Genomic DNA, 127564 nt, shown 5'->3' with positions numbered 1-127564 from the left:
GACCAAATATCAAGATCAGATTTCAATGCTTGAAAAAAATACAATGACGTCAATCAATCATATATTGTGTAATCTCCTAAGTCAGTGGTTAATTAATTACCACCTTTATCTTCAATCAGTGATAATTTTAAATAATCTTAATCGAAAAACAGTATAAGGTTTATTGTCATTATGACAATTTATTTGACAAAATGGCCTTGGTAAAACTAACATTCAGAAATATAATGTATTTGTGTTCAAACATAAATTTTACATAATAATACGTATTGAAGCGCGTTAATTTAAAAGCTGTTATATTTGCTCTTGTATGGTTATTAATGAGTGTTTTTACTACACTTGAATATTAACTTTTAAATTTGATGAATTGTTCAAGTTCTGTGGAATAACTGGTTCTGAGTGATGTTGTCACTAGTAGCATATCAATATGGTTTTCGTTTATTAAAAAAAGTGCTAAAATTTTAAAATATAATTTATTAATTTAAAAGTGAGGTACATTTTTATTAAATAGCGATATTCAAGTCGTAGTGTTACTACAATAAAAAATATTAAGTTACCGGAATGTAAACAAAGATATAAAATATTTAATTATTGAAGACAATATTAGCGATTCCTAAACGATAATCTGAAACAGAAAAATCAGAAAAAGATACGGTCACATCTAGGACGTGAATAATTAATTATTACAATTTGAGGTTTTACTCACTAAGGTATTCCAAAAAATAAAGATATTAAATGTTGACACAGTGTTTATGGTGAAGGAATGTGGCTGATAGCCCGCATTAGAACCGGAATTATTAAACTTATGTTCATTGCGCACAGGCAGTCGAGTTTAACTCCTCAAGAAGTCCACAGACGAATCCCCTGAAATCGCTGTAAGCTTCGTCCTGGGTGGTGTCATTGTATATATAATTGTACGTTATCGTTGGAACAAAATCCACCGTTCCAACGATGTCCGTTGTCCATTGCTCCGCTCTGTCTTGCAAACCATCTCCTAAAGGAGAATTATAACACTCCTTGACCCAATCCACCGTGAGTCCTACCCGTCTGACGCAGGTATAATCCAATTCCAATGAAGAAAAGGTTGAGTACTCGCAGTTCATGTACTCAGCCATCCTTTCCTGGTCGACCCCAAGGAAAAACAGAGCACAGGACTGAAAACGGTTCGCACTGCAATCGACTTCTCCAAACTGGCAGACGACTGTGCCATTGTCCCGTGTTGATTTTCCCCAAAGAATGAATTCAATGTCCAATTCGGTTCCCAGCTCTTGGTAAACTGGGTAGAACTTGTTCGTGATGAAGTCGACGGTGTCGCTGCATTGGCTGGTGATGGCAAAAGAGATTCTACCCATCATACCATCTATCTCTGCGGTCAGTCCATAGTTGGCGGCCAGAATCACGACAAATGCAAATCCCAGAATTCGTAAACCCATTTTGTTGTTAATTTATTGACTGCATTAAACTAAATGATACTATTTCTGTCCAAATTCGCCTTACAGAGACAATTTGCTGCATCTTTTGCTTTCATATCTTATTTAAGATAATGCTGGTGATATAGGTGAGAGTTGTATAGTTAGCAATAATATTGTAAAAGAATTGTTATTCGTTAGCTATATATATCACTTTTCGTAAGGTGCTCAATCGGTGGATCGTAGGTTTTATAAACCAGGTTTAACAAACAATTTGTAGCGTAGGTAAAATTTTTACAAATTAATATAAAAACAGGTATTTCATGAAGCAAAAAAAACCATAACTAAAAATTATGAACTACTAACTACTTCTCTTCGACATCACAACTAAAACATTATTCACCCAAACAAGTTAAATGTGGTTTTATCTGCAACAGAATGTTTATTTAAGCTGGTTGAGTCCTTAAAGTTGTTTTACAAAGTTTGGGAACCCCTGCTATGTATTTATTTATTATTGATAAGATAAGTGTGAAATAAATAATATTAAAAGATTATTGACTTGTGGGAAAAAATTGATTGACTTAATTAAATAATGATTGAGATAAATAATAACTAACGTCATCGCAAAAAGATATAACATACAATTGCGTAAGTTTTCAATAAGATTATTACAATCGATTCATAGAAGGGGGAAAGCAAATATTAAAATTGTGTGCGAAAAAAAAATCACACCTTTACTAGCAAAATTATTAACACTATTAAACCAACATCAAAATGCGATATTATTTTTTTTATTTTTTATTAACGGACATCGTCCAAATTACAAAATAATTACACGAATACAGTAAAATGAAAAATACAGGAGTAGACAAAGGTACATGAAAGCAAAGACATAAGGCAGATATAATATAAGAAAATAAAGTGACAAGTCGAATCAAGTCAAGACTATGCCGTGGGTCAGGACCACAGGACACTTGTAATATTCCGTCACTTGTTAAGCGACTGGCAAAATTCATTCAGACTTATCCCAAAAAAGTTAGGGTTTTGACTGAGTTGAACGATGGTTGAGGAAGAGCAGTTCATTATTTCTGTGTCTTTGCGAGGGGATATTGAAGGGAATGAGTTGCAGTAGAGTAGGTGAATCAATTTAACCATTTATAATTTTGAAGAAGCAAATGAGGTCATTTCTTTCCCGACGGACTTCCTAAGGAGAGAGGTTTAGAGTTAGTTCAATTTCATCATATGAGTATTTGCTTTTTCTAAACCTAACCTGCTAGTAATCCCTCTTAAGAACCGATGTTGAACAGATTCAATGCGTCGAATATGGACAGCATAAAAAGGAGACCAGATAACACAAGCATATTTAAGATGGGGGCGAACCAAGGAGCTGTAAAGAGCTCTAAGGGAATTTACGTTTTTGAAGTCCGAAGTGATTCTAGTGATGAAACCAAGTAGTTTGAGGGATTATTAACGGTTGCATTTATGTGATCCCGAAAAGATAGCTTGTAACCAACATCATCAAAAACATTTGTGTTCGTATTTATGCGTTTTTTGGACAAAGAAAATTATTACAAACAACTTTTGAATGATCTTTATAATGTCGGTGTTCGCTCTAAATCTAAAACGGATATCTCCAACATTTATTAGGAACCTGCCTACTAAAATAACCGATATCTGGGTTCACGATAATTACATTAAAGCCCTAAACCATTTAACGTTGGATTTATAAAATCATTTGTTTCTGAAATAATATTGCATTAAAACACACTCGTGATAAACTGCTATACAGGGTGTATCGGCACGTACCCGACAAACTTTAACCAGCTATTCCTTAGCATATTTGGAGTAAAAAATCTTATGTGCACTTTGCTGTCCGGTAACGTTTTTTTTTAATAAAAATTTTATTATTCATATTTTCACCACATGTCACCACTGTTTTATCCTTTGACAAAGTTTGAAAACCCATCTGGCAAATATTTTATTCGAATTCCGTTGAATAATGCACGTGTGTACCTATATTGGCGCACGTTTACAGTCACAACGAAATAGCACGGCACCATTCGTCTCATTTTTAACTATTATTATTTAGTGTGTGCGAAAGAGCGAAGACGCTTTTTGACATACTTGCTTATAACAGCTGTTTAACACGAAACGCAATGCCAATGACAGTGATGTAGTGTGGAAATTTTAAATTTTTTTGTTTTTAATTGAAAAAAAAATGCTACCGGACAGCAAAGTGCCCATAACATTTTTTACTCCAAATGTGCTAAGGAATAGCTGGTTAAAGTTTGTCGGGTTAGTGCCGATACACCCTGTATAGATCTGTCAAAAAAATAAAATAATAGAGCTGTTATATTATGTGTAAAACACTACATAAAAGAATTAAAATTATGGATTGATGATTTTTTTGTTGAAACGCTAATGTAATGAATTCTTTGTTAACTTTTACGTTTCACTTTTCACTACAATATTTCATTCCCATATTATGGCGATGCCATACGTTGTAATGCAAAATCATGTGTTTTTGGTTTGAAAATTTGGTCGCCTAGAAATGTTTCAGATGCTTTAATTAAATACTGCGAGTAGAATACATCTTGGCCTTTGAAATAATCGAGTATTTTTTAGATAAGTCTTTTGATAAGCCCAGAAAAAATAATATATAATCCCTATGAAAACTGCGTTAAAGTTCAAAATCTCCTACTTACGAACCCATTTTCCGTTATAATTTTATTGTATAATGTGGCAAATTAAGTTATTTATAAAATGATCGAAGAAAAATTAAATATTTATGGCTGAACATCCACAAAATAAAATAAAAGGCACTTTTTGGCCATGTTTTTTTCTTGCATAAATCAAAACAGGCGGATGGTGTTAAGCCGGAATTTAAACCTTAATTTAAACCTTTCGCCATCTACGTACGGGTTGTTATTGATAGCGGCTCAATTAAAAATATTACACGACGTAGTGCATCGCCTTAATTCTATTAACCTACTTGATTGTAATATTATGTAAAAAAAATATTTCCCTCAGGGCCTATGTCATCTTTGGAGATGGCGTGTGGAAAGTCTTTTTAATGAAAGGAATAAGAGGAAAGTCCGGTAAGAAAGAAGGTATGAGGAGTGGGTAGGAATCTAGGGATTAGTGTGTCCAGGGGTGGCGGACGGATGAATCCATCCCTCCCTCCTTGATGCAAGACAATGGGTCGAACAGCTCTCTCAAACAGCTGGTATAAAACGTGTATAATTGAAAAATTACTCGGTGGCGTTATTTATAATTAAATTAAATTTAACCGGTCTGAGTTGGCATCCTGTCCCACCCAGGAGTAGTGTGTTTAATTCCTCCATCACGAGACAAGAACCATTTTACGGTTACTTTTATGGTAGTGGGATATTTTTAAATATTGTCATGTTCAAACTTTCAGCTTGTTTTAAAACCAATTCTTTCTTTACTAGCATAGAAAGTATGCTTTATTTTAGAATGCAAACATCACCACGAGTCGACCGGTCAGCGGTCAATCCTCCATCACAACACAGGCAAAATTTTCCGCTTACTGTGGTGATAGCAGGATTTAAGAATATTGTTTGATTATTCGTACACCGGGAATGTTTGTTTTTCTCTTTTAAAAAGGAACGAAACAGAGTTGGTTATTATCGTTTCATTTCAAAATTGACAATTATTGATCCTATCACTTGTTATTTTTGGTTTTATTACCCACACACAGGCAATGCCTAAGCAGGTTGCCATTGCTTTCGTTTGTTTTATTTACGTATTATTGTATTTTTATATGGATATTATAATTAATTTTAAAAATGTGTGTATTAGAAAGATAGGTTTACGCAGATACTCTAGAAAGATACAAAGATCTGTCTTTATTATCTACTTTGCTTCTTCTTTTGAATAATGATTAGTTATGGTTCAAATATTGTTACAATATACTGTCAAATTACCCATCTGGTAACACATCTAATACTTATTTTTTTTCTATAATTTTCAAATATTTTTTTGTTTTTATGTAGAATTACTTTATTTTTGTGATTACTCTTATGTTTGCTTCACTCAAATGTAAATTGTTAACCTCGATACAGGCTTAGTCCTAGTGAGATTGATTTTTATGTGAAAAAAAAGTCTTTCATGTATAGTGAGATGCTATAAATAAATAAATACCCGATTTAATAAGTTAAAAATATAACAAATTAAGATGCCCGTAGGAGGGGAAAACCGGTCAGAACGTTAGTGTGCTTTATGGTAATAATAAAAATTATATCTCAAAATTACAATTGTTACAGCGTGCACTCGAAGTTTCTACAGTTTCAAAATAGAAATATTACATTGGTACTGCAATCTTCGATCTTTCAACTATGTCCTCAATAAATTATTTCATACAGCAGGCTGAATAATATTATTGTCTCTGATTTCCCACACATTATATTGTCTTTAATTTGACCTAAATAAAGTAATATCAATAGTAATAACATGCGCGTACTCTAATAAACTCTTGACCGCAGACATTAAGATAACTTCACTACTTCATAACAATGACAACGTCGCTGAAATATAACTACTCTTTATTGATAACTAACCTATCCTTAGTAAACAACTAGTGTAGTTAATAAAATAGCTACAAAGTTGTTGGCAAATTGATTGGTTCTAATGCATATTTTATTCAAACTAAATTCTGCTGAAAATATAATGTATGTTCTTGTTCTTAAAAGGAATAACGTGAGATTCAATGTATATCCGCCTTACTGCTTGATAATCGAGCGTATTGCCCACAGGGCCATACCCTCATGAATACCTGCACAGATAAAAACATTAAATTATTATAAGCAATAATTGTTAGAAATTACAGAAGCCAACGTAGCACAGTAGGTACCTGACCGGCAATCGGAAGGTGCGGGTTCAATTCCCGTTGGCGGCATTTATTTTTTCTCGAAAGATATTTTTCAATTTTTATTTGTGTTTCAGGCTAATAATTGTTGCTTATAATAATTTGTTTTCCTTTGTGCTTTGCATAAAAACCCTGTCTTGCAAACATAAGTTTACCTTTGATGAAAAATAAAAACATAAATTTCGCTACTTTCCCTTGAAAATTAAACTATAGGTAATAACGGTTCCATGATAACTCAACACAGTGACAATTTAACACACTTTTAAAAAGTGATATAAAGTCATTATAAACGATGAAAAAAAAATTTAACCTAACCTACTTAACCCAGTTAATAAAGTTTTTGTTTCATCACTTTCCATGACTTTATATAACTTTTTAAAGGTGTGATGAATTATCATTGTGATGATTTATCCGGTCACCGGTAATAACAATGTGCAATGTGCAATACGCGGACATGGATTTACATATTACGGTAGTGGGATTTCATTTCGTAAATAATAGACCTGACTTTATAATACATTTTATATTTATAATATCTTGTGCGATCACAGTTTAAATCAACGTCAAGTCTAATTATTACTTCTTGACACTCTCTTTTAAACATAAGACGCATGCCTATAAAATAATTTTCTTTCTGTCACACAGTACGATAACAACACGCAGAATATAGCACCATACAACAAAATATGTTTCATGATTTCTAACTCTCGCTGTTGACACCTTCTTCAACGATGAGTATCTTTATAATACAATATAATATTGATTAAATAAAACTTCAAGGTCTGCAAACTGCTCCCAAAAATGCACAAGTCGTTTTTCTGAAATCAATGAAGGCCATATCTTGAATTTGTTTGTCGTAATGATTTCTGAACACGATTGTCGGCACGAAGATCATCGGGATAGTGGCAGTTTTCTGTTCGGCCGCTCTTTGCAGTGTATCTCCTAGTCCCAACTCCGTACACTCCTGAATCAAGGGGGTTGATAAACCCGCCCCTTCCGCACACTGGTAACTTCCCTGGGTAGAAAACATGTTGACAAATTCACAGGCGAGGTACTCCACCTGTCTTTCTTGGTCGTTTCCCATCAAATGTAGCGCGCAGGACTGTATCTTGTTAGCTTTACAGTCCGCCTCGCCAAACTGACACTTGATCCCTTCTTCATCTCTCCTTGCCTTCCCCCACGGGATAAACTCCACGTCCAAGTAATCCTTTAGCTCCTGATACACTGGATAAAATTTCTCCGTCAAAAACATTTTTGAATCTTTACACAGACTCGATATATAAAATGATATTTTCAGTTTTTGTGGACCGTTTACAATCACTAGTTGACCATGCACTGGACTCGCATTGTCGAGAAAAACAATGACTGATAAAACTACCATACAAACTGTTATAAATTTACTGTCAGACATTTTTATGTTGTTTAACTAATCTTGTGTTGTCACTTGGGTGATTTCTTTGTTTATGGAGACTCTTTGTAAAATCTTAGTTTTATATGTGGACTTAATTAGACATCATTAAAATTTGATAATATTTATTTAGAACAATGTAAGGTCAGTGGGACAAAATTGATTTCACAAGTCAACACGCAATCCGTGGTACGTTCTTATCATTTCAAGCAATAACAGAATTGTTGTTTTTATTCGTAGGATGGGCGTAGATTATAAATCAATGACTAAAGAAAACCCTATAAAAAAGTAATTGGAGCATTTATAATTTTATACTTTCTACGATTATTCACTGTTCACCTATTTAAATATCTTTGTTATATTAATATGTTTGCTTACGTCTACAACAATAATTTATTCATCAAAAAAAATTTCAAGGGTGCAGGCGTACTTCAAAATGTAATAAATTAAAACATTTTATATTCCGCTTTCAAGATTCAGTTTTTTTTAAACTGAGGCTTTTCGGAGGCTCTGAGGAAAATGATTTCCCTCTACAAGGGTCTTTTTAATGATAGGAAGGAGAGGAAATTCTGGTAAGGAAAAATATATGAGGAGTGGGGAAGAGTTACTATGAATCCATTCTTCCCACTGCGGTGTCAAGAGTTGGTGGAGAGAGTCCATCTGGAGATATCAAAGTGTCTCGCTCAACCGGCCTCTGCCGATCCCGCCTGACCAAAAACCAAAAACCAATACCATCCAATTCCGGCCATAAAAAATCATTAATCATCTCTCGATAGCGCAATCCATTCACCGTAACTGTTGCTCCAGCCTCATTTTCAAAAAGTAAGGTCCAATGACTCCGCCGGACCATAAACCGCACCAAACAGTCACACGTTGAGGATAAAAAAGCTTTTCAAGAATAACTCTTGGGTTTTCCGAGCCCCAGATGCGACAATTTTGCTTGTTGACGAAGCCACCGATGTGTAAATAGGCCTCATCACTCAAAATGATTTGCATTTGATTCACTCAAGTGAATTTTAATAATTTCAATGCGTTGTTGAAGCGTGTATTATTCCATTTTTATTAATGGTGTAGTTTTTACTTGTCAAATGTCAAAAAATGACAGCTTCAAAGTAACATCTACCGAAATAGTAAGCTATTCAAAATAACACCTCTTATTGGAAAACCCTGTAGTTCCCTGGGTAGCGGTACTCATACCTGCCTCCCAAATTGAAACTTAATTAGGAAATTTCCCGGGACATCAATGACGGGTTGTTTCAGAGAATTTGAACAATTCTTCAAATTTCAATTAATTTTCAAGTTCCGTGAAAGTTCTTTTCAAGTTCTGTTATTATTTCAGTTCTGTCAAGTAACTGGCCTAAAATAATATAGTAACAGAGCTTGAATATGACATTCACAGAACTCGCAAATGAACGTTGAAATTTGTTGAATTGTTCAAATTTTATGAAACAACCAAACCTAATTAAATTTAGAAATTATTTATTTATTTTTGCAAAAAAAGAATAACATAATATCCTTCCTAAAAGATTACCCAACTTTAAACTACTACAAAAAAAGCTGGAAAGAAGTATTAATAATTGATGTTGTCGTTAATATTAGAGTGAATTCGTCTCAATTCCTTTAGACAAATAAAATCCATACTTTTAGTGATTAATTATAAGCATCATTTTTGCATAAAATATTGTAGCAGTAATATCAAAGTCTTTCGATTATACCCAACGAAGAAGCAAGTTGAGTGCTTCAATACTTTCTGCTAAGCGATACCCGAAAGGAAACGTAATCTTCGTTATGAAATGAAATAAACACAAAATAGCAGTATTATTTCCACTGTTTATTAAAATGAAAACTTTCAAGTTTGTTTACCGTTCCGGTGATATTTAATATTCTCGAAATCCCAGCTCGAGCAAACTCCAAATAATACTGATTCTGTGTGGCCATAATACTCTCGCACTTCAAATGCAAACGGGCTCCGGAGTTACACTTTAATAGTTTATCTTGCAACATGTCGAAAGTATAAGGTACACGTTAACCTGGGGTAGGTACCGGCTGGTTATATCGGAATGGTCAAATAACTACAAAGAGACTAATGTTAGTCATTCCGTGGCCTTATATAATTTTATGGTCAAGCACAACATCTCTTTGGTGGCGGAGAAAAATTATACGCATATTCAGCTGTTAAAGTACTTAATTGTGGGTTCTATTCCAAAACGACTAATTCCAAATGTTTTGGAATCAAAAATTTCTATTACGGAAATATTAAATTAAAAATCTTTCTAAATAAGCATACATAATAAAAGGTATCAGACGTGTTTACAGTTTTGGTAAAAATTAAGTTTTAATTAAGTCAAAATTATGTTTTTTTCCATTTTGAATTGTTCTCAAAACTGACTATTTCCTGGAAATTGACAGTTTTGAAAAAATGTATTTGTAAAGAAATACGAAAATTTTATAATTTAAGATAAATAAATAAGAAATATAAAGACTCCTGGTGCAGCCGGTAGGATATATGAAACCTGCATCATATAAAGAAAATAAATCATCTCTCGTAAAACTTAATTTCTGAAATATGAATTCATTAGTTATTATATGAAAATGAAACACTTTGTATACACCACTCTTAAATAATAATAATCTTCGTGTTTGAAAGTCAATGGCTTTTTCGTCACGATAATAAAATTTAAAAATGGACAAGTATTGACAAATAAGGACATATATTCGTTCATAGTAGTTCCAACCAAAAATAAGAAAAAATCTTTTAAATCATAATAATATAATTTATTAATTGAGAATGTGGGGATGTTTGTACAATCCCACGTATCCCATAAATTGTATTATACGTAGTTTATTTCAGTTATGAAAAAATTTAAGTATTATAGAAACTGAAAGATTTTTGCATATTTATTTGTCAATTGTGCACACTAAACAATAATTATTCTAACGTAATATAAATAATTTTTCAATGTTAGCTGCTTTCTCTTGTTTTTTTTAATCTTGGCTGGGTAGAGGCTGATAGTGGGTAGCCAAAGTCTCTAGTAAAACTGACAGAAATCAGATTACGTCAGAGTTGTCTAGTTTGGGGATTTACAAAATTCATAAATCGCAGGATACGAGATTGGCCACAGACGGCGTAGACCCCACCCACAGACATATTATATACAGCCTTTATAGATAACTTACACAGACGTTGACACGACTATGAATTGCTATTAAAAGATCTGAATTTATATTTCTGGACTATAAACTATGTACTTTTAAATTTGTATCAAAATTTTATATATTTTACAATTACAACGTAATTCTCAATCAAACTTTTTATCATATCATGTCGTTCGTGTTTTACAACTTTCCATTATAGCCGTCGTATGTCTCAACACATTGGAAATCGTATTTCATTCAGAAAGTAGAAAGCAGATAATCTCGCGAGACTTTGTGCAATATCGTTTCGGCATTGCATCTGAAGCATTCTCTCATATCTACAATAAGGAATTATTTTCCTATTTGCATTCTGCAGATCTGCAGACGCCAGCTGCACTGGCATTTGAGTTCATATCGAAGAATTGAAATTTTGTATGGAGTTTATTCGAAACTGTTTCCTGCTAAAGACGCTCAGCCTTTTGTTGGGATGCTGGAAAAGATTGGTATGTTCAGAAGCTCTCAGCGGGAGAGAACTAAAGCCCGACTTCAATTTACATGAATAGCTGCTTTTTACCATTCTTTGCTTTTAAATACGTAAGTTTGCAGTATCATTTTGACTGTTGTCGTAATTTAAAGAATTCTGCTTCATTTTTTAGGCTCCTTCAATCAAAAAATTTACCCGAGTATGAACATACTTTTTTCCAAATATTATTCTTATGAGTTTACAATGAAAAGGGTTGTTTATCAGTTGTGTAAAAATTAAAACATGTTTATTAATAAGGCACACTGTGTTTAATTCTTAGAAATCCATTATATATTTTGTTTTTAATTTGAAAGCTAGTAGACATTTTGATAGTGGCTTTGAACGTAGAAACAGTGGTCACAATAATAAAAACAACAATATATGCAGAACTTAATAACAATATTTACATTAACTACATTAACATTTTTAATAAATATCATTTACCATTTTGTGACATTTCAAATACAGATACATAAACATAATTTAAAATTTTAAAAAAATATGGAATTATTCTGCCGTGGTAAATAAAAACTACTTTTTACTTACAACGGCAGTATTGTTTATCCGGCAGTACTATAATCCTGAACCTTTATTTTGTTGTGTATGTGAATTGTTAATGAAAAACTTTAGATACGCTCGAGAAGTTAGTTCTGTCATACTGATCAAAATTTGGGTAATATATGTCTGTATTTTTCATCATGATCTATGAAGCTATGAAATTCTGAAAAATTCTTTGTTCATAAAATTACAATGCTAAAACAATAATCAATTATCCGGTGAAGCCGTCTAGTAACTCACTAGGAATAATTTGTTTTTAAAATAAAATTGTTATGAACAATGACGCTACAATATATCTGTTATGTCATTGGTTTTGAAACATGCGTTGACAAAATTATCTTCTTTGGGCTAATTTGACTTGTAATGGAATTGTTTTAATATTTCGGTTATTCTGAATGAATGCTGAATTAGACCGAAAATACATTAATTTGTTTATACAATGAATCTGTACATCAAATTATTTTTGTGGAAATTCGTGGGTGTCGACCCATTAAATGATATAAGAAATCAAAAAAAAAATCGCATAACATTTCGATTATGTTTACATTTCCACTCTCCGATCTGGGTTTGGAGCAAACAGTAAATCCGCATTTTCGTATTTTTTATTTACTTATTGTGAATTTACTCCCGCAATAAAAATTTATCTATGGTTAAATCATCATCTGACGACCCGGCCTTTTGATGTCCCGGCCGCCATTGCTGTATTCGGCGGAAAGAAAACATGTTTAGCCAGTCCACGCGACACGTTTGCGGGACTAATTGAAGCGCGAAATATAATTCGGTCGTTTTCCACCAGGGGTGCCATGAATTCTAAATAACAGATCATTAAAAATGTTGAAGTCTCTCATTTTTGTCCAGTGTGATAATTCCATTATGATATTTGATTATTATAAGTATTCTCACTATTTCTTCAAGACTGTACAGTTTGGTTTGTTGTAAACGGAAGTGGTGCCCTCTGTTATTTAAATAAAGAACCCTTGTTTTCACGCATACAGGTACTTATTTTAAAATTGCAAAATATGAACTCAAATTCACGTACATTTCAGAGGCCACACTGTATACAATACCATTATTAAACGTGAAGTTTGTGACAAAACTACTAGCGTATTTTTAACACTTGGTTATTATTTTTATTCGAGTGTCTGTAAGAGAACGCGGAAAATTTATTGTATAATCCAATAAAAGTTACTTACAACATTTTAATACCCAGCTGCGTTCGAGACTCAACACTCTTTTTTCGAAATCGTATTGAAAATTTTGAATAATGGAACAAACAATATGGCTACTTGTCTTATTTTTTAAATATTAACTTAAAGCACCATAACTTATGATTAAAATGACGTTGCACGGAGAAAACTTACTGATATGAAATATTTTTCATTTATTAAAAATCAATCATTGACAATGCCACCGGCGTTGAACACGTGTACAGATATATTCCGAATGACTAATATTTTATAAGGAAATGCAGTGACATTTTTAACAGTATTTTGATTTTTAAAACGCCGTACTCATTTCTCTCCGTGTGTAATCTGAAAATAGTTACGTACATCAACAAATTGCAAAACAAAAATATTGAGCAAATAGCATGGCTCATATTAATCTTATTTGAGAACTCATCGTTCAAGAAGGTAAATACTTCAGAAAACATTTTTTCTTATACCAGAAAATGTAAAATGACTAGGTAGAGCAAGACAGGTTCGTGCTTAATACATTTTATATAAATAAAATTTCTCGTTTTCTTATTTATTTAAAAACTGCAAAATACCAAAGCAAACAAAGGTAAACAACAAAAGACACATCATTAAATATTGTATAAACTAAATGTGAAATGAAACCACATTTTTATCTCAATTAACACCAATTATTTCCAAACAAAATATCAGAATTGAAATTTACGTAATTTTTTTGAATGTGGTTTTTTTAATTACTCTAATTATAAAATTGCGAGACCCTACTTACAACCCGTCCCTGCCCTTGGCTCTCGCTCCCCCGTCACGTGACCCACTTCAGTAGTATTTTTCTCCCCCTCCCACCAACGCTAATCGATAAAGCTCTCTCACTGTTTCGCCTCTCCATCGACAGCGCGGGAAATATCTGATTCCCGCCACCCGCCTACTTAACAACCTGTAAATTCCCGTTTTCAGAGTTGCCAATATTGAAATAATAAAAAATACACCGGTGAAATAATGCCGCAAGGGGGGTAAATAAAAATACGTGTTTTAGGCGAGTACCTACCCGCTAGGTATCTGGCAAACTCAGTTTCCCGCCCTCTGCAGATAGCAATCAAAACATTTAGGGTTCCATTTTTTCATAAGGCTGGAAACTTTTTTCATTGATTTTAATATTCTAATTTGTTTTGACTTCACATCTATTTCGTACTACAGAAACTAGTATAGTATAGCAACTACTCTAATTGATCCGAGCTTCCACAAATATTATTTCGATTGTAAAATGCGCCAAATAAGAATATGGCGTCGTATTTTAAGATGAAATTATGTTGCGAGTTGAAAACAGTTGAGTAGACTTAAAAAAATTATACATACATGCTGTGCAAATATTACGATTTCGAAGGATTGCTGCCTTAGCCCGCATAATATTATTTTGTTTCATAAGTATCTCTGGTTAAGATACGTTGTTAGTTTAAACCAAATATACGTCCACATTTTTAAAGCCGTTTAATTAAATAGGAATTTTAAAAAACATTTTTTGATCACTGTCGAAAACATCTATTTCTACGAAATTAAAAAAATCTCTCTCTACGCTAATCGAGTCGCCAAACTGAAGTACCTGCCTTCCCGCAATCTTATTTGGTAAAAAATGGTGCCGTTTATTCCGTTTACGTAATATGGCGGAGTGCCTATAAATTACTTACATTAATACTCTATTTGCCATTATGGCTATAAATACTACTGGCAACATATTCCGCAACCCAAGCACGTTTCTTTTCCAGAAATAGTTTCGTTCGCGGAACTAAATCTCAGGCAGGTAATATCCCATTTCAATGACTGATTCATGAAATTCAATTTACCTATACTCTTATGTATTCCGGTTACCGGCATAATAACATTAAGGGCAGAAGCGGCGCTCAGAGCAGTAACTAAGTTCTTTTGAGAAAAAAAACAACATTTTTCTTTTAAAGAAAGCATGTAGTTTGAACCATTTTTTATATTTATATTCTGCTCCCATATAGGCTTTTACAAACATTTGAAATACGTAATAGTTTGGTACAACAGTAACCAAGTAGTAAAAAATTCTATTAGTCATATAGAAATTCAATGCAGAAGAACAGTATTTTGCTAAGCTTAATTATTAATATTTTTCTGGTTCATATGTTACAATAGCCTTCTTATAACTATATTCCACGCAGTTGAACACATCGACTATTTCTGTGAAAGTATTGCCAACTGCATGTAACCTAGGTACAAGCGATTATCTAGATGACTTAGTCTTGATATATTTGATGCAATTAAAAAGAATTTTCGATCCACTAGTTCAGTTGGTACGTTGAAGTTGATCATGCTCAATAAATCAGAGCTGTCTATAATTCCATTCAAATTAAAAAATAAAAATCAAGTAGGAAACGAATCTTCTATCTGAGAGTTTTAATAATTTTAATTCTTCATCAAATGGTTGTAATTTATAGTTTCTATTGGAAGTCCGAGTTTATAGTTAATATATTTTCAATGGAATCGGAGTGGATTTTAAAGTGAAGGACCAGATAGATAAATTATCTTCGACTTGACTTCGAACCAAGGAAGAATATAAGGATTTTAATGTTTTTTGTTTCATTTTTAACGCCAAAGGTGAGTAGAATCTTTATAACTTGTTACCAAAATGAACCTTGTTGCGAAAAAAGTACTCACACAGATGCATTTCTCGCGTACAGCATACTTCAAAGTTCTTCAGAAAAGACACCTGTTCTCCCTTTTTGGCTAATAACAATAGTAACCTTTAGCAAGGGTATAGCTGTCAAAAGCTTATTTTGTTCGCAACAATTCTATTTTTTGCCCCATTTTATAACCTTATTAACTTGAATGTGGAAAAATTGTTATATCGTATCTGGGGTAGTGAAAAATATTTTGACTGTAATTTGTAGGTCAAAGCAAGTAGTTTCAGATCGCAAAGTTATTTCCACCACAAAATATATTTCACTATCAGAAAACAAGATCAAACGTGGCTAATAGATGATATAGTATTTGTGTCCATAGTAGTGACGCCCCCCACTGCAATCGCACTTCTTGGGATCATCTGTTCATTGTCAATATGCAATACAAGCAACAACAATTAGTTGAAATTGCTGCAACCTTATTTGGTAACCCGATCTGAATAGCCAGATATTTCCACAACTCCGTCTTCCCCATCTCCCTAACATCACACTCCATGTGGGGATGTCATAGTCCCACTGGTTCTAAGCACTTGGGAGCGGTTGGGACTCTTGTGCGGCGTTCCCAAATATAAAATAAAAAAAAACAGAAATTGGGGTGTTAAAACCCGGTCGTGGCTTATAACCCATCCTGAATTGTAATGATTTTCTAATGCGTGTAATTATGTAACTAATATTATTTTGTCGCAATTAAAATTAATTTATAGTTCTGTGCTAAAACGAAAATTGTCGAGACAATCATACTAAACCATTAAACTAGTTATCGTTTTACTAGGCAAATTTTAGAGGCAGGAAAAGCAATATTATTCATAACTCAATTAACTTTCCCTGGCGTAAATATTCTCTTACAGCCGGGCAAAACATTTTTTTTCCTTTCCTTCCTACCCCATTATATCTCATACCGTAGTTACGTGGCAGGAAAGGAAGTAGAAACCAACTATATATGAGAACGTGTCGGTTGAATCATAGAATCGTAAGAGAAACTTTTCATCTACGTGTGTTGTTTATCTATGGTTTGAACCAGAAAGCTCAAAGCCAGGTAAAGTAGATACTACAGTACTTGCGGTGGTGACTGCGAATGTTAATATTTACCCTCCCTAGTAAATAGTTTCGTTTCTCTTTCCATTTGTGGATTATGTCACCGCCGTCTTTTATTCATACAAGCCGTGCTGTAGAAATCAAACTGATTGTTAAAGAGACTTGTTTTCGCACTTTTTCATGGGGTAAGTATATAATAGTATTAAAGGTTAGTAGCTGGAATTAGTACTAAACCCTGCTAAACTCAGTGCGTAAGTCCAAACGCAGGTCTCTTTAACTGCCTTTTCATTTTCTACGGCCGGTATTAATGAAGATGGCTATGATTATGTGAGATTATATGCGATAAGTGTCGCTGAAAAGATACTATTATGAAAGTTAACAAGGTAAAAATGGTAAATAAAATTAATTATAACGTAGGTTCCTTCCTACTTTCATTGGTATAGATTTGAAGTGAATTGTGATTTTGACAATATGATTCCACTAAACGGCTAGTTTGAACTAGTCCATCCTGTTGATATACTGCTTAATTGGAGTTTAATGAGATAATACTTTAAAGAACAATTAAGAAAAATAAACTAGACATCAATAAAAAAAAAGATAATATTGATTTTTTTCTGCTTCCTACGTAACTCTGGTTCAATGAGCTCTAATTTCCATTGAATTTATGTGTCATTTTCAAAATTGGTGAATTGTGTGAAGAATGCAGACAAGCGATAAGTACTCACACATGATATAAAATTTTTAACAGAAAATTATTTTCAAAATTGGAACTGATTTGTCAATAATTCTGTCTATCTTGTGATTTTTCACGGGTCTGCGCTAGAATCGTAATAATTATATAATAAAGGTTACGACTATGGGAAATGTGACTTTTTTTAAATTTTAAAACAGCATTTTTAAAATTGGAACTGATTTGTCAATAATTCTGTCTATCTTGTGATTTTTCACGGCTCTGCGTTGGCATCGTAATAATTATATAATAAAGGTTACGACTATGGGAAATGTGACTTGTTTTAAAATTTAAAACAGCATTTACAGCAGTTTTATCCGTATTCGTGGTTTGATAAGACTAAAACTGTGATAGAAGTACAGTTTTCCGGAGTGTAATGTATTTATAACGCGCAAGAGAATGAAAACGTGCTATCCACTCTGCCTACCCACGTGTTGTTTGATTGATTCATGTATAACTGAAGGGCTAATCTTTATTAAATATATCACTGGTGTTTCTATATTTCAATCCGAACGATTCTTATAAGATCAGAACGAGGTGCAGGTAGGTTCTATGAAAAATAAGGAAACAAAAAAAGAACGCCAGTAACGGGGAGTATTTTTCTTAGTACCTATAATTATCCAACCAACTTTATTTTCTCTGAAATGCTGTAACAAGATTTTTTTCTTTATTCTCCGTCACGTACATGGCCAATACCCAATACTATCCTACTTGCTGATATTTTTTTATAAAATATTTTCCAATGTAAAATAAAAATGTTAGTTTTTAACTACTTATGAAAGACATTGTATAGTTGCAATAATAATAGTACAATGTGGGGCAAAAGTAAGGTCATAATCTGAATGTGACATAATTTTTGCAAATGCTTTTACAATAATATTGTAGACAAATAGAGAATTAGTTGACAACAACCAATGAAGCGGTACACATCTGAAGAACGTGGAATTAATGTTACTGCTCATTTGACCAATTTCCGGTCTGTTATCTTAACGAAGGTGGGGCAAAAGTATGTCATAATGTGAATTGGCTGCCATTTTATTTGAAATAAAAAATATTAGGCAGTGTTTTCATGGAAAGTTTATTTGAAGGTTTGAACGAGACGCTCAGACGCTCGATTAATTGTTCCATTGCTTGTTGTCAACTAATTCTCTATCTATATATCTACAACGTAAATCTATAACGCCATTTGCAAAAATTATGGCAAATCCACATTGTGACATTACTTTTGCCCCAACTTGTATAAAGATCCAGTGTTGCAGATATGTCCATTGAGAATAATTGTAACGCTGTTTTAAATGACTTTAGTTTACTTCAAGCAGCTAGTTTTTAATAGCCAGGTAGACCTCGTTTTATTGGACCTCTAGGCATTCTCCAATTAAATGTGTCAGTGTACCACTGGCAGCAGTCACTGACTTTTGTATGTTATTCACTTTTAAAAAATATTAAATTTTCTTAAAACATCTTACAAGTTATTTGGTGATTAATTAGAAATATTTTATTATATTTTGAATTCCTTGTCAAAAGTCACTATCCCGCTCATAATAACCACTACGAACGAAGCGGCATAAATTCTTGGAAAGTAAGCTATGGCGTCTTCAGTAATTATATACAGTGTATAATTTCTTTCGTCAATGTAATTATTTTCCGCTGGCAAAGTAATTCCATTATCTATTTATATATTTATATTTTGACCGGTCAGTGGTTGAGTGGGCATAGCGTTTGGGTCTCACCCGAGCGTCGCGTGTTCGATTCCTCGGCTGGCTAAGTCCTCCATCACAACACAAGCAACATTTTCGGCTTTCTGTGGTGGTAGTAGGAGATTTTCAAACATTGTTGGGTTATTCGTAACCTGGGAATGTTTGTCTTTCTTTTTAAAAAAAAAAAAAAAAAATATGCACTAAGCGGGTGGGCGGCGTTGATTTGATTTCATACAAATCTACAGTTTTATTCTGAGATTTGTGAAATTTTGCACACTTTACCTTCAATACAAGAGGAAGGTCACTGTCTACATTAGAGTTATGAAAAACTCTGCGTTACACCAGGGCAACGCCGAGGACTTCAGCTGGGAATCTATAAAGAATTTAAATATCACTTATTATATCAGTTAGAAAAAAATCAAATACTAATTATACAGTTAGCTATTAAAACTCTAATCGGTTGTGCTGTAAAAACTTATAGATTTTTAAATGTTACATAATTACAATGAAGTTACGTTAAACTGTCAACGGGTTCTAATTAATATATTTTCTACGATAAATGTGTTATTTTTTAGCATTATTATTTTGAATCACCGATATAGTAAAAATATATCACTTAAATAAATAAAATTTTAAAAATAAAACAAAACAAAAAATAGATTCAGAAAAAAAGCACAGAGTACAGGGAAAATCTGAGAGAAAAATAGATCAGTACAAAATGTATTTTTTCACCGAACCATTTTTTCACCATGCATTTTGAAAAAAAAATCACATTTTTTTTATTATGTTTATGAACATTAAATAATTTTATGAACATAAAATAAGTGGGAAAGGGTTTATAAATGTTTCAATATATCTTTATAATAAAATTCAACCACGAGTTAAAAGTATCAAAAATCTAAATATTTAAGGACATGGTATTCTAAAGTTATTTTAATGCTTGAATAAGTTAATGTAAAAGCTAATGCTTAAAGTATAATTTCTCCCTTTTTTCATCTATTAAATGAAACGTTGAATTGGCAAAGAACACCGTTGATTTTTGAATTCCATTGGGTACCTACACTGACAAAAACTAGCACTACTTTTAAATGAAATGGTGAACATTACAACTTTGTATATTGTAACTTTGTTTATTTGCTCCTTTTTACGGATTTGTCTGAAAATCAGAGCGAGGAGTAAGTCTAAGTATATCCATAACGAGTACAATAAGTAACCACTTTCCACTGGCCGAATGTGCAATGAAATAAACCCTCCAAAGCCCAACTTTTCATCCCGCTCGTCCATTGCAACACCATTCAAATGTGCATTTCTTCCGTTCCAAACAGGTTATGTAAGTTCTGAACCAAAATCTCCATTTTCACGTTCAAGACATAAATATTCATCGCCCTGGAGCTCGCTCAGGACGCAGATGCAGTACAGTAGACTGCCAGACTCTGTAGACTCGGTAGACCTAACTGTAGACTCGCGTAGAGTTCAGGAACAAAACCCTTTCCGTTCTACTCTGACGGTGGGTAGAAGGTAAAATCCACTCCTGCAGCAGTGTTTTATGCAAGGAAATTACAGAGTCTGCATATTTTATCTGTCTTGCATTTTTACTTAGGAATACGACGTTTGGTGTCTAAATTGCATGTGTAAATTTGTTTCTGGAAATATGTTGTTCCTGGAAACACTCATAAGTAAACATTATAAAATTAGAGAAGTATAATGCGTCAATACTCTATACTCAAACGTTACTTGGTTTTTATGGTAAAAGATTAATTTGTAAGCGGATGAACCCAAAATAAAAACTCCCAATATAAGTTGAAATGTATTTATTTACTCACGCATTGGAGGCTTTTACGTGTATACATTGTTATCGTAAGTTATTCAAAAATACAATAATAAGTGATTAGATTACATAACAAACTGAGTTTGAACGATATAAGCAAGTGAGTACAAAACGTGGACTTAAAGTTCTATGAAAGTAATTACAGAGAAAAGTGTAGTAAATTTGTTGATATTTATAAAAATAAACATGAAAAATTTCTTGTAAATTTATATTGTTATTGTGGTTAGTTCTGCTGTTTATTTCTTCATTTCTTATTGATTTAATGGATTGATTTTCTCTCAAAGCCTCAAAAACTAATGATTTAAATGGCGTTAAGAACCGAAAATCCTTGCGTTGTCTTAGATATTTCAGATGGAAAAGTATTTCAACCAAATTCCATAACTCTAAAGCTCACCGTTCGAGAGTATTCACTACTTCAGTTTCCGGTTTTATAGCTGAAATTAAACTTCTGTTTTTATTTCATAGGGTAGATAATATAGAAATTTGGTTAAATACAGTCTTCTCTTAATATTTTCGTCTAATCCCTGCAATTTTCTATTCCAGCGCATAAAAAATGTATTTGTATAGTTATCCTATATACAAAGACCTATTCTTATTTTAATTTATGTTAGAGCTGGATCTCATTATGTCGGACACTTTTGTCGTTGGTCGGTGGTCGGCTTTACTTGTTCACACGGCGTCATGCCGATACTTTTGTGAACGGCTTATACAAGTTCGACACTAAAATTGCGACAAAACGTCCGATAAATGTGTCGTCGCCGATATTTTTTACGGATCCCACTAATTTAATCGGTTTTATGTAAATACAAATTCTAATATACGTCCGACGCATAATACATATTGGTCAGAAAAACGTGTCGGTACGACCTAATGTGAAACGTGTGGAAGATTTTCCATATTAATATCGTAAGTAGGTATACGGTAAACCAAATATACACCTTCTTTTGCCAAGAGCCAATCTTTACAGATTTTCAATCCTGCCGAACGTGAGGGTTCGCCTATAAATAATTCACAAAACTAAAATATTCCGACTTGACCAATGTGACACCTTTTACATAATAAAAGGCGTCTTTTGTTTTCCCGAAAAAACTAAATAAACTAGTATCACACGTGTCAGCGTGCCCGAATGATCATCAAGAGAGCTGGAACGTGTGCCTACTCGAAGCTGACGTAAATCCCCGAGCAATACAAAAACGTCACATAATAAATAGACATAGTATAGACATAGACTAATCACACACTATATGTATCTTCCACTATTCGAATTATTGCTCATACACAACTGAAACATACACAACAGCTCAAGTTCGACTCTATCATAAGATTGTAACGATTAAACATCACAAATTAAAACATTAATGAGATATATTATAGACATAGACAAATCACACGCTTACTTTCACATATGTTTGGTTCCTTGGAACGGGCAATTTGCCTAGTTAGGAACCAATAATTTCGACCTGATAAGGTACAATAATCTATAATCACTAAAAATATTTTAATTATATCTTGTATCATATTGTACTGTGTGTAAATCTAAAGGAATAAATAAATAAATACCTTCAGTCTCGCCGAACAAGTAAAGTGTAAAAAAATTCAAACATTTGAAAAACTGGCCAGTGTTTCGGGCTCTTGGGGAAAGCAGTGGGAAACTTAATGTAAATTTTTTCAAAAAGAAAAATGGTTTTCTTTCACTTTATGCCTACCACTGTAGAAAGAACACTATGCACTATGTAAAATATGGTGCGCACACGCAGATCTTTTAAACATGGACGAGTGCTGCCAGACTTACGCTTTTATGCAGTTAATACTTCTTAATTTCTATTTTTATTTGTAGGGTGGTTGTATTGGGTGTGCAATGTGCATGAGGGGGTAGAGCAATGTTAAAGAAATGCAATATAACCAAGTGCAATCATTATATTATTGACTGAGCTTAGCGAAGCGTTTGGCATTTAATGCATCTGTAAATTTGTTTGTGTGTTTTCAGCTCAATATGGTGGCCGTATTGGGTGCTACATTTTTATCCCTCCAGAGTTCCCATGAGCGTGGATCCTTCTACGAGCTGTCAAATCGGAATAATCAGTATGATAGATGTCTACCTGCGTGAATAAAGTTTTAAAAAAAAAATGTCAATTGTCAAAATTATATAATATTTATTCGACTTTTTTAATATAACATAAAATGCATGGTTTTTAATAAAGTTATGATTTCAGAAGAAATTTTGGTTTGATTTAGAAAATAGAGAAAATTAGAAACCTAACCTAACCTATAATAACCTACCCTAACCTGACATATATATACCTAGCCTTTTTTCATATTTCTTTATTCATGGCTACATAACTTTTTTTTTTTTTTCGAGTTCACTTAAAATAGTACCTATCTAGTATTCGCATAGAGTAAAATGGTAAAAATTCTAAACGCTCATATGGTATCAGGAATACAAACAAAAAAATGTCATCAACAGAAATTATTTTAGCTGTCATTCCATACAACGAAAGCGAATTTTCGTTTTACGTAATTAAAAATTAAAATGCTAAAATTAAAAAAATTCCCTATTGCAGTTTCTAGTTCCCTTTTATAGTAATTAAGGTAAATCAAAAGGTTTTATTTAAAAATATTTTGTATTAGCCGTGGCCAGCAATCACGAATAATTACCTAAATTTATGTTGTGACAAGTCGAAAAATTTGACACACGTTGCATAATGGAATCGAAATACCACGCTACTCAACCTAAAATATTTTATAAACCATAAAAGAAACTGATAACGAACATGTGGATAAAGAACAGCGTGTTTCAAAACTAGAATAATTATTGTATGATTTAAAACTCTAAAACCAATTAAATCATCACATTATACTTGAAATACTTACCACAAGTCATTCGCATAAATTTTTAAGGACACAAATGACCCTCAACAACCTTGCCTTATCTGACAGATAAACAAAGCGTCGGATGTGAATAGAAAATTTTGGCTGGTGAAAGGCTAGTGTTTCCACAGCTAAAAAATTATACTGATGTCGGGCATTGAAGATTAATAATGTAAGTGGTGTTGCATAACTGACGTCACACAACGGAAGAATTTTAAAGACAGACTCAATTTTTACAGTAAAATTAAAATTACATTGTTTCATTTAAAAAAATTATTTGTTATATTCACTACACTGAACTATAAATGGTGGCTTTTTTTAATATAAAATCGAAGAAAATTCTTGACAGGTCAGAGTCGGACTATCGAAATTTGTATGGTACCAAAAATATCACTCTATGTTTAACGAAATATCTAATATACTTTTCGATAAGAAAATCAATTCATGATTCAACTACCTATGAATAAAATTTATTTTTGTACTGCTACGGGGTTGGCTGCTATGGTAGATAGGGCACTGTGGGGTAGTTAATATAAGATATGGTACATAGATGGAATCAATTTGCACAGTGAACAGCTTCATTTCCGGTGACGGTAACTTGGACGCCAAACTATGCGAGTGAAGACAAAGTATGCTGAACTGTGTGGTAGGGTCTGAGAATCATCATCAGAGATAGGCACTGTTTTTTACATTTATAAGAGCTTTGGAATCAAAATAAATAAAATAGATGTGGATTGAAATTAAATATTGTATTAATTAATATACATAGGTTGAAACACATACCTATGGACCAATTCTACACGTAAGTTATCTATCTAGAACAGTGGTTCTTAACCTGGGCTCGATCGAACCCCAGGGGTTCGGTGAGTCAGTCTCGGGGGTTCGGTGGAGGTCAGGACCCCCGACTTATATGATTCGTGGTGACACGCCCCGCTTGTCCATCATTGGCTGCAGGTGATCAAGCAGCGGTAGAGCTTGCGATTACAGCAGAGCCAGGTTCAACAGCAACTCTTCAGAACAACATCGCTCTTAACGTTTTGGTGTCAACAAATGGAAACATACCGTGTTATTGCTAAGAAAGATTTTTATACCGTTTGTAACAACATATCTTTACGAGCAATCCTTTTCGAAGATGCTGGATATAAAAACGAAGAAGAGGAATAGACTTTGTTGTGGAAATGACATGAGAGTGGCACTTGCCGAGGTAAAGCCGCGAATTTCTGAATTGGTTTCTGAAAGGCAACAGCAAAAGTCACACTGATTTAAAATAAATAATAACTAATATGTTTCATGTTTTGATTTAAACATTAAAATTTAATGTTTTAATCTTTTTTTTTCATTTTGTACACCTATATATAAATATATACCATGTTTTGAATTTGTAAAAATCTAGTTTTATTTTACACAATTAGGAGGGGTTCGGTGAATGCGCATATGTAACTGGTGGGGTTCGGTACCCCCAAAAAGGTCACAAACCACTGATCTAGAACAACACTCGATGCGATGATTCAGGTTCCTGGAAACGTGATGGAGATACGGGCCTGAGGAGCCCCCCATCTCCCTCCTCATGGCGTCTGGTCTGGTAGCTCCTTCCTCTCTCTGGCTGGAGTGCGCGTGGATGCAGACCACCTGGTCCCGGAGACCCTTGACATGAGGTCGGTGGAATACCACAAATAAACGGACACTTAGATATGGTAGTGCGATGTTTCGTTTATTTAGCCGTTGTGCAGCTCGAACCTAGTCGGATCCCTCTAATATCCAGCGGATACAACATATTACATGGACGGTATCACCGTCCGCCATTATAACAGGAATTCCGAACTTGAATTATCCCGATATCACAATAAAATCAGCGCGGTCGCACCACGACCGGCTGTAAACTTAATGATCACATATTACTGTTAAATAGCACACCGATCCGTTACAATTTATTAATAAATAATCCACATTTTGGTGACAAGTCGGTAACGTGCCGTGGCCTGTCGGCGCGTTCCCAAGAAGTGCCCCGAACGACCACTCCCATTTTAAACTACTCCCTGGGAAAAGCTGAAACTGTTGATAGCCAGTAAATTATAATGAACTGACTGCAATTTACCCGGGGTAATGTGAAACATTCCTAACTTTAGTTAGGAAAATAATTATTTATAAAACAAAAGTTATTATTTTCATAACAGTACTTTTTTATTTTTTTGTTACAAACGTGACGGACAACCAAGGCTGTCAACATTTGCATAAAATTTGGACTTGACCCATTTATGATTTAGGTTCTTAAATCATAATGATGACTGCATGCTTACTGACATTGAAGACTGACAACATTGGCTTTATGGATATAATATTATTATGTACTCTGAACTTTGATTTGTTACTAACAGGGACGGCTTGTCTGAAACAGTTGTGATTTGATTTTTCAAATAAATAATGTTCGTGCATTGTTTTTTAAAACGCGTTCCCGCCATCCGAAACTTGTTTACGCGCCAAAAATACATGTAGCATACTCGTAGTTTGACTAGGTCAAAGGTTTACGGACTACTTTATCGGAGGCTACAATTTCGGGAACGGTGTAATTTTTTATTCTAGAACAATTCTTTGAACCTCAACCTCCCTGTGATATTATTTTTGACAAGGCAATCATTCAGCAGGATGGAGCATCATGCTATTATGTAGCAATTGTTCGCGATTATCTCTACATCAGATTTTCCGGTCGTTAGGTTAGCTGTGGAGAACCTTAATAAAATTATGCTGGGAACATAGACTTGCGCTAACATGAAATCTAGGTATTATTTCGATGAGCTGGAGGCAAACCACGTGACCATGGCGTTAACATCGGGAGGGTTCGAGAATACTTTGAATAAACTATGACATCATTCGTACATCACCACCACCGAAAAGTGCACATTGAAATAGCCAGACCATGCGGAGAAAAGTAAAGTTCATTAAAGTAAGGCTAAAATTTGCAGCGCTGTTCATTGTGGGACTTTTCTGTGCAGCATCTGAATGTTCGTTTTTAAACTAATCGCCTGGCGTAGCGACGCTAAAAATGAGTGAGGTGGCTAAATTATAACACATTTTTAAAAGTGTCTAACTAAATAATGTAACAAAATATTAAATTTTGGAAACAAGCCCGAACTTTTGTTTACCCGATTTGGGATATGTGGTTAAATTTTTTATGGATCCAGCAATTTGCGCGCCATCGTAAAAATGACTATTAATTTGCAAGCAGATTTTATTGTCGAGGACCACAAGTTGATATTACAATGCGAGTTGATTCATTTATTGACAAATCTGCGAAAGTGTACAGTCACGCTGCCTCCCGAGCTCCTTGCAAGTTGGTTTGTTTCCTTTCCATGATTGGCTCGTCTATTATATTGGATGTCTATGGTTGGGAAGTATGATCACCAGATATAACACTTGGTTTTATTGCCCGAGTTATTCATCAAGTCTATTGCAGACATGCAGACGAATCTGATAGCAATAATTTTTGAACTTATTTTCATCAGCGAGGATTTTCTTCGGGTTATATTGCACCATTCTCTACACATAATTATTCATTATCATCATATGTATAGTTATCATTTTTAAACTTTACTATGTTTTATTTGCACTTTGTTCTTACTACTATATTCATTATCGTTATGTGTAACTGTTTAAAATGTTATGTTATTCGTTAAAGCGTGTATTTTAGGCAATTTGTCGGATTGCGCCTGTATAAACCATTGTCCGTCATTACAGCTAGACAATATTATATTAAACTGTATGAACTTAACACAAACATCTTAAATAAATTAATAAAACTGTCAACAACACAATAACAAATGAAGAATGTTTAAACTTTTGATGGTAACACGGCGACAAGCCTCTGAAAGTCAGCGACTGTGACGTCATTATTCGATCAACCAATCTCCATTATTGAATAATTATTAAATTTAACATTTTTAGTAGTATAATTTTAATCAGAAAAATAAACTTTAATTCTTCCACATATTTTAACGGTATCCCTGCACGGAGAAAACTTAGTGAAATGAAATATTGTTAATTTATTAAAAATATGGTCACATTATTCGTTTTCTTGTTAAAAGCAGGACTGGAGGCCTATATGAAAAATTTCATAACAAACTAAACAGTAAAGCACGAGTATGTTATGAGGAAGTCGAAACACGTGTTCTTAAAGATAATAACATGTTCGCTTCTATTCCATTGTATTTATTCAGACAAGCCTACCTGCGTGACCACGTGTTCCGATATATTATGAATAACTAATATTTTATTAGGAAATAGTCATGCAGTCACATTTAATAGAATCTTGATTTTTAAAAAGCCCTACTCATTTTTCTCCACGTAGTTTATGAAAATACCATATTCTTTCAGCTTCACAAATCCTACTTATCCCCTGATTTTCACCCGTCTGTCTGCGCGAAACTTTGATTTATTCTATGACTACAGTGAATACATATTTATTATTTTTACGCCAAACGAAGTTAGCGTATGAATGTAATAATTTTATTCCAAAAAAAGCTACTTCCAGGAATTTATTTTGCTCACGTAATCCCAATGTCGATTGTACGGTTAACTGTTTCAAGTTCTGTGCCTTAATTTAGAGTAGGTAGGTACTTGGAGTATTTCGATAAGTAACCCCAGATGGGGGTAAATCATATCTGAAAATAGCCTTGATAATGATCTCACAGATTAATAGTTTAGTGTCGAGATTAGGTACTGTAGCTTTTAAACCGATAAGACTTGAAATGATCGTGTGTTCCGCGAAACGGCTAATCGCTTTGATCTCTGAATAATGAGACACTTTGATGGAGACCAAATAGAAAGCTATAGTAATTCCAGAGAGAGGTTATACGTAACGCCACCATTATGGGTTTTCCAATAAGAGGTGTTATTTTGATATTCAATCGTAAAAGATCAATGGTTTCGTTGCTTGTTGGCACGTAGTGCCGTGTTATTGAAAATAAACGTTGTTCAGATCAATACCATCCAATTTCAGCCATAAAAAATTATTATTCATCTCTCGATAGCGCAATCCGTTCACCGTAACTCTTGCTCCAGCATCATTTTCAAAAAAGTAAGGTCCATTGACTCCGCCGGACCATAAACCACACCAAACAGTCACACGTTGAGGATAAAAAGGCTTTTCAACAATGACTCTTGAGTTTTTCGAGCCCCAGATGTGAAAATTTTGCTTGTTGACGAAGCCACCGAGGTGGAAATAGCCCTCATCACTCAAGATGATTTGCTTTTGATTCACTCAAGTGAATTTTAATAATTTCAATGCGTTGTTGAAGCGTATATCGTTTAATTTTTATAAATGACGTAGTTTTTACTTTTCAAATGTCAAAAAATCATAGCTTCAAAAGTAACATCTTCTGAAATAGCGGGCTATTCAAAATAACACCTCTTATTGGAAAACCCTGTAGTATCTTCTGTCTTTTTCGTTTTCATGCAAGACATGAAAGAAGGAAGATTTGTGTGTACCTATTTTAGGACGATCGTCGATGACGTCACTTACAATCTCTCTCTGGGACTACTATAACCACCTTATAATTAAATTAGGCCTATATAACAAATTACTATGACATTCCTGTTATACGAATGCAAAATAATATTATTTTAATATATAAAAATTCAGCCTACGTACGTTTGTGCTAGCAAAACTCGAAAAGTAGTCTACTGATATCGCTGAAAATTTCAAAGTTTGTTCTTATTAGTGCCAGGAGTGTTTACAGATAGTTTGAATGATAGAAGAAGTCGGGGACGTTCGAGGAAAGTCGATGTAATGTAGTTTTTTAACACTAACATTGTGGTATACAGTAGTGAATGTTGGAAGAAGTCCATTCCTTCTTACATGTCTTGTATGAAACCAAAAAAGATAGAAGATATTATAACGATGGCGTTACGTACGACCTCTCTCTGGAATTACTATAGTTTTCTTGTTGGTCGCCATCAAAGTGTCTCATTATTTAGAGATATTAACAATAGCGAGGCATTGCGGGGTCCATTATTTGAGGTTGTATTGACAGGCTCACCATTTGATCCCCAACCTAACCTAATCTAAACTATCCTTACCAAAAAGCGTCTACTTTTTTATTGCCCAGTTCCGGTCCCCACATACGCTTTACCTGTTTAATTAGATTAGGTTTGGTTGAGAGGGGTCTGTCCTGTTCCAATGGAGCTCTCAAAGTCGCCATATAGATAATATGCTTGTCCACATAGTTCACTCTCTTGGAAATGACAAAAACAAATGAAACGCTTTGCAAATTTTATGGTAATTTCTTCTTTTCAATACAGAAACATGCATTATCATTATTTGTGAAATATCCTCAGTTTGCTGAAATTCAACTGGTCGTAAGATAATTTGCTCTTGAATGCAAACAGAAAGCTCACAGCATTAAAGTATGCACAACGATCTTCACCCATGGCATCGCTTTGAACTACGGAATCCAGCTTCCCTTTGAGGAGATCTGATATCATGACGTTATTGCTCGAAGATTCGCAGATAGCATTCATTCGAATGTATGATCGCTTCTGTCTCTGTAAAGGGAACACTTAACAAGGGTATTTTACTAAAGTATTCGTTTTCATGGAAACTAAAACTACGTGACATCCTCGTTTCAGAGCCTTTATGAAGAAACTGAAGTATATTAAAAAAAAAAAATTCCTAGCTTATTTTTTTGTTTACAAGTATGACTTAATAAAGGGACATTCCTGACTTTCTTTAACAAGCGATTCTAGAGGTTATGTTCCATGAAATAATGTCAGGAATCACCCTCTAATAACACCTTGCATGTTCAGGATTTTGGTATGTACATAAATATGGAATGATGTCATGTAGCAATTTTGTAAGAGATTCCAGAAACCGATTTAATAAAAATTAAAAACTTATGAAAATTTGTTCTTAATCCACTGAGCTCCGTCGTTTATATAATGTGATTTTTGTAATGACCTATATGGCATAGAGACGCCTGGGTGGGAACTAAACGCGATGCCAACTCAGCCACGGACCGGTCATAATCTTCTTCTTATTAAAGCTCTAAATAGCATAAAATAAAGTCAATCTCTGCTTCTATCTGTTTGTGCACTTAGTTCATTTAAACTAAGCAACGGATTTTGATAATTTATTTATTTATGTCTATTCTTGAATACACATTTTACAAATGATTTTTGTGGTTTATATTTATTTATTTATTTATTTACTACACGCCCTTGTGGGCTTTTCTTTAAAAAAATACAAGCATTTTGTATCAGAGTAAACACTTAAAAATTAATACAATAAAGAAGAATGTAAACATAATGGCAAAAATGAATCCTCACGCATATAATTGAGTTTAAAAGATTCAAAAAAACAAAATAGTAGAAGCGGAGAAGTTATATGGGTACATAGGTCTATTTGTGTCTGGAAGAATAAAAGTGATAGAATATACAACATTTATACTGATTAGTTTTCAAATGAAATATATCACCCAGATCAGAATATTTGTTTCCGAGATTGTGAAGTCTCGGAATCGGAGAATTTTGGTAAGCTAGTGTCCTGGTGTTATTGAAGTAAAAAGGTAAGAAATGTCGGAATGATTTTTTGGGAACATGGATATTGATACATTGAAGTAATTCGGGATAGTCAATTTTAAAATGTAGTATTCTTTGTAACAGTATTAAATCTGTGCTTATTCATCTTTCTGAAAGTATCAAAAGAGACATTTTATCCAATTTTTGTAGTATAGAGAAAAAAAGTACAGAAACAAAAAATAATAAAAAATAAAGAACATAGGTTGATATAGGTAAAACTGCGTGTGGGTGATATTGTATGTTACGTGAACACCTCACTAGGAGAACCTATGCGTTAACGTGTTTGTGATTAAGTGTGACAGGTATTTATGTGTTGTAGTAGAAAGTTTTTTTTTTTTCACAGACATATATTGAGACATGAAAACACACATTTAAATATGAGTGTATGTATTTTTGGATAATTCTTGAAGAACGTGTATAATATTTAATTTTACTTATTATATTTTGGTTATGTTCGGTTTATAATTATAATCTTTTGAATATCTTGATTTTTTATCCAGGCTACGATATGTTTTTCTAGAAAGTTTGTAGATGTATTTGTAGTCAGTAATTGTTTCAAAGTAATGGGCATACTGTTAAAAAGTTAGGTTGCGTAGTACTGAAAGTGTCTTTGTCCGTGTGTGGTTTTCACTATCATCTAGAGTAGAAAATTTCTTTCGAAAGGTTTATATAAATAATACATCGATATTATTTATATATAAAGTAGAGAAAAGTCGTGAAACGCCGGGTATAGGTCAGCTAGTAATGCATAAAAATTCAACCTGCGTATGTTTGTGCTCACAAAACTCGTCGATATCGCTAAAAATATTTGATTGAATGCCGTAGTGGTAACCCGTGTGCGAGTCTACGCCGTGCAATTTTACACTAAATTCTCCGCATTATAATGCATGCGGCCGGCCGACCCGTGAGGTAGCGGTACAAGTTCTGTCAGAACCCGCCGACCATCATAAGCCGTTTGATCTCTCATTGAGTGAAAATAAAAATTTACCCTGCGTATATTTGTGCACACAAAATTCGAAAAGTAGTAGACCGATATTGCTGAAAATTTCAAATATTAGTGTCTAGATTGTGGTTTGAATGGCAGAAGAACTAAGCGGAATACTTAACGCAATATATCTGTACTGGAATGAGATACGTAGTCGAATTAAAATCAACGTAATGTAGTTTTTTTACAGTAACATTGTCATAGTAGTGAATGGTGAAAGAAGTCGGAGGCACCCGAGATAGACATTTGCAATAGTAAAATATTGCAGTTTCCACTAGTATAATATAAAATTAAATAAAAGGTGCATTTTTTATTTAGTTATATTTTCAATGGTTACACGACCAAATAATATTACACTGTTAGAATTACAAGCGGACGGAATTATTACACATGGGCAAAATCACACATAGAGATAATTACTCCTACTGGATTACCACACATCAAAAAACATAGACTAATCTTACTTTGTTTTTTTGCAAATATGAAAGATATATTTAGCGCACAATTTAATCTCATTAGAATTAAAAAAAAAATTAAAACAGATTTTTTTGTCTTGTGTAGTTCCAGTAGGTGTAATTCTCTCCTTGTGTAATTCGGTCCGTATGTAATTCGATCCGTATATAATTCTAGAAGTGTGATAAGAGGAGTACGTGAAATTCGTGCTTGTGTAATTCTAGGAGTGTAATTAGAGTGATACGTGAAATTCGCGCATGTGTAATTCTGGGAGTGTAATAAGAGTGCTACGTGAAATTTGATCTTGTGTAATTTATTCCTGACGAAATTTTCATGTATACATTTTAGTCGTTCCAGAGTGGATGTATTTGTAAGAGACCACCATTCAGAATCAAACTGTTTCGTAAATTGAATGAAGCTGTGTTTAATTACCAGATTTTACTGTCTCCACCTCCTTCTCCTTCCACTTCATCTATATCACTCAGTCTTACCTCAAATGTTACATGTAATGAAATTAAATCACTATATGGCTTTAGTTATGTTTAATTACAAGATCTGATCTGTTCATCTCCCTTTGTACTTCCTTCAATCTCACAACAACTCCCATGATAGTCTGAATTCTCTTCAAATAAGTTCCAATTAATAAATGGCAATATAGTATAGGTAGCTACTTTATACTCAAAATTCTCAAAACAAATACTTGACACTTAAGTTCAAAACAAAAGTTCTAGAGTTCATTGAATCGGAGTTACAAACAGACAGAGAAACATATCTTCTGACGTCAGTGGTCACAACGAGAAATGAGTATATTTAATAATAGTTTTACCTATAGGTACCTACACTTAATACAGATGTATATCAGAATATTGCTACATATAAATAAATTTTAGAGTCTTTGTCATACGTGGATAAAAAGGAACATTTCGATATACACGTTCCAACAGCATCATCTATCAGCAGAGACAAGCGAGCTAACATGTAGACTTATGTTGGAAAGAAGTGATACTCCGACTATAATTGAACTTACGGGAAGTGGGTATGAATAATTCAGGCAGGCGGATGGATCGCCGGAACCGGAACCACGTCAGAAATAAAAGCTTCCGTGTCCTTCCGCATCCGGTGGGCGATCATTATGCAGTGAGACCCCTCCTCGCCAGGAGAAACGAGAAATGCACTCTTCGTTTATTTCTGACGATTCCGACCAACTTATTCAGTGGAAACTGTTAAGCGCATCGCGCCACTGTGAATTATCGCTTCGGCATCTGCTCGATCGTAAAATAAGAACGGGTTTTGATGAGATATTGAAATTTATACCTAACGTTACTAGATTTTATACCTCTACCTACCTAACAAATTACATAACGTCACCTTTATTAAAGAATCTCCATAAAAGTCAACTTTGTACCTTAACTGGAGAAAACACAGTTCATTTCTTAATCTGATGGGTATTTCATTATTTTTCTGACAGATTATCCACAGGAAAACGTATAAAATTAATAACAAATAAACACTCCCAAAAGGTAGAAAACTCGGCTGACGTATCTGATATATAGCCACTATTCATAGGTTCAAATACCGAATAGTAAATTCGAACTATATAAATAAATAAATCTAAAAAATACAGTATCATTTGGATAAGCTATCAGCAGGGTGGTGAAAACCCCCTAACGTGAATTAAAAATTCTGAGATATTAATTTTTATTAGGAAGGTAGGTACTTAAAAAAATTGTTTTGCATTGTAAAAAAAATGTTATGCTAATTGAATTTTGGCTATTTTTGTTTACAGTACCCATGTATATTAACTAAGATTTCCATAGTAGAAGGTATGTTATGAATTACAAATAAAACAAGAATGCAACTACGTTATAACGTGTACACTAATATTTTTTTTTTACACAGATTTTCTGATTCTTTATTTTGCTTGTTACGATTTTTTGCATTTTATTTCTTCAAATCCTAATTAAACGTGTCATCACTGGTCACTCAACCGAGTAACCACCCAAAGCCTCACCTAACCATTAACCTATCTGTCCAATACCTTTGGTCCATTTAGTTGAATATATATTTCAAGAATGTCACCGGAGACCAAACTTTCATTAACATTTTAACTCCAAATAATATCAGAAAACACTGGTCAAAATAAGTCAAGTAAGTCCCTTAGAAGCCTGTGTACAAAATATAGGATGGTAAAGTGCAATATTTTCGGTAGAATTGTACAAGATAATTACAAATTACAAAAATAAAAAACTTTTTTTAAATTCCAATATTTCGAGGTAGTTAGAAAAGTCAATATGGAAAAATATTTTTTTTTACCATTTACAATACACATTACATATGTTTGGATTTGTAAAACTGAAATTAAAATTGAAATGAAAGCCAAAATAATACTGAATCCACTTTGGAAGAAAATTCTGAGTAGGAATCCGAAATTTCAATCCGATCAGGATCCGGATCCTGAGAAAACCTGTGTGCCTCTTAGAATGGTGATTTTTCCACAAATGGAATTAAAAAGATTTCGATACTAATTCTGATTCCAATTCAGAACCAAATTCTGAGTACTAATTCCAAATTTCGACCGATCGGGACCATGGATCCTGAGTAAACGGCTATACAAGTTTGATTTCTCCAAAAATGCAACTTTACCAAAATTTCGTTTCTGATTCCACTTTGGAACGTAATTCTGAATACGAATCCCCACTTTCAATCGGTTTGGCACCATAGATCCTGAGAAAACGGCATTCAAAGTTCGAACCCAAGTCTATCGTTGGGGCGTATTAGTAAAATAATTTTTCAAAAAATGCAATTTTTTCAAGATTTTAATACTGATTCCATTTCAGAACATTAATCAGAGTAGGAATAAAAATTTCAATCCTTTCATGACGGTAGACACTGAGAAAACGGCTTTCAAAATTCGAAGCCTAGTCTCTAGTTGGGGCTTATTAGAATGATATTTTTTTCAAAATTACAATTTTTTCAAGATTTTCATACTGATTTCACTTCGGAACATCATTTTGAGTAAGAATAAAATACATTCGGCATCCAAAGATCCCGAGAAATTCCACTTCGGAACATGATTCTGAGTAAAAATCAAAAATTTCAATACATTCGGCATCCAAAGATAAAGGAAAACGGCTTTGAAAGTTCAAACCCAAGTCTCTCGTTGGGCTTATTAGAATGATGACTTTTCCAAAAATGCAATTTTACCAAGATTTTAATACTGATTCCATTTAGGAACATAATTTTAAGCACGAATCTAAAATTTCAATCCATTTGGCAATGTAGACACTGAGAAAACGGCTTTGAAAGTTCGAACCCAAGTCTCTCGTAGGGGCTTATTAGAATGATAATTTTTCCAAAAATGCAATTTTACCAAGATTTTGATACTGATTTCTTTTTGGAACATTATTCTGAGTAGGAATAAAAATATTCAATCATTTCGGCACGGTAAACACTGAGAAAACGGCTTTCAAAATTCGAACCCTAGTCTCTCGTGGGGGCTTACTAAAATGAAAATTTTTCCATAATTGCAATTTTTTCAAATTTTTTTTGCTGATTCCACTTCGGAACATTAATCTGAGTAAGAATCGAAAATTTCAATACATTCGGCATTCAAAGATCCCGAGAAAACTGCAATGAAAGTTCGAACCCAAGTCTCTCGTTGGGGCTTATTAAAATAATAAATTTTCCAAAATTGCAATTTTTTCAAATTTTTTTTTGCTGATTCCATTTAAGAACATATTTTTAAGTACGAATCTAAAATTTCAATCCATTTGGCACGGTAGACACTGAGAAAACGGCTTTGAAAGTTCGAACCCAAGTTTCTAGTTGGGGCTTTTTAGAATGATAATTTTCCCAAAAATGCAATTTTTTCAACATTTAAATACTGATTCCATTTAAGAACATTATTTTGAGTAGAAATAAAAAATTTTAATTCTTTCGGCAAGGTAGACACTGAGAAAACGGCTTTGAAAGTTCGAACCCAAGTCTCTCGTTAGGGTTTACTAGAATGATAATTTTTAAAAAAATGCAATTTTACCTAGATTTTAATCCTGATTCCATTAAGGAACATAATTTTAAGTACGAATCTTAAATTTCAATCCATTTGGCACGGTAAAAAAGAGAAAAATAAAGAAATGAGAAAAAAAATGAGAAAACGGCTTTGAAAGTTTGAACCTAAGTCTCTAGTTGGGGCTTAGTAGAATGATAACTTTTTTTGAAACTGCAATTTTTTCAGGATTTTGTTGCTTATTCCACTTCGGAACATCAGTCTGACAAAAATCGAAAGTTTCAAAACATTCGGCATCCCGAGAAAACTGCATTGAAAGTTCGAACCCAAGTCTCTCGTTGGGGTTTATGAAAATAATAACTTTTCCAAAATTGCAATTTTTTCCAATTTGTTTTGCTGATTCCATTTGGGAACATATTTTTAAGTACGAATCTTAAATTTCAATCCTTTTGGCACGGTAGACACTGAGAAAACGGCTTTGAAAGTTCGAACCCAAGTCTCTCGGTAGGGATTATTAGAATGATATTTTTTTCTAAATTACATTTTTTTCAAGATTTTGTTGCTGATTCCACTTCTGCCCATCAATCTGAGTAAGAATCAAAAATTTCTAATTATTCGGCAATACAGAAACCTAGAAAACGGCTTTGAAAGTTCGAACCCAAGTCTCTCATTGGGAGTTATAAGAATGATAATTTTTCCAAAAATGCAATTTTTTCAACATTTAAATACTGATTCCATTTAAGAAAATTATTTTGAGAAGGAATAAAAAATTTCAATCCTTTTGGCAAGGTAGACACTGAGAAAACGGCTTTCAAAATTCGAACCCTAGTCTCTCGTTGGGGCTTATTAGAATTATAGTTTTTTCAAAAGTACTATTTTTTCAAGATTTTGTTGCTGATTCCACCTCTGCACATCATTCTGAGTAAGAATCAAAAATTTCAATTCATTCGGCATCCAAAGATCCCGAGAAAACTGCATTGAAAGTTAAAACCCAAGTCTCTCGTTGGGGTTTATTTAGAATGATAATTTTTCCAAAAATGCAATTTGACCTAGATTTCAATATTGATTCCATTTAGGAACATTATTTAAAGTACGAATCTAAAATTTTATTCATTTGGCACGGTAGACATTGAGAAAACGGCTTTGATAGTTCGAACCCAAGTCTCTAGTTGGGGCTTATTTGAATGATAATTTTTATTTATAATGCAATTTTTTCGAGATTTTGTTTATGATTCCACTTCCGATCATCGTACTGAATAAGGATCAAAAATTTCAATACATTCGGCATCCAAAGATCCCGAGAAAACTGCATTGAAAGTTCGAACCCAAGTCTCTCGTTGGGGCTTATTAAAATAATAACTTTGCATATTTACCAAGATTTAAATAATTATTCCATTTAGGAACATAATTCTAAGTACGAATCGAAAACTTCAATCCATTCTGCTCCGTCGACACTGAGAAAATTGCTTTGAACGTTCGAACCCAAGTCTCTAGTTGGGGCTTATTTGATTAATAATTTTTTTTGAACTGCAATTTTTTCAAGATTTTGTTGTTGATTCCACTTTGGAACATGATTCTGAATAAGAATCAAAAGATTCAATACATTCGGCATCCAAAGATCCCGGGAAACGGCTTTGAAAGTTCGAACCCAAGTCTCTCCTTGGGGCTTATTGAAATGATATTTTTTCAAGATTTTGTTGCTGATTCCACTTCGGAACACAATTGTGCGAATCAATCAAATATTTCAATCCATTCGGCACGTCAGACACTGAGAAAACGGCTTTATTAGTTCGAACCCAAGTCTCTCGTTCGCGCTTATAAAAATGATATTTTTTCAAAAATGCAACTGTACCAAGATTTTAATACTGATTCCATTTAGAAACATAATTTTAAGGACGAATCTAAAATTTTAATCCATTTGGCACGGTAGACACTGAGAAAACGGCTTTGAAAGTTCGAACCCAAGTCTCACGTTGGGGCTTATTAGAATGATAATTTTTCCAAAAATGCAATTTTACCAAGATTTTAATACTGATTCTATGTAGGAACATAATTTAAAGTAGGAATCTTAAATTTCAATCCATTTGGTACGGTAGACACTGAGAAAACAGCTTTCAAAGTTCGAACCCAAGTCTCTCGGTGGGGCTTATTAGAATGATAATTTTTCCAAAAATGCAATTTTACCAAGATTTTGATACTGATTCTATTTAGGAACATAATTTTAAGTACGAATCTTAATTTTCAATCCATTTGGCACGGTAGACACTGAGAAAACGGCTATGAAAGTTCGAACCCAAGTCTCTCGGTAGGGCTTATTAGAATGATATTTTTTTCGATATTACATTTTTTTCAAGATTTTGTTGCTGATTCCACTTCTGCTCATCATTCTGAGTAAGAATCAAAAATCGCAATACATTCGGCATCCAAAGATCCCGGGAAACGGCATTGAAAGTTCGAACCCAAGTCTCTCCTTGGGGCTTATTGAAATGATATTTTTTTTTTAAATTGAAATTTTTTCAAGATTTTGATGCTGATTCCACTTCGGAACACACTTGTGCAAATCAATCAAATATTTAAATCCATTCGGCACGGCAGACACTTAGAAAACGGCTTTATTAGTTCGAACCCAAGTCTCTCGTTGGGGCTATTAGAATGATAATTTTTCCAAATATGAAATTTGACCAAGATTTTAATACTGATTCGCTTTAGGAACATAACTTTAAGAACGAATCTTAAATTTCAATCCATTTGGCACGGTAGACACTGAGAAAACGGCTTTGAAAGTTCGAACCCAAGTCTCACGTTGGGGCTTATTTGAATTATAATTTTTTTTTAAAACTTCAATTATTTCGTGATTTTGTTGCTTATTCCACTTCGGATCATCATTATGAATAAGAATCGAAAAATTTCAATACATTCGGCATTCAGAGATCCCGATAAAACTGTATTGAAAGTTTGAACCCAAGTCTCTCGTTGGGGCTTATTAAAAATGTAATTTTACCAAAAATGCATATTAACCAGGATTTAAATACTGATTCCATTTAGGAACATAATTTTAAGTACGAATCTTAAATTTCAATTCGTTTGGCACGGTAGACACTGAGAAAACGGTTTTGAAAGATCGAACCAAGTCTCTAGTTGGTGCTTATTTGAATGATATTTTTTTGTTAAACTGCAATTTTTTCAAGATTTTGTTGCTGATTTCACTTCGGATCATGATTCTGAATAAGAATCAAAAATTTAAATACATTCGGCATCCAAAGATTCCGGAAAACGGCTTTGAAACTGCGAAACCAAGTCTCTCGTTGGGGCTTATTAGAATGATGACTTTTGCAAAAATGCAATTTTATCGAGATTTAAATACTGATTTCATAAAGGAACAAAATTTTAGGTCCGAATCTAAATTTTCAATCCATTTGGCACAGTAGACACTGAGAAAACGGCTTTGAAATTTCGAACCCAAGTCTCTAATTGGGGCATATTTGAATGATATTTTTTTTAAATTACAATTTTTGCAAGGTTTGTTGCTGATTACACTTTGGAACATCATTCTGAGAAAAAATCAAAAATTTCAATACATTCGTGTTCCAAAGATACAGGAAAATGGCTTTGAAAGTTCGAACCCAAGTCTCTAGTTGGGGATTATTAGAATGATAATTTTTCCAAAAATGCAATTTGACCAAGATTTTAATACTGATTCCATTGAGGAACATAATTTTTAGAACGAATCTTAAATTTCAATCCATTTGGCACGGTAGACACTGAGAAAACGGCTTTGAAAGTTCGAACCCAAGTCTCTAGTTGGGGCATATTTGAATGATATTTTTTTCTAAATTAAAACTTTTTCAAGATTTTGTTGCTAATTCCACTTCGAAACATCACTCTGACATAGAATCGAAAATTTCAATTTGTTCGGCATCCAAAGATCCCGAGAAAACTGCATTGAAATTTCGAACCCAAGTCTCTAGTTGGGGCTTATTTGAATGATAATTTTTTTTTTAACTTCTATTATTACGTGATTTTGTTGCTTATTCCACTTCGGATCATCATTCTGAATAAGAATCGAAAAATTTCAATACATTTGGCATTCAAAGATCCCGATAAAACTGTATTGAAAGATCGAACCCAAGTCTCTCGTTGGGGCTTATTAAAATAATAACTTTGCATATTTACCAAGATTTAAATACTTATTCCATTTAGGAACATAATTCTAAGTACGAATCGAAAATTTCAATCCATTCTGCTCCGTCGACACTGAGAAAATTGCTTTGAACGTTCGAACCCAAGTCTCTCGTTAGGGCTTATTAGAAAGATAATTTTTCCAAAAATGCAATTTTACCAAGATTATAATACTGATTCCATTAAGGAACATAATTTTAAGTACGAATCTCAAATTTCAATCCATTAGACACTGAGAAAACGGCTTTGAAAATTGGAACCCAAGTCTCTAGTTTGGGCTTATTTGATTGATAATTTTTTTTAAACTGCAATTTTTTCAAGATTTTGTTGCTGATTCCACTTTGGAACATGATTCTGAATAAGAATCAAAAATTTCAATACATTCGGCATCCAAAGATCCCGGGAAACGGCTTTGAAAGTTCGAACCCAAGTCTCTCATTGGGGCTTATTTAAATGATATTTTTTCACAAAATTGAAATTTTTTCAAGATTTTGTTGCTGATTCCACTTCGGAACACAATTGTGCGAATCAATCAAATATTTCAATCCATTCGGCACGGCAGACACTTAGAAAACGGCTTTATTAGTTCGAACCCAAGTCTATCATTGGGGCTATTAGAAAGATAATTTTTCCAAAAATGCAATTTTTCCAAGATTTTAATACTGATTCTATTTAGAAACATAATTTTAAGTGCTTATCTTAAATTTCAATACATTTGTCACGGTAGACACTGAGAAAACGGCTTTGAAATTTCGAACCCTAGTCTCTAGTTTGGGCTTATTAGAATGATAATTTTTCCAAAAATGCAATTTTACCAAGATTTTAATACTGATTCTATTTAGGAACATAATTTTTAGAACGAATCTTAAATTTCAATCCATTTGGCACGGTAGACACTGAGAAAACGGCTTTGAAAGTTCGAACCCAAGTCTCTAGTTGGGGCATATTTGAATGAAATTTTTTTCTAAATTAAAATTTTTTCAAGATTTTGTGGCTAATTCCACTTCGAAACATCACTCTGACATAGAACCGAAAATTTAAATTCATTCGGCATCCAAAGATCCCGAGAAAACTGCATTGAAAAATCGAACCCAAGTCTCTAGTTGGGGCTTATTTGAATGATAATTCTTTTTTAAAATTTCAATTTTTTCGAGATTTTGTTGCTTATTCCACTTCGGATCATCATTCTGAATAAGAATCAAAAAATTTCAATTTATTCGGCATTCAAAGATCCCGATAAAACTGCATTGAAAGTTCGAACCCAAGTCTCTCGTTGGGGCTTATTAAAATAATAACTTTGCATATTTACCAAGATTTAAATACTTATTCCATTTAGGAACATAATTCTAAGTACGAATCGAAAATTTCAATCCATTCTGCTCCGTCGACACTGAGAAATTGCTTTGAACGTTCGAACCCAAGTCTCTCGTTAGGGCTTATTAGAATGATAATTTTTCCAAAAATGCAATTTTTCCAAGATTATAATACTGATTCCATTAAAGAACATAATTTTAAGTACGAATCTAAAATTTCAATCCATTAGACACTGAGAAAACGGCTTTGAAAATTGGAACCCAAGTCTCTAGTTTGGGCTTATTTGATTGATAATTTTTTTTAAACTGCAATTTTTTCAAGATTTTGTTGCTGATTCCACTTTGGAACATGATTCTGAATAAGAATCAAAAATTTCAATACATTCGGCATCCAAAGATCCCGGGAAACGGCATTGAAAGTTCGAACCCAAGTCTCTCCTTGGGGCTTATTGAAATGATATTTATTTTAAATTGAAATTTTTTCAAGAATTTGGTGCTGATTCCACTTCGGAACACAATTGTGCAAATCAATCAAATATTTCAATCCATTCGGCACGGCAGACACTTAGAAAACGGCTTTATTAGTTCGAACCCAAGTCTCTCGTTGGGGCTATTAGAATGATAATTTTTCCAAATTTGAAATTTGACCAAGATTTTAATACTGATTCCATTTAGGAACATAACTTTAAGAACGAATGTTAAATTTCAATCCATTTGGCACGGTAGAAACTGAGAAAACGACTTTGAAAGTTCAAACCCAAGTCTCTAGTTGGGGCTTATTTGAATGATATTTTTTTTTTTTAAACTTCAATTATTTCGTGATTTTGTTGCTTATTCCACTTCGGATCATCATTCTGAATAAGAATCGAAAAATTTCAATACATTCGGCATTCAAAGATCCCGATAAAACTGTATTGAAAGATCGAACCCAAGTCTCTCGTTGGGGCTTATTAAAATAATAACTTTGCATATTTACCAAGATTTAAATATTTATTCCATTTGGGAACATAATTCTAAGTACGAATCGAAAATTTCAATCCATTCTGCTCCGTCGACACTAAGAAATTGCTTTGAACGTTCGAACCCAAGTCTCTCGTTAGGGCTTATTAGAATGATAATTTTTCCAAAAATGCAATTTTTCCAAAAATGCAATTTTACCAAGATTATGATACTGATTCCATTAAGGAACATAATTTTAAGTACGAATCTAAAATTTCAATCCATTAGACACTGAGAAAACGGCTTTGAAAATTGGAACCCAAGTCTCTAGTTTGGGCATATTTGATTGATAATTATTTTTAAACTGCAATTTTTTCAAGATTTTGTTGCTGATTCCACTTTGGAACATGATTATGAATAAGAATCAAAAATATCAATACATTCGGCATCCAAAGATCCCGGGAAACGGCTTTGAAAGTTCAAACCCAAGTCTCTCTTTGGGGCTTATTGAAATGATATTTTTTCAAAAAATTGAAATTTTTTCAAGATTTTGTTGCTGATTCCACTTCGGAACACAATTGTTCGAATCAATCAAATATTTCAATCCATTCGGCACGGCAGACACTTAGAAAACGGCTTTATTAGTTCGAACCCAAGTCTCTCGTTGGGGCTATTAAAATGATAATTTTTCCAAAAATGCAATTATACCAAGATTTTAATACTGATTCTATTAAGAAACATAATTTTAAGTACTAATCTTAAATTTCAATCCATTTGGCACGGTAGACACTGAGAAAACGGCTTTGAAATTTCGAATAAGAATCGAAAATTTCAATATATTCGGCATCCAAAGATCCCGGAAAACGGCTTTGAAAGTTCGAACCCAAGTCTCTCGTTGGGGATTATTAGAATGATAATTTGTCCAAAAATGCAATTTGACCAAAATTTTAATACTGATTCCATTTAGGAACATAACTTTAAGAACGAATCTTTAATTTCAATCCATTTGAGACGGTAGACACTGAGAAAACGGCTTTGAAAGTTCGAACCCAAGTCTCTAGTTGGGGCATATTTGAATGAAATTTTTTTCTAAATTAAAATTTTTCAAGATTTTGTTGCTCATTCCACTTCGAAACATCACTCTGACATAGAACCGAAAATTTCAATTCATTCGGCATCCAAAGATCCCGAGAAAACTGCATTGAAAAATATAACCCAAGTCTCTAGTTGGGGCTTATTTAAATGATTTTTTTTTTTAAACTTCAATTTTTTCGAGATTTTGTTGCTTATTCCACTTTGGATCATCATTCTGAATAAGAATCGAAAAATTTCAATACATTCGGCATTCAAAGATCCCGATAAAACTGTATTGAAAGTTCGAACCCAAATCTCTCGTTGGGGCTCATTTAAATTATAACTTTGCATATTTACCAAGATTTAAATACTTATTCCATTTAGGCACATAATTCTAAGTACGAATCGAAAATTTCAACCCATTCTGCTCCGTCGACACTGAGAAATTGCTTTGAACGTTCGAACCCAAGTCTCTCGTTAGGGCTTATTTGAATGATAATTTTTCCAAAAATGCAATTTTACCAAGATTTTAATACTGATTCTATTTAGGAACATAATTTTAAGTACGAATCTTAATTTTCCATCCATTTGGCACCGTAGACACTGAGAAAACGGCTTTGAAACTTCGAACCCAAGTCTCTAGTTGGGGCTTATTTGAATGATAATTTCTTTTTAAACTTCAATTTTTTCGAGATTTTGTTGCTTATTCCACTTCGGATCATCATTCTGAATAAGAATCAAAAAATTTCAATTTATTCGGCATTCAAAGATCCCGATAAAACTGCATTGAAAGTTCGAACCCAAGTCTCTCGTTGGGGCTTATTAAAAATATAATTTTAACAAAAATGCAATTTCATTAAGATTTTAATACTGATTCCATTAAGGAACATTATTTTAAGTACGAATCTTAAATTTCAATCCATTAGACACTGAGAAAACGGCTTTGAAAGTTCGAACCCAAGTCTCTAGTTGGGGCTTATTAGAATGATAAATTTTCCGATACTCCAATTTGACCAAGATTTCAATATTGATTCCATTCAGGAACATCATTTTAAGTACGAATCTTAAATTTAAATTCATTTGGCACGGTAGACACTGAGAAAACGGCTTTGAAAGTTCGAACCCAAGTCTCTAGCTTATTTAAATGGCTTATTTGAATGATAATTTTTTTTTAAACTGCAATTTTATCGAGATTTTGTTGCTGATTCCAGTTGGAATCATCATTCTGAATAAGAATCAAAAATTTCAATACATTCGGCATCCAATGATCCCGGAAAACGGCTTTGAACGTTCGAACCCAAGTCTCTCGTTGGGGATTATTAGAATGATAATTTTTCCAAAAATGCAATTTGACCAAGATTTTAATACTGATTCCATTTAGGAACATAACTTTAAGAACGAATCTTAAGTTTCAATCCATTTAGCACCGTAGACACTGAGAATACGGCTTTATTAGTTCGAACCCAAGTCTCTCGTTGGGGCTATTAGAATGATAATTTTTCCAAAAATGCAATTTTACCAAGATTTTAATACTGATTCTATTTAGAAACATAATTTTAAGTACTAATCTTAAATTTCAATCCATTTGGCACGGTAGACACTGAGAAAACGGCTTTGAAATTTCGAACCCAAGTCTCTAGTTTGGGCTTATTAGAATGATAATTTTTCCAAAAATGCAATTTTACCAAGATTTTAATACTGATTCTATTTAGGAACATAATTTTAAGTACGAATCTTAAATTTCAATCCATTTGGCACGGTAGACACTGAGAAATTTCGAACCCAAGTCTCTAGTTGGGGCATATTTGAATGAAATTTTTTTCTAAATTAAAATTTTTTCAAGATTTTGTTGCTTATTCCACTTCGAAACATCACTCTGACATAGAATCGAAAATTTCAATTCATTCGGCATCCAAAGATCCCGAAAAAACTGCATTGAAAGTTTGAACCCAAGTCTCTAGTTGGGGCTTATTTGAATGATAATTTTTTTTTAAACTTCAATTATTTCGTGATTTTGTTGCTTATTCCACTTCGGATCATCATTCTGAATAAGAATCGAAAAATTTCAATACATTCGGCATTCAAAGATCCCGATAAAACTGCATTGAAAGGTCGAACCCAAGTCTTTCGTTGGGGCTTATTAAAATAATAACTTTGCACATTTACCAAGATTTAAATACTTATTCCATTTAGGATCATAATTCTAAGAACGAATAGAAAATTTCAATCCATTCTGCTCCGTCGACACTGAGAAAATTGCTTTGAACGTTCGAACCCAAGTCTCTCGTTAGGGCTTATTAGAATGATAATTTTTCCAAAAATGCAATTTGACCAAGATTTCAATATTGATTAAATTCAGGAACATCATTTAAATTACGAATCTTAAATTTTAATCCATTTGGCACGGTAGACACTGAGAAAACGGCTTTGAAAGTTCGAACCCAAGTCTCTAGTTGGGGCATATTTGAATGAATTTTTTTCTAAATTACAATTTTTGCAAGGTTTGTTGCTGATTTCACTTTGGAACATCTTTCTGACATAGAACCGAAAATTTCAATTCATTCGGCATCCAAAGATCCCGAGAAAACTGCATTGAAAAATCGAACCCAAGTCTCTAGTTGGGGCTTATTTGAATGATTTTTTTTTTTTTAAACTTCAATTTTTTCGAGATTTTGTTGCTTATTCCACTTCGGATCATCATTCTGAATAAGAATCAAAAAATTTCAATTTATTCGGCATTCAAAGATCCCGATAAAACTGCATTGAAAGTTCGAACTCAAGTCTCTCGTTGGGGCTTATTAAAAATATAATTTTACCAAAAATGCAATTTCACCAAGATTTTAATACTGATTCCATTAAGGAACATAACTTTAAGTACGAATCTTAAATTTCAATCCATTAGACACTGAGAAAACGGCTTTGAAAGTTCGAACCCAAGTCTCTAGTTGGGGCTTATTAGAATGATAAATTTTCCAAAACTGCAATTTGACCAAGATTTCAATATTGATTCCATTCAGGAACATCATTTTAAGTACGAATCTTAAATTTTAATTCATTTGGCACGGTAGACACTGAGAAAACGGCTTTGAAAGTTCGAACCCAAGTCTCTAGCTTATTTAAATGGCTTATTTCAATGATAATTTTTTTTTAAACTGCAATTTTATCGAGATTTTGTTGCTGATTCCAGTTGGAATCATCATTCTGAATAAGAATCAAAATTTTCAATACGTTCGGCATCCAATGATCCCGGAAAACGGCTTTGAACGTTCGAACCCAAGTCTCTCGTTGGGGATTATTAGAATGATAATTTTTCCAAAAATGCAATTTGACCAAGATTTTAATACTGATTCCATTTAGGAACATAACTTTTAGAACGAATCTTAAGTTTCAATCCAGTTGGCACGGTAGACACTGAGAATACGGCTTTGAAAGTTCGAACCCAAGTCTCTAGTTGGGGCATATTTGAATGAAATTTTTGTCTAAATTAAAATTTTTTCAAGATTTTGTTGCTAATTCCACTTCGAAACATCACTCTGACATAGAATCGAAAATTTCAATTCATTCGGCATCCAAAGATCCCGGGAAACGGCTTTGAAAGTTCGAACCCAAGTCTCTCTTTGGGGCTTATTGAAATGATATTTTTTCAAAAAATTGAAATTTTTTCAAGATTTTGTTGCTGATTCCACTTCGGAACACAATTGTGCGAATCAATCAAATATTTCAATCCATTCGGCACGGCAGACACTTAGAAAACGGCTTTATTAGTTCGAACCCAAGTCTCTCGTTGGGCCTATTAGAATGATCATTTTTCCAAAAATGCAATTATACCAAGATTTTAATACTGATTCTATTTAGAAACATAATTTTAAGTACTAATCTTAAATTTCAATCCATTTGGCACGGTAGACACTGAGAAAACGGCTTTGAAATTTCGAACCCAAGTCTCTAGTTTGGGCTTATTAGAATGATAATTTTTCCAAAAATGAAATTTTACCAAGATTTTAATACTTATTCTATTTAGGAACATAATTTTAAGTACGAATCTTAATTTTCAATCCATTTGGCACGGTAGACACTGAGAAAACGGCTTTGAAATTTCGAACCCAAGTCTCTAGTTGGGGCTTATTTGAAAGATAATTTTTTTTTATTCTGCATTTTTTTCGAGATTTTGTTGCTGATTCCAATTCGAATCATCATGCTGAATAAGAATCGAAAATTTCAATACATTCGGCATCCAAAGATCCCGGAAAACGGCTTTGAAAGTTCGAATCCAAGTCTCTCGTTGGGGATTATTAGAATGATAATTTTTCCAAAAATGCAATTTGACCAAAATTTTAATACTGATTCCATTTAGGAACATAACTTTAAGAACGAATCTTTAATTTCAATCCATTTGGCACGGTAGACACTGAGAAAACGGCTTTGAAAGTTCGAACCCAAGTCTCTAGTTGGGGCATATTTGAATGAAATTTTTTTCTAAATTAAAATTTTTCAAGATTTTGTTGCTCATTCCACTTCGAAACATCACTTTGACATAGAACCGAAAATTTCAATTCATTCGGCATCCAAAGATCCCGAGAAAACTGCATTGAAAAATCGAACCCAAGTCTCTAGTTGGGGCTTATTTAAATGATTTTTTTTTTTTAAACTTCAAGTTTTTCGAGATTTTGTTGCTTATTCCACTTTGGATCATCATTCTGAATAAGAATCGAAAAAATTCAATACATTCGGCATTCAAAGATCCCGATAAAACTGTATTGAAAGTTCGAACCCAAGTCTCTCGTTGGGGCTCATTAAAATTATAACTTTGCATATTTACCAAGATTTAAATACTTATTCCATTTAGGAACATAATTCTAAGTACGAATCGAAAATTTCAACCCATTCTGCTCCGTCGACACTGAGAAATTGCTTTGAACGTTCGAACCCAAGTCTCTCGTTAGGGCTTATTTGAATGATAATTTTTCCAAAAATGCAATTTTACCAAGTTTTAATACTGATTCTATTTAGGAACATAATATTAAGTACGAATCTTAAATTTCAATCCATTTGGCACGGTAGACACTGAGAAAACGGCTTTGAAATTTCGAACCCAAGTCTCTAGTTGGGGCTTATTTGAAAGATAATTTTTTTTTATTCTGCAATTTTTTCGAGATTTTGTTGCTGATTCCACTTCGAATCATCATTCTGAATAAGAATCAAAAATTTCAATACATTCGGCATCCAAAGATCCCGGAAAACGACTTTGAAAGTTCGAACCCAAGTCTCTCGTTGGTGATTATTAGAATGATAATTTTTCCAAAAGTGCAATTTGACCAAAATTTTAATACTGATTCCATTTAGGAACATAATTTTAAGAACCAATCTTAAATTTCAATCCATTTGGCACGGTAGACACTGAGAAAACGGCTTTGAAAGTTCGAACCCAAGTCTCTAGTTGGGGCATATTTGAATGAATTTTTTTCTAAATTACAATTTTTGCAAGGTTTGTTGCTGATTTCACTTTGGAACATCTTTCTGACATTCCGACAATTTCAATTCATTCGGCATCCAAAGATCCCGAGAAAACTGCATTGAAAAATCGAACCCAAGTCTCTAGTTGGGGCTTATTTGAATGATTATTTTTTTTTTAAACTTCAATTTTTTCGAGATTTTGTTGCTTATTCCACTTCGGATCATCATTCTGAATAAGAATCAAAAAATTTCAATACATTCGGCATTCAAAAATCCCGATTAAACTGCATTGAAAGTTCGAACCCAAGTCTCTCGTTGGGGCTTATTAAAAATATAATTTTACCAAAAATGCATATTAACCAAGATTTCAATACTGATTCGATTTGGGAACATAATTTTAAGTACGAATCTTAAATTTCAATCCATTTGGCTCGGTAGACACTGAGAAAACGGTTTTGAAAGTTCGAACCCAAGTCTCTAGTTGGGGCTTATTTGAATGATATTTTTTTGTTAAACTGCAATTTTTTCAAGATTTTGTGTCTAATTCCACTTCGGAATATCACTGTGACATCGAATCGAAAATTTCAATACATTCGGCATCCAAAGATCCCGAGAAAACAGCATTGAAAGTTCGAACCCAAGTCTCTCGTTGGGGCTTATAAAAATAATAATTTTTCCAATATTGAAATTTTTTCAAATTTGTTTTGCTGATTCCATTTAGGAACATATTTTTAATTACGAATCTAAAATTTCAATCCATTTGGCAATGTAGACACTGAGAAAACGGCTTTGAAAGGTCGAACCCAAGTCTCTCGTAGGGGCTTATTTAAATAATAATTTTTCCGAAATTGCAATTTTTTCAAATTTTATTTTGCTGATTCCATTTAGGAACATATTTTTTAGTAAAAATCTTAAATTTCAATCCATTCGGCACGGCAGACACTGAGAAAACGGCTTTATTAGTTGGAACCCAAGTCTCTCGTTGGGGCTTATTAGAATGATAATTTTTCCAAAAATGCAATTTTACCAAGATTTTAATACTGATTTCAATTAGGAACATAATTTTAAGTTCGAATCTCAAATTTCAATCCATTTTGTACGGTAGATACTGAGAAAACGGCTTTGAAAATTCGAACCCAAGTCTCTTGTTGGGGCTTATTTGAATGTTATTTTTTTTTAAACTGCAATTTTTTCAAGATTTTGTTGCTGATTCCACTTTGGAACATTATTGTGAGTAGGAATCAAAAATGTCAATCCATTCGGCAGGGCAGACACTGAGAAAACGGATTTCAAAATTCGAACCCAAGTCTCTCGTTCGGGCTTATTAAAATGATAATTTTTCCAAAAATGCAATTTTACCAAGATTTTAATACTGATTTCATTTAGGAACATAATTCTAAGTACGAATTTTAAATTTCAATCCATTTGGCTCCGTAGACACTGAGAAAAAAGCTTTGAAAGTTCGAACCCAAGTTTCTCGCTTGGGCTTATTAAAATGACATTTTTTTCAAAAAATGCAATTTTTCCAAGATTTTAATACTGATTTCATTTCGGAACATTATTCTGAGAAAGAATCAAAAATATCAATACATTCGGCATCCAAAGATCCCGGAAAACGGCTTTGAAAGTTCGAACCCAAGTCTCTCGTTGAATTAGAATGATAATTTTTCCAAAAATGCAATTTGACCAAAATTTTAATACTGATTCCATTTAGGAACATAACTTTAAGAACGAATCTTAAATTTCAATCCATTTGGCACGTTAGACACTGAGAAAACGGCTTTGAAAGTTCGAACCCAAGTCTCTAGTTGGGTCATATTTGAATGAAATTTTTTTCTAAATTAAAATTTTTTCATGATTTTGTTGCTCATTCCACTTCGAAACATTAGAGTGTTAATTTTGAGTGTTGGGGCTTATTAGAGTGTTAATTTTTCCAAAAATGCAATTTTACCATGATTTTAATACTGTTTCCATTTTAGAACATTATTCTGAGTACGAATCAAAAATTTCAATCCATTCGGCACCATAGATCCCATGAAAACGGCGTTCAATGACTTGAATTCGAACTTCGGCTATTTGGGAAATAATAATTGATAAACTTTTCGAATTCCGCTACACGCAATAAAAATATAAATACCAATTTGGTTTCATCGTGATTTCTTACAAGAAGTATTTTTTATGTCGTGGGAGGCGAAAGATGCATTAAAGTTCCATTTTTCTCAATCAAAGTTATGTTGGGACAGGGTCGGCCTTGAACCAAACGGCGCACACTGGGGCAATAGTGATGAAAAACGCCCTTTATTCACAGTGACGTTTTTTAGAGAAAATTTGAATGTGGAAAGGAAGGTTATATAAAAACAAAAATTTTAAATACATTATATTTGTAAACTTTATTATGTACATTTTATATATATACGATTTAAATAAATAAATAACAAAAAAAAATCAGCTCTCTTTATTCGACTTGTTTGAGTCAAAATCACTACCATAATCACCATCATCAACACTATCATCATCATGATCATCATCATAATCGTAATCGTCACTTTAATTATCATCATTCTGCGTACTTGAATATTTTTCACCTGTCGGCTGTAATGATGGAGCCCTTAGCTGTTCTACCGCTTCTTTGGGGAGTGTGGTCAATTTTTTTTTGGCATATTCCTTTTTCGCTCGTTATCAGAGGATCTGATGACAAAAACAACAAATTGAAAACACATTTTCTAATTCCTTAGAATTGAGTGTACCCATTACATCGCCCTGAGCGAAGACCAAACGCTTAGTGGTAAGATTGAGCATTATTTGCAAATCAACATGAACTGAACTATCACTAACATTGATTTTTGCAGTCACTGGGTAACATTCCTTTTTTGCGGCCTGTACAATTTTATAAGACTGGTATAGTTTTGGAGCGTTTGATCATTACATTGTATCTATTGGTGTCAAGATAAACCCGCTTCCACTACGAGTGCTACAGCATCCTCTCCTGACACAGTAACTGCTTCAAGAGAATTTCTATTAGCTTTTAAATATTTACTGGGACTTGATGAATCCGATAAAATATCAGTGATTGCTATAACGCTTCAGTCTGTCCTGCAGCTTTAAGTTCCATTTGAATAACATAAACTAATTCAGTTAGAGGAGTAGACTTTCTCAAATCCAGAGTCTTTTGTCGTTTCATTTGTTTTGTACTCTGATCAAAGGTAATTTTCGGGCGACCGGGACCACCGCGTTTTAGTGTAAGATTAGGAAAAGAAATTGATGAATCCAGCCATGTTTTATTTTGCTCCAGAAGTCTTACTTCAATCCGGTGTGATGCTACCCATATTGAATAGTGTTCCGATTTGAAGCAATTTATCCTTCTCGAAATATGTTTTCTGGGATCACTGATGCATCCTGTCCTCAATTCAATTTCCTTTTGCAACGAATTTAGCTGATCTGGAATGTGTACGCGTCCAGATTTCTTCACTATCGTGAATAATTGTCGTCTTGTCATGAATAAGGTATCAGAATTCAAACCTGTGTGAAAAAAGAAAATGAATAAATTTCTTGTAATGCTGTTTTTGTCACGAAGCATCAAAAACCGCTGAATCGCGTTGTGCTATATATGTCACCAATTGACACGATTTCTTGTCTCTCAGAAAACGCGTTCTATCTTTTTTCTAGTATGACCAGACATATGGTATAAACAGTTTTAGGAAGGGAGACGATGAAGTTTTATCTTTGAGTTACATTTTACCACTTTACCACCTTACGTCCAATAATTGGAAATTGAATGTCGGTAACGATTATTTTGAAATAAATATCTTTTCTGACAGGTTTTGCAACTAACATGATATTAAATTGTTTGATCCCGAGTTATTAAAAAAAACTTTTCATTTTAATTATAGCTACTGATCACATATAAATAATTCATTACTTCAAAAATTGTACATATGTGCAAGATTTTAAAAGTGATTCGTAAATAACAATAGTTACTGGTTATTAAAAGTGTTTGAATGAAAGCCCGGAGGTGCCCGGAGCTCAACTAATCTGTAAAAGAATATCATTTTTTTTTAAATCACGACTATATTTTTATATATATTTGATATACAATTTTATCTATCAAAATAATAAATTATGTTCAAAATATAATCTGAAAAAATAAGATAAATACCTGAACATGATGGTTCCATAATCACTTTTGGGATTCGTAATAGGTATCTTCCGAAATAAATAATTGAAGATGAGGTTTATGCTGGCACTTGTAAACGGTGTATTCGCTGTAAACGAGTGTTCGCCCTGTACTGAGCGGTGTCACAGGTAGAAGGGTATGGTCAAGGGGTTCTACCTACTATATAATAATGCTACAACTATCGAGCAACTAATGAAGCGACATCGTATAATTGAATTTTTTTTTGTTTATTGTATCAACTTGTAGTATTTGGCTCCAGTGTGCGGCGCCTGGTTCAAGTAAAATGTTGCCCCCCCTCGTCAAAACCAGTAGACGCCTAGGTAGGTGATCGCTGTAATAATTAACATTCTTTTTGTATTTTTGTGTAGCGCCGTCTTTATGAAAAATAATTTAAAGGGTGATATTTTAGTTGGGTGATAGAAGGGGACTGTTAGCAGACTGTTGCAAAAACAGCAGTACTTACTGGTTGCGCACCGGTACAGCCATAACTCCCTCTATATCTACCTACCGTTTCCTTGTGTAACAGAATAATATTCTTATATTATAATCCCAACATATTGGTCATGTTAGAAAATATTAACCATCATATTACCTCCATGTGATGATCCAGGGGAAGATTGATGGAGAACAAAGTAGTATGTAATCTACGTGACTGGTTTAAATACAGTTCCGCCGCGTCGTTCCGGGCTGCAGTCTGCAGATTGAAGACTTTTCTGATGGTAGCCACATCCGATAGGAGAGGACACCAGAAGAAGATGAATATGTAACAAACCATATTACTTTCATAAAGCAATTTTTGTAATTACTTACCTAATCAATCGTTGTTCGTGCGCTAATTAGCTGTATGATTTTTTTGTTTTCTAAACAATTGCGGAATTTGTTTCATTATTTTCACAAAAGTGAACTTCTTTGAATCGTGTGGATTGTGTGAACATTTTAATTGTTTCTTTCAGAGAAATCAACAATTTACAAAAAAACAATGGTGTTGACTTTTATTGTGGCCATTCACATGAATGGCAAAACATTTTCTTTTGCAAGTCGATACAATGACATTACTTATTAATATACTTATGGTGTTATTGGACCGACAGAATACCTTCTACAAAAATAAAACTATTTTCAAACAGCCTAGATTATTTACAACGAAAGATTCAAGAAGGATCGCTGGACAAGGGTTATATGAAATATTTATATATAAAACCTTCTGATTTACATTAATTTACTATAAAAGGAATCTGACTGCATTTGGGATATTTTTAATTTTAGCATTTTAATTTTTAATTACGTAAATCGAAAATTCACTCTCGTTGTATGGGATGACAGCTGGAATGGTTTCTGTTGATAAAATTTTCTTTTGTTTGTATTCCTGATACGAGTGGCTATATTTTTTACCATGTGCAAATACTAGGTAAGTACTATTTTAGCCAAAATCGAAAAATAAAATAAAGATATTTAGGTATGTTTTATAAAATAGAAAAATTAAAAAAGATGATGTTATTATAGGTTAGGTTGGATAATTTTAGGTTAGGTTGGTTTATTATTAGGATTTAGGTTAGGATAGATTGGATATTATAGGTAAGGTTGGATTATTATAGGTTAGGTATGATTATTATTAGGATATAGGTTAGGTTGGATTATTATAGGTTAGGTTAGAATATTGTAGGTTAGGTTCGATTATTATAGGTTAGGTTGGATTATTATTAGGATATAGGTTAGGTTAGGTTAGGTTGGATTAGGTAGAATGAAATCACAAACCAGTCTATACAAACCTAGCGTAGCCCACAAACTACTTGAAAACTGGGATATAACTCTAAAGGGGACGCGAGCAGGCGTTATTAAAGGTTCCCCAACATTGATAGGTTAAGTTAGGTTGGATTATTATAGGTTAGGTTAGGTTAGGTTGGATTATTATAGGTTAGGTTAGGTTAGGTTGGATTATTTTAGGTTAGGTTAGGTTGGATTATTATAGGTTAGGTTGGATTATTATTAGGACATAGGTTAGGTTAGTTTAGGTTGGATTATTATAGGTTAGGTTAGGTTGGATTATTATAGGTTAGGTTAGGTTGGATTATTATAGGTTAGGTCGGTTTATTATTAGGATTAAGGTTAGGTTAGGTTGGATAATTGTAGGTTAGGTTCGATTATTATAGGTTAGGTTCGATTATTATTAGGATATAGGTTAGGTTAGGTAAGGTTGGATTATTATAGGTTAGGTTAGGTTGGATTATTTTGGGTTAGGTTAGGATATAGGTTTGTTTAGTTTAGGTTTGATTATTATAGGTTAGGTTACTATAGTTTAGGTTAAATAAAACAATAATTATAATAATACCTAAATATAAATAATTTAAGTTTTTTAAGTAACATAAAAATATTTTATTTTTCGATTTTGGCCAAAACAGTACCTAACTAGAATTTGCATTCTGAAATGATTCAAATTCTAGCTACTCGTATCAGGAATACAAACAAAAGAAAATTTTATCAACAGAAACCATTCCAGCTGTCATTCCATACAACGAAAGTGAATTTTCGATTTACGTAATTAAAAATTAAAATGCTAAAATTAAAAATATCCCAAATGCAGTCAGATTCCTTTTATAGTAAATTAAGGTAAATCAGAAGGTTTTATATATAAATATTTCATATAACCCTTGTCCAGCGATTCCGAATATTTACCCAAAAATTAAACAGTGCCTATATCTAAATAATACTCCACTGCCCATCATAACTAACTACAACTTGGGTAATAAGCCAAAATTTACTGGTTATTCCCAGTTTGAATACATACATCTTTTCGAAAGAGAAATATTAATTTTCATACTACAAAACTATATAATGCTCTACCAAATCAAACATCAAAAAATAACAAAAATTAATATATTTAAAACTAAAGTATAAACATAGCTGAGAGAACAGAGTGATAATAAACATGCAAACATTATGAAGACAATAATATTAATAGGTATTTATAGACAACTAAAAACTAATAACTTCATAAAAACATTTAAAAACAGCAGGAATCGCTAGTGAGGACTGTGAAAAATTTGAATTTATGGGTGAAATGCAGATCACGCCAAACTCTGGGAATTGAATAAAAATGCATTTTCTAGATGAGAAAATTGTGTAGAAACTCATTAAAAAAAGAATTAAGGCGCGGAAGAATAAATTGAGGGAGATACAGCCGATCAAAGTTTAATAAAATTGCACTTCGCGATCTGAGGGTAATATTCGGTTTATGGGAGTATAACCGAAATTGAACTTGATTTAGACTAATTTAGGGCTGGGGAATCCGAATCTGAAAGAATTAGGTGGGGGTCGGCACTATTAACTGAGTTATAGGGTTTTGAAACTTCGTACGCGATACATAGGACCATGTTTTATTTATCAATTATGACCATAAATATACCACTCTCTAGATCGATATCTTCGGGCTTTTTGTATGTAACGGAATTATACAGTACTTAACCACAGATATACAAGCAGCATACAAGCAGTACCTACCGTGCGGAGCAGAGCAGTAGACAAGGTAGAGGAAACTCAAGGCCATTTTAAAAAAGATGCGACCATAGACAACATAATTGCTCTCAGCCTACTCTATTCATTCACTAGCCCAAAAAAACTATTATAAAAATAAAAATGTCCTTGAAGCAGAAAAATGTCGAAATGTTTTCCAAGGGCAAGGTTCATCTGACTAAGAAAATAAACTTTTACAGTGCATTTCCTTGAGACGAAACTTGTTAATCTAAGGAAGAAGAAACCCAAAATGACAATAAATTTGCAAAAACACTGAAGAAAATTTCCAAAACATGATTGTCCGACAGTATGAGGAAGAATTCCGACATTTTTCAGCCTCATGAACTCATGGTTACATATGTTTAAAAATCTTTAATTTCACCAAAACAATAAGATAATACAGGATAACACTAATCAATAACATGAATAAGTTTATCGATATAATAAATAACATTTATATGTTGTGGAGGAAGACATATGCCAAGTATGAAGCATTGTTCAAAAAACCGAACGAATAACTGTCAATTCACTTTAAACTTGAACTTACGTAGGTAGGTTGAATATATGTTTCTAACTCGCTAACACTATACTGGCTTATATTGTATTTTTATCACCAACAACCTTAACACGCAATATTTTCGACGGAAATGATAGTATTTCGGCAGCAAATGACAACCCGCGTGTATAAATAAACCACACTCATTTTGTTTGAATGATTTGAAACTGTCAAACGGCAAAATTCCGTCATCTCTTTCTGTTACACGAGTCATTATGGTAGAGAGCGAGAGATCAAACCAATCCTTCTTTTCTCACCAATGAGATCTGAGCTTTTAGCCATATTATTCGTTTTCTATAAGAATTTTGAGGTGGGCGTGGCGGTTTCAAATGAGTTTCAAGGCCAAAGCTTAGTTAAATGCCCCCGATTATGACTTAAGAAAATCAAATTAGCAACTATTTACTTTTGAAATTTCAGTAGTGCCAACCAAAAAAAGAAAAGTGTTGCCATATAATAATAATATTTTTTTACAAAATAGGTTAGGTGTTTAGTTTGGGTTAGAGTAGGCAGAAGAACATGGGAAAAAGGTATTAGAATTAAATCACAAACCAGTCTATACAAACCTAGCGTAGCCCACAAACTACTTGAAAACTGGGATATAACTCTAAAGGGGACGCGAGCAGGCGTTATTAAAGGGGCAATTTTGTGTAACAGGAAATAACATGGAAAAAAGGTATTAGTATTAAATCACAAACCGTCTATACAAACCTAGCGTAGCCCACAAACTACTTGAAAACTGGGATAAAACTCTAAAGGGGACGCGAGTGGGCGTTATTAAAGGGTCATTTTTTTGTTATAGAAAATCACAGTTAGGTTAGGTTATATATATATACATAAATTAAGTATTTACAAGATTTTAAATAATAAACTACCAATCTGGCAAATGATATTTAATTTTCAGAATTTTCCATGCATTGATATTATTATATGGCAACACTTTTTATTTTTTGGATGGCACTACTGAAATTTCAAAAGTATTAAAAGTTTTTAATTTGATTTTCGTGACAAAATATGGCGGCGGACTGTCCGAATATGGTGATAATATCAGATCGCGAAGTGCAATTTATTAAATTTTGATCGGCTGTATCTCCCTCAATTTATTCTTCCGCGCCTTAATTATTTTTTTAATGAATTTCTACACACTTTTTTCATCTAGAAAGTGCATTTTTATTCAATTCCCAGAGTTTGGCGTGATCTGCATTCCTCCCGAATTTATTCTTATATCATGCGTTATAATTACACAATGTAAATAAGAACTTTGTAATAGAAACTAATAAAAAAATATATATTTCCATTCGCAACAAAAAATATGTCTGATCTTACGCAAGAACATAATATTGTGTGTTTCTCCATTTAGTTTTCGTTTTCTAATTATTTTCCTGTTATTTTTTGCCTTCAATGGGAAATGTAAAAACACTTATTTGAAAAATGTATTAAAAAAAATTTACTAATAAAATTAATTCACGGAATTCTTTAAAAAGTATGTTCATATTTAGCTTCTATACATAAAGCTTCATAATCAAATTCTGATTGATTTTACATGCCAAAGCACTAACGAAAATCTAAAGATCCTTTTAAATGGGTCCAGATATTATCAGAATCAAAATACTAATCTACTAATTTTGAAAACAACCAAACAATTATAATAACAATAATGAAGAAAAAATGTATTGTGGCAGAGCACCACCAGGCTTGGCTCAGGTCCCATACAGAAAAAGAATTTTAAATAATTTACACATTTTAAAACCAAAGAAGTGAGAAACACTCTTTTCAAAGTCCTGGAAAAAAAACTTCCACTAAGGGTGGAAATTTATTATCTGGAAGAAAGTAGAGAAAGCAGGGTACAAACAACTACAACAAAATAAATGCTATTTCTTTTTAAAATAATGTTTATTCTTTTATAATTTCACATAACGTTATTCAATAAAGCATGTGTTATGGTGGCTCTATCAAGGTCTTCCTCCAACATAAACAAAGGTACTGGTTTTTCAACAGAAAAATTATTATGCATATCACATTCTCTACTTCTTACCCCGAGACAGTTCCGATCGAACCATCAAATATGTATATATTTTATGCTTTTAGTACAGTGACATTCCTTGCAGTTAATTATTTCAATTTAACAATCACAAAGAAAGAAACTGTGCAATGTTTGTTGTAACATGATGCCAATAGTTTATTAGTATTATTGGAATTCTAAGGAACATAAAATATTTATTAAAATGGTAAACAAACTTAGGTCGTGTGTAAAAGTTTGTTAAATGCATTATACGAAGACTCCAAATCGAAAATTAATTGACGGACTTGTGTTTCCGAGAGCTCATCGGAGGCTTGCATTGCGTTGAGGGTATTCAGCCATGATTGAACCTGAAAAAATACATAAATAATTGTTTACAGCTGTATATGTATTATTTAATTTAAAAAGTTGTAAAAAAAACACAGTAAATTTTGTTTTAAACTTTCCAGTTGCCAACAGGGCTAACCAAAATCTCTGAAATTACCAACCTCCATGCATCAGCAGATCCATAGCAAGTGTATTGTATTATTAATTTATGCATTACTACAAAACCTTACGATGATAACAATCGTGGGGTATCTCAGTGACCCCTTGTTTTGTTTGCACCTTGGTACGTTGAAGGTTAACAGAATGATTAAAGTGAATATTTATTATGAATTACAGGAAAAATGAAGACGTTATTTACAAAATTTTGTGGATGTGCCGCTATTTTCAACGGTGAAGACAAATTTAAGTAGGTATAGTTAACAGAAATAGTTACACACCTTAACCCTGCCTTCAAAGTCCTCTGGTAAAATACTAAGTCTCGTCATTGTATCGTAAAGATCCCTCAACTCCGGGTGAAGATCATCCATGGCTTTAATTTCCAGGCGTAATTTATCCATAAGCGTAATGAAGAGCTAGGAATAAATTAATAAACCATCAAAACATAATTAAAACATCAATTAAGTGCCACAGGTTAGTTGCAAACCTTTCCGGTTAAGAGATCTATTCTCTTCAGCTCTCAAAGCTAGATTATTTTGCTATTTTATTTGAAATCTACAGTACAAATTTTATAACTAATTGTAGTATTTATATAGATTCAAACAATGCGTAAATTATAAATTGGGCAATTTGACTTATAAAATATTTCTAGATTTTGTCCACTTGAATAATACATATTGCAATATGAATTTTAACTTACAGATACAATGTCAGCAATGCACTTGCTGGTATTTCCCTTGTCATCCTTGATGGTGATTGGTCTGTCTTCTTTTATCCTTTCTAAGGCAGCTGGGCAGTCCAGCTATCAAAATAAATACAGAAAATTATGTTTTTAAAGTAATTTAAACTAATCATCATGCTATTTCACCACAGGGGATAGGTGAAATGGTAGGAAGCGAGGACAGAAAGAGAGTATGGAAAGTGACACTCCTTTTTTCATTCACTTTCATACAAGGCATCATGCTAAAATGATTCTTGACTCAAGAATATGGTTCACTAAATAGTTAATTCACAATTCAATTCAACCATTAGAAGAAGCAGAACATAACAAAACACAATTTTAAATCGTTGTTAAATATAATATTGATAAGTGTAACTACATAAGGAAAACAAATAAATATATAAAAACAGAAACAAAGATTTCTGATTAAATTCTGCTTCATTGGTGTTAAATATGTCAATATCCAAAGCGATTATTTTTGACAACAAGATAGCTCTTCCCACCGGCATGACCATTCGCAAGTTATTCCTGCAGATTGGGAGATAAACAGTCTATGCTGTCGGTGACGGAGATAAACATTGAGAACAAAGAATGATAGAGATCCCCGTTAGAGTTGAGTTTTCAAATCATCTGGAAAAAATCTGTCAGAAGAAATGTGAAGCAATCTGCAAATCCTTTCTGACCTGTAGATAGTTCATTCTGTACCCAAGAGAAAGTCAGTAGGATAGGGCTACCCCCTGCCATTCTGGGTGGACCCCAATGTATTCTATTCACTTGCTTGTCCTACATTCTCCTGACACTCCTTTCTCAGTTCATTTGATTTGCATGTGCAAACCATTTAAGCATCCCTTCATAAATATTGTGCTATTGTTAGAAATGCATTTTTTAATCTTCTCATTCATAGTATAGTTGTAAGTAGTTTTACACACAACATATTTGCCTTAATTTTTAATGTAAAATACTAATCCATTGAGTGAAACGGACAGACCCAAAGAAAACTAGTGGCATTATCGAAAGGCAAAGAATGTGCACATAATTTCGCGAGCTAACTCTGAAAGTGTTTTCAAGTTACACACAAAAACAATACCTTTTTTTCCTTGCCCATGCATATATGTAATCCCATGTATGCAACAAATACATACAATGTCATGGGCAAGGAAATAAAGTTTTGTGTATAACTTAAAAACGCTGATTTCGGACTTACCCAGTTGTAGTAATTACCCCTCACATTAAAAGTAATCAAAGGTGTTCAAACTTAAAAAGAAATCAGTGTTGCTATATAATATAATCTAAGTTTTTACCCTGAACTTCTTGACGAAAGCATCAATAGTTGGGTACTCATCGCCTTGGAGTTGCTTAAATGCCACTTTAAACTGCACCAGAAGCTTAGAACAAGCGGCAGTGTATTCTTGCGGAGTAACGCAATCCCGGATGTAAGCCTTCTCCAAGTGTTGTAATGTGCTCACAACAGCGTAAAGGTCTGCCATGTTGTCATGTCTGTAAACAAAATCAGTTGAATGAACATATATTATGACTTTTAACAACATCAAATAATCTAATACTGATGCAATAATCTCATAATGGAGGGGATTTGATTATGAGATCATCTTATGCAGATCTAAATCATTGTAATTTTTTTGTGAAGTCATCTTATGCAGATCTAAATTGTTGTATTTTTTGTGATGTCATCTTATGCAGATCTAAATCATTGTATTGATGATCAAGTTTTAAAAGCAAACTTACTTTTCCCTCTCCCTTGCATTTTTGTATAACTTCAACTCTTCGTACAACTCGGGTCGGTTAGCTTCTGAAAATAAATATAAAAGCAAAAAATGCGTCAGATTAAAGGATTCTCGATGAAGTTTCGGCCACAAGGGCTCTAAATGTTATGTATTATTATTAGGTGCTCTGTTTTCTAAATCAATATTTCGATGTCATGACTAAATTATAACGTAATAATCAAATTGCAATACTAAATTAAATCCCGGATACGACAAATATTAACGTACGACGACATTACAATTAAAACCAATTCTTTTGTTTTGACATTTTATTAGTCATCGGGTTATGAAATGTTTTTGATTTAGAGCCGGGATTTACCTAACAACAGAATCGAAGGGATATTTATTTACTTTAAAATAGAATAGAACTAAAATTGTTTTACCTTGCATGACTAATCTGCAGATTTATCAAATCAAGTCTACTCTGCTGAAACAATTTTGTACTCAAATTGACAGCTGATAAACACTTATAAATACATAGACTAAAAATATCCATTTCCTTACCACCAAAGACAATATTTTATTTAGGTAGCTACTGGAATAAAATATTTTATTTAGGTAGCTACTAAAATAAAACAATCGCTTAATATTTTAAAAGCGCCTTATTTGTGGAATACCGCCTCATAGGTAATATGGCGATTTAATTATCAAGATTTTATTATTTGGAATTTTTAAATGTCTTTATTTTATTTACAATCCGCCACTCGAAAAAGGGCTTCGAATCAAACATTATAATACACTTACTAGCGTGACAAATTATGATTGTAGGATTTGTGAAGCTGAAAATATCAATAAAATATTTGCCTCAAGATGTTACTATTACAAGACCTTCATAAAAAATAATAAGGGAGAATGTACCCTTTAAATTAATACCGTTTGTAATAAAAAAAATCTTTATAATTAAATCAAACACTTTGTTTTAATTATAGTTATGTCTAACCACAAAGTAATTGCTTCATACAAAAAAATATAAATATTAAAAATCATCGGTGATTCAAATTTAATTTATGGCACGTAAAAATAAAGATAATATCATAGCAGTACATCTGATAATTGACCCAGCCAATCATAGGTGCATGGGAAAAGAAGCTTCGATTTGAGGCGTTAGATGTCACTGCTCGCTGTTGCCTTCAATCTCGCGGTAGATTTTCAAATATATTAGAATGACCAGTTATTCATTGTTTTGGTTTGTATAATATATCATAATATTATGATTTATTGTCATCTAAAAGTGAGGTCATTGACTAATTGACCCGAGGGAAGGGCCGCCACTGATTGTGGTTCCAGTTTCCAGTTACCGGAGACCTACATGGAACATAGAACTGCTTCTTCTTCCAGATACTTTTGGAACCAGTTCCTGATGACGGGAAAGTTGATCGGTAATAGGTGTGATAAAAAAAATTATAAATTCATACTATAAATATGTTTCCTACCTACCTACGTCAAACGAAAGTGAAAGTAGCCAGGTGACGGGTAATCGGGTTTTGGGTATGGCAGAGCGCCTGTAAAATCCGCTCAAGGAGCGGGTTTTAGCGAACCGCTTACGACGCAAGTAGGTCGTGAGCGACCGGGGTCATGTTAAACGATTGATTGACGCAGTTCTATTTCACTTCAATCGTTACAGTCAACAGAATTTAGTATGTCCGATTAATGATTTACTTTAAGAACAATTTTTAGCTCTGCCTGCAAAAAATACTACATATTTAGCATTATTATCCTTGTGACTGCGGCCCGTTCATGTCATTATTATTCTTGCCTTAGTTTCTAGTGTTCTCAATATTTTTTTTTAGTTAGTTGTATTGTAAATTATTTTTACTGCATTTAGATTTAGATAATACTTTCAAAATTAATTTTGCTTCGTAACATTCCTTAATAAAGGGGGCATAGAACAAATGACTATTGGTCAGTTAACATTAAGGTCGATATGAAATCAACAAATCTTAATTTAAATATTTAGCAAGTAGTCTAAAAAAACAACATTTTTTTAAAAATTAATTGTATGCCGCAGTGGTAACCCGTGTGCGCGTTTACACAGTGCAATTTTGCACAAAATTGTCCGCATTCTAATGCATGCGGCCGGCTGACCCGTGAGGTAGCAGCAGTATAAGTTCTGTCACAACCTGCCGACCAATCATAGGGCGTTTGGTCTCTTATGGAGTTAATTCTAACGTGGGAAATTACGCTAACTTCGGGAGGTGATTCTACATGATGGTAAATGTAAAAATGATAAGTAACTTTATAGAAATTCCACTTTTTTCTTTCCCATACAAAAATAGAATTTTTTTGTTTGTTTTTTTCCATAGATGAATATTTATTTTTAAGAATACTTTTTTACCCAAAAACTACCATAAAACCTTGGAATTTCGAAAAATCTTTTCTCTTTTAATTCTATGTAAAATCACCTTCTGAAGTTAGCGCACTTTACCCCCTGATAATATATAAAAATTCACCCTGCGTAAGCACTCGCAAAACTCGAAAAGTAGGCGACTGATATCACTGAAAATTTCAAAATTTGTTCTTATTAGTGCCTGAAGTGTTTAGAGAATGGTTTGAATGGTAAAAGAAGTCGGGGACGCCCGAGAAATACTTAACGCAATATCTCTGCACCAGAATGAGATAAGGAGTCGAATTAAAGTCGAAGTAATGAAGTTTTTTAACAGTAACATTGTGGTATACAGTAGTGAATCGTGGAAGAAGTCATAGTCCACTAGTTAATTATATGCATATAATAAAACTTATACAGGATGTATCGGCACTAACCCGACAAACTTTAACCAGCTATTCCTTAGCACATTTGGAGTAAAAAATGTTATGGGCACTTTGCTGTCCGGTAGCATTTTTTTTTCAATTAAAAACAAAAAAATTAAAAATTTCCACACTACATCACTGTCATTGGCATTGCTTTTTGGGTTCAACAGCTGTTATAAGCAAGTATGTCGAAAAGCGTCTTCGCTCGTTCGCACACACTAAATAATAATAGTTAAAAATGAGACGAATGGTGCCGTGCCATTTCGTTGTGATTGTAAAAGTGCCCCAATATAGGTACACACGTGCATTATTCAACGGAATTCGAATAAAATATTGCCAGATGGATTTTCAAACTTTGACAAAGGATAAAACAGTGGTGACAGACATGTGGTGAAAATATGAATAGTAAATTTTTTATTTTAAAAAAAACGTTACCGGACAGCAAAGTGCACATAAGATTTTTTACTCCAAATATGCTAAGGAATAGCTGGTTAAAGTTTGTCGGGTACGTGCCGATACACCCTGTATATTCAGAATCAGCAATTGTTGATCTTTGTGAATACATATATATTTTACTTTTCACTCAAGTTTCTTATTAGGTGGATTAGCTAAACCAATGAAATAAGATGGTAATGATTACTTGGAACAACTTTTTTATTGCCTTAACAAAATACACAGAATGATCAGTAGTAATCAAAATTCATCATTCATCTTAGAAGTATGATCAGTCTCCATAAGGATGCATACATAATTATTAGTCAATGTCCTTAATTAAACAAAAAAAATTGAACTTGCTTAAGACTAATTAAATACAAACATTTTACTTTTATATAATTTACTTGATTTATTTTGAAGGAGGTACAAACCCAAAACCCGATATAATTGCAAAATTAAGGTAACGTAAATGGTTGTGCTGTTACAATAATATAAATAGATTAAATATATTAGGATTATATAGCTATTCGAAATCATGTAAAATAATCAAATTAAACTTTTTTCTTATCAAATCTCGTTTCAGTAATAATATGTAATTGGATAACTTGTATAGGGATGTTTTTGTGAAAAATCACCTCAAGGGCGCTAAAGGTATAATAATAATAATAATTGAAAAATTACATGATACTTTGGAAGTTAGGTAGGTTGAGGAAAATGTATATTTATTACTGAGTTATTATGTATGAATAAATTAATAATAAATATACACTAAATAAAACTATATTAAACTATTATCAAAACTCTAAAATACTGCATGCATTGTCATAAAACTTTTCTTTGCCACCGGAGCTTAAGGAGTTCAAATAATGGTAGAAACGGTTGTTTCTTTTGAAGTTGTTTTTGGAACGCTGCTTCTCAGAGCGGCACATGGTCCGAAGGCTGGACATGTAATCCAGAGCAACGCTGGCTCTGTCCAGCTGGGCCCCACAAGGAATCGCCTCGGAGAATTCCAAATGTGTCAGAATGTTCTGCTTGCTTTCCCTAAAAGAAACAAAAAAAAACGATAAAAATTATTAATTTAGTCAGTTCGACAGATGAGCAATAAATCAACTGATCCATTAGGATAAAATTAACTAAAAACCATACGTCTCCGGTAAAAAGACAATATGAAACATCATACAATTCGGTCCAGGTATATACACGGTGTCCGGAAACTCGTAGTACAAGCGGGAAACTGGAGAATCTACACCACATGGGGAACCCAAAAAAACATAAAGTTGTTTGATTTGAGCATTTTCAAAAAAAAAAAAAAAAAAAAAAACAAAAAAAAATATTTTTCGGCTATTTTAGGGTTAAAGTTTTTTCTGGTGTTTAGGGTTGAATAACAGATGTTTTAACCCTGCAGAGCAGAAATATTTTATGATTACACCGGGTTAAATGAAGGGTGATTTCAAAATAATGCTTCAAATCCGAGTTTCTTCATTTGTTTTACTTTCAAATAGTTTTAATTAGTTGGGTACTTTGATCTTCAGTAATAATTTATAAGAATTTGATTAAAAAAAAAAAAAAAAAAAAAAAAAAAATCAACTTCAAACTCGATTTACTCGATAACGAAAGCTCAAATAAAAAAAAAATATACTACAAAATCGACTCCAAATGTGATGTAGATTCACCAGTTTCCCGCTTGTACTACGAGTTTCCGGACACCCTGTATATACTCCTTTATTAATTTTAATTCATACATACTCAATCATTGAAGTTAATACCAACGACTCTCAATGAAAATGTGAAACAGACATACACAGAAATTAAAAGGTAAAGGTTGCATCTAGGTCCTTTCTCTAGTTTTACTGGGACTTTATATTATCTTCAATAATGCAATGAGGTAGCTTCAATAGGTTATCACAAAAAAATTATTAAATATTCATACATACTCATCTACATTCCGATTCTTGGACATGACCTGCTTCAAGCCTAAAATTTTCCAGATTGTGCAAGCTTTTCCCGGGATTCTCAAACCTATTATATCTATTTCCACCCACCCATTAATTATCTTGCCATGATGAATTATTTTGTGTGATTTTTTCAAGACACTTGCTTTAGTGGCATGTTGATTTTTATAAGAAAATTCCATTTGGATATTGGAAATATAGATTATCAAGTCAAATAACTTGTTACATAATGGTTATGATAAATTCAAGATAGTTACAAAAAGTTGGTTCTTACCTAGAAATTTCAGTCTCCAAAACAGCTAGATCAGTCTGATTATTTTCCAAATTCAGTAGTCTTTCGGCACATTTCGAAGAGTGATCGATCATGTATTGACACCAGACGGTGCATGTATCTCTATGATTTTGGAACATGGAGAAGTTCTCCGATTCTGAAAGGCTATCTTTCAACTCTGTCTGCCAGGGAAGTTTAACCCCCGTGTTGCATTTATTACAAGACTGCATCATATCTACAGCAGACATGCAGTCAAATAAATTAAACAAACTATCTACATCTGCGTGTTCCAATTTTAACTTAGATTTTCTTTCTTCTGCATCTATCGGAACAACTCCTGAACTTACAAATATTTCAGAATCTCCATTTGCTTGAATGCAACTGAATAGATTTGATTTATTTAACCAGATGCTTCCTAGATTATATGTTCGTGAAAGCTCTGAAAGCAACACGGTGCTTAAATTAAATTCAGTTGCATTGCTCTTACGAACTACATTACATTGTGATTTTCCTATTTCCTGGTTCAACTTTGCAGAACTTTTATGCCAAGATAAGTTAGAATCATCATCAAGCCAATCTCCAAGTGGACTATGAGATATACTGTTTTCATCTATCAAATTGGATTCACTGGGTGCTTTATGCGAACACGCTTCAGTGCTATTTCTTTTTTTCTTACTTCCCAATACCCAGTACTGTAATTGAAGTAAGGTACTTCTGATGTCGCCTTTATTTATGTCAAGTAGAGTGCCGCACAAGTTGGGTATAATCTTATTGCATTCTATCAGAACAAGAATGTCTAACCAGGGTCCTAAGATCTTGCCGTACAACGGGTTGAAGTGGACCACATTTCCGTCAGACATAAAACGTTGCAGATGGCCACAGTTAAGATCAGAAGCAACTATTAGCACAGGTCTTTTGGATGACTGTACCAACTGGGCCAGAGCTCCAACAAAACCATCATCTTCTTCAAAGACAATATCAGCATCATCAATCAGCATTAATGACATAATGTTTGTATCTGAACTCCTCTGAGATAGGGGTTCAATATTTGATAGTTTGAAACTGTTTTGTGAGTTTCTTTCAGAATTCTTTCTAGAAAGTGCTTCCTTCTTAGATATTTTTTCAGTTTTAAATTCTTTATTTGTGTGACTATTTTCTTGATTTGATTTACCCAAAGAAATAAAAATACCATTGGCTGAACTGTCTGAATTCATCTTTGTCAACACTTTGTGGGACTGCGTAGCTTCCTGTAATTCAGTCAGAATCTTTCTTCCAGTTCGCTTAGAACTGGCATTCACTTCCAGCACATTAATACCCAATTCATTAGCAATGGCATAGACGCAGGAAGTCTTCCCACTTCCCGGAGGTCCTGTAACAACCATCATATTACTAGGTACTCTCGTGCTATCTTTGCTTTCTGAATCAGAAGTGCAAAAATCACTTGAACTATCTGAATTCTTTCTGGAACGTTTAGAAACTTTACTGGCCGATAGTTCATTGTATTCTTTCCAAGACTCGAGCCACTTTTTCAGTGAATTTACACTTCTAAAGTTTCCGAGGATATCGCACGAAGATGCTGGTTTATATTTCTCCGTCCACAAGGATCCATTTTTACTGGGACAATCCGTACTTGATGCTGGTTCATTTTCATTAGATTTGCCATTTTCCAAATCATTTCCAGATAACTTCGGAATAATATTATATTTTGCCCAGAGCTTTCTGAACGTTCTGTACACGGGGAAATCTGGAAAGTCTTCTTTAAGTTTTTTCAGTCCTTCCTTATAATTGAAGTTTGTTAAATCATTAAACATGTTAGACCAGTTACTATTTTTCTCATCACTTTTAGAAATGAAATCTTTTAACAAATAGTGTTCCACAATTTGGTGCTGTTCCTCGGTAGTGATTGGCAAAGAGCAATCTCCATTATACTTGGATGTGGGTAACTTCCAAATTGAGTATTCTGGCTCGCTCTCTCCTGGTATTTGTTGTATGTGACTGATGGAAGGGAAATAGTTGACATCGATTGATACAATGGAAACTTTATCAACTTGTATCTTAATGGAGTCGGGGACACCGCTATGCAAAAATAACCTCCGTGCTTCAATTACTGATTTATCTATTATTGGCTTTGGTATACTTTTTCTAAACAAGGGTGCAAGAGCTTCAGTTTGAGCAGAGTCGCGCTTCAGTAAAGAGATGGTTCGGGGAGATCTCATGCATTGTAACTTTCCAGGAGATTGTAAGTTAACTATCTTTATAGGAGAAACAATATTCTCCAAGTTCTTGTTATGTTTGATCTGTAATAAATTCTCTTTATTGGTGTTGTTTTTCTTCTTTTTATCTTGCTTGGTCTTTTTTGAAAAGATTTCATAATCTTCAGAGTCTGAATCCGAGTCTTCGCTTGATTCCTGGATATATTTTATTGGTTTCCTGATGTTTCTCTTTGGTCTTAATCCTCCATTCGTTTCAGATATAACAATTTTAGTCAAGTCAATTTCTTCCGTAACCACATCTGGCAGATCCCCCTTTACTTCTGTCGCCAAAATATTAACTTTAGACAAACTAGCAGTACATTCACTTGTTATTTCGTGAAGTTCTTCGGAAATTATGTTTTTTTGTGAATTCGATTTTCTTTTTTCGATTTTCGAATTGGATTTTCTTTTTAATTTACATTTTTTCGATTTCACTTTAAATTTAACTTTTATTATTTCTGAACTTTCTGACTCACAATCATTTTCACTCATATCTTCAAAATAAAGAACTTCAATTAGCTTTTCATCCTCTTTGTTTTCTGCTTTTTTGTCAAAGTAGCTCAGCATACTTTCCCTTTTCTTCAAAGGCGGTGACAAATTTGCAACAAAGGTAGAGTCTACAGAGGGAGGCTTTTTAGTGTTACTAGACCAATCTAAAAAACTCTGCTTTGGAGATTGTGATTTTTTAACACAACTAGAGGGCGAATCTAAAGAACTCTGTTTAAAAAATAGTGGTTTTTTAACTTCTTTAGGAGTTGTATCCAAAACACTCTCTTCTGGAAAGGGGGGCTTTTTCACTTTATTAGGTGAGCCTAAAAAATTCTTTTTAGGAGATTGTAATTTTGTCTTTTTGACAGCCGCATCCTCTGAATCACACTTGGAATCTCGATTTCTCTTTTTGCTGTTTTGGTTAGTTTGAATTTCAGCCAAACAAACTTCACTATCACTACTACACTCAATCTCGACTATTTTGACTTTTTGCGTAACATTTTTAGCACTTTTGACTATCCTTTTTTTAATTTTCTTTTCTTTTAAAGGCGTGTCTTTGCTGGCTTTTAGAAGCATGCTTTTGAATGACTTAGCTCTTTTATCCAAAACTGTCTTAACATGTTCCTCGTGGAGTTCTTCTACTTCTCGTTTTTTACCCGCGCCCTTCAGATCTGCCCATTTGGAAAGGCTTAGAGACCGTTTAGCTTTAATTTCTCTCAGGGCACTAACTTCTTTAGAATCATCTTCACGTACTATTTCCTTACCAGGTGAATTCATTCCAATGCTTTTCTTACGGTTGTCCATCATTACTTGGAATACATCCATCGAATTCTTTTTCTTCAAATTAGTATCTTGTGGCGGGGAACTCAATTGTTCAGTCTTTTTTTGGTCAGCCGATGATTCTTTTGTTGATTGTTCACGTTTTTTTGATAGCTTTAATTTATTTTTCTTGGTCACAACAGTAGGACTTTTTTTAGGAGAAAAAATATCCATGCTTTCTTTTTTAGTCATACTTTTAGTTTTAGCAATATTAGTAGTTTTAGATTTATCTATACTCCCGAAATTGCCTTCGGTAGAGCGTTCTTCCACTTGAACGGGCGGGGGATGAGCTTTACTTGCCTCGGTTCCATTTTTGGATTTATCATTGGCCTGAAAAAAAATGTTAGTTTTTGTTTGAACCATTCGCTTCTTATGACCATTTTTCTCACTAACATCATTCTCTGCTACGGGTTTATTAAATTCACAACTATTGTTAGACTGTTCAGTGGTAGAACACGTATTATTTTTCTTGTTGACTCTTTTCACTGATTTTGGTGAAGATTCGTTTTTATTTGTTTTGGTCTTACTGTGGACTTCAACAGACAAGGCTTTAACGTTTTTCTCTGAAACATTTAATCCATTTTTCAACTCTGAAGACAATAAACCACAACCACTATTATTTTGGTCTTTTATATACAACTCTTTCGTATACTTTGTGATAGAAGACATCCTAACCAAACAAAACTTCCTCGTATATTGTGTTTAGTTATTATTTGGTGGTTATTGTACCACTAAAACACCCATGTTGATAGCTTATGATGATAAATTTTTAAATTGGCACTTCACGTATAAAATATTCTCATGGGAGCTGATAAATAAATAATACATTGGAACATTCACTGTACATATTTCTGACATTTCAACACAGCCAAATTTTGAAGCGGGAAAATGATAACAGTTGTACCACAGACAATCCGGAGCGTTGCGGATGGTTGCGAAAATAGATTGGGCCGATTGGTGCCGATTGTGCCATAAATAAACCATTCAATGTTGTGCGGAGTACTCAGACTAGAAGAGAGGCGTATTTATCGTACCCAGGAAAAGTACCAGGTATTTTCATGCAGTACTTTGTACTTGTGACAAATCTTTAAAATACCTGATTCCAAAATACTCACAAGTATTTTATACTGGGACTAAGTATTTATTACTTACAGTTAAATAATAATAATTGGATGACTTGTATAGCGCAGTTTTTGTGCAAAATCACCTCAAGGACGCTGTACAAATTTGTAGTACATTTCTACAGTGATCTATGTTATTACTAACTATTTGTGGAGATAATATACAATACAATACTAACCTGGTAAGTCACTTGTGATTCACTCAATTAACATTATCTCATTGTTTATTAGCCAAATTTAGATACAGGATTTAGGACATAATTGGAAAATTTAATATAACTGGACTTTCTCTCAGGAATGGAATATTTAATTCAAGGGTATGACAGCTTAAAAAGGTATGTTTTTAGTTTAGACCTGAATTCCGTTGGACTTGTTATGGATCTTAGTTCCGGAGGGAGTTTATTCCAAGCCTTCGGCCCAGATACTCCGAAAGCGCGATCACCAAACTTAGTATTTGGCTTGCGCTTAGGTTCTATCAGTCTGCCTACAGCTGATGATGTTACTGATCTAAGAGTTGACTGCCTCAGACCAGTGTTTTCCGGGACGCATAGTTTAGAGATGTAGGATGGGGCCATTTTATTGATGGATTTAAACACCATCCAGCACAGTTTGTACTGGATTCTTTCAGGACACTTGAGCCAGTGAAGGTTACGAAGGTGTTCTGAAGTGTGCGAATATTTTGAAACCCCGGTTATGAGCCGTGCTGCTGCATTAAACACTGATTGGAGTTTGTCAATTTGATATTTTGTAAGGCTGGCATAAATGCCGTTGCAGTAATCGAGACGTGAGACTACGTAAGAGTTGATAAGTAATTTTGTTGCTTCTTTAGGAAGGTTCCTCCGGACAGACTTGAGTTGTCTTACGTGAAAAAAACCAGTGCTTACAGTCATATTTATTTGACTTTTAAAAGAAAAGCATGAATCTAAATTGACACCGAGAAGTTTGACTGTTGTTTTTGGGATGATATTGCTGCTGGAAATAGTAATAGGCGAATCGTCTATGAAATTTTGACGTTTGTTTGTGGCCCCCCAGAAAAACTCAGTCTTAGATGGATTGAGCTTCAGCTTGTTTGAAGACATCCAACGATTTATTGCTTCTAGACATTCAGTTATACGGATCTTGAGACTATTGATTTCGTTTGGAGCTCAGTAAAAATAAACTTGCTGATGGTCTGCGTAGCAGTGAGACAAAAGATCAAATGACTCGATTATTTTGGCGACATCATTTGTAAAAATGATGAAGAGAAGTGGACCCAAAACGGATCCCTGGGGTACCAGTGAAGAAAGTGTTGCGAAGTTGGACAATTTATTTCCAACCCTCACGGCTTGTAAGCGATTTGATAGATAGGATACCAGCCAATTTTTTATGTCGGTATTCAGAACAAATATTCCCTCTAATCTCCTAATGAGGAATTCATGATCAATCGTGTCAAACGCTTCACTCATGTTTAGGAGTGAGATAAGTGATAACTTACGTGACTCTACGGCAGGATTTATGTCTGATAGCATACGAAGTAGTCCGGTTTCAGTTGAGTGGAACTTTCTGTACGCAGATTGACGTTTTGCGAATAATTTATTTGAATTGAAGTGACTGGTTATTTGTGTGGCAGAAATTTTCTCCAGGTTTTTTTAAATAAATGGTAAGTTTGAAACGGGTCGATAATTACCCAAGTTACCGGCGTCTAGTTGTGAATTTTTCAGTATTGGTGTAACTACAGCAGATTTGAGTGGTTCAGGAAATTCACCCGTGCTCAGTGATTTATTAAAAACGTGAACTAGGAATGGAGCTAAAATATTATAACACTGTTTTAATAACCATGTCGGTATAGGATCAAGACTGGACTGCTTATTAGGCGAGCTTGAAATAATTTTTATTACTTCTTCCAGCTTTGTGGATTTGAAGGAAGACAACATTCCTTTAGAATTTACAGTGAATATTGGCGAACGGGCGTGAGATGCGGAAGCACAAAAAAAAATGAGAAGGCTTCCGGGGTAATATCTATTTTCGTTGGAACAGTGACTTCGGAAATTACAGTCTTTATTGAGTTCTAGAGACGTCGCGGGTTGGTTCGCTCAGAGTTAATCTTTTCTTTCCAATACTCTGATCTTTTGAAAATTTTTTTACTCGTGTACTGTTTTTGAGCAATACTAGTATACTCGTCTTTTGTAGTTACAGAAGAGTTTTTTTTCTATAGGTCCTCTCGTATTTCCGCACAAGTCTCTTCTGGTTTCGACATTCATCGTCAAACCAGCCGTCAGACTTTCAAACTTTTCGTGTTTACTTTTAACTTTAACAGGTACTACAAACATGTATTTTTGATAGGTAGTTTTACTATTATTTTTGTACGTAGTTTTAATAAGTATTTTGGCAAAAGCACTAGGAATTTCTTAGCTACCCCCGCCCCCTATGGTTTTGAAAAATTAAAGTATTTCCGTAATTTCCGATGTAGGAATTATACATCGGAAATTTGTATGTGAAATCTTTCACAGGAATCTTCTAATAACCACCCTCCCCATAGATTCGAATAATTATTGGGGGAATCAATTTTATGTAGAAAATTTGTGGGGAATGTTGGGGGCAGAATTATCTGAGTACCGTTACAATTATTTATTATTAATTAACCTCAGTTCGGTATAAAATACTTTTGAGTATTTTGTAACCGGTATTTGTTTGTACCTGTACTCACTGTACCCAGTGACGAAAAGTATTCACAGGACCCACCTCTAACTCAGCCAGACTAACCATCTTTAGTGACCTGTCAAATGATTTCGTAATTTTATGGACATATCTAACATTCTAAATTCTAACCTAAAATTGTGCTGTCACTGTCTTCGTCACAACCCGGTAAAATTAGTTGGAATTGCATTGGAATATCATAATGTGATTGGTTTATTTATGATCATAACAGAAGGCCCGACTTGAATACATGAATGTATTTACTTCACAAAAAGTGTACTTATTGCGTCTATAATTTATAAATGATATTTTTCTACTTTTGTTCGCTGATAATTCAAAATAATCGGTAAGTCTTATAAAAACTTACAACTTATATTCATTACTATAATTCATTTATTTTCTTAATAAACCGTGAATATAAAGATTTTTGTGTGTAATTTGATTTTTTTTAATCATTTTGCAAAACGATATAAGTTTAGTTTTAACTGTGTTTATATTCACTAAGCCAAAAATCTTCTACTGGATGACATTATTATTAAAAATCAAACTCAATTCCAATCTCTTTGTAAATAAACAATTATTTTCTTTGCGATGTTATTCATATTATATTAGTGACATAACATTTCTTATCTCTAGAACACTAGATTGATTGATTATGTATGATGTAATCTAAACTAACTGTTGTCATTTTCAGGTGATGCCAACAACAGGAATTGGTGGCTCAGAAGGTGAAATTGGTTCACAAAAACCTTGTAGGGCGTGCAGCGACTTCACATCATGGGCCAAAATACAAAAAGGAGCTTATCAAGCCGGTTCGCGACCTCAACCCACCAAAACAGATGACAATCGTTCATCAACGGATGATGTAAGTTTGTGAAATCATCTCAATTGAAGTTATTTAGTCATTACCCCCATGGGCAGGTTCTCTACATCAGTTGGGCTGGAGTTCTATTCTCATAGCCGGTACCGATCTAATCCCTTTTCAGAGCAAGTTTTGTTTAGTGGAAAGACCTGTACTGCGAAAGGGTTCATAGCTTATTAACCTCTTGTTCACCAGCGTATCCTTAACCCTTCGTGCTTCTGGCATATTCTGTCAGAAGGTCGGAGTATTTCCGCTTTGCAATAAAATCTAAATAAATGGAATATTTCTGAATGTATCCAAAAACTAAATGCTGATTTTGAAAGGTGATGAAATATGTTTTATTTTTTTGGAACTCTTTTTTTTTGCTTTATTTCTCCCAATAAATTTTTGAACACATTTTTATACATAAAAATAATATACTTACAAAATGTTAAATAAGTTAAGGGAGCCCACAAAGGCACTGCCTGCGCGTGGTTATTATAAAAAATTACTAATAAAATAACAGAAACAACAGCGCATGTTGCTTTTACGTTCAACAGATTGTGCCGGTTAAAAAAAAAAATATATAATGTAGGTATATAAAAACACACGCGTATTCGAATGCAACGTTATGTCAAAATTTCAAAGCAAAAAAAATTTCTGAGATTTGAGATTTTGAACAAACAAACATTTTTATTTATATAGATAGAAGTTAACTTTAATAAAGTTCTGTGAAAGTCTTATTGAAGTTCTGCTATTATATCATTTTATTTATTATTTAATAAATGTTTACATGTTACATTTTTTTAACTACCATACTAGGCTAAAGCCCGTGTTGTGGTAGTTATGTTATCATTACGGGCCAGTTGCTTCATAGCACTGAAATAATAACAGAACTTGAATATATCTTTCAAGAACTTGAAAATGACCTTTGAAATTTTGATGATTTGTTCAAATTCTGTTAAACAACCCGTACTGAATAATTACTGATAATGAAAAAAAAATGCGCGGTCGAGGCTGTTCACGGAGCTGGAACAGGACATTATGGTATTGTCCTCATGTGAACTCGATGTCATTATTTTCAGTACTATAATGAATTAGTAATAGCAAAGCAATAGCCATTCTTACAATAGTTGGTGGTGTAATGGTCAGCATATTTGCCTTCCAAGCAGTTGATCAGTTTTTTCAAGAGTCTCCTCTAGTCTATTTATATAAAGGATAGTGTCCGAGTGTTTGTGGCGGGTTACCGTGTGGCGGACACCGGCGGGTGGCATCAGTTTGACTTTTATACAAATCTATGATATTATTGATACAATTTTGCATACTTGACATTCAAAACATGAGGAAGGTCACTGTCCACATCTGATTTTTTAAAACTCTGTACCAAGCCCGGGTTATGCCGGGTAGTCAGATAGTTTAAAATAAAGTCAAATAACCCACCATGTACAAAAGTTTACTGATGTCTTAGATTGTCCTAAAATAGACCAGGGGTCGCAAGAGCCACAGTTTGGTGCACTATAGTGTCCCTTCAGGAAGATGCTCTGATATTTGATGAATCAATCCATCAATATTAAATTATTGACTCGAATGTAGTGAACCACATAGCTCTATAAATTTCTCCTTACCGCATTTATCTATGATGATTAGCTTCATCCATCCAGGCCAGCATACAAGGCAGTTCCCGGCTATAAAATACATAACTTATCAGTCAAAAGGGCAAAATAAAATGTGCGAAATCAATTGTTACTATAATTATTATATATTCGGGCCTTTCCATTTGTTCAAATTGTTTGATACTTACTTGCAGTTGTCTGACTCATTCGACACACAGAGCGCACTGTTTTTAAGAAGCTAAAGCTGGGTCCAGACATGTTCTTTTCTCCGTACCGTACCTCCGTTTCGTATCAGCGTCGCGATCAAAAACGCTAGTTTGGACGCCCGTTCGGTACGGTACGGTGGTACGGCGTCTCGATACGGATAGAGGTACGCTCCGATCCATCGCGAGTCGGTTTTTCGACCCGTTCAAAGGCGATACGGTACGGGTCTGCGCCAGTCTGGACGTGTTCGCGGCGTCTTACATCTTTCTCTGTTTTTGAACAATTCTAACTCCCACCAACGTCGCCTTTTTGTTTTTTTTTCGTTATATTATTGTGAATAACAATGAAGGACGCACAAGCAATCGTCAAATTCTCAAACACTTCCGCAGTCGACGACATGGTGGGAGGAAATGAACACGCGATGATCGCAGCGACGTTACGGAGATACGGGCTCTTGATCGCGACGCGGATACGAAACGGAGGTACGGTACGGACAAAAGATGATGCGTCCAGAGTTTTTGGATCGCGACGCTGGTACGAAACGGAGGTACGGTACAGACAAAAGAACATGTCTGGACCCAGCTTAAGCCAGTCTCCTTTGTGTTATGATTATTATTTCACCTAACCATGTTTAAATTTTTTAAATTAATCTCAGTTCAGTGACTAATTCTATTTTATTGATTTTCAGAAACGTCGTAAAGATTGTCCACTAGACAAAAACGAACTAGGCAATAGAACTTGGGGCTTTCTACATACAATGGCAGCATATTTTCCTGATAAACCCACCCCAAAGCAATCTGAAGATATGAAGCAATTCTTCAACATATTTTCCCACTTCTACCCCTGTGACCATTGCGCAGAAGACTTTAGAAAAGAGTAAGTTGTAATTTATATTCATTACCTCTTATTATAATACTAGGTGACATGTACCCGGCATTGTTCGGGGTTACTCTTAGGAGATAAACATAAACCATCTCGGACTTTTTTGTAGGCTTTTTAAGATATACAATTCTGTAGTACATTATTTTGATGTATCTCATGAGGTTTAGCCAGCGTTAGCAATGTAGTGCCCGAAAATATATTTTTACGACTTGATTATAAAACATCCACTTTTCTCCACTTTCTATAAATATTCATGGATCAAATATGTAAACCTTCCGGAAGAAATTCTCTAAATGATAGTGAAAACCCTATCAAAATCAGTTGCGTAGTTTAGAAGAACTAAGCGCACAAACAGCCAGACGCGGATAGCGACTTTATTTAATACTATTTAGAGAAATATGCATTTAACAATTTTAAAATATTCAGGATAAAATTACTTTGGATGTTATGAAGTGCAATTAATTGCCATATTTTAACCATTTATGTATATGGTATATGTGTAACTTTAATGAATTCTGCCTCTCCTCCATTTCCTTAACAATACGCTCCACACCTCATCCCCAAAGAAAACACAGGCCTTTGGGGAAATTATCTTTTTCAGGGCCCCTTGTATATTATCAATTCACTTATTTACGGCACTATGCCGTGTAAATAAATGATACAAGATTGGCCTTGAAAAATTGTTATTATCAATTTAATAATAGGTATGAATTCGAAGAGATTGAAAAAAAACTTTTTGATATGCATTTACTACAAAATGATGAAGTAATTAATTTTTCCAGTTTTGGTCTTTTGTTTCCTAAAAAATATTGGTATCCCAGTGTTAAATGCACTAACTTCGGGAGGTCATTAGATTCTACATGCTGGTAGATATACAGATATACACGGTGTCCGGAAACTCGTAGTACAAGCGGGAAACTGGAGAATCTACACCACATGGGGAACCCAAAAAAACATAAAGTTTTTTGATTTGAGCATTTTCAAAAAAAAAAAAAACCAAAAAAAAATATTTTTCGGCTGTTTTAGGGTTAAAGTTTTTTCTGGTGTTTAGGGTTGAATAACAGATGTTTTAACCCTGCAGAGCAGAGATATTTTATGATTACACCGGGTTAAATGAAGGGTGATTTCAAAATAATGCTTCAAATCCGAGTTTCTTCATTTGTTTTACTTTCAAATAGTTTTAATTAGTTGGGTACTTTGATCTTCAGTAATAATTTATAAGAATTTGATAAAAAAAAAAAAAATTAAAAAAAAAAAAAAATCAACTTCAAACTCGATTTACTCGATAAAGAAAGCTCAAATAAAAAAAAAATATACTACAAAATCGACTCCAAATGTGATGTAGATTCACCAGTTTCCCGCTTGTACTACGAGTTTCCGGACACCCTGTATATGACTTTTTAGAAACTCTTTTTCTGCAGAAGAATTTTTTTGTTTTCCACACAAACAATTCAACTTTCTTTACCTGAAAACTTAAAATACTGAAATTTCGAAGTTATTATTTTTTTTTACTTATACTAACTATCATGTGGCATCACCTCGTAAAGTTAGTGCACTTTACCCCCGGACACCTTTTATACATTATATTCTTTTAATTACTGGGCAGTCAATATTAGTAAATGAGTACCCACCCGCTGATTGGTTTTGAATATTATTCCCACTGAAAGAAAAATCATTAATTCTACCTGCGCTTTCAAATGACATCTCACTATGACTGGTGATGTAATACTAACCCCGTGATTTGGGGCGGTTGTGCACATTATCTTATTGATCCATTACAAAAAGCCCAAAAAACGATAATACATACTATCAACAAGCGACCGACAAGATACTCCTCCACTCGACTATTCACTGAATACAATGTCTTAAACATACGGCAACTCCACATAAAATTTACTCTAATGCATTTTTTGTACAAATATAAGAAAAAAACCCTCGTACACCACAATTACACCACCAGAACAATAACCAACCGACACTACAACGTACCTACACTACATACCACGTCAGCTCGAAGACATTTCATGTACCTAGCTCCCAAAATATTTAACCTTCTCCCTGAAAACTTAAAAACCGAAACCCAACCCCATAAATTTAAAAAACTAATATCAAAATGGATAAGTTCACTTGGAGACCACAATATATAAAAATTGGTACATAAATTAAATTATATTATAATTTTATCAACTAATTATCAATTATTATTAATATTTAATACTATTTTTATTACTATAAATACATTTAGAAACCATTATTTTAATATTTGTAATGCAATTAAATTTGTATAATTTAATAACTTTTAATTTAATTTAATTTGTATAGTTTTATTACTTACTTATTATTTTATTTTATTGTATAATCTAATTAACTTATATTTTAATCTAATTTGCATAACTTTATAACTTATAATTAACTTATTTTATAAATCCAATCTGTAAACATCACCCGCCATAACACAGGGACATCCCTAGCATGGCGGATGAATTATCACAAATATGTATAAATGTTCAACAAGTTCATAAGAACTTGTTGAACATTGATTATAAAATAAAATAAAAAATTATATTACTCAGGTTAAAATATTTTCTCAAATTATTTTTTTTATTTTCAGAATAGTTCAAGACCCCCCTAAGACCGCTTCACAGAGCGAACTGTCCAAGTGGCTATGCGACCAACACAACATCGTCAATCTCAAACTAGGGAAGCCAAAGTTTGACTGCTCGGTGCAAACTCTCAACAAGCGATGGCGCGATGGGTGGCCTGATGGTTCATGTGATTAGTGTGTGCGATAGTATTTATATTATGTATATATTTGTATAAGAATTAAAAGACAAAGTATTTTGTAAATAATGTAATTATTAAAGAGTGGTAATAATTTTATAACTGTTATATGGTGTTTTTTTCTTTCCTATTTTTTAGCAGTATAAATATTTGTATGTGTATTTTATGTCTTGGGGTTAGTACTAGAATAAGTGCCAGATTTTAATCACATCACAATCAGAAAATAAGTCAATTCTGTTTGATATAATGTATTATGTAACATATATAATGTACAGGGTTTTCCAATAAGAGGTGTTATTTTGAATAGCCCGCTATTTCGGTAGATGTTACTTTTGAAGCTGTCATTTTTTGACATTTGACAAGTAGAAACTACGCCATTAATAAAAATGGAACGATACACGCTTCAACCACGCATTGAAATTATTAAAATTCACTTGAGTGAATCAAATGTAAATCATCTTGAGTGATGAGGCCCATTTCCACCTCGGTGGCTTCGTCAACAAGCAAAATTGTCGCATCTGGGGCTCGGAAAACCCAAAAGTTATGTTGAAAAGCCTCTCTATCCTCAACGTGTGACTGTTGGGTGCGGTTTATGGTCCGGCGGAGTCATTGGACCTTACTTTTTCGAAAATGAGGCTGGAGCAATAGTTATGGCGAATGGATTGCGCTATCGAGAGATGATTAATGATTTTTTATGGCCGGAATTGGATGGTATTGATCTGGACAACGTTTACTTTCAACAAGACGGCGCTACGTGCCACCCAAGCAACGAAACCATTGATCTTTTACGATTGAATATCAAAATAACACCTCTTATTGGAAAATCCTGTATTATGTAACACCGTCAACAAAGCATAATGCTAATATCCATTCTTATTAGAATCCTAAATTAAATCCTAAAATCCCTCTCCTTTGTGTTATGCCCTGTTCAGACAGAGTGATTTTAGTTGAACGACAAAAATTGAACAAGATATCGTTTAGACGTTTCAGTATAACTCCAACCGATATTATTAACCAAGATGGTGTCAAGTGGAGTTATCGCTGCGTGCGTCCCTATGATTTCGGACCTTTTACGGAACGAACTTTAGAATATGAAAAAAAACTTCGTTTGTGGGCTAGAAAATGGATTATAAGGAGAAACGAATTGGGTGCTTCTAACACTATATTGAGAGAGATGGCGTTAGAAGATGCCGAAGGCTATCGCAATCATTTGCGAATTTCGGAAGAACAATTTGATGTACTGTTATCCAAGATTCAAGAAAAAATCCAAAAACAGGACACAGTTATGCGTGCGGCTGTCCCGGCAAAAACTAAGTTACAAATTACGCTAAGATACCTGGCAACGGGGATTCTTTTCAAAGTCTGGCTTATATGCACAGAGTTCCAAAAAACAATATTATTGATTAAAAAAAGTGTTCATTGCAATAGTTGATGCCCCAAAATTAATTATGAAGGTAAAAAAAATATTATATTTTGAAACATTCAGAGACGTGTTATTTAATAATAATAACTACTAAGGACGGGTTGTTTCGGAGAATTTGAACAATTCATTAAATTTCAACATTCATTTCTGAGTACTGTGAAAGTCTTATTCAAGTTCTGTTATTATATCATCATAGGCTAGTTGCATGACAGAACTGAAATAATAACAGAACTTGAAAAAATATTTCGCAGAACTGGAAAATTAACTTTGAAATTTGAAGAATTGTTCAAATTCTCCGAAACAACCCGTCCTAAGTTACAGTAACATTTCAAAAATAATATTATTAATTGCAGTGTCACGGGTATTCTTATTTTTATAAACTTCTTGCTTCTGATGTCAAAGACGGGGATAGCTTTGCTATATATCCATAAATCTGAACATCATATCATCCAATCACTTAATACATTTTTTCATTGAAGTAGATGCCATGATGGTAGGTACTAGGTACGCAGGGAACTAAAAATCGCAAGCGACTTGAAACATATGTTCATACATTTCAATTCGGCAGGAAAATCGAATGGTGACTCATACTTGAACAACAAAAGTAGACGGGCTTTTAACTTTCGTCATTCAACTAAAAACTTGATCAACTCTGATGAAAGGCTGTTCACACTTGTCGATTAGCTTTCAAGTATCATTCAACGTGAGTGGTTTATTTATGCATTCAACACAGACTTGATAAACTAAAATCGCCCTGTGTGAACGGGGTATTAAGAGATAGGAGGGTTCTGTATTTTACCTCCCCTGCGCATTAGAGAAGAGTGGGTTCTGCATTTTACCTCACCTGCGCATTAGAGATGGGTGGGTTCTGCATTTTACCTCACCTGCGCATTAGAGATGGGTGGGTTCTGCATTTTACCTCCCCTGCGCATTAGAGATAGGTGGGTTCTGCATTTTACCTCCCCTGCGCATTAGAGATAGGTGGGTTCTGCATTTTACCTCACCTGCGCATTAGAGATGGGTGGGTTCTGCATTTTACCTCCCCTGCGCATTAGAGATAGGTGGGTTCTGCATTTTACCTCCCCTGCGCATTAGAGATAGGTGGGTTCTGCATTTTACCTCACCTGCGTATTAGAGATGGGTGGGTTCTGCATTTTACCTCCACTGCGCATTAAAGATGGGTGGTTTCTGCATTTTTACCTCCCCTGCGCATTAGAGATAGGTGGGTTCTGCATTTTACCTCCCCTGCGCATTAGAGATGGGTGGGTTCTGTATTTTACCTCCCCTGCGTATTAGAGATGGGTGGGTTCTGCATTTTACCTCCACTGCGCATTAAAGATGGGTGGTTTCTGCATTTTTACCTCCCCTGCGCATTAGAGAAGAGTGGGTTCTGCATTTAACCTCACCTGCGCATTAGAGATGGGTGGGTTCTGCATTTTACCTCCCCTGCGCATTAAAGATGGGTGGTTTCTGCATTTTACCTCCCCTGCGCATTAGAGATGGGTGGGTTCTGTATTTTACCTCCCCTGTGCATTAGAGATGAGTGGGTTCTGCATTTTGCCTACCCTGTGCATTAAAAATGGGTGGGTTCATGGGTTATTTGCGCCATGTTCCAGAGTGGAAGGTACTGTCAGTATCGCCCTGGTATGATACCACCATTCAGAATTGATGTTGCTTGAAACGTCTTTGGCCGTGTTTGGTAACCAGATCTGAATAGCCGGGTACTTCACCCACCTTCCTCTTCTCTTTCCCCTTCCCACTACCTTCAGCCTCACAGCATACCCCTATTTGGGATGCCATAGTCTCACTGGCTACAGACAGTTGGGACTCTTGTGCTGTTTCACATTTAAAAAAAATAACATGTATTTGTTTACTTCAGCAGTAGCACCATGCACATGCTTTGGATCTGTGCCGAAGACTGTACAGTTAAGAACTCTGTACTAGATTGGGATGGTAGGTGACTTTCTATTATTTCTATGTGACTTGTTGCTGCGACAACCGCATACAACACCAATACTAGATATTGAACAATAAACAAAACTTTCACTGACTGTGAGGTCCGTAAACAGAATCGACCTCTAGATAAGCAAAAGGCTTACGTGTCACCAGGACTCACCAGTACCAGGAGAACTTGTGAATGATGCGAAGGCGGGTGCTGAGAATCGGAACGGGACTACGCCGGGCACTGGGTATTTAAATGAAGGAGCATTTGGTTCCTAATCCGGGGTCCAGGTTGAAGTCCGGGGCAAGTTCTCTGTGAGTAATCAATTTGAACAAGGAGTAATAGGATCCTTGCAAAGAATACCCACTTCTTGTAAAGAACCCGAGTTCAAGAACTCATTCTAGCTGAACCTACACATCGTCATAACTACTGCCATAAATATTGGGGGTCTTGAACGACACTGTGTTTTTACTTATGATGGCAGAATACACTACCCAATAAAAGTGCGTGAATAAACAATAATGGGTTTTATTTTTTGATATCCTGGAGTGACACAATAAAATTTATCTCCCATTTTCTAACGATAAATTCTACATTTTTTAAACAATATTCTGTAGAATCCCTTGCGTAAAAACGGAATTAAGAGTACTCAAAAATGTTCCTTATGCTCTGAATGTGTACTTCAGCCACTAAATGTAATAAAAATTATCATATTAAAAATAAAGTGCGTAAATATTAAATAATATTCAAATAATTTTTATTTTAATAAAATACAATTCAGTTGTACTTAATAAAAAATAACAATATAACCAAGTACATAATGTTAAATTACATTCACCATTAACACTTTCTCACTAACATTAACATCATACTTTAAACACCTTGAGACTAATGACTGGATGGAGAAGAATTCATATTTTTGTTGTTTGTTTTTGGGGTATTATGCCGTGTTTCGCTAACTCCTTCTTTAGCCAACGTTTCGGACAGCATTGCAGTGTCCATCATCAGGGCAGATGTGTTGATGCACACATCTGCCCTGATGATGGACACTGCAATGCTGTCCGAAACGTTGGCTAAAGAAGGAGTTAGCGAAACACGGCATAATACCCCAAAAACAAACAACAAAAATACTTTTGGCCGTGAAAATCTTAAATCATATAAGAATTCATATTATTGTAAAGTGAAGAATAAAACATAACTTAAGAAATGCATCATTTACTTTTTTTGTTCACCTTAGAACAGTTCACCTAGTGGATGTTGTTAGGTACACACATCTAAATAAAATGTTAATCTACAACAAGAGAATGAATTGTAATGGTAATGAATTGTAATGGAAATTAATTATTTCACATTGAATTGCAATAGAAATGAATAATTTCAATGTGAATCGTAATGGAAATGAGTTATTTCACAATGAATTATAATGGAAATGAGTTATTTCACAGTGAATCATAATGGAAATAAGTTATTACACAGTGAATCATAATGGAAATTGATTATTTCACAGTGAATCATAATGGAAATGAGTTATTTCACAGTGAATCATAATGGAAATGAGTTATTTCACAGTGAATTGTTACGGGGATGAAGGTTCTTTTGCCTGCTGCAGTTTACGGAGAGACAGAGGCTTGTCCTCCGAGGGCCCCGGTCCACTTAGACTGGGACCATCGAGCTTCTTCTATAAGAATTCCATTTCTCTCTCAATGCCCACAAACTTAAGTTGCTCCGTTGGTCCATATCTGCAACAGTACAAATAAAAATTAACAAGTGTCATAAATTTACAAATTTTAATTCAATACAAAACAGTCCCGTTGGCTTTGGGCAGTGAATAGAAGCCCTGATAGAGAAATTTTGTGAAGTGAAAGGGAGAGATGAAGGGTTGGGAAATACCTCTTTATTCAGATGTTACTATACATATCTAAAGCTATTTCAAGCAGAATTTCGATTCCGAAAGGTGGCCTCTTACTAGGGTAACTATTTTCCATTCTATTTAACTTGTGATCATAATTAATTTATATACCACAATTTTGTGACAGTTGACCAAAGAATCACTAACATTAACGGCAGCTGTTCCCAATCCTACTGATCAACAGTTAAGCCGAAATTTTGGCTCAACACTGCTCAAGAGCACAACTACGCTCTTTCCAACGGAAAGGTGACGACTGAGCGATCTACCAATTTAAGAAAGGCAAACTACTGGATTAAGCCTGCCTCAGTAAATGACTACTTATGAAAAGTGTCGACAGAGTGAAAAATATTCGCGACGCCAAGACAAGATGGCATTAAAGTCAAGCACATACTTTATTTTTAACCTATTACATATGCCAGGTAAATAATATATAAAATATCGGTTTATGTAAAAAAAATTAAATGCATTAATGATAAACACAATAATTAATTCATCAATTTTAATTTAACATTGAAAGTTTTTACTTTGATGTCATTTTATTGTCTATGAAAGTGGGCGGGGCCACTTAGGATAATCAATGGTAAAACTGTTTGGAAACAGGCGAATCGAATGTTATTGAACAATTATTACTTGGCTGATCGGAGTCTGAGATTGATCCTTCGAAAAGTTGGGAACAACGGCCGTAAAACTAGTATTTTTTCCCAGTATATTTTGAAAAGGCACAGGCAATAAATGGTCAATGCTTTCTAAAATTAAAAGATGTCAAAAAGAAACATTAGGATGAAGCAGGATAACATTACCTGTAATCAAAGAACAATTCCTCTCCGGGCTGGATGGCTCTCTTAGCGAAGATGCCAATTCTGTGGTCTCCATTAACCATCATCACCTTGGCATAGCAGTTGGGGTTGATGGAATGGTTGGCAAAACGAATCTTGTTTCCTTTCCTCGTTGCGTCAACAACAAAATCTGAAAACAAAAATTCAATTTAAATAAGACTGCTTAGATAAGTACTCAATGATCCAGAAAACATAATGTAATTATATACCACTTTTTGCGTGATTAACAACTGTCCCAACTGCCCAGACTCAGTGAGAATTGAATAATGTTGGAAAGCTGAAGGAAGCGGGGTGGACTTGGAGATGGAGAGAAAGAAGGTTGGAATGTTTGGACTTGACTATTCAGATCTATAAACGTAACACGACTAAGCCATTTTGATAAAGTCTTGAGAGTCTTTTGATGAGTCTTAACTGCTCAGAGCTAATGGGACTATGGCATCCCAATTTGAGGAATGTTATGAAGCAGAAGGAAGAGAACAAGGGAAGGATGTGGAGAAGAGGAAGGTTGGTTAGTACCTATCTATTCAACAAACCACAACTTAACCCATAAGCTGCTGATCACATATATTTAATTTTTACATGTTACATATATTGTTTTTGTAAGTAGATATGTGTAAATACAAATTGTGTAGGTATTTGTAAATATTGACAGTGTACATAATATTAGATGATTTTCAGGAGTTTCCTCGAAAAGGAGTAGATAAAAAAGCGGCCAGTGAATTTACCATACTACAGAATTAATTCAGCAGCTTCTGAATTGAGTCGTCAAAGTTTCGATTCTGAACAGTGGGTCTTTTAGCTGGGCGACCCTAGGGGTATTTACCAATTTATTTTTTAGGATTTCAGGTGAATTGCAAAAAAATATATATCATATATTTTAATTACCATTATTTAAATTGAAAAGGAAACTGCACATGTATTTATCATAGACTTTTCCTCTTCTGTCCGCTTCGTCCTGCGATATGATTTCTCCACAATACTCCGAGATAAACTCGTTCTTATGGGCCGCCGTTTTCAGGAAGATGCCCCATCCTGCCACATCGCTCGGAGCTAGGAGCAGGTGCTTATGGAGACCCCTGTAAGTTTAAATCGACTATTAATCATACATTAAAGTGCCGAATGCTACTTTATGGTTCAAATATTCACAAAATAAAAAGTTTTCGGGCAGTTTTCATTGACATTTCTTATTATGTTTACAATAAAATGGTGGCAATGTTATCCATAACATCTATAATACAATCACTTGTATTAGATTGCACGTTTACTTTACAGGCGCAATACAGTGCATAATCATAAAATCTGTTAATTCACAGTAGTAAACTGTGAAGTTGTTGTAAAAAAATATAGAATTTTAAAAATTGATAGCATATTATTGATTGCTCAATTTTTCAGAATAATTTATGACAAAAATGTAAGTGTCGTAGTGAACATAGTAAAAAAAATTGGTCCATCATGAAAAATGTCCAAAAATTAAACCATCTTTTCAAAAGAGGATTTCACAACCGCTAATCCAAGTTATGGCACGATTTTACACAAATTAATATTATCATTGATTGTTGTTGGATGGACAAATAAATTAACCTTCACAACACTGGTCGTTTCAACATATTCGTCATCACGTGGCACTTTTGACACAATTTATGTGATTTAGTGAAACTTCCACATTTGTGACAGTTGTGTAGATCAGGTTAAAAAAATCCTTTACGTCATTTAGCTCAAAACTCAACTCGGTACAGTAGAACCCAGTTAATTCTAAAAAACGTGTAGTTCGAAATTGCCAAAAAAATACCCCCAGAATTTTTTTTTTTCATACTAAATGGTTTTATTTGAAATTAGTTTATTCGTAATTCTAAATTTAAATTGTCCTCACACAAAATTTTTTTACTGTAAAAATTTCGTAAAAATTCGATTTTTGCGAAAATAAATCATATAATTTCGTATAACTGACAGCCAGCCGTGGATAAAATGTCTTTTTACGTAGTTATACATCATCCTAATTCGTATTATACATCTTTTCAATAAAAACTTCCGGTTAAGTTTAAATTTCTGAGAGACTATTACATAATATGTGTCTAAGTTTGATTTTTGTATTTGTACTAAGGTTTTGTTAAGATATGTCATTGCAAACTGCCGTAGTGCTATCTGTGATAGAATATTTGAGGAGTATAAATAGGTTTAGTTACTGGCCTGTACCTTTGCACGCAGACGTTCTTGCACGACACGCCTGAGGCCAGCGGCACGTTGAAGGGCAGGTCGGCGCCACACTGCGTGCACAGGTCGGGGTCACACTCACGCACCCCCAGGTAGCACGGGCACTGCTTCGTGTTGCACTGCGCCTTGCAGCGGCACCCGGGGAAACGATTTTGACCTGGAAACGCGCAATAACCACTCATGTTTCAACATACAGAAATAAAGGGTTCCATGGGCTACCTAAAATAATACGTATATTTGAGTTACACTCGATTTTATACTACCTCTTTTATTACCGTTTTGCGTTACTAAACACTCGATTTTATACTACCTCTTTTATTACCGTTTTGCGTAACTAAACACTCGATTTTATACTACCTCTTTTATTACCGTTTTGCGTTACTAAACACTCGATTTTATACTACCTCTTTTATTACCGTTTTGCGTTACTAAACACTCGATTTTATACTACCTCTTTTATTACCGTTTTGCGTTACTAAACACTTGATTTTATACTACCTCTTTTATTACCGTTTTGCGTTACTAAACACTCGATTTTATACTACCTCTTTTATTACCGTTTTGCGTTACTAAACACTCGATTTTATACTACCTCTTTTATTACCGTTTTGCGTAACTAAACACTCGATTTTATACTACCTCTTTTATTACCGTTTTGCGTTACTAAACACTCGATTTTATACTACCTCTTTTATTACCGTTTTGCGTTACTAAACACTTGATTTTATACTACCTCTTTTATTACCGTTTTGCGTTACTAAACACTCGATTTTATACTACCTCTTTTATTACCGTTTTGCGTTACTAAACACTCGATTTTATACTACCTCTTTTATTACCGTTTTGCGTAACTAAACACTCGATTTTATACTACCTCTTTTATTACCGTTTTGCGTTACTAAACACTCGATTTTATACTACCTCTTTTATTACCGTTTTGCGTTACTAAACACTTGATTTTATACTACCTCTTTTATTACCGTTTTGTGTTACTAATGAATGACTGCTGGGTGAAGATGTGCGATGTCCGGTTAAAATTGAATGTATAAAAAAAATATTAAATAATATCTAGAAAAGGAAAGAATGAGTATTAAGAGACACGAGATCGCTCCGCAATATATGGGGTACCCTAGTGACCCGCCTTCGGGTAATACGTGAGTTTTACCTTCAGGTATGCAAAGGTTAAATACAATATGATAGAATAAATTTTGAATGGAATGCCGACTTGAAAAATGTTATTTATTGTATTCTGATTGGTCAATTTAAAGACCACCATTTTATTTTGAAACATTGTAGAAACTACCAGGAATTTTATTATCTGATTATCTAGTTATAAAGTAAAAAATGCTCTATCTGACCCCAATATTATATTTTTTATGTGAAACCGCACAGAGTCCCAACTGCTCCCAACCGTCTGGAGCCAGTGAGACTATGGCATCCCCAATTGGGTATGTTGTGAGGGTGAAAGTAGCGGGGAGGGGAACAATATGGGGAAGAGGAAGGTGGGGAAGTAGCTGACTATTCAGATCTGGTCACCAAACACGACCAAAGTCATTTTCAGCAACGTTTCAATATTGAATGGTAGTCTTACACCAGGGCGATACTGAGAGTATCTTTCACTCTGGAACGAGCCACAAATATACTATATATTATTTTTATTTATGTATTTGTGAAATACCACAAAATAATCAAATAAAACTTATTTGCACACGTTGGGATTTGAAACCGCGACCTTCCGCTTGCTAGTCGAGAATCTTACGCCTCGCCACGGAACCCATCCGTTATTTGAACATTAACTTATACACATAACATAGGATCAGCAGTTGTGATAGAAACATGTTGTGCTCGACGTATGGTGTCACATTACGCAGTAATTCTACAGGTCAAACATGGCATATGTACTTACAGTCACTGCTGCACTGGCAGAACTTCTCACAGAAGTTCTGTGCTTGTATGCAGGGACACGAACTGTCACACGGGGTGTTAGGGTGGTCACAGGGGGTGAAATTAAACCTGTAATCATTAAACACATCAGTTAAATTCCAGTCAAATAAAAAAATTCTATGGAAAACGTATATGGACCACATATTCATGACATCAGTTAAAAGACAATTGTTTCATTTAACCTTTTTAATGAAATCTATCCCACCACATGGAACGTTTTGACAAAATGTTGTTTTAGTGAAACAACATCCACAAACGCGGATAGAAGACAATGGATCACATGTGCGACAGCAGCTTGGATCAGGACAATCAATCAATAAAATTGAATTCAAAATTCTTACACATGGTTGGAAGCCGAGTCCTTCTTCAGTTGGATCTTGCGGCAGTGCATGGACCAGAGGCGGTGCTTCTTCTTCTTCTTGCGGGGCGGAGTGGTGTAGTCGCGGCCCCACTCCTCGGGAGTTACTTCGTGCGCTGAACTCTGGCAATACTCATAGATCTGGTGGAAAAAATGCAATAATTAGTTATATTATTTATTAAATAAATTAAATATTCATTCTAGACTTTTAGGAAATTATTAAAGTATTGCGTGTATTTAAAATAGTAAAGACTTGCTACCTGTTGGCATGTTTTGGAGAGCATGACTTGGGCTATGGCGCAGTAGTTGGATAGGAACACCTTGTGCAAGCTTCTAAAGAGAGACTGATCGGATCCTGTCCATTCTGTCACTGCGTCATCTCCAGTAAGTCCTAAAAAACAATTAGATAACATTAAAAACAAGACAGCTAAAATAAAAACAATATACATATGAAAAACAATGGTTATTTTGTACAATTTACTTTAGAGAAATATTTTATTTGAACGAGGGTGGAGACTTACCTAGCAATGAAAATGGTGAATTCTGTGGAAGATCTATTTGCGTTTTTCCATTAGAGTTACTCCATCCACTGGAATTGCTATTACTTCCTGAAATAACACGTTGAATATTAGATTATATCATACAGCAAACACATTGAGAATTTTTTAAATTTACGCATATAACTCAATTCATTAACGAGTGGTGTGCCGATAGTGCTCCGGAGACCTTTTCTTTTTATGACTGAACTTGCCGATAGTGCTATGGAGATATTTTCTTTTTATGACTGAACTTGCCGATAGTGCTATGGAGATATTTTCTCTTTATGACTGAACTTGCCGATAGTGCTATGGAGATATTTTCTTTTTATGACTGAACTTGCCGATAGTGCTATGGAGATATTTTCTTTTTATGACTGAACTTGCCGATAGTGCTATGGAGATATTTTCTTTTTATGACTGAACTTGCCGATAGTGCTATGGAGATATTTTCTTTTTATGACTGAACTTGCCGATAGTGCTATGGAGATATTTTCTTTTTATAACTGAACTTGCCGATAGTGCTCCGGAGACCTTTTCTTTTATGACTGAACTTGTCGATCGTGTTCCGGAGACCATTCTAATACCATCCAAGCCGAAATGTTTTACAATGCTATTATAACCTTTATGCTTTGAAAACTTTATAGGGGACAAAATCAAAATATAGCGCTAATAGCACTTTGGATTCTACTTTTTATTTCACAAATGTAGCATCTCTGACAGATTATTAAATAATTGCCTACAAATGTCAAAATTCGTTATAAAACGTATATAAAAAAAATAAAACGGCATCGCAAGAATGAAAATATTTGAGTTTTCAGAGTACATAAAGGTCATTATTTATTTTGATTGTTGTTTTTGTAAAATGTTTGGTTCCCTGATATTTCATAAAAATAAAAATTCAACACACCTTTAAAAAGTGATATAGAGTCAGTAAAAGTGATGACTTTTCATGACTTTATATCACTTTTTGGAGGTGTGTTGAATTGTCATTTTGATGACATACCCTGTCACCAAAATGTTTATATATTCATATAAATATAATTTTTTGACAGTTGTCACTCAAATGGAAGTTTTTTTTTATGATAAAGTAACCTATTCTGGAGAAATGTCTTATGATATAAACATGAAATATATATGAATAATAAGCTAAATTATCTGGTAAACAGAAAACAATTGGATAAATAAACCATAGTTTTTATTCCGATATTCAAGCAGAACTCGCCAAGATAATTTTCACGCAGCTCCACAGATATTTATGTTTCTGGCGGTGACCGGATAAATCATCACAATGATAATTCATTACATCTTTACAAAGTTATATAAAGTCATGGAAAGTGATGAAACAAAAACTTTATTAAATGGGTTAAGTAGGTTAAAAAAAAAAAAAATTTTCTTCGTTTCTAATGACTTTATATCACTTTTTAAAAGTGTGTTGAGTTATCATGGAACCGTTTCTGGCAATTGAGTGTATTCTGAGGATTTTCCACAGATAAAACACTAATATTACATTTTTATTGGAACAACTTTTCTCTAACTGAACAGGGTTACCCATCAATGTAATGGGTATAACCTTCTTATATATTTGTTATAAACGAAACATGAAACAGAACGAGACACAGGAAATAAAAAGAAAATTAGGTCCCAATGGTCGAGTGGCTAAAAACGCTGTCCCGGTATTAAGACAGAGATCCTGGGTTCGATTCCTAGTTGTGACCGTTATCTTTTTATATTCTGGGTCTAGGTCTGTTTCATGTTTTGCTTAGATTTTTTATTATTATCTTCTTATTCAATGATAAACACTAATAATGAGTTATTTCTAAGCGAAAAGACTTACCTTTAGCAATATTGTTACTGTCATTACTGTCTTCAGAACTTGCTTCGTTCCCGGAGTCAGTTTTCTTTTCTTTGCCTTTGTCTTTACTACATTCCCCTTCTGCTTCTTCCGCCTTCTTTTCCAAAGCGAGCTTCTCTTTTATTCCATCCTACAAAATAACAATTATGTAATATGTCTTAAGTTAGTTCCTATTCGCTATAAATCGTGTGCCCCAAACAAAATATATTGTCCTTTAATCATTTATAAACATCTATTTTACTTGAAGTTTAAACAAAATATCATCAAATTTGATAATGCACTGTTTTGGTGAAATCAGTAGATGATGAATATAGTGGTTCATACAAAGTGATTTTATGTTTTAATAAACTTTCTAATTTCAGTTGTTGGTGCATTGCGTGATTTGTTCGTAAAATTATTCAAATTCAATGAACTCAGCACAGCGGTAATTCAACACACTTTTGAAAAGTGATATAAAGTCATCAAAAGTGATGGAAAAAAATTGCATATAAACCTAACGTAATGTAATTTAGTTAGTTTTTTAATCTCTTTCACGACTTTATATCACTTTTCAAGAGTGTGTTGAAGTGGTTCCTTGATAACTTTTAATTCGTGAGAAATAGTTTGGATGCAGGTGAATTCTCTAGTTGATGTTTTGTATATTCTTGTCAATTGATATCTGTATCTGTTTTTTCTCCTAAATAATAAAAAAAAAAAAAAAAACTCAACACAAATGACAATTCAAAAAACCTTTAGAAAGTGATATAAAGTTAATAAAAGCGATGAAACTAACTAACCTATGAACTTAACCTACGTGATTACGTAGGTTAGTTTGATAGATTAGTTTTATTTCATCGCTCTCCTAGTTTTTTTTCATCACTTTTTAACCTTTAGGCAGGGTTCAAATGTATGGGTGATTTCACCTCTTTTTTTTCAGCACATCTCGCCGACTAATAATACTTTTTAAAACTATAATTAAATATATATTTCCCATGATCATTTCTTATGTAAACACTGGCTGGAAATCTCAAAAAATAAATGTATATAACAGCTTTATTTACAAAGCTGTTATATACATTGTTTTTTATATTAAAATTTTTCTTAAAATATTTATTATTATTCCAGCGAATTGATATTGTCAAATGAAATTCCTAAATTCGCAATTGCTAAAAAGCGGCACACGGTTACACTAACATCGCAGTAATTGTCGTATGAACGGATGTTGCAAATTAAAACAAGTTGAAGGGGAAAAACCTGGCACTTGAAATCCTTACCCAAGACAAACCAATACATTTATTGAACATATTTCTAGAGATATGAATAGGGAATTTTTACAAATGAGTTTCGGTCATGTATCGTGCTTGTATGCAATACAGCGAGGTCTCAAACCGAATAAAAAACTATAGTTGGCTCCCGCGTGAGAGGCGAGCGCGATGAAATGACTATAAATGCTTCCAGCCGGCTGGGGGTTAAAGGTGTGTTGAATTGTCACTCTGTTGAGTTGTACGGTTACCGTTTAAAAAAAAAAAAATAATACAAAGCATACATCCAGAGTGATTGCTTTTTGTGGAAATGTGTAATTTAATTACATACATAATATATGATTGAATGTTTATTTACCAAGTGCATGTAGCATTGTGTGCCACATGGATCGGAGAATGGTTTCAAATCCGGTCCTTTTCTTTTCTGCAGATTAGGGCCGGGGTGACATGCTTGAAGTCCTGAAATAATGCAAATCAGGAACTTGCAAAGACAATGGACATGTTATCCCAACATCTCCATCTCAGAGTCTTAACTTTTGTATTTTGTGATAAATTATCACAAAATACAAATCAGGAACTTGCAAAGACAATGGACATGTTATCCCAACATCTCCATCTCAGAGTCTTAACTTTTGTATTTTGTGATAAATTATCACAAAATACAAATCAGGAACTTGCAAAGACAATGGACATGTTATCCCAACATCTCCATCTCCGAGTCTTAACTTTTGTATTTTGAAATAATTTATCAAAATTGTGGATTAATCCGAAAACGTTTATATCAGAACATTGAGAAGTCAGTAAAACTAGTAAGCAACCAACAAATAGAATGAAAACAATGAATGAGTTGTTATTATGTCTTGTGGGAGAAAAATAATGATAATGTAATTATTAAACATTGAAAAATATTGAATTATTGTGAACAAGCACTTGTTTCATAGTTATACATTGATTGACATTAATAATTCAGATCTTAACCCATTGAGTTCCAACACTATCTGTCCAGTCCGGCTCATGTTAAAGTATAGTAATTTTAAAATATGGATACGCAACGTGTTAACTTTTCGAGTGCCAACGTATCCTTAAGGATACGTTAAAAAGATTATTTCTCTGAATATAACTAGCTATTCTGGGAAAACCACTTTTGGTAGATTAAATACTAGCTTTTATAAATATATAAACACATTATCTGGTAAGACGATTCAATTTACAAAACTTTTGCATGAAACCAAAAAGGTATAACAAAAATAGAATCAGCCGGCAGATGGCGAAAATTTAGCTTCGGCGCACCAAGAGTTAAAGGACGTACCTGACTTATTTTAACAAGTAATTCCTGACATTATTTGGCAAAGAAAATGGAAGTGGGTCCCTTAAGACCCTGTATATATGAATTCTTATAATAAGGATAGATATTATCATCTGCCTGGCAAATGCTCTATGATGAATACATAATCTTAGATTCTGCCGAATAGTCATAATCAAAGTGTTGTAGATTACTTTAGATAATGACAGAATTAAAATTTCTAGATTTCAGAATTGACATAATTTGGTATAATTTAAAAATTACCATTAACAATTCAGCACTCAATGGGTTAAGCGAGAATGACTTGATAACAGTGATTTAACTACACAAACATTCTCATTCTCTGTAAATATAATTGAATTTCATGCCCATGGATGAAAGAAAATAGACATTAAATGTGACGAAACATCAATAACCTTGTTAAAAGTTTCCAATAAAATGATTAACCCTTTTGGCCTCTATTAGTTAAATTACTTCATCCTGACAACGCGAAGCTTGCAACGCATGACCTGGACGAGTGTGAACAAATATCAAGCAATCGTTGAATATTAATGTGAAGGCCTGAAATATTATTACAGTCACAATTGATTGATGATTTGTTTAGGAAATGCCTCGAACGTTAGGAGCGCGTTGTGTGGATACGGCAAATGACAATTGAAGCATCTTTCACGAACTTTTTTGTTACGTTTCCTATGTTAATGTCTTTTACTTGATACACAAAGTTTGATCCGAGAGACTGTCACTGAGACCTTTGGCAAAATCTAGGTGCGCAGACAGATCGGCGTTCTGAGGTCAAGAGGGTTATTGCACCTTTGGCAAGGCGATTTATGCTAGAAGTGAAAAATACAAACATTGCAAAGTCAGACAGACAAACATGAAATGTATTGATTGCAAAAATATGCGGAAAACAAATTCTCTAGGAGATATGTAACATGAGAAGATGAAGGGTAGAGAATGTTTTGAATGAGATGAATGACATTCATTCTGGCGAAGACTTGGTCATCTTACCTGGAGAATGACTCCCTGTTAGCAAAAATCATAAAACAAACCCGAGTTAGGGTGTGAATACATGCCCTTACTAGTCACTATAATTTAAATGTTTTTTAATTAACTGGTTAGTCGCAACTATTTGCCACCGGGAACACTCGGGTTTAGTTTATTTACACCCTTAAAATTTTGTGGCAGCGAACCTGTTAAGGATTTCTCATAATTGTGGCCAAAAATTATCAAACCTCAAACCGGCAATGTCAAATTACAGCCTTGCAAACCAGAAATTAATATTGCGGCCAATGTGGAAATTTAACCAGGCAGGTACAACAATTCGAGAGCGCCACAATATGGGGGTGTGCCTAGTCTGGTGGTCGAAAAATTCAATAAACTATAATAACATTATACCAAATACAGAAAAATAAATAAAATTATTTATGAATTCTATAAATTCCATATTCTTATTACTTCATACTCGCTGTATTTTATATTATTTTTATTCCTTTATCTTAGTTAATTGTAAATTAAAGTCTACAAATTACTAATTTACTATAACTTACATATTATATTTTCTCTAGTTTAATGTGGTTCTTGTAATCTATAATGAATTTAATAATTGGTATAGATTCCGGCAGCGCATTATAATATTTCAAATTTAATAATTGGTATAGATTCCGGCAGCGCATTATAACATTTTGAATTTAATAATTGGTATAGATTCCGGCAGCTCATTATAATATTTTGAATTTAATAATTGGTATAGATTCCGGCAGCGCATTATAATATTTTGAATTTAATAACTGATATAGATTCTGGCAGCGCATTATAATGTTTAATCCCTTTGTAGAGTAAACAGTTTTGCTTTTGTTTTAAATGACTTTTTTTTGTTTGTTTTTAGGGTCAATCCGCACCAAATCATCCAGAAAATTTTGGATTTGTCACCCACCATCTCAGATTTTGATGAAACTTTAAATTTTTAATCCTTCCATATAGATAAGAAAATATACCAAATTTTACCTTCCTACCTCAACTCGTTTTTTTTTTATGGGCAGTTGAAGTTTGGGCAAAATAAGCGTTTTTACATATTCCGAGCACTCCGGAAGAGCTTGTACCTTCAATGAAAAAAAATTGTATCTTTGTCATTTATAGTGCAAATGCAATGAAAATTTTCAATATTATCAAGAAAACTATGCTGATTGCAGAAAAAAATAAATAAACCCTTTACATTTATCTACTTGACTTTAAAAAATTACCAAAAGTAATTTTTTAAGTAATTTTTGGGACGGAAAAGGTACTTTACAAAAAAGCAATATCTCGGGAAGGTACAGTGTTAATGAAGTAATTTTTTTTTTATTCATATCTACAAATAGCATAGAATCACATACAAAAATAAAATTCATGGCATTTTACTTGCTTCAATAAATAAAATCCATTTTAAACTTTTTTCAAACTTTTTGTAATTTTTTTTTATTCTTATCTACAATAAACATAGTACAACCTAAAAAAATAAAACTCCTGGTATTTTGTGTGCTTCACAGTGTAGAAACGTTTTTAAAATGAGAAATCTTAATCATACAGAATTGTTCCAAGTTTTTTAAAATCTAGATACTGTATTTGCAAATAAAAAAAGTCAAACTTATTCGGTCCTTTACAACATGCTGGTAAGCTTGCAATGTAAGCTTAAGGCACCAACAAAATAATGTACCTTGTTCCTTACCCTGAATGCATACACCATAGCAATATTTTATAACAAGATCAACTTTTTAACTCTTTTCAATACAAAGTTAACTCTTTAAAAAACAAATACAATAAAAATAAAACAGGCAATGTAGGATTAGGTTAAATGAAAGTACATTACAATAATATTGTTTACAAATAAATGTTCAAGTTCATTTTTTACTTTTATTCTTGATCTGACCCATAAGATGGTTGAACTTTTGATCAGCATGATGAACGTCTTTTTCAAGAAAGTAGTAAGCTCTTCCTGAACCTTTTGTTGTGGGAGGGTCAACGATATTAAAAATATTTTGTAGTGGAACAAAACAAATATCTTCTTTTTGATGTGGCCAGTAAAAGAATGGAGCTGGGCCAAAAGGATGCATAAACTTGATTGATACATCACACTCGTCTTCATCTTTGGAAACCACAAGTCCAAAAAACCAATGGTTGTCATATACGCAAGCTACATAAGAGTTTGTACAAATTTGTACCATACTTAGTTGCTCAGAGCGATTTCGTTCCCCACTGAAGTTAAAAATCAAAGCATAATCTGAATCTGAACTTATCCTTTTTGTGCCAACTTCATTTTCAGACAGAGGAACAAAGCAGTGGAAACCTCGAGTGCCTGGTATTGTTTTAGCTTGTGAAAAACGCTGCTGTAATTGTTGCCTGCAAGTGAATAAGCTTTCTTTTCTCAGCAAGTAAAAATATATATTTTCTACTCTCGACTGACAAAACTTAAAAGTTTTGTCTACAGTTGTGATAGTGTTGCCAGGGCCAAGTTGCAAACTTTCTCTAGTTAGAAGACGTTTTACTGTTCCACCTATTCCATCACAGGGAGATTTCCCATGACTCGTAGCAAAAAACGACCAACATGCTTTCAAGTTGAAGTCTTTTTGATGGTGACACAGATTTAAAAAGTTTTTGCAGTTTTTATATTGCGCTGCGCAACCATCAGTAAAATAATGAACACTTTGAATTAGGGGAAATTTTTGATTTAAAAATTGAGCAACAATTTTTTGAGTTTCGTAAACGAAACTTACATCATGTTCCAAGTCATCTGAAATTACACACAAGCTTGACACTGTGAGATCTTTGCCAGGCTCTTCACAAGTGTAAATTACCACTGGGTGGAGTGAACAACTGTCTTGCGTCCAGTGGTAACCCTGGACTTCATTCTGGATAACATAGGAGAAGTTTTCACTGAAGTCTAATAACACAACAGCTTCATTTATCTGAAGCTGTGCTTTTAGGGACTCTTTGAGATATTTTGATTGAGACTTTGTTATAAAAGAATGAGGAAGAAGTTTTACAAGACTCTTCACAAGATGTTCTACATATTCATGAAAGGGAACTGTAACTGAAACCTGCTGTGTTCTATCAGTAGTTACCCATGCACTGTATGTAATTTCATCTTCTTGGTCCCATTCTTCAAATTTTTCTAACAAATGTTTCTTAAGATTTTCACTAGATGTTGAACACTTATCGCAATGTCGAAGCATACAGTCTCTATTGTTCTTTGAGCACACTAAGTAGTCCATTAAATCATTGTACGTTTCTTCACTGTCACAAGCATTAAGAAGCAACACTACATTTTGATGAATTGCACAAACGCAGACAGAATGAGAGCCTGGAGAACCTACTGGCACACACCATTTGGGACGCAACCAACAAAATTTCGAAATCCCAATTTTTGAAGCAGGGTATTCAAACTTGAAGGTAGCATAAAGTTCATTCAGGTTACAAAGCAATAGTCTTTTGTTGTTCATAAACATTTTTGGTTATGCTAACTTTATCTTTTTTCCCTGGCATAACACGAGAAAATTCATCGTTTTGGTAGAAATTTTTAACCAAAGTAACTGTTCCTTGGTCTAATGGTTTTCCTTTTTTTGGATCAGGTAAAGCAATGATACCATTTTCATTTAGTAGCTCTCGTGCTTTACGAACTGAGTATTCACCAACACTGAATTCTTCAGCAACCTTTTTTCTACTCCATGAAGTTGGAGCGAGAGTTAGAAGCTGAATTCTCTCACGGCGTGTAACTTGTGTTTCCAATTTTTTTTTAACCAACTCAACAAGCCTGTCCATGTCATTAGCTTTTTCTTGAATACATCTTGGTATTTTTGCATCACATTTTACTGGGGAAAATTCTTTTTCTAAAACTTTACTTACTTTTTTCTTTAAGGTTGAACAAGCAGAATCTAACTTCCGTTTAGCGTAACTAGACTTACTGTGGGATGGTATTGCATGTAGTTTAAATGGAGATTCTCCAATGTCAGTTAAAGAAGTGTTGATTTCTTGTAAAAAAATTTCTTTGTTTAAAACATTTTCAACTTCACTTATGTCTTCTTGAAAAGTGTTAAGCTCTTCAATTTCATTGTTAAGGTTTTGGCTCTTACTAATTTTTGCTCTGCATGCATTACAAATTTTTTGTCCAGGGATTGCTTTATTAGTTACTTTTAGAATGGTATTAATGTTCTCTGAAAATTCCAAGGATACTGTTCTTAAAGTTTTTGTAATTTTCCTTTTGTGGCTTTGGAACGGGTCAAAACAAGCTTTTTGAAATGTTTCATATTTATTTAAGTTAAATATTCTGTGGTGCTCACAAATGTTGAAAACCAAGTCTGTAGATACAAAACTTCTTTGTTGAATAAGCTTTTTTTCAAATTCACTTAACAAATCCACACTCGTTAATTTCTCTGACTTAGTATAACTTTTTTTGTGACATTCAGTACCATTATGTTGTCCCACACTACATTTAACTAAACTTGTTTCGATTAGAGACATTTTAACCTTTTAAATGCCAGTAGGTAGAAGTGTAGCTGTGCACAGCAGGCCAAGAATGCGAGTTAACTCGCTCTTGGCACAGAAGCGGTTAACAACGTACACCATAACATGAAACAACTACTGTATTTATATAGATGATCACTGCTTTGAAGCTGACTCAGAACTAAGCATGTCAGAGGAAACAAAGCATGTAGTATCCTGCAAACTTAGTGATGAGGCAGATAGTAATTTTCATGTTCTGTCTTGTTCTTGTTGCAGATACATCATTTCCATGTAGTGACTTGTCTCTAGGACTGTTTCTTTGATATTAGTCCATTCATTCAACCTATATTACTAGCTATATACCTAAACTATAACTTGCCCAATTACAAACTAAAAATAGATATAAAAAAAATCACAAAAAGTTTGAAAAAAGTTTAAAATGGATTTTATTTATTTTTGTATCTAGATTTAAAAAAACCTAGAACAATTCTGTATGATAAAGATTTCTTATTTTAAAAACGTTTCTACACTGTGAAGCACACAAAATACCAGGAGTTTTATTTTTTTAGGTTGTACTATGTTTATTGTAGATAAGAATAAAAAAAAATTACAAAAAGTTTGAAAAAAGTTTAAAATGGATTTTATTTATTGAAGCAAGTAAAATGCCATGAATTTTATTTTTGTATGTGATTCTATGCTATTTGTAGATATGAATAAAAAAAAATTACTTCATTAACACTGTACCTTCCCGAGATATTGCTTTTTTGTAAAGTACCTTTTCCGTCCCAAAAATTACTTAAAAAATTACTTTTGGTAATTTTTTAAAGTCAAGTAGATAAATGTAAAGGGTTTATTTATTTTTTTCTGCAATCAGCATAGTTTTCTTGATAATATTGAAAATTTTCATTGCATTTGCACTATAAATGACAAAGATACAATTTTTTTTCATTGAAGGTACAAGCTCTTCCGGAGTGCTCGGAATATGTAAAAACGCTTATTTTGCCCAAACTTCAACTGCCCATAAAAAAAAAACGAGTTGAGGTAGGAAGGTAAAATTTGGTATATTTTCTTATCTATATGGAAGGATTAAAAATTTAAAGTTTCATCAAAATCTGAGATGGTGGGTGACAAATCCAAAATTTTCTGGATGATTTGGTGCGGATTGACCCTAATTTAGTTATAAAAATTACATTCTTATTCGAGTATAAACCTTTTATCAACTTATTTCTGTGATATTAAGGACACTTTACAATACATCTAAAACTTTTTTTTTATACTAATTAGGCATAACCCACGAAAAGCCGCATGGCTTTTAGCTTCTTTAACATCTGTCGGTAATTCATTGAAAATCTTAAATCCTTTAAAATAGAAATAATTTTGGGTTCCCGACAAATTTGTTTTTGGAAGTTTAAAATCTCCACAGTTTCTCATGTGTCACGAAATTAAAATTTACATTTTTAAACATCTATTTCAGGAGTTTTTTTTACTTGCTTTGTCCTTTTTTGGTTTTCTGTTTTCTTTTCACGTCCTTGTGTTATGTATTTAATGTATGTCTGCGAATGTCCTAGTTTTATACAATTTTGTTTTTCGATAACAGGTATGCATAAAATATGTTATGCATAAAAATCGTTATGTTCCAGGTCAGAAAATGTTGTACTGTAATATAGCTCCTAAAACATTTTAGTTACTTATGAAAATCTATTTTGCCAAGTATTATTATCGTTGCTCTACTTTGATTGACACTCAAATTGTGTTTGTGCTTCATCTGTTTGTTTAGACACATAAAGGTAAAATGTTGAGATTTGGGAATATGCTTGTAATCGGATATGTAACAGAAAAAGTACCTATCTTACCAGAGATTGATATCACGGCTTTGTTCACTTGAGTCAAAGCTTCTACAAATTAGCCGTTTCTGAAACTCTTTAGCCAGGATTTTTAATCAACCGGCTCTTAATTTTCCTTCAATTTTGTCATTGACAGATCTGAAAAGTAAGATTATTATTGGACATGAAAGGGCAAAAGCATGGGGTAGACTTACTGTGGAGGAAGCAGTCATATTTGAAGCAGCGCCGGCAGAATAGAGTGTGGAAGGAGTGCATGGTCTGCTCTCGTGAGACGTTCTCAGCCAGGGGGCCATCTATGTTGGGGGTACATTCTGGTGGCAGAGCATTGGGATCTGCGCGCGATGTTAATTCTATGTACCTTTAAAATGACAATTAAAAATGAAGTATGACAATTAAACAAGATATTTTCTGTTGCGAGTAAGTACGTCTGTATGTACGAGCGTGATTTTTTTAGAATTTGGTCCTTTAGAATTTCTGACGAAATTATCAAATTAAAAAATAATATTTCCAAATCCAGATGAGACGATTCATTAGGTGAAGATCTATCAACCTTAGTTGACTTCATCACAGTACTCACACAGACGCATAACTTACATACAGCGTGTATAGTTTTAATTATTTAGAATTTAATAAAAACAAAAAAAATTAATGATTTTTTCAGAATTCAAATTCAAAGCTTGTTGGAGTCGGATATATTGAATGTATTTTAGCATACTGAATATTGTTTTATTTCATTGTTATTAACCTCTCAGAAAAGGACTTTTATTTACTTTGTGTTCCTTTGCGAACTGTCAAAACGCGGAAATTTTTGTGTTATTCACGAGTTTTGTTAAAAGCTTCATAACTCACGTTTTGGGAAACGTAGCCTCATTCTAAAAAATGTTTTGGAAAGATTATGAAATTCACTATCGTATTGTTTTGTTATACGTAAATATTTGCGTTTCTAAATATACATTTTCTGAAAACGTCAAAAATATGTAAAAATCGCTGACCATTATTTCAAAGCTGTGAAAAATGTACTTTTTTCTGAGTATCATAAAGAAATAACACTTTATATATTGAAGAAATATAATTAAAAACTATTGGTCACCTCAAAATATTAACCGTCCAAACTAAAATATTTTTAATAAATTATTTAAAAACGCAATAAATTACGAACGAACAAGCTGACAGATTCAATCGACTCAGATAATGCACCTTTAGATTCCATAGATATTTTTGAATGCAGACGCGTAGCGTTATTCATTATCGATACTCTGTTTTTTAAATCATGGCAATCCGTATACTAGTGATGGAAATAAATCGATTTTTGTAAAATCTCGCGCGCTTACGTGAAAAGACGTACTAATGTCTTGACCGCTATTATCATATTTACGTCTTTTGACGTTCTAATGTTCCGAGTGGTTAAAATAACAAATCATTATAAGCAATAATAATCTGTTACTTGCCTGAAATATCCAATATCTCCCGAGTAAAAATAAATGCCGCCGATAGGAATTGAACTTGCACTTTCTGATTGCCGGTCAGGTGCTCTGAACCACCAAGTTATGTCGGCTTATTCCCAACCCGCCAAATAATTCAATATGTACTCGTATTTCAATCAACAATTATTGCTTATTATATTTTTCACCTGAAAACAACCAACTATATTTTTGTAGGAAAGGCTTTGTTAGTGCTGAATTTCCCACTAGATGGCATCGAGACGTATTATGCATGACACAAAGAATATGAAATTATTATAAGCAATAATTACTCGCCTGAAATATCCATACAAATTGAAAATATAAAAAAATAATACAAAAAAACCTTGTCTTATAAACATTAGTTTATCGTTAAAAAACAGTTAATCTGAATGTGATAATACGATGACTCGGCACTGTACTTTGTATGGGAGTCGACATATTTTTCATTCTTAAGATTACCTGCTTTTACATCGAAGAACACTAGGTAAAATGTTAGCAGAAGCGATCGTCACTTATGTTATCATATTAAATCAAAGGACAAAAATGCACCAATGACCGCACCTGATAAACAATTTGCCGGTGTTTAAAAACCTGCATTAAAGTATTTTCATTGGTTCAAATGTGAATGTGGACCAGAGTTGCCAATGCATATGTTCTAAAATACCAACAAGAGATGAAGATATTTTCAAATACATCACAAAATCCCCACAAGTTCCTTTACCTCCAAAATGAAATGCAACTCTACTGAAATTAGCATTATTTTTTTTTTATTATCTGGTCATTTTTGGATTTTCTCTTTCATTCGGGCTTTAAAAAAAGTTTTTTTGCAAATTTGTTGTGAATGAAAATGAAATATGGTGCGTTCCCACAATTATTGTAAATATTATTTTTCAATATGGTTCTCCGCGCAAAAACCCCCCAACTTGAAAAAATCATTGAAATTCCCCGCAATTTGGGGATTTCTCCACAAATTGGCAACCTTGATATGGATTTTATAGGGTATAGATATATTACTCACGGAGACTGGTTGTGATCAATCCGCAGTTCTGTCGTACCAACCAAACAGTGTGTTTTAATGAGATGTTTTTTTATTCGTTCTTAACCTCTGGAAAACCGTTTGTGAACCAGTGAAAATAATTTTTTTTCCGCTGACAAACTAATAGAGCGCTGGTGACTTTGGTATTTCACCCTAGCTGGAATTTTTTTATATGCGATTTAAACCTGTATGCCTAGAAAGGTGCATAAAATCTTTTAAACAAATCGCTTGCGCTTGAAACACTTTAGAGTTCATTTTTGATTTCACGCATCTAGCCCCTCGGAAAGGGTCTGGTTTTCCAAAGGTTAAAAGACGATTTATAAATTCTACACATTTGTTGATCTATAAGATTTTTATAAGCCATAATATTTTTCACTGCAGATCCTTATTTTCTAAGACTTACTTTTCTCGCAATTCTTGGGGTGTCCCTTTATCTGGAAACTGAGAGCTGATTGAATGGAAGATTGTGAAAATTGGGAACTGTTTATCATCTGATTTCTTGTCATTGGCATCCACCAACTCCTCCTGTTCACTCTCCACCACTTTCGTAGGTTCCAGGAGTTCAATCTTCTTTTCTTTGGCATTAGGTTCTGACGAATCCTTGGAATTCCTGAGCTCCCGCGAGTCCTTAGACGAAGAAGCTTCCTTCTTTTCTTCATTGACGTCTTCCTTTGTTTGATATGGTATGAGAGCGTGCACCAGATCGATGAATAGCTGGTCATCTATCCATCCCCCTTCCTTGTCACCTTAAATAATAACATTACGTTTCTTCAACCGATTCTAAGCGATCAACCTGAAATATCTGCTGAAGTCAATTACTTTTATTGATTGAAAAATTATTTAACCCATACAATTTTTCGATACATAGGTATTTCACCATCGTATATTTTCAATTTATTATATGTAATTAATTTATTTATAATGTTGGAGTTTACTATTCTGTATTTGAACCTATGAATAGTGGCTAAATATTGGATAAGATAGCTGACTTTTCTATCTATTGTGAATATTTTTATATGTTTATTTATTAATATACATTATCATATGGATAAGCTATCAAGAGGATGGTGAAATTTCCCCATGATATGGTAGGCCAATAATTTGTGCCTAAAAAGTTACATGCATTCTAATTTGGGAGGGTGGGTATGGGTACCGCTGCCCCGGGAATCATTCATTGGATAACCAATACCTCTGCCACACGTCACCCCAAGTGGTTCGCTGACTGGTTTGGTGACTTAGCAGGGATGCCCGGGTTCATGGGGTGAGGATTGTGTAAGTTTTGGCGGCGGATGCGATGACCACCTACTTACTGTGTGGTGGGCCGTATTTGGAGAGATTGGTTTAGAGAGATCTTTTTACCACTCCGACAGGACTCTCGACCCATCGCCTTGTACTGCAGTGGGAGGGATGCAGTCTCTCCTGGACACACTGACCCCCACATTCCTACCCACCCCTCAAATCTTTTTTCCTTCCCAGAACTTCCTCTTCAAAGAAAATCTATCACTACCAAAAAAAAATTACAATAATACCTATTATAAAATATGTATGTAATGTAGATTATGAATACTGTGAAAAAGTCAAAGGAAGATCCATCCATTTTCTTCAACCTCAAAAAACACAGAAGTTTCTAGAGTAACTTATACCTAACTCAACCCCCGAGCCATTTGATTGGCTTTTAAATGACCACCAAAATTACCTTCAGAGTCAATATCTATCGGTTTTTCAAAATGTCCTATTTATAACAAAACTCAAACATAATAATTTAGACATTTTTCCAAGAGTGACCTAATCAGGACCGGCCCAATGCAGGGACAGATGGAGCAGTCCGCTCCGGGCGCAGACTTGCCAAGAGCCAAGGCGCCGATTATACCTTAGACTTTTTTTATTTACAGAGCGGAGACGGTTTACATATAGTACCGGTGAGCACTTAGGCCATAGAGCCCATTGTGCTATCTCCCATTTTACCCCATTCCTTTAACAGTCACCCGGTCTCTTTTATTAAGTTCACCAGGGTTGTTATTGGGTATGTGGCTATGTCTTCTGGTTCCACAATGTGTCTTCCCAGGTCTTATCTCTCCTCTCCAATCCCCCTTGGTTCCCTGAAGGCCCCACAAGGGAAGAGTTCACAGAGGTGGCCTCATCTCTCCTCTCCACTATCTTACACTCAATATAGCGCTATTGAGGTTTTTACTAGCACCAAGCGCCGTTTGGCTCAGGGCCAGCCTTAGGCCTGATTAACATGGTGGTAAAATTCATTAAAAAGGACACTGTAGAAGAAAAAACTCAAAACAGTTTCCAAAAGAAAACTTTTAAAAATATCTCAATTCATGGATTAACTTTTCCGTTGCCAACAACGGTAACCAAAATTGTTGAAATTACTATCCTGCATGTTTAATTTTGTATTCCTGCAAAACCTTAAAGTGATAAAATGCTTGGCTGTGAAAAATAATTGATTTGCAATCTTGGTAAGTGGAAGGTGGAAATAACTACATAGTTTTATATGATCGTACCATGAACTTTTCCGTCATAATTCTTAATCAGCTCCTCGATGAAGGTGCCATCCGTGTCCAGGACCTCGTCTCCCATGTAGGGGATATTGTGGAGCACCGTCTCATCCTCCACCATGAAGTTCTGCTGCGTGGGGGCCCACGTGTACATGGTGGGGATGGGGGCCACCGCATATATCACGCGCACCAACACACTTTGCACGCTGCCTGCAATTCAATGAAAAAGGATAATAATAATAATAATAATAATTGGATAATTTGTAGAGCGCCGTTTTTGTGAAAAATCACCTCAAGGGCGCTGTACAATTTATTTCCTAGGATCTACATTTGTTATTTAGACCAACTGTGCCAGCACGAGGTTCGTCATCCGTTCAGGCATGTGTCTGCCGCCAATATAGCGCTGACATGTGTCTGCTGCCAATAAAGAGCGCCGACACAACATCCTCACATAGATAACAGACCTTGGCAGCACCGCTGTGCAAAATCACCTCATCCTAGTCTACCCTAGTCTCTCCAGTCACCTCCCAGCCTTTCATGCCACCTAGTGCATCCTCTCGACCCTTTCAGACTCCTTCCTGGCTCCAATACCTAAATAAAATCCAGCAAAAAAAATAAATAAATAAATAAAATTCTTTCTATTGTCGTGATCCGACGATTTCACACCTCTGTCTCAGACCCTTAGGGCTCGCTTATCGCAGGCTATCATAACTGTTAGCAAAAGACAAAAGACATACAAGTTGGACAATATTCTATAAACAAATATTTTGAAAAGATTAGTCTTGACGAGAAAATTCAAGTTAAAAAAAATAGTGCATCAAGTGAGTAATTTTTTTTAAATTTTATATTATAGAAACAGTACATTGGTTACAGTGATGAAATGATTTACAGATATTAAATATTTCAAGGTTTATGAAATAATACACTTATATACAACAACCTATGATATGTTTCCTTGTAATATTTCATGTGTTATGAACTTTCAGTAATTACCAGGGCGACGTGTGTAGTGTACAAATGTGTATATGTATGTGCATTGAACAGTTTATAAAATCATTGACATGATGCTACTTTTAAATTTGGGCAGTGAATTCGAAAAAATGTAAATGTTAGAGTTTAGACAAATATTATTGAATGTTATGTGAAGAGCGCGGTTAATTGGGGAATTAGATGCTGCATTTGTTTTGTAATTAAGCATGTGGAATAGCGCTTTATGCTGTGTACGTCTAAAAGGTATGGACAGAATTAGGGACAGGGAGTTCGGAACAGTCAATAACATTAACATAAAATGGAATAATAACATTTTTTTAAATTCTATGTATAAATGTTAGATCAGCTACTACTCACCTTTGCTGCTGTGATTGAAATGTACATTCAAAGTTATTGTTAAATTAAGAGGTAAGATATTTTATAAATTTGTTTTGAATATGTTCTACGCTATCGATGTACAGTTTATAATATATTGTGGATTCCAAATTGGAGAAGTATATTCCAGTGTACTTCTGACTAATGCGAAATATAACATTACGAAGGAACTCAATACTGAAAAAGATTTCTGGACAGCTCCGTTTGATCCTCGCTTCCCGAACCAGAACCAAACCAGGTAACCATCATTATTTTTTTCCAGTGACGCCATATTGTCAAACAAAATGCATGATTTTTTTGAATAACCAAAATTATTTAATATGTAAATTCTGATTTTGACAATTTAATATTCCACAACATTGTGAACATTATTATATTATTTATACATGGTTAAAGTACATATTATGTATGTCCATACAATATCTTAATAATTTCGCTTGGGATGAGAGCGATTCTTAATCTAACTAATGAATGCATTATACAAGTAATATTTAATAAAATAGGTCAAAACAGCTGTCAAACTAATGAAAGCTAGAAAATATACTGGTTATGATAGCCTGAGCATTGAACATGTTAGAAATGCCGGTGAAAAAATAACACCCTTCTAGCAACGTCATTTACAGTGGCAATAATAATAAATTATGTGCAACAAAACAACTGGTCTTATTCTTAATTTATTTGAAATGTACTGCGAAACAGCAGAGCTGCGAGTAGTGACATCTGTTGTCTCTAATACAGGGTTTTCCAATAAGAGGTGTTATTTTGATATTCAATCGTAAAAGATCAATGGTTTCGTTGCATGTGTGGCACGTAGCGCCGTCTTGTTGAAAGTAAACGTTGTCCAGATCAATACCATCCAATTCTGACCATAAAAAATCATTAATCATCTCTCGATAGCGCAATCCAGTCACCGTAACTGTTGCTCCAGCCTCGTTTTCGAAAAAGTAAGGTCCAATGACTCCGCCGGACCATAAACCGCACCAAACAGTCAACGTTGAGGATAGAGAGGCTTTTCAACAATAACTCTTGGGTTTTCCGAGCCCCAGATGCGACAATTTTGCTTGTTGACGAAGCCACCGAGGTGGAAATGGGTCTCATCACTCAAGATGATTTGCATTTGATTCACTCAAGTGAATTTTAATAATTTCAATGCGTTATTTAGACCAACTGTGCCAGCACGAGGTTCGTCATCCGTTCAGGCATGTGTCTGCCGCCAATATAGCGCTGACATGTGTCTGCTGCCAATAAAGAGCGCCGACACAACATCCTCACATAGATAACAGACCTTGGCAGCACCGCTGTGCAAAATCACCTCATCCTAGTCTACCCTAGTCTCTCCAGTCACCTCCCAGCCTTTCATGCCACCTAGTGCATCCTCTCGACCCTTTCAGACTCCTTCCTGGCTCCAATACCTAAATAAAATCCAGCAAAAAAAATAAATAAATAAATAAAATTCTTTCTATTGTCGTGATCCGACGATTTCACACCTCTGTCTCAGACCCTTAGGGCTCGCTTATCGCAGGCTATCATAACTGTTAGCAAAAGACAAAAGACATACAAGTTGGACAATATTCTATAAACAAATATTTTGAAAAGATTAGTCTTGACGAGAAAATTCAAGTTAAAAAAAATAGTGCATCAAGTGAGTAATTTTTTTTAAATTTTATATTATAGAAACAGTACATTGGTTACAGTGATGAAATGATTTACAGATATTAAATATTTCAAGGTTTATGAAATAATACACTTATATACAACAACCTATGATATGTTTCCTTGTAATATTTCATGTGTTATGAACTTTCAGTAATTACCAGGGCGACGTGTGTAGTGTACAAATGTGTATATGTATGTGCATTGAACAGTTTATAAAATCATTGACATGATGCTACTTTTAAATTTGGGCAGTGAATTCGAAAAAATGTAAATGTTAGAGTTTAGACAAATATTATTGAATGTTATGTGAAGAGCGCGGTTAATTGGGGAATTAGATGCTGCATTTGTTTTGTAATTAAGCATGTGGAATAGCGCTTTATGCTGTGTACGTCTAAAAGGTATGGACAGAATTAGGGACAGGGAGTTCGGAACAGTCAATAACATTAACATAAAATGGAATAATAACATTTTTTTAAATTCTATGTATAAATGTTAGATCAGCTACTACTCACCTTTGCTGCTGTGATTGAAATGTACATTCAAAGTTATTGTTAAATTAAGAGGTAAGATATTTTATAAATTTGTTTTCAATATGTTCTACGCTATCGATGTACAGTTTATAATATATTGTGGATTCCAAATTGGAGAAGTATATTCCAGTGTACTTCTGACTAATGCGAAATATAACATTACGATTGTACGCGGATTACTGAACACTTCACTTACACTTAGGACAATACAACCTATTAACGATTGAGTCAGTGTGCTTCTTAAATATAAGTTTACTATCAAGGTAAACGCCAAGGTCTCTTTACATTACGTTTTAGAGATGACAGATTCGTTGTTGAGTGAATAAGAGTACTTAATTACATTTTTATTTCTGTTTAATGTCATATCTAAACAGTTAACTCTGCAATACTTAATCTAGATCATGTAGTAACGCTTCACAGTCAGGGAGAGAACGAATAATTTTGAATATTTCCATGTCATCAGCAATAAACTTCATATAACACTATTTCTTTGGTTTTCCTTTGTAAGAACTAAGCATTTTAGGAACTGTGAGTTAATTGGTCTACCAAAATTAATAAATAGGATACTTTTAACTCTAATGGCTGCATATAAATTTTATGAATTATTTTTGTGTTTAATCAGTGTTACTGTACAAACTCAGCATAATATACATATACATAAAACATTTACAAATAAAACCAGGGTAAATATTTCCCTAAGCCCCGCACTTTTAATACATTGTCTGACAGTTAACTGTCGGTCAACTGCGGGACACGGCAAATGCCGTTTTTGTCAACTGCCGGTTTTTAGCGGGAAACGGCATTATACGGGTTTGTTATCAGCTTGAAACAAAACGCCTTGAAGGGTAATTTGCTACCTGGGTGCTAGGAAACAGTCTGTCGACGTTATTTGAGATGCCTTGTCCGGATTGGCTAGTGTGCAGTAGTTTTTATGCGATCTCAATCTCCAGTTTAGTTTGAGTCATTTCACGTATTGGACTATTTTTCATACCGCTCTCACTGTTTTGTTTCTGTTTGGTATTTTATTATTTGAATATATTAGTAATATTACTTAATAGAAACTGTAAATAAAGTTGTGTCTCAGTATACTAATTTATGGCATCATCTTTATATGGACAATTACTACAACAGTGTCGAAAATTGCAAGGCTTTATTACTAAATAAAATAATGGTACTATAAGAAAAAACAGGGGTCTACCCAAATCATTGCAAATGATTAAACAGAAGAAAGGTGAATCAATTTTCAAAAGAAAAGGCTATGTACTGTTGCAAGTTTGGCAATCTAAAAAAGAAGTTGGAATGATTTCCACCATTCATTCTGCTGAAATGAAAGAAAGCCAGAACATGGATTGGAAAACGCGCAATAAAATCATAAAACCAACATCTGTAATTGAATACAATAAGCACTTGAAAGGTGTTGACCGTGCTGATCAATACCTCTCATATTATTCGATATTGCGTAAAACTACAATCGCAATTTCAATCGAAAATATTATTTGGTTTAGAAATTGTGTCAATTTTAAGAAAGCGATATATTTTTGAGCTAATCGCACCAAAGAGCTAAAACACCCGCTACAGACTAGAGTATTTAAAGCGCCCGACTACAATGTGTTAATAGTCACATATTACGGAAATTATACTTCATTTCAACATAATTTCTACAAGAAACAACGATTTATGTTGGGATAGATGGTGTAAAAGATGCAATATATTTCCATATTTAGTCAAAGTTACAAATTAACTTTGGTAAATAGTACCTACCTAAGTTACATAGAGTAAATGGTAATAACACCAACATAAAAAATTAGAATGTTAAAGTTAAAAATTTCTCAAATGCAGATAGTTTCCTTTTTTTAATAATTAAGGTGAAATAAAAGATTTTATTTTTAAAAATTTCGTATTAAGCGTGGGCAGCGATCCCGAATAATTACCTTAACTTTAAATGATCTCTTTGCTTCCATTTTGGACTATTTTGTATGGAGTGACACTTGCATGAGTTTCGTTTCAATCTAAATATGCATAAATTACTTAATTAACCTAAACTTAGAGCCTAATAATCTATGTTATGCATGTAAGTAACTGTTTCTTGTAGTAATTGTTGAAACAAAGTGTAATTTACATAATCCGTGCCTAAAAGTGCGGCAGTTAGGGAAATAATAACCAAAGTATTTATTAAAAGGAGTAAATTTGGTGATTTTGATATTTACCATCAGAGCAAACAACTTCAGCCCTTTTCATGTGATCCTTGTGGGGCGGATCGGGCCCCAATGCCGGCCAGTGAGGGACACATTTATCTTTCTTCTCCTCTTTGTCGGTCTCGATCTTCGAAGGGGCCCCATTCCATTTGTGTAGACTTTCCAATGACGTTACCGAACGAAGGTTTTTCGCCCAAGCAACTTTTACCTCATCGGCCCTCTTGAAGCGCTTTGAAAGAAAACAAATTTTGAAAAGACATATTAATAACCGTTAAAACAAAGGTAGTTTGACAATGAAAATTGGCGCTCACTTTTATTTGACGTAGTCTAAAATATTCCGATTTCACCCGCTTTTTCCACTCCACTGTAACTTTAGATTTCGACATGACTTGTAAATATGAGGTTGATTTAACTTATCAATTCTTAGTTTCTACATGAGTGAGCCAGCACACAGTTAGCCTGAAGAACCGTCACGACCACAATCACAAAATGAAATAAATGCGAATAACGATAATCAAACAAAAGGCCCGAAACGAATGCGAATGCCGCTCTGCGTACCCCGCCAACTACCGCGTTAATTTTGACAGATGTTTTGTTTATGGTTCATGTAAACCGTCCGTTTGCTACAAACTTCATGAGCTCCAACTTCATGCGTAGTAAAGTGTTCTGAGTCATCATCGGCAATAGTGACGATTTCTACCACAGGTAGAAGGGAAATATTTTATGGTTTATAATATAACACTGAAGATGTTTTTCTTTTTTTATTTCTCTGGATACGCTTGGTATAGTACTTTTAATTTCTGGTTTTAGTTTCTTTCGTATTAAACATGTTTTCTAAATAAATTTCATTAACTACGTAAGTATCAAAATTAGACACAAAAGGTTTCTTAGAAATAGGTCAGTTTTCTAATTTTTCAACGTAATATTTATGAACCATTATTTATATTATATTTTTGATGTGAATAAATAATAATAGGTTTAATATGAAAGACCTAGTGAAAAATATTTATTTCCCCAAATCGAACTGAACAAATTCTGTACCATAGACAATACCAAAATAAGTAAAATAAAATCGTGCCATCGATTCCTCCAGTTTTCAGTTTTGTGTCTGCTGTTCTCCGGCCATTTTACAAATTTTGTGGAACAACTGATTCAAGTAAGATTTATGTAAGTGAATTTGTCATATTTCGGGAGCAATTTGTTTCGTTTTACTGGTATTATTTGCAAATGTTTCGTTTTTTCTTGCCAAAATAAGTGTTTTCCTAAGTCCATACACATTTCTTGTTACGTAATTAATATTTTGAGATGTATGGCTGTCAGCTATAATGTTGGATTAAATTATCATCAGCATTGGGATATTCGACACGATGAAAAATAAAGATATAATTGTTACACCGCAAAGTGCTCTTCCTTGTAGGTGTCACCATTCCTACAAACAAGAACTACTGCAGGTTTATCCGACTCCCACCTGCAAAGGCTATGTCCAGATATGACGGAGAAGATACGGCTTGGGATGGGGGCCCTCCCGGAGCCGAGTCAGACCCTGTCCCCCGGCTCTGGAGCTCCGCCGCTCCTCCCAGCAAAGGAGTAGTGCAGATGGCTTATTCTTCCTGTTTGCAGCAGACTGGCCCCCCTAACACTCCATTTGGTTTTGCCAGAGATGACTTTCTGTACACAACATCTGCCGATGTTCCTGGCCAACTGACAAAGCCCTTGGATAAGAAAGAAACCAGTTCTTTCCCAAGGTCAAGACGGTCTCCACTCCATTCACATAGTCGCCACGATAAGAACAGGTCTTACAGAAAACACAGCAAAAGCAGGTCTAGATCTCCTAAGAGACGCTTCAAGAAATCAAGAAGTCGCTCTCTGTCAAAGGAAAGATCATCGAGGAGATTTAACAAACCTTCTCATTCATTCAATGAAAGCAAATCTAGCAACAACTATCGTAAGCAAAGGAAAATTAGTTCATCAAGCTCAAGCAGCTCTGATGGATCCAAATCACCCAGTCAGCCCGTGCTGAAAGAAAAGATTTATAAACACAAGGAAGATCTACCTGCCAAAACTTACGGCAGGACGAAAGATAACGAAAACGAAAAGATGAAGTCTAAGAAGCCCTCAAGACATTCTAGGTCGCCTTCGCCAGGAAGTAGTAGCTCCAAGTCCAGCAGTTTATCAGAACGACATTACAATCATCCCATAGCGGGTCAAAGTCTCACCAATACTTCTACATTATTTCAAAGACCAAAGAATTCTTCACCAGAACCCTCCGGAGCTGACGGCTACCATAAAGGACAGGGGAAGTCTAAGAGGCCACAAAACTTTAGATCGGATTATAAAAATTCTCGAAGAGGCAATTTTTCTGGACATTCTAATCATTCTCCACAGACTACAGAAGGGCATTTGAATTATCCGTCGATTTCACAACACCCAGCCCCTCCTGCTGCCACACCTTTCAGGAATGATGGAAGTTTTCTGGAAATGTTTAAAAAATTACAAGAAACACAGAAGGCCGTACTTGAAACTGCGTCTACCACCGAACTGGAACTGCCAGAGCTAAAGAAACCGGCTCTGCCGATGGTGGGGAAGCGCAGGGGAGGAAGAGTACTAAAGACCGGGATGGTCAAGAAGGCTAAGAGCATCGAGGAACAAACTGTAGACAACACCCCGACTGACGCATGGTCACTGTACTTGAAAGAAGTCAAGAAATACAAAGATTCATCTTGCGACGAAGAATGCAAGATGCGTCCCCTCTTCAAATAATAATAACACACTAGATTAACATACATGTAATAATAAGCTTTAAGTTAATGACACCAATTTTTTCTATGGTAATTTATATTTGTGTTAAAATTGTTAATGCAATTATGTGCTCGGTGGTGCCTTTCATATTAAGAAATAGATTTTCTTTTGTCCACAGCAACATGGTTTTGCCACCGAAGGAACTCAATACTGAAAAAGATTTCTGGACAGCTCCGTTTGATCCTCGCTTCCCGAACCAGAACCAAACCAGGTAACCATCATTATTTTTTTCCAGTGACGCCATATTGTCAAACAAAATGCATGATTTTTTTGAATAACCAAAATTATTTAATATGTAAATTCTGATTTTGACAATTTAATATTCCACAACATTGTGAACATTATTATATTATTTATACATGGTTAAAGTACATATTATGTATGTCCATACAATATCTTAATAATTTCGCTTGGGATGAGAGCGATTCTTAATCTAACTAATGAATGCATTATACAAGTAATATTTAATAAAATAGGTCAAAACAGCTGTCAAACTAATGAAAGCTAGAAAATATACTGGTTATGATAGCCTGAGCATTGAACATGTTAGAAATGCCGGTGAAAAAATAACACCCTTCTAGCAACGTCATTTACAGTGGCAATAATAATAAATTATGTGCAACAAAACAACTGGTCTTATTCTTAATTTATTTGAAATGTACTGCGAAACAGCAGAGCTGCGAGTAGTAACATCTGTTGTCTCTAATACAGGGTTTTCCAATAAGAGGTGTTATTTTGATATTCAATCGTAAAAGATCAATGGTTTCGTTGCATGTGTGGCACGTAGCGCCGTCTTGTTGAAAGTAAACGTTGTCCAGATCAATACCATCCAATTCTGACCATAAAAAATCATTAATCATCTCTCGATAGCGCAATCCAGTCACCGTAACTGTTGCTCCAGCCTCGTTTTCGAAAAAGTAAGGTCCAATGACTCCGCCGGACCATAAACCGCACCAAACAGTCAACGTTGAGGATAGAGAGGCTTTTCAACAATAACTCTTGGGTTTTCCGAGCCCCAGATGCGACAATTTTGCTTGTTGACGAAGCCACCGAGGTGGAAATGGGTCTCATCACTCAAGATGATTTGCATTTGATTCACTCAAGTGAATTTTAATAATTTCAATGCGTTGTTGAAGTGTGTATCGTTCCATTTTTATTAATGGCGTAGTTTCTACTTGTCAAATGTCAAAAATGACAGCTTCAAAAGTAACATCTACCGAAATAGCGGGCTATTCAAAATTACACCCCTTATTGGAAAACCCTGTAGAAGCTTTCATTCACAAGTCCACACGATTCGCTGGGTCAATTTAAAGAATGTCCCCTTTGGCATCTTCTGTCTCTCTGCGCGCCATAGAATAAACGAGATGCCACTATGTCTTTCGTCGAAGTAAAAATTAGGTACTGAAGAAAGCTTGGGGACACTTAGGTCATGGCTGTGAGGGAGACAGCATGATGAATATTATATGTTTTAAAGAGATAATGACATAAATATTCGTTGGTTTTTCATTTTACACGCTTGTCGTGTGTGGAACATTGGTTGTTTTTCAATTGCTTCGAACCCAGTATCTTTGGATACTGCGAACGGGCATTTCAAACTCTTATTTTATTTACTTTAATGTTGTGAACAACTACATTGAAACGTTATCTCTTAAAAATAATAATTCGCCATAAGTACATGGATTGTGTAGTTATTTCCAATTAACTATATTAATATAATATGTATTTGATATAGATCAGGGGTTCCCAACCTTTTTGTACTCTAGAGCAGTGCTCCGCAACCGGTGTGCCGTGGCACACTGGTGTGCCGTTAGCCGGATACAGGTGTGCCGCGGTGAAATTCAATGTATTTGACATTTTACAATATTTTATAATATTGTCTATTTTTCATTGTCTGCAGATACTGTTAAAAGACGTATTCTCAATATATTATTAGAAACACTGATTGGAATACTGTTAGTGGCAGCAATTCAGATCAACGAAACAACCGATATTAAAAATAAAGCACAGTTGATAGCTATTGTATTTTTCGTATTAGGACTTTATTAAAGTACATTATTTATTTTGTAAGGAGGTTCCAGAGCGAACTACCGGTGAAGAATTTTTTCAAGTAACGGATGATTTATTATTTTTTTTTGGTAAACTAATGTTTTTAGATAAGATTTTTTATGCATAGCACAAAGGGTAACAATTATTTTTATAAGCAATAATTATTAGCCTGAAACACTTATAATATAAAATAAAATAAAAAATAAAATAATTTTTTTTTGGTTTTAGGCATTTGTAAATAGATATAAAATAAAAAGTTGGTTGTTTTCAGGTGAAAAAATGTAATAAGCGGTAATTGTTGAATGAAACACTAGTATATATTGAATTATTTCGCGGATAAGAGATAAGCCGCCATAGCTCAGTGGTCAGAGCTGTCGACCGGAAATCGAAAGGACACGGGTTCACGTCCCGTTGGCGTCATGTATCTTTTATCAGGAGATTTTTCAATGTGGATGAGTGTTTCAGGCTAATAATTATTGCTTGTAAAAATAATTGTTAACTGATGATTTTTTCAAAATATATAATATTAAATGGAGCAATTGCATTGCTGTTTGCACGGATGGCGCTGCGGCAATGATGGGTAGTTAAAAGGGTTTTGTCTCTTGTGTAAAATACAAAAAATCCAACGTTACAATTTACACACTGCTGCATACATCGAGAAGCATTGATGGTCAAAAATTTCTGCTCTTTTAATTCTATCTCTTTCACTCGTGTCTGTTATTTTATTTCTATCTCCTTCACTCATTGTTTTATTTTCTTCTATAAATATGTGTCTGTATGAAAATAACTTTAGTTGATATATTAAGCCCTGACGAAGCTTGAGCTAAGCGAAACCTGGTTGGCTGTTAATATTAATTCATAATAAAAGTGGTGTTTTACAAAGTGTATTTTTTTCATTTAATAAATAAAAATAATTCACATTTTTAATTAATGTTTATGAAAAAATTATTTGAATGTCGAATAGTGGCGGGCGCATATGAATCGCGGGCATCATGGCACCCGCGGGCACGGGTTGGAAACCCCTGATATAGATAATAATGTATGGGCATTTTTCACAATATCAAATAAAGATTAGTCACATATTTTTTTCAAATGACCTACTGCACCTGGATCCCTAGAGCAGCCTCTGCTTATTCACACCAAGGAACTTCTCACATACAATTATAGTACCTTTAGTAAAATCCAGACAAGAATATATATCCATTTCTTCCAACTGTAGGTCGATATCTCTTGCCACAATAATATCCAGAATGTTTGAAGGAGTTATACAAATACACATACAAGGCAAACAATTTACGTTGGACAGTCAATTTTGTTTTATCTAAACTGACAACAGATATGGCAATATTCAGCTTGAAACATAGTATCGAATTTTATAAGGCAAGAAAAACAATGGTGTATGCTTGTTTTTTAGACTTAAGTAAAGCCTTCAATCGGGTATCTCATACACTGCTTTGTAAAAACTAAAACATAGAATTGTTCCCGCTTCAATAATTAACATTCTGGCATCAACAAGAGAACAATGTTATCTGGAAAAATAAAATGTCAACACTGGTGAATATTCTATGGAAGGTCTCGTTATTTTGATTTGATCTCGTGATTTAAATATTTTTATTTTCTGTTTTGACTTTTGATTCACATATCTACATACCCACTCGCTTGCCCCGGACCACAATACTTGACTTGGGCGGGAAACTCTTAAGGCGATGCACTACGTCGTGTAATATTTTAAATCAGATAAGGTTGAAATTCCCGCTCAACACCATTTGCCTGTTTTGATTTATGCAAGAAAAAAACATGGCCAAAAAGTGCCTTTTATTTTATTTTGTGGATGTTCAGGCATAAATATTCAATTTTTTTCCGATAATTTTATAAATAACTTAATTTGTCACATTATACAGTAAAATCATAACCGAAAATGGGTTCGTAAGTAGAAGATTTTGAACTTTAAAGCAGTTTTCATAGGCCGTATACATTATTTTTTTCTGGGCTTATAAAAAGACTTATCTTAAAAATACTCGATTATTTCAAAGGCTAAGATGTATTCTACTCGCAGTATGTAATTAAAGCATCTGAAACATTTCTAGGCAACCAAATTTTCAAACCAAAAACACATGATTTTGCATTACTACGTATGGCATCGCCTTAAGTCCACTTTTTGGACTTGCAATATCGCTCAGAAACCAATGAGTTCCCCTTCTATTTAGTTTTTAGCATTTTATGTATTACAGCTTTTGAAACAAAACTTATTTCTCCTTGTAATCACTGAATTGGACTATATTTTACTAAAGATTTTAGAGTGATAACCCTGATATTTGTCAAGTTGTTTAAGTGTCAAAGTTTAGTAACGTTTTATTTTTTATTTAAAATGTGCATTTTGTATTTACCTTTGTAAAAATCCCACTAAAAATGAGCTTTATACTGTCAGTTTGCAATATGCCAGTTTTTTTTACCTGCATAGGTTTGAAAGACTGCAACTTTTAACATTTCACGAAGACTAACTGTTTTTTGGTATCAATCAAAAGGAAAGAAGAGCAATAAATCTACAATAAAATAAGATAAAAAATGGTATTCATATCTCGCATGGAGTAAAAATAAAAAACTTTTTATGAATTTAAAAGATTTAAAAAAAAAACGATTATCATAAAAATATGGATGTCTGTTTGTTTATATGTGAAAGACAAATATTATCTTTATACAACTTACATAGAAAATAATAGGTACATAGGTAAATTCTTTGTAATGCCTTCATGTGTCGCACTGCCTCTGTTTTTTTGGGGGCAATTCTGACCGGTTTTTTGCAAGCGAGTGGTTAAGTATCATTATCTTTTTCCGTTGAAGAATTCATTAAGTTATGTTCTGTAAGTTTGTAGTGAATGAGAATATTAAAGTACATAATATTACCAAATTTAATTTTTATCACTCCATAAATTACCACCTCCAGGTTGCAGAAATTTGTTCTCTATTTCACAAGACCAAGTTCAAATCAACTGTGGCACTAGGCAGAGAGTTTTCGGACTCGAATATAATTTTTATTTGTTTTTACTTTATTTTGGCTTAAGCTGTGATCACACCTAATCTATTCTATGATCTATTTCATAGAATCTATGGAGAGAACAGAGTGGAAGATACCCTAAGATCGCCCTGGTGTAAGACCACCATTCAGAATTGAAACGTTGTTTGAAATTTAGCCGTGTTTGTGACCAGATCTTAATAGCTAGGTACTCACCCACCTTCCTCTTCTCCATCTCCTTCCCCTTCCCACTACCTTCAGCCGCACAACATACCCCAATTGGGGATGTCATAGTTTCACTAGCTCCATACGATTGTGAGCAGTTGAGACTCTTGTGCGGTATTCACATAAAAATAAAAAGAATACTTTTGAATCGACTTAAACTTTTGTTTTATAAATTGACAATAGGTTCTCATACAGTAGATCAGGTGGGAACGCAGCATTAGATCCGGGAACATAGACAAGATTAAAGATGTCCCCCCATTCAGTGAAAAAATTAAGAGCATTCAGCCTTATTTTTACTACTGGAATGTGGGCATTTTTTTTGTTCTTCGAATAGGCCATGCACATTATTGCCCCATCAAGCGTTTGTTCTATTTTCAGGATATTCTGTTTCGAGCTTTTCCTTGCGACTGAAACTGATTTGTCTTTTTGTTTTTGCAGGTATTGCTACCAGAGTTACCTGGACTTCCACAGATGCCAGAAGGTGAAGGGAAAGGACTATGAACCCTGCCAGTGGTTCAGCCGGGTGTACAACTCCATGTGCCCCGACAACTGGACCGAGAAGTGGGACGAGCAGCGTGCCAATGGAAACTTCCCCGGCAGGATTTAAACTGGAAACCAAAATAATAATTGTTAGTTCGCTGTTACTTATACCATCGCTATGGTAAAATATGTTTGCAAATTAATTTATTTTATTTTCCTGTGATGAGAACTTCTTCGGGACGGCATGTTAATAGACTTGTAAATTGAAAAAATTAATAAATAATATAAAATTCATTGTGTGTAATTTACTAAATCTAACTACGAAATATTAAGAAACAAAAAATGTTTCACTTTTAGTAGGTTTTTGGCAATTTGGGCCCATAAAGGGCACTGGGTAATGTTTTTTAATCAATGTTCTCAATGCATCTCACTCGCAATCTTAGGGTCTGTCCAACTTCAGAATGTCAAGACTGGAAAAACCCATTGATGTATTAAAATAAATAAACCATGTCAGGAATTTTGATTTTGCAGCCTCCCGAAAACTCAATTTTATGGATTATATCCCTAGAAAATATAACAATAGTCAAAAACCAATGAGTTGCTTATTCATTGGATACTGGATAATGATTTTTGTGTCATTTGGTGGGAAGAAATACAATAGTTAAACACGAAATATATCAAAACATTTCATGAAACACTCATACTTACAATAAATAACTAGAATTCTTATGTTGCAAGTGAAAAAGCGATATTTTTGTATAGTGAATTGAAACGCTTTGCATTCGATTTCTTTGTCTTACGGCAATATACGCTTGATGGCATGGGTGGCACATCTACACTGTCCTGTCAAACCGGGAGAATAGTCAGCGTCGGGTCCGGAATGGCCGCTCAGGGCCCGAGTAATTGCAGTACTTATCTAATATATTTAAAGCGCCCTAGAGATAATTTTGTCAAGAAAATTTCATTATACAAATAATCCAATTATTTACAAGGTACATATTATAATAAATTACTTGAAACAAAACACGTCATCAAAATAATATTGTTGTAATGCACGACTGTACTTTATGTATTTGTATGAAATAAATATCACAAGTTTAGTGCTAGATAGGCCCGGTATATCAGTTGCTTTTAAGCTCGGCTTGGTTGGAATGTGGAACTTAGCACATAATCCGTATATATGCCTTAAGCCTAGATATCACGGAATGTAGGCATTTCTATTCCAAACCAATCTGTTTATATTATTATCTATGGTTATTATCAAACTTCAAATATCGGCGCCTGTGTATCAACGGCTGCTTCAGAGGTTATAACTCCAATCCAAATTTGAAACCGAAGAAAAGACACGGTAATGGTTTTTTGTGACATCTAAACAGCACCTAGCCATCTACCAATAAAAAACTCTTGTGGCTGAGTCTCATTGGCTCAGCTAATGGTTTGATCCAGGGGGGTATAACTCCGATCGAAAATTGGAACCGTGAATATTGTTGCCCATAACTATATCCACCAATGAAAAACTGAAAATCTATGGAATAAACTTTCAGAGTTTTCATTGGTGAATTGTAAAATAAGTAGGCTCCGAATGAGAATTGTACTGTCTATATATTGGCAAATATATGGTTTTTTAGGATCAATTTATTTCGTACAAAAAGCCCGAAGATATCGATCTAGTGAGTGGTTTATTTGTGGTTTGATCTCCTGCTCTCTCTACCATTAAGACCCGTGTTACAGTATTTTTTACATAAATTTAGGAGAAAAAAAATATTTGTGTATACAGGTGCAGCAAAACAGACGGTGCAGTTTTGAAGGGCTATTAAAAAAAAAACGGCGCAACTTACAGAAATGGGGTCTGTTTATTTTATTGTATTCGGTACATCATGCCGTTTTATGCCTTAAAAACTTAAGGATTTCGAAGTACACGGCTGTTTATGATAACAAAGCTTAGCATGCAGTAAACTTTATTCACAATATTCTCAGTGTATTATTCATCGAAATGAAGTTGGGTTGCAAAAAGTACGCCTAGGTCTCTTATTCAATAAACGCGTTCAAGTGTATATATAGTACAATAGTTTCCAATAAAATAATTGTGTACGACAGCATTGTGATTTTTAGTAAAGCTTATTTGTTTACATTTGTTGTAACTTTGAAAACATTGAAAAAGCCATACTAAATCTCTTTGGATGAGCAGACAATCACCTAAATTCTTAACAATGGCAAAGATTAAAATATCCAAGTACATTCGAGGATCCCACCACTTACCCGCCCCGGTATAGGTAACTTATGGTTACCCCTTCAGGGCTCTTGCAAGGACGCTAATTTTTTTGTTAAGAACGACTCTACATTTAATAAGAACGAAGCTAAACCTCGAATGTCCCCGCATACGTTTTTAGGGAAGCAGTCTGCGAGTGCTTACTGTCTACAATGTTAGTTTGTTAGTAGAGTACTTGCCTCTGTTTCTATGTTAGTAGAAGGGGAAAAAAAATAAATACAAAAATAAAAACAACTGGTGTAGACTGTTTGTCTACATAGTATGTGCATAGTAATTTAGATAACACAAAAGTACAAACGAAAAACATCTGGTGCTGGTCCGGAGAGGAATAATCCACATTCTTTTCGGCGGTCCCGAGGCGAGTCAGTTGGTGATTGGGTTGATCGGTTACGAAGTCAGGGGACCGCTCCCCTTAGCCGATTTCTCGGTGGTGCCCTGAAGAAAGTGTAACTGGGAGATGGGGGAGTGGATACCCGAAGGCCCTAGGGAGAGATGCGTCGAGTCGTCGGAGGCGGGGAGGAAGATTCCCTAAGGTCGACCGACCATCCCTCAAACCTGCTACTGTCCTCGGGGGAGGCGCGGTAGGTTTGTGGATATCCAGTTTCCGGGATCTGTCCTTTGGCCGTATGAGGGGACGAGGTTTATCCACCCCCTTGTGGGGAAAATGGACATTGACAGAACATTGATGTTCAGTTTCATCCCGGACTCGTGTTGCCCCTAAAGGTTTCTTCTATATGGGTGTATAACCTGAATAACAAAATATAAGAAAAGAAAGCAGAAGAGAAATGTGAGGAAACTATAAAGAAAATTATGAAGCAAAAATAAAACAAAAGTATGAAAGAA

At 34.0% G+C, this 127564-nt stretch overlaps 7 protein-coding genes across 18 annotated transcripts; 2 read left to right on the top strand and 5 right to left on the bottom strand.

The window, feature by feature from the left end:
• Nucleotides 1-514: 514 nt before the first annotated feature.
• Nucleotides 515-1445, bottom strand: LOC149422367 (gamma-interferon-inducible lysosomal thiol reductase-like). Its single transcript, XM_089633756.1, has one exon. It carries the CDS (start codon nt 1428-1430, stop codon nt 807-809), a length of 624 nt encoding a protein of 207 aa, XP_089489882.1. The 5' UTR covers nt 1431-1445; the 3' UTR covers nt 515-806.
• Nucleotides 1446-6781: 5336 nt separating this feature from the next.
• LOC149422366 (GILT-like protein 1) lies at nt 6782-7743 on the bottom strand. The gene has a single exon (XM_089633755.1). It carries the CDS (start codon nt 7703-7705, stop codon nt 7070-7072), a length of 636 nt encoding a protein of 211 aa, XP_089489881.1. The 5' UTR covers nt 7706-7743; the 3' UTR covers nt 6782-7069.
• Nucleotides 7744-60048: 52305 nt separating this feature from the next.
• Nucleotides 60049-63682, bottom strand: Vps28 (vacuolar protein sorting 28). Of its 2 annotated transcripts, none has more exons than XM_089633753.1 (6): nt 63563-63682; nt 63142-63205; nt 62700-62895; nt 61378-61479; nt 60959-61093; nt 60049-60544 (listed from the first exon to the last, which is right to left on the bottom strand). In XM_089633753.1, the coding sequence occupies exons 1-6, from the start codon at nt 63567-63569 to the stop codon at nt 60413-60415; spliced, it is 636 nt and encodes a 211-aa protein (XP_089489879.1). In that variant the 5' UTR covers nt 63570-63682; the 3' UTR covers nt 60049-60412. The 2 variants fall into 2 exon arrangements, with proteins under 2 accessions (XP_089489879.1, XP_089489880.1); XM_089633754.1 differs by having other exon boundaries at nt 63142-63202; nt 63563-63654.
• A 2978-nt stretch (nt 63683-66660) lies between these two features.
• Nucleotides 66661-73000, bottom strand: elg1 (enhanced level of genomic instability 1). Its single transcript, XM_089633752.1, has 2 exons — nt 68589-73000; nt 66661-67403 (listed from the first exon to the last, which is right to left on the bottom strand). The coding sequence occupies exons 1-2, from the start codon at nt 72812-72814 to the stop codon at nt 67157-67159; spliced, it is 4473 nt and encodes a 1490-aa protein (XP_089489878.1). The 5' UTR covers nt 72815-73000; the 3' UTR covers nt 66661-67156.
• Nucleotides 73001-76006: 3006 nt separating this feature from the next.
• On the top strand, nt 76007-82355 carry Alr (Evr1_Alr domain-containing protein Alr). Of its 3 annotated transcripts, none has more exons than XM_089633748.1 (4): nt 76007-76110; nt 76637-76807; nt 79289-79476; nt 82094-82355. In XM_089633748.1, exons 1-4 carry the CDS (start codon nt 76045-76047, stop codon nt 82260-82262), a joined length of 594 nt encoding a protein of 197 aa, XP_089489874.1. In that variant the 5' UTR covers nt 76007-76044; the 3' UTR covers nt 82263-82355. The 3 variants fall into 3 exon arrangements, with proteins under 3 accessions (XP_089489874.1, XP_089489876.1, XP_089489875.1); XM_089633750.1 differs by having other exon boundaries at nt 76039-76218; XM_089633749.1 differs by having other exon boundaries at nt 76047-76288.
• A 4354-nt stretch (nt 82356-86709) lies between these two features.
• Nucleotides 86710-116479, bottom strand: E(z) (histone-lysine N-methyltransferase E(z)). 6 transcript variants are annotated; one of them, XM_089633249.1, is made up of 16 exons: nt 116201-116479; nt 115902-116118; nt 110150-110353; nt 108043-108385; nt 105335-105498; nt 98830-98844; nt 96877-96977; nt 95260-95407; nt 93408-93494; nt 93147-93277; nt 92870-93027; nt 92491-92597; nt 90561-90741; nt 89259-89449; nt 88338-88503; nt 86710-87367 (listed from the first exon to the last, which is right to left on the bottom strand). In XM_089633249.1, exons 1-16 carry the CDS (start codon nt 116273-116275, stop codon nt 87307-87309), a joined length of 2349 nt encoding a protein of 782 aa, XP_089489375.1. In that variant the 5' UTR covers nt 116276-116479; the 3' UTR covers nt 86710-87306. The 6 variants fall into 6 exon arrangements, with proteins under 6 accessions (XP_089489375.1, XP_089489376.1, XP_089489377.1 ...); XM_089633250.1 differs by having other exon boundaries at nt 90567-90741; XM_089633251.1 differs by lacking the exon at nt 98830-98844.
• Nucleotides 116480-116916: 437 nt separating this feature from the next.
• COX6B (Cytochrome c oxidase subunit 6B) lies at nt 116917-124746 on the top strand. Of its 4 annotated transcripts, none has more exons than XM_089633745.1 (3): nt 116917-117056; nt 118807-118899; nt 124411-124746. In XM_089633745.1, exons 2-3 carry the CDS (start codon nt 118811-118813, stop codon nt 124577-124579), a joined length of 258 nt encoding a protein of 85 aa, XP_089489871.1. In that variant the 5' UTR covers nt 116917-117056; nt 118807-118810; the 3' UTR covers nt 124580-124746. The 4 variants fall into 4 exon arrangements, 3 of the variants coding, with proteins under 3 accessions (XP_089489871.1, XP_089489872.1, XP_089489873.1); XM_089633746.1 differs by having other exon boundaries at nt 116968-117045; XM_089633747.1 differs by lacking the exon at nt 116917-117056 and adding an exon at nt 118599-118717.
• The last annotated feature ends 2818 nt before the right edge of the window (nt 124747-127564 follow it).

This window comes from Hesperophylax consimilis, chromosome 7, assembly GCF_061612785.1.
Source record: "Hesperophylax consimilis isolate HC1 chromosome 7, BYU_Hcon_1.0, whole genome shotgun sequence".
NCBI classification, from domain to species: Eukaryota; Metazoa; Arthropoda; class Insecta; order Trichoptera; family Limnephilidae; genus Hesperophylax; species Hesperophylax consimilis.
The sequence above is the reverse complement of the archived record's forward strand: the minus strand, read 5'-3'. Positions and strand labels throughout refer to the sequence as shown.

Excerpts from the sequence above, each read along its gene's own strand:
- LOC149422367 (XM_089633756.1), bottom strand. The coding sequence starts at position 1,430 with ATGGGTTTACGAATTCTGGGATTTGCATTTGTCGTGATTCTGGCCGCC.
- LOC149422366 (XM_089633755.1), bottom strand. The coding sequence starts at position 7,705 with ATGTCTGACAGTAAATTTATAACAGTTTGTATGGTAGTTTTATCAGTC.
- Vps28 (XM_089633753.1), bottom strand. Across the intron at positions 61,480-62,699 it reads CTTTCGTCAAGAAGTTCAGG|CTGGACTGCCCAGCTGCCTT; the intron begins GTAAAAACTTAG and ends TTATTTTGATAG. Across the intron at positions 60,545-60,958 it reads ACTTTGAAGGCAGGGTTAAG|GTTCAATCATGGCTGAATAC; the intron begins GTGTGTAACTAT and ends GTATTTTTTCAG.
- elg1 (XM_089633752.1), bottom strand. The coding sequence starts at position 72,814 with ATGTCTTCTATCACAAAGTATACGAAAGAGTTGTATATAAAAGACCAA. Across the intron at positions 67,404-68,588 it reads TTGGAGACTGAAATTTCTAG|GGAAAGCAAGCAGAACATTC; the intron begins GTAAGAACCAAC and ends TGTTTCTTTTAG.
- Alr (XM_089633748.1), top strand. The coding sequence starts at position 76,045 with ATGGACATATCTAACATTCTAAATTCTAACCTAAAATTGTGCTGTCAC. Across the intron at positions 76,808-79,288 it reads ATCGTTCATCAACGGATGAT|AAACGTCGTAAAGATTGTCC; the intron begins GTAAGTTTGTGA and ends ATTGATTTTCAG. Across the intron at positions 79,477-82,093 it reads GCAGAAGACTTTAGAAAAGA|AATAGTTCAAGACCCCCCTA; the intron begins GTAAGTTGTAAT and ends TTTTATTTTCAG.
- COX6B (XM_089633745.1), top strand. The coding sequence starts at position 118,811 with ATGGTTTTGCCACCGAAGGAACTCAATACTGAAAAAGATTTCTGGACA. Across the intron at positions 118,900-124,410 it reads CCGAACCAGAACCAAACCAG|GTATTGCTACCAGAGTTACC; the intron begins GTAACCATCATT and ends TTGTTTTTGCAG.